The 105,727-nt window shown below is 42.1% G+C and overlaps 3 protein-coding genes and 1 pseudogene across 6 annotated transcripts; 3 read left to right on the top strand and 1 right to left on the bottom strand.

The window, feature by feature from the left end:
• Window positions 1-8,667: 8,667 nt before the first annotated feature.
• On the bottom strand, window positions 8,668-40,056 carry ZDHHC9 (zinc finger DHHC-type palmitoyltransferase 9). 3 transcript variants are annotated; one of them, XM_021685788.2, is made up of 11 exons: window positions 39,847-40,021; window positions 39,432-39,500; window positions 37,945-38,246; window positions 27,459-27,619; window positions 22,803-22,961; window positions 17,541-17,678; window positions 16,585-16,633; window positions 15,738-15,840; window positions 14,807-14,910; window positions 14,091-14,187; window positions 8,668-10,249 (listed from the first exon to the last, which is right to left on the bottom strand). In XM_021685788.2, exons 3-11 carry the CDS (start codon window positions 38,109-38,111, stop codon window positions 10,133-10,135), a joined length of 1,095 nt encoding a protein of 364 aa, XP_021541463.1. In that variant the 5' UTR covers window positions 38,112-38,246; window positions 39,432-39,500; window positions 39,847-40,021; the 3' UTR covers window positions 8,668-10,132. The 3 variants fall into 3 exon arrangements, with proteins under 3 accessions (XP_021541463.1, XP_021541471.1, XP_021541479.1); XM_021685796.1 differs by lacking the exon at window positions 39,432-39,500 and having other exon boundaries at window positions 39,847-40,056; XM_021685804.1 differs by lacking the exon at window positions 17,541-17,678.
• A 20,743-nt stretch (window positions 40,057-60,799) lies between these two features.
• Window positions 60,800-61,612, top strand: LOC110576581 (annotated as a pseudogene).
• Window positions 61,613-62,619: 1,007 nt separating this feature from the next.
• Window positions 62,620-63,394, top strand: LOC110576571 (coiled-coil domain-containing protein 169-like). Its single transcript, XM_021685767.1, has one exon. The coding sequence runs from the start codon at window positions 62,620-62,622 to the stop codon at window positions 63,262-63,264; it is 645 nt and encodes a 214-aa protein (XP_021541442.1). The 3' UTR covers window positions 63,265-63,394.
• A 22,439-nt stretch (window positions 63,395-85,833) lies between these two features.
• Window positions 85,834-105,448, top strand: UTP14A (UTP14A small subunit processome component). Of its 2 annotated transcripts, XM_021685747.1 has the most exons (15): window positions 85,845-85,925; window positions 86,917-86,992; window positions 88,198-88,268; window positions 89,237-89,301; window positions 91,339-91,481; window positions 91,778-91,933; window positions 97,010-97,129; window positions 97,228-97,322; window positions 97,918-98,041; window positions 98,126-98,203; window positions 98,694-99,081; window positions 101,007-101,413; window positions 102,200-102,393; window positions 102,523-102,622; window positions 105,011-105,448. In XM_021685747.1, exons 1-15 carry the CDS (start codon window positions 85,900-85,902, stop codon window positions 105,281-105,283), a joined length of 2,316 nt encoding a protein of 771 aa, XP_021541422.1. In that variant the 5' UTR covers window positions 85,845-85,899; the 3' UTR covers window positions 105,284-105,448. The 2 variants fall into 2 exon arrangements, with proteins under 2 accessions (XP_021541432.1, XP_021541422.1); XM_021685757.2 differs by lacking the exon at window positions 102,523-102,622 and having other exon boundaries at window positions 85,834-85,925.
• Window positions 105,449-105,727: the final 279 nt, after the last annotated feature.

Raw genomic sequence — 105,727 nt, 5'->3', positions numbered from 1 at the left:
CCAGTGAGGAAGGGCCGGCACTAGGGCCTGTCCAGTGTCCAAAAGGGAGAGATTTGGATTCGGCCGGGCCTTCCCTCTGAGGCCACCTCCTCCTGGGCCCCACCTTGTGCCCACTGAAGCTACACCATCTCCCAGGAGGTGGGACAGAGACGAAGACCCCTGGCTTCCTTTGTTTCTGCCGGCATTAACTGCATCAGGGAGGGCAGACTGGAGTGAGAGCTGCCCCCAGAGCGAAGACAAGGCCACTGTCCAGGCCTTGTTCTCAGCTGCACTCATCCCCCTGCCCTTAGTGGCTGTGGGCAGTAGGAAACGGCCAGCATTATCCTCACCAAAGAAACAAGGAGAAGCCCAGCCTCAAAGCTCCAATGGCACCGAGTAACTGTTGTCACTTAGTGGGCACTGACACTGGGGCCTGAAACCAAGCATTTTGCATTGACTCCCTCAGATAATCTGCACAGCACCCCACTGAGGTACATACCATCATCTTTCCATTTTACAGAGGAGGAAACCGTAGCTCAGACAGGTTGAGGAAGTTGAGTAGGGAGTCCAACAAGCTTTCAGAGGCCCCCGGCCCTCTGGAGGGCAATCCAACCCTCTGTAACGTGCCTTTGACACCTTTTGACCCAGCCATTCCCCTCCTAGGATTTGATCCGCAGAAAGAGCCACACAAGTGCACACAGATAGGGACAAAGATACAACAGCTTTGTCTGTAAGAGTAGGAAACTGGAAACAACACAAATGGGGAATTAGTTAGATACATTATAGTTTGTTCACACAATACTGTGTAGCCGTTAATCATGATGTAGAAAAATATATAAAGACACAGGGAAAATCTTCATGATTTTTTATTAATTAAAACTTTTTTAAAATTACACAAATAATGTACAAACATTCTTGTTGTAAAAGAAGTCTGTGCTATATCATGGGGGGGAACAAATACTAAAACATTATTTATAGGGTGATTCCATTTTTATTTAAAAAAAGGAAAGCATACAAAAGAATAAAGACTGGAAAGATCTGCACCAAATGGTTACCAGTGAGAAAAGTGGGGTGGGACTGGGGGAGTGAGGGAGAGAAACACTCACTTTCTATATTCTTCTTTTGTTTGAATTTCAAAAGTATCTATTATTCTACATCTGTTTAAAAAGGAACAACATTTTAATTTTTGAAAAAAATAAAACCAAATAAATAAATAGGCCCAAACCTCTGGCTTGCAATTTGGGGCAGCGGCAAAGTCATTACCCTGCTATCTTTTGGCACAGGCTTCTGGAAAGGTGGTGAGTGGGGGATGAATAATGCCCAAAGTACTTAAAAGTCACACAGAGCAAGAGGACCTTATCAGAGGAGATTCATAAACCTTTCAAAATCCCTGGGTACTATCTATCTATTAGGTCTAAGCTGGGGAAAGGAAAATATCAGAGAAAGCAAAATCAGACTGAGAAAGTAATTTGAACTCCCCTCCCAGCCTAAGGAGGAGGGTGGGAGCATCTCAGAACTATCCGGCCCCAGCTGGGTCTATAGGCTGGATACAGGCTAGAAGTAGGTAGTCATACAAAGACTCCAGTGACCACAGGACTTTGGGAGGGGTAAGTGAGGAGGGGCAACAAGTAAATGTACTCTACAGGCCAGGGCCTGAGGGATGAGAAAGGCAGTGCCAGGTGAGGCTACAGCCCATGGCCCGAAGCTCCTCCTCCAGACAGGGCTGCCAGGACCTCTTCTCCAGCCCATGGACATCTAGAAGATGCCAAGAGGTACCCTAAGTCCAGCAAACTGAGGGCTGCAGTCCAAGAGGCTGAGTCTTCCCAGCTGGAGACCCCCTGCCCCAACCCCCAACCTAGTATGTCAGAAGCCCAGGCAGCTGTAGCCTCTAGCTCCCCTTGGAAGGGTAGGAGTGGGCTAGTTCAAGAGGACAATGGGCCCCTCTGATCTTGGGCCCCTCCAGGGCCTGGGGACAGCAAGTGGCAGCTCCTCTAGGTCAGGCAAAGCCTAGCAATTAAGAGTCAGGGCCCACCTGAGTTCAAGTCTTGGCTTTGTCCCTTAGCTGGGTTATCCTGGACAAGCCACTTAACCTCCTTGAGCCTCACTTTCCAAATCAATAAGGTAAGGATAATAGTACTAGCCCCATGCAGTTGTTACAAATATTGAATGAACTAGTGTATGTAAAACTTAGCAGAGTGTCCAGGACAAAATCAATGCCTAATGAATAATAATGTGTCTGATCCCCTAAATCCACATCACCTTGCTCCCTCCATTTCACTCCCTTGAAGGCCCATCTCACCTTGAACCCCTAGTTCATGTAGTGACCAAGAGCAAAGGCTTTGGAATTAAACTAAAGTGCCTTCAAATCCTGGCTCCACCACTTACTGATTACATGACTTTGGGTAATTACATACATACACATTTCTTTTCTGTAAAATAAGAATAATAATCTATATTGCAATATATAAATGTATCAAGCCAACACACTGCACACCCTAAACGTACACAATGTTATATGTTAATAATATCTCAATAAAAAACTAATTAAAAAAATAAAAAATTAAATTTAAAAAAGAATAATGATCTAATAATATTCTTCCTCTTTGGGTTGTTAGAGATACAAATGAGATCATGCATATAAAGTTCCTGGCCCAAGGTAACAATAAATGGTGGCCTTCTGACTCTCTTATAACCTCCAGGGTACTGAGCTCAAGAATGGGCACAAAAGTCATGTCCAAATGTGCTTGTCTGCAGCCTAACTGCTACAGCCTAGAGACAAACTGATAACCAAGCTCCCAGAGAGGCTGGTGATGGAGAGAAAGACCACCTGAGGAGTGGGGGGAAGCCCTGGACCTGCCCCATTCACAACAGGATGATCAGCCCTGAAAGTTACACTTAATTCAGGCAATTCCCTTGGACATCCACGGGCTACCAGAAGGAAGAGGATATAGGCCAGATTCAAGAAGAAAGAATTAGAGCCCAGCCAGCTCCTCCCCAATTCAAGGTTAGGATCAACTTCCTCCTCCCTGGCTCATCAGGGAAGCAGCTGGGGGAATCAGCACATCCCACTGGAATGAACTTGTTCTCCCTATTTCTCACAAGCTTCCCTTAGACTTCCCCAGGTAGGTTCAGATCAGCTCCCCTAAAACCCCGCAATGAAGGCTGTCAACTCCACAAATTCTCTCTCCTACACGCCAAACCCTATAGCAGTGTAGTTCATCACTGGCCCCAGCCGTGGCTTCCAGCTCTCACTCATAAAGACCCCCATACCCAGGTCTTTCGCATAAGTGGAGGCCGTGGTGGGGCCAGCCAAGACCAAGGGCATTAAAACAAAAGCTAAAAGACGGTTTTAAAAGGAAAAAAGGGCACTGATCACTGTTGTCTCAGTAAGGTCCAACACCTTCCCCCCACCTAAGTCAGGAAATTCAGGATGAAGTATGAGGTTTCCCAGCTGGGGAAAAGAAGTGGTTCTCCCACCTCTCCTTCACAATAGAGGCTACCTTAGCTTCTCACACAACGTTGGCCACATTCTATATTATTCAGCCAACAACACAATCAAGTGGGAAGGAACTGCCTCCCTTCTAGACTCAGCCAAGACTCCTCCTCCAGGAAGGCCCTAAATAAATGGAATTCTGTAGCACTTGATATGTAGGCTTCACCTTTTCCTACAACTTCACAGTTACCAATATAGCATTTGTATACCATTGCCTCTGGGACCTGCCAGGGATAGCGTCAGAAGGAGCCCAGGGCAATGGCCCTCACAAAGGGACAGCCAACTTAACTGTGGGAACCAGGCAAGGCAACTTCCTGACTTTCTGTGCTAAAGAAACCCCACCATCAGTTCAACCTAAGTGCAGGGATCTGGAGAAATATTTAAGAGATTTAAGTTTAAAACAAAAACCCAACAACCACCCCCATATCAGACTGACTACATATAGTTAGCTCTCTATATGCCTAAAATGGAAAGATCATTGGCAAGATTAATCCAAAATGGTAAAAAAAAAAAAAAAATCCTAAAATCATTGCTGGTTCTTAACTCACAAGAGAATGGGATCAGCAATGCAATTTCTCCTAAAGTTAACCCTAGCACACAGTCAGTTTTCAATAAGTACTTACTGAATGTCAAATAAATGAATAGGCTCTCAAGTAGACATTTGGAGTTATTCAAACCTCTTTATCTGTCTGCACCTGGGTTATGCCAGAAAGCTGTCTGGACTGGGAGTCAGGACATCTGGGTTCTGGTCTCGGCTCTACCAGTAATTGTCTATGTGACCTCAGGTTAAGTCACAGTATTTAATTTGGTGAGAGAGCAAGAGCAAATGCAAGCATGTTCCTTTCAGCAACATCATTTAACAGAGCCCCGGTTGTATGACAATCACCCTGTCTCTAATTTGGCACAAAACTACAACCCTTTAGCCACACTGGAACAACCAGATAGCTGAAGATGGGCAGTGGCTGACAGAAAAGGCAATGAGAGGGGGTCCTGAAGAAAGTGAATGGGCACGGAATGTCAGGGAGGTAATTCTACACCATGTTCCCAACATTGTAAAACCACTTCTAAATCAAGGCCCCCTCATTTCCTGCCCTGTGGTAGAGTGTGAGCTCCAAGCTCTCATTTACTAATCGAGTAGAAAACCCCCTAGCACCAGAAGAAAAAGAAAGGGCTTGGCCAGCCAATTCACAGAATACAAATGGCAAGAAACATAAGGCAGACGGGAGGCACAAAAAATGTTTGACCTCATTATTAACAAAAGAAATAGAAATGAAGCGACAACGAGATACCAGTTTACAACTATCAAATTACCAAATGCTTAAATGAGATGTGTTGAAGGAGGCTCTCCGATACACTGCTGGCAGGACTAACAGTGATAGGCTTTTTGTAAAGCCATATTTATCAAAAGCCTTTAAAAGAGTACTCCATTTGACTCTTGTGATTCCACTTCTAGGAATCTATCCTAAGGAAATAATCACAGATATACCTATATATAAAGAAGTTCATCACAACAGGATTTATAATAATGAAAAATGAAACTCCTACATGGCTGACAATAGGGGGTTATGTATACGTTATGGAATCATTAAGTATTTTCAAATGATTTCTAATGATATGGAAAATGCTAAGTAAAAAAAAAAAAAGCAGGATTACAAACTCTATAGCTGAATTCCAGTTACATTTAAAAATATGCATGCACACGGGGGCACCTGGCTGGCTCAGTCAATGGAGCATGCGACTGGATCTCATGGTTGTAAGTTCGAGCCCCATGTTGGGGGTAGAAGACTAGAAGGAAATACACCAAAACATTAACAGTTATTGTATCTTGGTGATGAGTTTATGGGTAATTTTTAAAATTATCTTACTTTCCCAATTTTCAACAATGAGCATGTGTTGCTTTTAAAATTAAAAAGCACATTAAGGGTATGAGGGGAGGGGGATGTTTGTTAATTTTCTGAGTTTTCCGAATATTTAGAGGCAGAAAGGGACCTATCAGCCCCAATCCTCCCTTGGTAGCTACAATATTTTGTGATGCACCCTTTGCCATCCTGAAACGACTTTCATAGGTAAGATAACCTGCTATTTATATACATAATTTCCAGAATAGTAATGTAATATACTAATTATAATATAAAGGAGAAAAAAAGGAAGTTTGTTTATGAGAGAATATATATTTCAATACGCAAATGCCTGGGCAAGACTACACTAAAAGATATAATAAAGCACTCAGAGGCTTCCACTTACATATGTAGATCCACTGTGAATGCAATTGCTACAAAGAAAGACAAATACAGGTACATTGCACTGGCAACTTAAAAATCCATGAATGACACTGCGTTGGTGACTTGATTTTCGAAAGTCACAACTCTTGGTAAAGTTCTGAACCAAATAAAATACCATCTTCCCTCAATTTACACACTTGTTGCAGTCCTGGAAATTCAGTGTATATATTGAAATTGTACAAACAGGGGCACCTGGGTGGCTCAGTCAGTTAAGTGTCCAACTCTTGATTTCAGCTCAGGTCATGATCTTAGGATAGTGAGATCCAGTCCCCCACTCAGCGGGGAGTCTGCTTGAGATTCTCTCCCTCTCCCTCTGCCCCTCCCCCTGCTCGCTCTCTCTCTCTCTCAAATAAATAAATCTTTAAAAAAAATAAAATTGTAAAAACATATTTTGTGTTGATTTGTAAAATAATTAGGCCAAGCTACTTACACTAGGTTTTCCCACTTACATTGATGTCCTATAGGATATTTGAAAATTTAAGATACAGATTTCTAGTTCCCATTCCCACTTCATATTTATCCAAAACACAAAATTCATAATGACTCCCTCTTTTGTGAGTTGGGCTTGCATCCTTTAAAACTAATGACATTCACAGTTTTAGCCTTTGATACTATTTCTAAAACCCATTGCCTAAGAATAGCAAGTGATTCCTAGAATGTATTCTTTTTTAAAAAAGATTTATTTATTTGAAAGAGAGCACGCATGTAGGGGGCGGACAGAGGGAGAAAGAGAATCTCAAGCAGACCCCTTGCTGAGGGCACAGCCCAACCCGGGGCTCGATCCCACGACCCTGAGATCATGACCTGAGCCAAAACCAAGAGTCAGATGCTCAACCAACTGAGCCACCCAAGCACCCCTAGAATGTATTCTTTTGGAATTATTGAAAGCATTGCTCTTCTTTAGTAGCACCAAGCACAAGGACAAATTGTCAGTTTTTTGAAACCATTTACTGTGATCCCTTGGTGATTTTCCCTAGCCTGGCCCCATCCTCAGAAGTAAAATGAACAGAGCTGGAAGAAAAGGACTAACAGGGCTAGACCATGGGGAGAGAGGGGGTGCTAGGTTGCTAGGTTACCACTTGAGCCAATCTAAGCAGTCCCAGAGGAGTACCAGATACAGGACAGGTCCCTCTCCCTGCTCCACTAGGCTGAGGGCTCTCTCAAAGGAAGGGGGTCAAAAGGTGGGGGAGAGGCTGGTCACTCACACTAGGCACAAGTAAAGAAGTGAGGCAGAAGCACAAAGAAACAGACATCCCTGTATTTCTAAAACCATTCAAGTCTCCTTCATTAATTGGCTTCACCCCAAAAAGAAAGATTTCTTTATTAAGAAATACCAGAGAGTGAAAAACCTATCACACATACACATTTGTAGGTTTACACAAAAGTGCAGAGATTTACATATTAAACTGCATTTAAGTTAGAAAATAGATTTAAAAACAAAATACTTTTTTCCCCAACAAGGTAAAGAGATTTGGTCAGTAGGAAAGGGACCTTAAGGGTAAAGACAGGAAGGACAGGGCAGGAAGAATGGAATTTAGCTGCTATAGAATTAGAACCTACATCTACCACTGGGAAAAAAAATGCAAAGGGGGAGATGATGCTCTCCACTAGGGCAAAGAGGGCCCCGGAGCCAAACGGACATGAAGAAGTGGTCCCAAATAGCCAAATCCCACCACTCCACAGGGGTTTTGGATCCATGCCAGCCACCCTGGCCTGGGGAAGTGGGGTGCATAGGAAACTTAAGGGTTGGAGAGGAAGGGGAGAGGTGGAAAGAATGTTAGCCATTGAAAAGAGTGAACAATTTAAGGCCTATTCCCCCGGGAAGGACCAATTCTTCAGTCTCCTCTCTGATCTGTAACTCAGACTAGGGACAGTCCCAGCTGGTGCACAGTATGAATGGGACAGATCTTTAGGCCAAGGCCTTAAATACAGACGATTTATAAAGGAAAAGAAAGAGGACAGGGAGTATATGAAAAAAGCAGAAACTTTTAAAAAACTGATTTCACACTAGAGATAAGGGATTTCCAGGTTTACCCTTCATCTCAGAAAGAGAAAGCTTCTCTGACAGACCTCAGGGTCAGCAGAAGAGTGGTTGAGGTTAAGTTGAGTGAGGAGAGAAATCTGTCATAACCCAAGAGAAAAGATGGGCTGAGACAGGGTAGGCTGAGAACTGACTAAAAAGGGGTTCATCTGAGTGTCAGGTTAACTGGAAAAACCTAGTAACTTCCAAACTCTTGAGGCTTGGCCTCATTTTGTACTAACTAAAATCTAACTACAAGGATAAACCTGAGAGATCCAGAAAAAGAATGGGAAAGTAGAAGCAGATAGGAGAGGAATCTGAGTCAGTCAGAGCCAGTCTCCCCACTCCCCTTAAGGATTGCTACACTCAAACCCTGCTACAAGGAAAATAGGAAGACATATGGAAAAATCTGGAAGCAGCTAAATTTCATTAATTTTAATTAACTGGGAAGGGTGAGATAGGCATTGGTAAGGAGTCTTGACTTTAGACCATTTAAAAAGAAATATATACCATCGCTTGTAAAAGATCACTAACAAAATATTTCCAAGAGGGGGCCCTGATGAGCCTGCTTTAATAACTAAGACTCATTTGCAATTAACAGCATCCCTCTGCATAAAAACAATATCCTAATAAAGAACATTTTCTCTTAAGTAAATATAACCCCCTCCGACCCTCCCAATCTTGCTAACACTGTATATTGCCTTGAAAGTCCTTTTTTCATAGCCCAGAATCAGGTAAACGTCAGCCCAGAATGTGGTATAGATCAGTGGAGAGTTTGGGAGCTATCTCTCCAACTCAAGGGCCCCCTAGGAAATGGGAGTATGGGTAGTAACAAGCAACCCCTTCAACCCCCACCCCCACCCCCCCCACACAAAGACATTCACAACCTCATGGTGGTTCTTGAAATGGAAGGGGGAAGGAGGAGGCAGGCAGTTTGCATTAGACACAGTTTAATCACCTTCAAATAGATTAAAAGTTCTGGTTTACACTTCCCCCCCCTCCCCGTAAGTCATCCAGACAGGACCCTGGCTTAGAAAGAGAAAAACACAGGTGCTTTAGGAAATATAGCCACATATAATACATAAATCTTCTTCCCTGAAATAGAGCAGGTCCTGAGCAGAGCTGACTGGGGGCCACGGCCCACCCCCAGGGTGAAGTGGCTCTGGGACTCTGCCGGTGGAAGTGCTGGAAGAGCGGGGCTTGGACAAAGCCCCTGTGTGGTTACCAAGCCCGAGGTGGGCCAAGGCCTTGGAGTGGGTTTACCCGGGAGGGCAGCAGTGCTGGGCTTTCCCTCCTCACTCAGCCGAGGCCTAATGGAAGTACTGGTTATTCTTTTTTTTTTTTCTTTTTTGAGGGGACATAGGGGGAGAGGAGAGGAGAGGAGAGCCTCTCTGTGCCTTGGTTTCCCCACTTGTGCATTCAGGGCCTGTACAGGCCTCACACAGGGAGTCTGAGGGGGTAGTGTTTAAGTGAGCACTCAGGCTTCCTCTGAGGAAAAGGAACCACCAAAGTGCAGACTTTTATTACTGCCATTCCTGCTCCTAGTGGGAGCAGGAGTCAAAAGGAAAACAAAAGGGGCTAACGAGAAAGGAGAGATGAGACAAAGAGTGCGAGGGGCCATGCCGTTGGCATCTCATCAATTCTTACTAAGAATGGCACAGGTATTAAAAAGTTTCTGGACAGTCTACAAGAAATGTGAATTGTTATCTCTACGGTAACTACTTACATATATCTAACTGGAAAAGAGTGGGGCTTGGGTGTTAAGAGTGGGCAGGGGACAAAGGAGAAGCTACATGAATAAATACAAGTGGAAGTTACCTGCCCCGTTCCTGAAAGGATTTGCTGGCAATGTTGGCACTTTGTAGCCAGGAGAATCCTCCAAGCCCACTCTTCAATTCTGAAGGCCCCAAGAATCCAGTTAGGATTCCCCGGCCAGGGTTCTCTGTGACTGCCTCTGGACTCAGGACATGCAGCAGCTTGAGAGGATTTGAGCCAGTCTCAAGAACCGTTAACCCCAGAATTGGAATAATGACCCCAAGCAGGAGAGCTGGGATCTGGAGGAAAGAGAAGGGAGTCCAAGGAGACTCCGTGTCTGAGGCCATGGAAAGCCAGTGCCAGGGCCTAAGAGACCCATTTGTCCAGTTACCAGAGGTGACTGACATCTTCTGTGACTGCCTTGAGTCCAGAAATTAAAAAAAGCTTGTAGCAAGAAAATGCCAGTGTGCAGTTGGGTGAATAAAGACAAAGGAAAACAGTAAAAGGGACAGCTCACTTGCTCTCTGTCTCAGGTTTATCTTCTCCCCTTAAATCTCTCACAGCCCTAATTAAACACAAACAAAAGTCTCTTCCATAGATAGGCTACTTCTCAGCTTCAGTCACCTCCTGTGGTGGCTCTGGGGGCTCTGGGGGTGGCATCTCTTCAGGAGTGCTGGTGTCCTCCGGCATCTCGTTTGGGCTCAGATGTTCTGTTGGGGCCTGAGAAGGAAAACAAATCAAATTCAATGCAAAGCTCTCCCTTAAAATCCAAATGGAGATAATACACAGACACTGAACTCTTCTTCTGAACCCATCAACCACACTGATGCTACAGATATGCAGCCCCTGACACCACACTCGGAACCAAGACTGAACTACAGTCTTCTCAACAGAATGCAACTGAAGTGTGAGTTCTATTCTTCACTGTTGTGGACAGATGTTTCCCTTATTATTCACGATAAAAATAAAATGGACCATAAATAATTACACAGAACCCCCACCTTCACAACAGAATGCTATAACATACTTGTCTAACAAGGCCTGATCCAGTGGTTCTCAATCTTTTTTTTTTTCTCTTAACACACAGCTCACTAGAACAGTGATTCTAAACCAAACAGGGTGGGGTGGCAAAATCTTCAGATGGTATATGTGGTTGGAAAATGCCCCGAGTGATTCTAAAATACTATCCTTCCCTACATTCAACTTAGCATCACTAACCTAGATTGTTATGATTTAAGATCAGATTCATCAGAAAAATGATATTAAAATGATGATAATAATATATAAACAAGAGTTTGCTTTACTTCAAAAAAAGAAAATTCAAAATTTAGGAAAGGCAAAGTAGAGAACAATTATCTACTTTACAGAAATCATTCACTTTTTTAAAAGTAGGATTCTATTTGAAAAGAAAGTTCAAATCTACTAAAAATCTATTAGAATAAACAAGTTCAGCAAGGTTTCAAGATACAAGATCAGTATACAAAAATCAACTGAATTTCTATATACTCCCAATGTACAATCCAAAAATGTAATTAGGAAAATAATTCCATTTGCAATAATATCAAAGAGAATAAAATACTTACGAATAAATGTAACAAAAGAAGTAAAAAACTTATACTCCGGGGGCACCTGGTTGGCTCAGTTGGAGAAGCATGTGACTCTTGATCTTGAGTCATGAGTCTGAGCCCCACGATGGGTGTAGAGATTACTTAAATAAATAAAACTTAAAAAAAAAAAAAAACTTATACTAGGGGTGCCTGGGTTGTTCAGTTGGTTAAGCATCTGACTCTTAATTTCAGCTCAGGTCATGACCTCAGGGTCAAAAGATGAAGCCCCGCATTGGTTCTGTGCTCAGCATAGAGTCTGCTTGAGATTCTCTCTCCCTCTTCCTCTGCCCCTCCCCCTGCTCGCGTGTGCACCCTAAAAAACTTATACTCTGAAAAATACATTAAAGAAGACCTAAACAAATGAAGACAGCCCATGTTAATAGTTCAGAAGATTTAATCTTGTTAGAAAGACAATACTCCAAAAATTGATCTATAGATTCAATGCAATCCCCATCAAAATTCCAGTTGGCTTCTTTGCAAACAGACAAGCTGATCCCAAGATGCACAGGGACATTCAAGGGACCCAGAACAGCCAAAACAATTGAATAAACAAAGAATAAATTTGTACTACTCACACTTCCTAATTTCAAAACTTACTACAACACTACAATAACCAAGACGGTGTGATACTGGCACAAGAATAGAGATACTGATCAATGAAATAAGATTGAGGGTCCAGAAACAAACTCTTGCATTTACAGTCAATTGATTTTTTATTTATTTATTTATTCATTAACAGAGAGAGATAGCGAGAGCAGGAACACAAGCAGGGGGAGTGGGAGAGGGAGAAGCAGGCTTCCTGCCGAGCAGGGAGCCCGATGTGGGGCTCGATCCCAGGACCCTGGGATCATGACCTGAGCTTAAGGCAGACACTTAATGACTGAGCCACCTAGGTGCCCTACAGTCAACTGATTCTTGACAAGGGTGCCAAGACAATTCAATGGGGAAAAAATCGTCTTTTCAACAAAGGGTACTGAGACAACTGGATATCCACATGCAAAAGAAAGAATTTGAACCCCCTACCTCACACCATATATACAAATTAGTTCAAAATGGATCAAAGATCTAAACATAAGAGCTAAAACTATAAAATTCTTAGAAAAAACAGAGGCATAAGTCTTCGTGACCTTGGATTAGACAATGGTTTATTAGATCTGACAACAAAAGCCCAAGAAACAAAAGAAAAAAATAGATACATTGGACTACATCAAAATTTAAACTTTTGTGCTTTAAAGGACACCATCAAGAAAGTGAAAAGACAACCCACAGAATGGGAGAAAATATTTACAAATCATATATCTGATAAGGGACTAACACAGATAATATATAAAGAATTCTTGGTACTCAACAATAAAAAAAAAAAAAACCAAATTGCCCAATTTAAAAATAGATAAAGGATCTGAATAGACACTTCTCCAAAGAAGATATACAAATGGCCAATAAGCTCATGACAAAATGCTCAACATCATTAGGGAAATGCAAATTGTAACCGTAACCATAATGAGATACCACTACATTACCCACTAGGATGGCTAAAACCAAAATGTCAAATAATAATGACAAGTGTTGCCAAGAATGTGGAGAAACTGACACCCTCATACACTCCTGGTGGGGGATGTAGAAGGGTTGCAGGTACTTTGGAAAACAGTCCACCAGGTACTCAAAAGGTTAAACATAGAGTTATTATATGACCTAGTGATTTTACTCCTGGGTATACAGCCAAGACAAATGAATGCATATGTGTCTACACAAAAACTTGCACAGGCAAGTTCATTGCTGCATTATTCATAATAATCAAAAAGTGCAAAGAACCCAAATGGCTATCAGTGGAGGAATATATACATAAAATGTGGTACTATCCATATAAGGGAATATTATTCGGCCATATAAAGGAATGAAGTACTGCTACATGAGACAACATGGATGAACCTTGAAAATATTATGTCAAATAACAGAAGCCAGTCATAAATGACCACACATGATATGATTCCATTTATAAGGAATGTACAGAAGAGGAAAATCTATAGCAAAAGAAAGTAGATTAATAGTTGCCTAAGGATGGGGTTGGGGGAACTAGGAAGAAAGAGAGAGTGACTGCTGACGGGTACAGGGGTTTGGTGAGGGATCATGAAAATGTTTTTAAAATTGATTGTTGTGATGATTGCACAAATCTGTGAATATACTACAAACCAGTGAGCTGTACATTTTAAATAGGGATTTTATAATGTGTGAATTATAGCTCAATAAAGCTATTATTAAAAAAAAAAAAAGAAATGTCAAGGGGTGCCTGGGTGGCTCAGTTGGTTAAGCGTCTGCCTTCGGCTCAGGTCATGATCTCAGGGTCCTGGGATTGAGCCCCGCGTCGGGCTCCCTGCTCAGCGGGAAGTCTCCTTCTCCCTCTGCTCCTCTCCTTGTTCATGCTCTCTCTCTCAAATAAATAAATGAATAAAATCTTTAAAAATTGTCAAATAGTAACTTTTTAGGAATATGCTTTGTAAAGTATATCCTGAGCAAGACAGCTGGGAGATTTTCCACAACATCTGCATATGCTAGGGAGGAAGCCCCTTTCCACCAAGGTAACCCCTCCATTAATTCTAACCTACTGTCCTGACCCCTATCTTTGCTCTGATAGCATTTTATGCTTCCCTCCTCAAGGCACTTTTCATAACATTGAGCAATGGCCTGTTTTCTTGTCTCTCATCCCCACTAGACAACGAGCTCCTTGAGAGCAGGGACATTGTTTGCCTTGTTCACTGGCATATCCCTAGCACCTAGCACAGTGACTGTGCTTAATCTACCTCAAGGGCACAAAGATCTGAAGACAATGTCAGGGCAGAAGCAGAGACATAGAAGCTGGAACGACTGGACATGAAATTGCCTAATTATATCTCAAAGGTATAAATTTAGCCTACAGCTTCTATCACTGACTCAGCCATTACATCAGGAATACTTACTGGGCTCTGTGGCAAAAGGCTGCTACTGGTCTCTTGAGTACTGGGAGGTCGACTTCCACTTTCCTCCAGTGGCAAAATACCCCTTCGGTCCAGCACACTGAAAGAGAGAGGACTGTTAATAAAGCATTTTGTATTCACCCCTCCACCCACCCACCCCCAGAACCTCATTGTGTGTACTAGAAAACATAAACCTGACCTTTAGCAGCCTAGTGTTTCCTAACACATGTCTCCTGTCTTCCATTCAGTTTTTTCTTCCACAGACCAGGGAACACCACATTAAGCAGGGAACAAACAAATGAAATAAGAATGAAAGGTCATCCCTTCAAAACAACTAGCCTGTGGTCTGTGGTCTGTGTAGATATGGCACCGAGGGATAATCCCCAGGAAGACCCATTTGACCCCAAAAGGCCACATTCAGAAGAATGCATCAAGGGCTCCTGGGGGGCTCAAGCAGTTGAGCACCCAACTCTTGATTTTGGCTCAGGTCATGATCTCAGGGTCCTGAGATCGAGCCCCCATGTCAGGCTCCCCGCTCAGTGGGGAATCTGCTTCAGGATTCTCTCTCTCTACCTCTCCCTCTACCCCTCTCCTACCCCGCTCTTGCTTTCTCTCTCCAATTTAAAAAAAAAAAAAAAAAGAATGCATCAGGCCAGGTAATAGGATCAGGTTGAATTGCTTGTCCCAAGAATCCCAGTATCTTCTAGTCCTCTGAGTACCTGGGGGGCAAGGGGCCACACAGCACTTCACAGCAGTTCTTCACAATGTTGCCATGGCTATAGGGATTCTGGACACGATTCTTCCCTGTCCATGAGCCTTTGATCTGCAAGATAAAAGCCAAGGCTTATAGTAAAAATTATGTTGCAGAAATACTTGCAGCGTGGAAAGATGAAAAGCTCTGGAGATGGATAGTGGTGATGGTAGCACAACAACATGAATGTACTTCCTGCCACTGAATTCTACATTTAAACATAGCCGAGATGGTACATTTTATATTATGTATATTTTACCACAACAGGAAAAAAGAAATACCTGCATAGCCATGGAAAAATGTTCACAATCGAGTGAAAAATCAGAGGCTGAACAGTATGTATTATTTTTCAATTAAAAATACGAAATATATATTCATCTAAACAAACATGGGAACAAGTCTGGAAGACTACAAATCATACCATTAACAATGGTGAATTTAGATAAAAACTTAAAAAAAAAAAAAAAACCATGGTGACATCCAGGAGGTAAAGTTACAGGGACTTATTTGCTATGTTTTACTCATCTGTATTTTCTGATTTTCTACAATGAGCATGGATTAATTGGTAAGTTTTAAAAAGCAGGGATTTATTCAGTGCAACTGCCCCTCTCCATTCCAAATCCAGAGGCACTAACTAGCCTTTAAGGACCTATGAACAGCTGAAGACCTTGTACCCACTCAACCACTGAACCCCTTCTTTCCAATTCTCAATAGGCACTCAGCTCCAAACAAAGCAGTGTGCTTTCTCTTCCACGCATTGATTTAACAATCTCCCAAGCCAGGTTTCTGTCTGCCTCGACCTCCCAAGCCCTGGAGACTCAGTTCTCAAGCGGGTAATGAGAGAATAGGTTTTGGGGAGAGAAAGAATATGTGATGAGGAAAAGGGAAAGTTGACTCACGTCTTCATTGGTTGTCTGGTTGAGAGCCACGAGGAAAGTGTGAAATCCAGTCAGTCCCACGACGGACCAGAGTGTGAAGAAGCAAATGAGCACTTCTAGAACAGTGAGGTGATGCTAAGGAATGTTGAAGAAGCTACACCAGGGACTCAAGGCCTCAGCCCATACTCATGGCGCCAATCACACCATCTTTACCTCTCAGAACATATACCACAAGTGGCCAAGTATCCATATATAACAACAGATGAATTCTAAACTTGCTGCATATATGAAAGGCGAAGGACTCCTCTTTATTCACTACGAGTAGCTCTCTAACATTTCTGGCGTTTTTAAGTGTTTGTTTATTCATCATTAGTTCTTTGAAGAGAACGTTTAGAAGAGGGCCAAAGCTAAATAATGTTGGCCATCACTGCCAGTGGGAAATCCATCAAAAAATAAACCTTATAAATGAAAATTTGGTGGGAAAAACAGAACGTGACTTACAGAAATCCCATCTGAATCTCCTTTTCAGAAATGCAACTGTTGTACAAAATAAGCCTGAGCTGTAACAGAAAGGGAGGACTTTGGTCAAGCGACATAAGGGGTGTACTGAAACAAACACAGGCTGAGCCCGGGATCAGAAGGACTTGTGAGGGAGGCAGTGGAGAACGGGCTGAGGGAAAGACCTCCATTTAAGCCCTGGCCATCTTCCATTCCGGTTGCTACCAATAAGACTATATATTTTTTTAATTTCAGATCTTGGCACTCTCTAACATCTAAAAAACGAGACGGTGGGAGAAATGCAGAGAGAACGCCTACTCGGAAGTAGTTTAAGAGGGAGTCACAGGGACATACTGCCAGGGGAGGATATGTTCCAGGAGTTTCTTTCAACGTCTCCAGGAAGCCAATTTTCAAGGATTCTGTTAAATTGGGAGGACAAGTAGAAAGAAAAATCAATGACTTTAGTAAAAAATGCACACTTATCCTAGTACCCACTCATTTCCTTCCCTCCCTATCCCTTGTTACAAGCTGGCAAGAGATTAGCCCTCACTCAGACAAGGGACTCTCACCTACAAGTTGGCAGTATCCTCACTGAAGAGTTTACATTTTCACTGCGGGACGACCTGGCACTGGACTACAGAGTCTGGCAGAAGCCAAGCTTCCTGCTCCTCTCCCTTTCCCCGAGCCCCCAACTATGGCCATGGATGGGGAATATTCATTCATACATGAAAGAAATCAGAAATATCTAAGAAAAATCCTTTCTCCTCACCAATCCGTGTACCTCCTTTGTTCAAAATCCAGCTGAGAACTCATCTCTTGATCAAGAAGCCTCTTTAACTCCACATCCCATCTGTCTTTAGGGTGATTTGGTGTGTGTGTGTGCACGCATGCACATGCACACATGCATATGCACACATGTGGGTGTGTATTTTCTGTCTCCCAAAGTAGACCATGAGCTACTGAAAGGCATTTCTCTAGTATAACCCCCTTCTACCACCTGGCACAGAGCAGGTCTTATAAGACAGAAGAAGAAAGTATGCAGTCTTTGGGATCACCTCAGAAATGCCCACTACTCTGGGTACAGACCAATAATCAGAGCCTCAGTCTTCAGCAGAAGGCCAATGAAAAGGCCAACACGCTCAGGAATACGGATTGATGTGAGCTGAGGTTTGGAGCTCTGCTCGAGAGCAGAGTAGTATTCATTTCTAATTGGTCCTAGGGTGCCTTTGCAATAGTAAAGTCCCACCAAGAAACCCAGCCACTCCCCTCAGCTCTCCTTAAGTCTTCTCCCACCTTTCACCAACAGACACTGCCCTGCATACTCACTGAGAGCCACATAGACGATGTTGAAGGCGAAGACATAGATCGTGAGGAGGGAGAGAGAGAGGATAAAGAGGTAGAAGTAACGGTAGTTCCTCTTTCCAACACAATTCCCCACCCAGGGGCAGTGATGGTCGAAGCGCTCTGTGGGAGAAAGAGAGTCCAGTGCCAAAGCCTCCAAAACAAAGCACAACATGCCATCCACATAGTACCTAATTTAAAGACCCCCAGGATCACTGCCGATTTCAATTATAAAAAAAACACTGGTTTCTATTTTTCACTTTTTCAGAATGTTTTCAGTCATCTCATTTGATCCCCACAATCACCCTGGAAGTCAAGCAAAAGAAGATATTCTTGTCCTCACATTGCAGTTGAAGAAACTAAGGCACTGAGGGGTCAAGTGAACTGCCTCACTGTCAGTTGACAACAGAGACTTTGCTTTTCCAAAGAAAAATCTTAGGTGGACTTACTAAGTTCAGGAAGAATAAGTAGGTGAAAACTAGCCAAGGAAATTTTAAAAAATGAGTAGTATGGTTTTTATTAGCCTCTAGTTTTTTTTAAAAAATGATAAAACTACAGGGGCACCTGGGTGGCTCAGTCGGTTAAGTGTCTGACTCTTGATTTCCACTCAGGTCATGATCTCAGGGTTGTGAGATCCAGTCCTACATTGGGCTCTGAGCTGGGCATGGAGCCTGCTTAAGATTCTCTCTCTCCCTCTCCCTCTGCCCCTCTTCCCCCCCTTCTCTCTACCTCTCTAAAAAAATTTAAAAATCAATGTAAAAACAAAATATAACCATAAAATAATTATAAAGAATAGATGAGGGGTGCCTGGGTGGCACAGCCAGTTGAGGGCGAACTCTTGGTTTTGGCTCAGGTCGTGATCTCAGGGTCATGAGATCAAGCCTCGAGTCAGGTTCCGCACTCAGTGCGGAGTCTGCTTGAGATTCTCTCCCTCTGCCCCTCCTGCTCCTGCTCGCTCTCTCTAAAGTAAATAAATAAGTCTTTAAAAAAAAAGAATGGATGAACATTTATCCACTGTATAGACAAGTATTTTCTAAGTAACCATAAAAGTAATGAAAGAAAACACAGATATTAAAGAAAAATATATTTGACTCCATAAACCTTAAAAAATAGCTTAAATATGTTAAAAATACTATAAAAGAATATTAAACAGGAAAAAACCAACAGAAATATATGTAAATTTTAGACCTTAGTATATGAGAAATCCTTATAAATCAATAACAAATTACAAATACTCCTTCAAGAAAATAGTCAAAGGGCAAAACAGTTAACAAATACCACATAAACATATATTTAAATGTTTTCAGATTCATTAATAATTCAGTGCAACACTAGTACAATTTTTGCCCATCAAAATAAGAATATAAAAAAACAATATCCAGTGCTGGTGATAATAGCTTAAAATGGACACTAATATACTCTTTGTGGGAGTATAAATTGAGAGAGCCTTTCTGAAAAGCAGTTTGGCGGTGTGTATCAACAGCCATAATAAGGCTCACACCCCTTTGGCAAAATAAATCCATTTTCAGTAATTTCTCATAAGGAAATAGAGATGTGCACAGAAATTTAAGTTCAGTAATTTTTTAAAATTTTTTTAAAGATTTTATTTATTTATTTGACAGAGAGAGACACAGTGAGAGAGGGAACACAAGCAGGGGGACTGAGAGAGGGAGAAGCAGGCTTCCCACTGAGCAGGGAGCCTGATGCGGGGCTCGATCCCAGGACCCTGGGATCATGACCTGAGCCGAAGGCAGACGCTTAATGACTGAGCCACCCAGGTGCCCCTAAATTCAGTAATTTTTTATTAGAGTTTTTATTGTGGTAAAATATTATAACATGCAATTTGAATATTCATTTTAAGTGTAAAATTTAGTGGCATTAATTACATTTACAATGTTGTGCAACCATCACCATTACCTATTTCCAAAAATTTTCACCACCTCCAAAGAGAAGCTCTGTACCCATTAAAGAGTAACTCTCCACTTTCCCCTTCCCCCAGACCCTGGTAACCTCTAATCTTTCTGTCTCTATGCCTATTCTAGATATTTCATGTAAGTGGAATCATACAATATTTGACTTTTTCTGTCTGGCTTCTTTCATTTAGTATAATGTTTCCAAGATTCATCCACATTGTAGCATATATCAGCACTTCATTCCTCCTTATGGCTGAATAATATTCCATTGTACAGATATACCACATTTTGTTTATCCATTCATCTGTTGATGGATACTTGGGTTGTTTCCATCTTTTGGCTACTGTGAACAATAATGCCATGCACACTGACATACAAAAATGTTTGACTATCTATTTTCAATTCTTTTTGGTATTGTTATGGACAGAATTGTGTCCCCCCCCAAATTTATATGTTGAAGCTCTAACCCCCAATGTGACTATATTTGGAGACAGGGTTTCTAAGGAGGTAACTAAGGTTAAATGAGGTCATAAGGGTAGGGCCCTAATCCTGTCAGATGGTATCCTTATAGGAAGAAGATGATGATGAGACACCAGGAAAATGGAGAGTTACTCTTTAAGCAAACCTGCCACATAAAAACATTGGAAACTGTAGATTTACACAGATATATTTTTACTGTATTTTATTTTTATTTTTTTAAGATTTTATTTATTTATTTTAAAGAGAAAGAGAGTGGGGGGAAGGTCCGAGGGAGAGGAAGAGAGAGAATCTCAAGCAGACTCCATGCTGAGCACGGAGCCCTACACAGAGCTTGACCTCACGATCCTGAGATCATGACCTGAGCCAAAATCAAGAGTTGGATGCTTAACTGACTGAGCCACAGGCACCCCTACTGTATTTTAAATCACACTTTTTCTGATAATATAATTAATACATGCTCATCGTAGAAAACTTGAAAAAAAGAAAGAAGAAAAATGAAGGAAACAAAATCACTCATAATCCCACAACCTATAGATAATAAACTACAAGCATAAGCATCTTGGTGTGTTACCTTGCATATATCTTTACATGTATTTTTTCAAATGTGTAACTAAGATCACACTATATATATAGCCTATCTCCTATTTTATTTCATTTAGCTTTCTGATTTGAGCTTTTCCCATAAGTCTATTGCATGAATGTCCCACAATTTATTTGACCACTTATCTACAGGTGGACAATTAGGTTTATCCAATTTTTCATCATTATAACAATCCTGAGGTAAATATTTCCATACCTAACTCTTTTACCACATCCCTGATTATTTTCTTAGGATAGATTCCTAGAAAGGGAATCACTGAGGGTATACATATTATAAAGCTTTTATGAATCTCACCAGGTTGTCTTCCAAAAAGTTTGTTCCAATTTACACTCCTGTCACGGTAGGACTAAGCATTATCAGGTTTTATTTGCTAATGTTCTAAATTTAAAAAGATCCCGTTTTAATTTTTATTTCTTTGATGTTTAGTAGGGATGACCCTTTTTCATGTTAACTAGTTAATTACATTTCCTGTTTTACGAACTGTCCATATTTCTACTGGAATGTTAATGCTTCTTTTTAAAAATCAGGGGTGCCTGGGTGGCTCAGTCGTTAAGCATCTGCCTTCGGTTCAGGTCATGATCCTAGGGTCCTGGGATCGAGCCCCACATCGGGCTCCCTGCTCAGCAGGAAGCCTGCTTCTCCCTCTCCCACTCCCCCTGCTTGTGTTCCCTCTTCACTGTGTCTCTCTCTATCAAATAAATAAATAAAATCTTTTAAAAAAATCAAATTGCATGAGTTCTTTATATTTAAGAATATTAATAAGGAGAGGGAATTCTTTATGAAAACCTTCATATCAGACCTTCTTGAAATATCAAGTTTCCTAGCTAATTTAAAACAAGTTTTGGGGTGCCTGGGTGGCTCAGTCGTTAAGCGTCTGCCTTTGGCCCAGGTCATGATCCTGGGATTCTGGGATTGAGGCCCACATCAGGCTCCCTGCTCAGCGGGAAGCCTGTTTCTCCCTCTCCCACTCCCCCTGCTTGTGTTCCCTGTCTTGCTGTGTCTCTCTCTGTCAAATAAATAAATAAAATATTTTAAAAAATAAAAAAAATTAGTTTTAATTTATAAAAGTCCTATCTACATACAGATTTTTACCATATAAAGTAAGCTTTATCTTCCCAACATTTGCCTAAAGAATTGGCTAATAAGAAGAAAGCAATGTACTCAGTCAGGCATGTTCCACGGCATATACAAAGAGTGCTAGAAGTATGCTTGGGGAGCCTGGGTGGCTCAGTCAGTTAAGCGTCTGACTCTTGGTTTTGGCGCAGGTCATGATCTCAGGGTCTTGGGATCGAGTCCCGAACCCTGTGCTGGGCTCTGTGCTCAGTGCAGAGTCTGTTTATTCCTCTCCCCACCCCCAACTCTGCTCCTCCCCCCCATCCCCCTACCCTGCACGCATGTGCACTCGAGCTCTCTCTCTCAAATAAAAAAATTAAATCTTTAAAAAAGGAAGTATGCTTATTGGTAAAGTAAGGAGTTGCACATATATGCCTATCAACAGACATATTTACTGCCTGTTTCTGATCTTTCCCAGGGTTCAGCACACACTAGGCAGTGATTACAATTAAGCCACATATACCCAGATAGAAGCACAGACCCATGTATTATGCACACCTGCCACCCTTGCAGCATCAGCAGAGAAAGATGAAGTGACAGTTTTGGAATCAGACCTGCTCCAGTTTCATCTCACATTAATTACATGAACCTGCATAAAGGTGCTTCACCTATTTCCTCATCTGTAAAAAGGGGATAATACCTATCACATGGGATTCTTACGAGTCTCAAATGAGAGAAAGGGAAAGCACTTAGCACAGTGCCTGGGATATAGTAGGAACTCAATAAATGCTAGCAACTTTCTTCTTTGGTAACACTACTTCTTACATATCCCTTCCTTCCCGATGCTGCCCTCCAGTGGACTAGAGTTCTCCTCCCCCTACGTAAGGTGGGCTCCACTTGAAACAAATCCAGATTTGAAAAACAGGTAAAGTTTACTTTCCCATTTACCAAAAAGGTTTTTTTAAATAAATTTTAGACTAGAGGATATTTAAATTATGATTTGATCTACTACAGAAGTACAGTTGATTTATAGTTGTTCAGAAGCATGTTTCCTATCTAAAGTTTCCTAACTAAATCTAGCTTATTTCCTATAGAAACCTATCTTCCCACCCCTACTGATTTTTCCCTAGAAAAATAACCCTGACCCTCTCCCTCAGCTCAGCCTTTCCCCCCAGACAGAGCCCCTTTGGTTTTACTCACCCACACAGTTGTCACAGATACTGCAATGGGAGGCCCGGGGAGGCCGAAAGATCTTGCAGGTATAACAGTATTTCAGCTTCACAATCTGGTTGTTGATCTGGAAATTCTTGATACGAGGAGGCGGTCGCTGGCCCTGGGGCACTGCACCATTGGTAGCTTCTGTAGATCAGTAAAGACAGTTAATATCACTGCCAGCCATTATTTGAGCCCCAAAGTCTCACCACTTCTCCAAAAGCAGTGGGAGCAATCACCAGTTCCCTAGGCCCACTGTTTTCTCCAGACTAGCATTGCCTGAGGGCACTCTCAACATCAAAAAGTGTCGTGTCAAATTCTGCTGAATGCCATGCAATTCTTTTGTGCAAATGTGAAAAAAGGTTTCTTCACATTTTTTGGCAGATTACAAAGAAAAACATTCATAAAAGAAATAAAAATGGCTAAAAAATATATAAATATATGAAATGAAAACATTCAAATTCACTAAGAATCAAAGACATAAAAATCAACACAAAGATACTGTTACCTCCTACTATATTAACAAATACTAAAAAGAATAAAAATACCCAGTGTTGGCAAGGACGGGAAGAAGGTATTTTTATACATTATCAATAAGCAATAAAGCAGTGGCTCCCAAAACTTTAAAGGCATATATTTTTTGACCCTGCAATTCTATTTCTAAGAATTTAACAAAATTACAAAGAGATACACAAAAGATGTTAACACAAGGATATTTGTCACAGAGTCCCTTTTAATAGTGAAAACCTGAAAATAACCTCAGTGTCACAATAGGGGGTTGGTTAAGTAAATTATGATACATGCATAGGATGGAATATTATGCAACCATTTAAAATGATATAGACAAGTGAATGAAGACTCAGGACAACAGTCACAATATATTGCACAATGAAAGTGTACACTAGAAAGCAACTAGTGTACATTCTATCTTGCAAAAATAAAATATATGCATGAAAAAAAGACTGGTAATACTTAGAATCAGAAAAATAATCATTTCGGGGCGCCTGGGTGGCTCAGATGGTTAAGCGTCTGCCTTCAGCTCAGGTCATGATCCCAGTGTCCTGGGATCCAGCCCCACATCGGGCTCCTGGCTCAGCGGAGAGTCTGCTTCTCCCTCTCCCTCTGCCTCTCCCACTGCTCATGCTCTCTCTCTCTCTCTGTATCTGTGTCTCAAATGAATAAAGAAAATCTTTAAAAAAAATAATAATCATTTAAAAATAAGAGTAATGCATGCTTATTGTAAAAAGTTTGGAAAAAACAGAAGATATATATAAGAAAAAATAAAAATCACCGACAGTCTCTCAATTCAGGAATATCCATGCATTTTGGTGTATTTCCTTAACAGGTAAATAAACATTCGTGATTTTTAAAAACTTGAGATCATATTATAAATATAATTTTGTACCCTGTATTTTTCACTTAACACTATATGGTGAACATTTTTCCATGGTTGTTAATTTCTCTTCCAAAAATATTAATATTGGCAATATAATATTCCCTCATATGCACATACCATAATTTATTTAACCATTCCATACTGTAGGGCATTTAAGTGGCCTCTGGGTTTTTACTATTTAAATGGTGTTGCATGAAAAAACTTAAAATATTACAGATAAAGCTTAAATCCCCTCTGATCACCACCCCAATCCCAATTTCCACCTCCCCTCCTCAAGAATAAATACATTTGTTGGGGCACCTGGGTGGCTCAGTCGGTTGAGCGTCCTACTCTTGGTGTCAACTCAGGTCATGATCTCAGGGTAGTGAGATTGAACCCCAAGAGTTGGGCTCCAGGCTCACCTAGAGTCTGCTTGAGATTCTCTCTCTCCCTCAGCCCCTCCCCCCATTCTCTTGCTCTCTCTCTCAAATAAATAAAATCTTTTTAAAAAAAGAATATATACATGCATTAAAATTAATTTCTCAAACAGAAAGAAAAAAAGAAAAGCATGTTGAAGTCTGAGCAGTAATATATGAAGTTGCTGGCATTAAAATAGCTAGGCCCATATTAAAAAGAAAAAAGGAAAAAGAAAAAAATGACGTGCTGAAAATCCTTCTACAGTAATTTGTATAACTCTGATTATTTCCTTTAACTAAACTCTAAGCAAAGTGGAATTACTGGATCAAAGGGTATGAATCCTTAAAGCCCATATTGCTTATTGTCAAAATGCTTCCCAGACAGATTGTATCAATTTGCACGCCCATCCATCTGCAGCATATGAGAATGCCTGTCTTGTTGCACCCTAGATGTGCAGGATAATTCTAAAAACAGAATAATTTTTCAATTCACTTTGATTTTAAAAATATCTGCCATATGGAACTTTTTTCCTTTTTTTGCAGAGTGGGGTGGATGCTGTGAAATCAAACAATAACAGTGTGCCACAAGTCTTAAAAGGATGGGGATAGCTATTCATTAGAGAATGATATAAGTACCAGCATGCCACCTTAATATTCCTTTGCATGGGCTTTACATGAGGGCACCCGTGAGATAGAGTTCATGGTTCATCCTCCCCATGAGGCACTATGATGCAAGGGAATCACAGTGTCGTCTTCTGCCCGTCCCCCAGCCCCCACGCACACAGCATACCCAGCACAGGGATGAATGTAAGTTAACAAAAACTTGCTAACATAAACATACGAATGAACACAAGAATGCATTCTTCTAAGGAGAGAAACATGCTAAAAGGAGAGGTCTCAATGTGACAGCTCAAGCCTGGGCTCCAGGCCCAGTGATCTGGCAAAACAGAACTAACCTTGCTAACACCTGCTGCTAGATGTAAGAGACAAGTCAAGGCACTGCCTTGACCTTCAGTTTCTCCATATGTGAATGGAAAGAGGATGATAAAAGAATAATCGAGATGGAGAAAAGATGGCACACACAACTCTCCCTCCTATCTTGCTCCTATCTCAGCTTTACCAGGTCTCCCCTGAACTCCAGCTGCACCAGCACACCCAGCCTCTGCTTTCTCCCCACTATTCCCACTCTCACCCCATCCCTAAGTAGTTCAAGCTCAGACGTGCACAAACCTATGTCCCCCTAGCGCAACTAAAACAGGCTGGAACTCTTCAAAAAGAAATTCGCTGAGAAGGTAGAGGGAAATGCAACTAAAATAAACAAAAGAAATACAAAAGCTTGGAAGCTTTCAAACCACTCTAAAGGAGTATCAAATCAACACACTGTATACTTTAAACTTACACAATGTTGTGTCAATTATATCTTGATAAAACTGGAGGAAAAAACATCAAATGGAAATGGGAGAAAATATTTCATTGATGATAGCATGCATATAAACATTAGGAATAAACTCAATATGATAAACAGAGAAACTAGATTCTAAAACTATAAAAATTTTATTCAAGGGCATAAAATTCAATCTGAAAATAAAGACAGTATTTTCTTGGATAGGCAGATAATATACAAATGTAAATTCTCTCAAAAAATATAAATGTAATATACTACCTATTATAACTTTAATATGTTTGTGTGTTTTTAATTAAATAATATTAAAATAAACAAACAAACAAACACCTTAACAGTTTAAAGGCTAACTATAGATTGGTGGTCCATGGGCATAGCTTTTAGTCTTACAAGTTCTGGGCCCCTTTCTTCTAATCTATCTGGCTTGGATGCTGACTCAAGCTACTTGGGTACTGGACTTGCAAACAATTTCGGCAGGCACTGCTATGGGGTCTGAGGGGCTCCCAGTCCCCGCTAGCACTGGTATCATGGCCTTCTTTCCCAGTGTGAGCTCCTAGGATATTCCCTCCTCTAGCCCTGGGATCTTCTGCTTCAATTTGTGGAGCCACCCTGGCTCCTGGCTAGTGTACCACTTTATCTCTGTCCCAAAGAGACCTACCCTGAGCTGAAAACTGCACTGTAATGAGCCTGTAACTGCTTCCTTTACCCTCCTTTACCTTCCTAGAATTCTCAATGGTTCCTGGCACCATGGCTGTCTCCTCTCACCTTATGTATTGCTTTATAAAGCAGGAATTCTTGGTGGGGCTCATGAATGTGCTTCAAAAGATCTATGAATCCCTGAAATTACATCTGAAATTATACGTATATGCAAACATATAAGAATATTTTTGGGCAACCTGGGTGGCTCAGTTGGTTAAGCGACTGCCTCCAGCTCAGGTCATGATCCTGGAGTCCCTGGATCGAGTCCCGCATCGGGCTTCCTGCTCGGCAGGGAGTCTGTTTCTCCCTCTGACCCTCCCCTCTCTCATGTGCTCTCTCTCATTCTCTCTCTCTCAAATAAATAAAATCTTTAAAAAAAAAAAAAAGAATATTTTTATGAAAAGAAGGCTTATAGCTTTCATCAAAAAAAAAAAAAAAAAAAAGAACCAAATGAGTTCATGACCCCTCAAAAGTAAAAAAATCCCATCCTCTTGGGAACAGTGCAGCAAGACCTTGGTAACAAACCCCTCCTGAAACACAACCCAACGCAAGGAAGAATGAAGCATATGGCTTTCAAATCTTGCTAAACCTGCCTTACCAAAATCATAGAGTGGTCATGATCTCAGATTCAGGATCTTAGAGGGAAAAGGCTAGAAATGATTCTTAATCTCCAACTACTATTAGGATTCCATTCCCTTAGTGATTAAAGTCACCCACTGCACAGCATCTTGCCAGCTGGTTAGAACACTCACCTATCTCCATTTCTATGAAAGCTGCTTCATCTGGTAGGGCCCGAGGGATCACTCCAGGGTCACTGAAGCTGGTCCTCAACAGTGTAGCCATGGAGAAAAGGAAGAGCATGGCAGCAAACACAGGGATGGCAGGAGACAGCTGGACAGCCAGGTAGCGACATCTGAAGAAAGTAGGTGATTGAACATTTAGTTATACCTACCCTGTATTGATCACAAACTGTTACCGGCATGTGGATCCGGTCTCCACAATAATCTCAGCAGTACCTTGAGGGAAGGGACCATGTTGGTTTTCTTCTCTTGAACTACCCATAACTCCTAATATATGGTTCTGCACATAGTAGGAGCTCAACACTTATCTGATTGATGCCACCTATAACCTACAGAAGACAGTCTCAAGGGGCCTCTCCATCACCAAATCCAGTTCCTCCTGTCAGCCTGTTGAGAACCACATTCCCTCTGTGCCTTGGGAAAGGCTCACACCTACTAAGGTCAGGGAAGCAACTGAGCCTGGACTTGTAAGTACCACAGGCTGTTCTCACTCTGGGAATGTCTAGAGCTTTTCATAACCACTCATCTGGCATTAGGCCTGAGCTCAAGGAGGAGGAAGAAAAGATGAGGGCCATCCATGAAGCAGGGTCCCAGCGTCAGACGGTACGTCTGGCATGCTTCAAGGCCAATGAAAAAGCTTCACAGCTGCTGACTGACTTTGCAACATCCATCCTCTTCTCTCCTCAATTAGCTCTACTAGTAGGTACTTAGTGACCTTAGGCAAAGGAATAAGAAAATTGTATCTCCTCAGCACCTCTTCCCAACATCATGTTTGCCCCTCCTCTTTCCTCATAATTCACCTGGAAGGCCATCCCTCTTCCTCTCTGGATATCCCAACTCTACTCATCTTTCAGGTCCCAGAGACATCAATGCCATCGTTGTCATCATCACGACAATTTAATGAGCACTCAGCATATGCCAGGCATTGCACTAAGCCCTTTATATGCATTATCTCATTCAAGTCTCACACTAAATCTAGAAGGTAGAGTCTATTATACCCATTTGATAGCTGAAGACTCTGGGATTTAGAGAAGTCTTGCCTCTTCTGAGAGGCCTATCCTAAGCTGCACTAATCTCTCCCTTCTCTACCACTGTCGTCCTCACTGCCAGAGCCTTGTATTGTTTCCTAGCTGGTTTTCACTATGTTGACCTCATCTCCCCCAGCTGGACTTCAGAAGAGCAAGAACCTTGTCTTTTTGAAGTGGGAATGTTTGGGTTTGAATTCTGGCTCTACCAGCTCCTCCTTGGGTGACTTAATTAACTTCAGTCTCCTTAGCTGTGAAATGAGGATAATAATAGTACTACATAGGGTTATTGTGTGGATCAAATGCATGAATATAAATAAAGTGCTTAGAACTGCACCTGACACATAGTAAACGTTAAGTAAATGTCAGCTCTTAACATTACCATCGTAGTTCTATATCTCCCAGAGCTTAATACAAGTATGGGAACAAAGAAGCTATCAACAAATACTTGTGGCACTCAATTGAATTTCAAACCAAATAAATAGGAATGTGTGGTGAGAGTTATCACTGACCTATTTTTATTCTCTTCCTCCTGAGGAACATTTTTTCCTTCAATACAGAGATCTTCTCTTGGAGGCAGATTCTAAGTGGATGAGCAAGGACCAGAGGGAGAGCGGAGAAAGTAAGCTGAGGAAAAAGGCTTACCTCATTGGCATGGGGATTAAGCAAGCTGCTGTCCACTCAGAGTGAACATTTAACCCCAGGTTGTACATTCACTGTAGTTTTGGAACAATCCACATGAGATCCTCCCCTTGTCTCCCTGCCACACACATGACTGCAGGTGGGGGGGGGGGGCGGCAGGTGCGAACCAACTATAATATTAGGCTGAGCAGTTTGTCAGCAGAAGGTGAACATATGTAGTGAACTTGCAAAATGATTTTGTGGCTTTTTGTTTGCTTGCCTGCTTGTTTGTTTTTAACAAAATCCTTGGTCATAGCCTGATTTTGTATGATTTACTTCCTTCCCCTAAAAGCTAAGGGTAGGGGGTATAATTTGAAGAACTGAAGGATCTGACTACGGACAGGGTAATTAAGGCCCTTGCATATCACTAGCTTGTGGATTACCTTCTTTTCCATGTTCCACCTTCAGTAGTACAGATAATCAAGAAGTGAATTTGGAAACAAAAGTCACCTCCGCCTAATCAGGGACCCAAAGGACACAGGAGAAACATAAGACTGTTTCACAAGCAAGCCAAGTAAAATTACCACACTAACAGAAAATAGCCATCTTTCTAGTCACTGCCCATTTCTAAGATCATTCTTTGAAAACAAACAAATAATTTCTCTAGGACTCAAACTGCTCTGGGTGTACAGTCTCCAATGAATAGAAAAATCAGAGCTATCTGATTGGCCACTGAAGGGATTTTAAATCATTTTATTACAGGAAAAAGATATAGAGAAAATAAAACAATCTCTCTCCCTTGTACACACACACACACACAAGATCAATGTTGCCCCCATGCATGAAGGACCCGAGATTAACTAAGTCTCATTCCAACACCTGCTTGTTAACCAGACAAAGGACAACTTAGATTTGAATTATGCTACGCCATCAAGGATAAAGGTCTCTGTAATCTCTACACGGACTATCTTCTGCACCTGCTAAAACAATCCACTCTGTATGTCAACAAGTACACAATAGGCTCATTGTATTGTTCTCCAGAGATGAGGCTATTGGCAGCCAGTTGTCACTAGCGAGTGGGTGTGGCTGGGAAGGCAGATGTGGGACCAGCAGGCCTTTCCACTCCAAGTAAGAGGAAACAGAGAGCCAGTAGCTAAGACTGCTGTTAACTACAGCCTATCATGTCTGTCTTTAATAGTTATGATCAAAAATACCCCCTTAGGGGGCACCTGGGTGGCTCAGTTGGTTAAGTGTCTGCCTTCAGCTCAGGTCATGATTCCAGGATTCTGGGATCGAGCCCCACGTCCAGCTCCCTGCTCAGCGGCAAGGAGCCTGCTTCTTCCTTTCCCCACTGCTCCTGCTCTCTCTCTCAAATAATTTAATAAAATCTTTTTAAAAAATACCCCCTTAAGTTAATCCCGTAATTGCAGCAAGCTAGAGATCTGTCTCTGACAAGAATAGGGTATGTGAAAATTGGGTGGCAATTCCCAATATCAATCTGAAAAGTCAGGAGTATCCTAAATCACTAATTCATCCTACTGGAGGACTGGATCTGTCATCCATGAATATAAGCTAACTGTTTTTGAAATCCCCTAGTATTTTCCATTTATATTACTTCTTGGAATAATGATATTCATACACTTCTTGAAACAGAACTCTCTTTTGTCTTCAGAGTACTAAGAGGCTTTCCCCCTTCCAAAAGGTTTAGAAGTCGCTTTTCTCCCTTGTGAATTTTATAAACGCAACCATGTCCCCACTATCTTCCTTCACGCCACCTGAAGAAATATTACTTTAAGCCACCTTCTACCAACTTCTTGTTTGGCCTCAGGCTTCCATAGCTGGGCTACATGACTGGACTTCCACATGTCCCATGGGCCACATGGTGGTACTGTCTAGCAGTAACCAGCAGTGCCAGGCTGGGCTGGTGTGTCATGTCCCATCCCCCATTCCTAGCACGCTAGTTCATTGGCGGGACAATGATAATGACACAGACTTCAACTGACATGAAAAAACTCAAGAGATTCATGAGTGGATGTGGTAAGAAACCAGACAGATTCCATAGCAGAGCTCTGCCTCACAGACTGGGAGCATGGATTGGTGTTCTAAACAATACTCTACCTCTAAGTCTCCCTAATAGCTCAGTGCAATCAATCAGCCAACAAGTATTTATGTGTCTAACAAATGAAGAACAAGAGAAAATAGGATTTAATTTTGTTGGGAAAAACATAACTAACATATGAAACAGCTAAAGAATAAGATAAGACCAATAACCAAGTGTTAGGATGGTGATTCAGACTCTAAGGACTGTAAGTGGTCAGAGAAGAGCTCTCTTGGGAAGTTGGTGGCTGCTTAAAACCACTCCCATAGCAGCTGTTAAGGGTGCCTTTAAGGAAAAGCTGTGCTTGGAACAGCAGAAAGGGCCCAAGGTTAGAGTCCCATGATGGCCCTTGTCTCACATAATAGTAATAAGCCTTTGCTATAAGTCCTCACTGATATGGACGGTTGTCTGTTCTCTTACACACTACCTACTTCTAAAGCATAGTAAACATGTAGAATCACCTATAAGACTGGCTCGAGGGTCTTCTGATGACACTCAAGAGTCTGCTGATAGGGAAAAAGTTTCCTTGGACACTAAAAACATAATTTAAAATCAGCCTCTAGATTGACTGCTATGTGAAGGTCAGAGGAAGATGCATAAGGCTGTTTTGCTCCAGTAGCAATGGGGAAAATTAACCAAACAGGGACATCTTCAATTCTGAGGCAATGAGCCATCTTCTCACTGAGGAGGGCCAAAATCTCTAGCCAGGCAAACCTGCTAAGTAGTTGCTAAATCGCAGTGATAATAGCAAATTTCACATTTCGACTAGAACAAAAATAACAAATTTCAAATATAACAAATAACAAATTTCAAATATAATATACTCCTGCTCAAAAATTTAGAACAATTCCCTGCTGCTTATTATATTAATCCCCAAACCCCACAAGCCAGTATTCCAAGGCCCTCCATTAACTGGCTTTATCTAATCATCATCATAAGGTTCTTGCCTTCTCATTGCACCATTCCAGAAATATCCCCCTAATTACCCTGAATTCACTAGCTTCTTGCTATTGCAAAAGGCATAAGGTACCTCCTTTGTTCTTAAACACAATACCAGCTCGGGTGTCTCTGAGGAAGAAGATTTAGGATGTCTCTTCTTTCCCTCAATAAACATCTCAACTGATGTCAGCATGCTGGGGGAAATCCCTGTTCTTTGTGCTCACTTTTCCCAAAATAGAAGATCACTATACTCAATTGAGACTCATTCTCAAAAGATGGGAGGGGTGCCTAGTGGCGCAGTGAGTTAAGCGTCCAGCTCTTGGTTTCAACTCAGGTCACGATCTCAGGGTCCTGGGATGGAGCCCCGCATCCGGCTCTGCACTCAGCATGGAGTCCGCTTGAGATTCTCTCTCCCTCTGCCCCTCCCGCTCATTCTCCTCATTGTCTCTCTCTCTCTCTCTCTCAAATAAATAAATAAATATTTAAAAAAAAGATGGGAGATGCATTCAGTAGAGATTGACAGTGTGAAACTCATCACCACAAAAGGTAGTAGAGGCTGAAAATATACAAATAAATTCTGAATGATGGAACTGCAAAGAAAGGAAAGCATACTGTTCAGGAGATACAACCCAACCCTTCTCCAGGGAATGTGCTTTATCAGGAAGTTGAACTTAGCTACGTACCTTAACAGATTGGTATCAGAGAGGCAACTATGACTTTCTAAAACTGCCATTTGGTTGACCAAGTCTTAGACAGAATCTTGGGCTAGGTAAAGCACAAGACAGAACCTCCATAGAAAAATTTTCCAGATAATGTTCTCTTGGTTAGAGATCATGATAAAGCCACTTTTTCCTCCTCCCAATCTCATGTAAGTAACTTCAGGAACCGGGACCTTGGAATTATAGACACAAATATTCTGCCATGTCAGTTTGGTTTTGGTCTACATAGCTCTGTGTTCCCTCAACCTGGTAACTTTGTGTTGTCATATTGCTTTTTCTCTTCCATCTCTCTGCAGGGACATGATGCCCCTCTCATCAGGATCACCCACATGGTAATGAGGTAGGGAGAACACATTGCTTAATTTTTCTCCAAGCCATCCTCATTCGGGCAGCAGGGACTATGAGTAGCCACAGAGGTGATGATCCCCCCTAACCCACAAAACTTCCTTTCTAGGTTCACACTAAAGATAGGCTTCTCTGTTTTTGCAAGACTACCAGAATGCTATGCCAGAATGCTATTAGTTTTCTACAAAGACACCTTCATTTCCTAGGAGCATGAGCTGGGGAGGCCCAAATAACCTAGATGCCACTAGGTAACACAATCACTAGCTAGGAAGAACCCAGAATATGCTAGTCTAGCATTTGGCACTATGTACACTTTAGTAAATCTGAATGTCTTCAGGATTCCATGGTCAAAAGATAACAATGAGATGAAAGGTAGTGTCATATAGAGGCATTGGCTGGCTGACTGATCTCAATAACGGGACCTCTCTTCTGTGGGCCTGATTTCCTTACCTGCAAAAGGATAGCAATAGTCTCCAAGGCCCCTTCCAGTTCTACCATTCTATGATTCTGTGAGTCAAGACTGTTATATTTTAAGTGTATCCAGAATGTATTAATTCAGTCACATTTATTGACCACCTACTCTACATAGGGTCTGGTGGAAGGCACCATGGGGGGCTATACAGACATAGGAGATAGTCCCTGACATTGAAAGAGCTCAAAGTGTAATAATCATAGAATTTAGAAATCTAAGGAATGTCATATGATGATGTGTTAAATGAGCAGTATGTACAATTAGTCCTACAAATGCAGAAATTACTGGAAAGGTTTCATGAAGGAAGACTCAAGAAGGGACTTGAAAGAGAGGTAGAATTTGCATAGACTAGAAGTGGGTCAGTTATGAAGCAGCACTACAAAGCTTTTTTCAGTTCATCCAATTCAATGACTCCTCTATATATCAAAAGCACCTGCAAGGGTCAGTCCAACAGGGTTCGATAGTGCCTTGATACAATTTCCTCTACATACAGCACGATGAGGCATAAGTGCTGATCGTAGAAGCAAAGTGCTTCTACTTCAGGGGTCAAGAGTCACACAGTCATTCTTGTCACAAGAGAAGTCTGGGTACCTTGACCCCACCTGTAATCTGGTCATAAAGTTAAAAGAGACAGCTAGGAAGCCAATTCCAGAAGACAGTGCACTTGGTCCTTCCTCCAAGCTTTATCAGGAAGTTGAATTTAACTAAACACCACAATAGTCTTTGAGTAGCTGGACACCTCACAGTTGTCAGTGCCATTCCACTATAATGTCCTGACATTACCGGTCAAGCTGGTGGCTACTTGTTCAGACAAGCTGGACAGGGTTTGGGCAGAAAAGAAGGAGAATGGTTCATGTGGTCAAAGCTGAAACTGGCATATCCACTCACATTTCCTAAATACCTCACCCTAAAAATAAATTAGGAAATCCTTTTTTTAAGCACTGCACAATTTTCACTCTGCTTTTAAAGTCAATACATTTACCATAGTTACAGTTACATTTAAATATGAAATATATTTAAATACAGCTACCTACTGGTAATCCAACCGTTCCTTTTCAGTGTGTATATTTTAATCTTCCAGACAAACACAACAGTTACACAGAATTTCAGACTCTCAGACTTGCAGGAGGCTTAGTGATAATCTAGCCCAATTTCCCATCCCAGGCAGGAATCTACTTTGTGACAGCAGCCCTGAGAGATGGCCACCGAGTATCTCTGGAAACACTTCTAACAATACAGAGCTAGCTAGCTCCTAGATGGACAACCTTCTTTCATTTTATATATTCAACCTATACTGTCTGTCCACTGAAAATTACAGGTCCCTCCTTTGAGAAGTCTAAACGTGTAAAGGCAAAATCCCAAAATAAAAAGATATCCACTGGCACTACTAATACTGCATGTTTTTCATCAAGGGGTGCCCACATGCCTGACCAGATTTCCCCAGCCATGTGGCTGACCCAGGGCTGTGCCATGGGCAGCTATAAATCAACTTGCACTTGTTCCTAAGCACCTGCTGCAGGCAAGACCCTATTACAAAAATGCAGGTCCAGATGTGCAGCAAGATCTAGACTTCCCTAAGGCAAAAATGCAGCGGCCAGAGGATGTGGAATCGACACTCCTCGACAATTTGAGGATGAAAATAGTCCTCCGTCACTGGTGGTTCAGATGCCCTCACCTGCCTGAAGGCAGGGGACTAGATCAGCTGATTTCCTGAGGTCTCCCTAAATTCTAATGCTAACAAAGGGGCCCATATTCTGCCCCCCAAATCCTATCCCCCACTGTGTGGTTGGTAGTGAATTATATACTCCAAAGGAAAAGGTCGACCAGAAAGCGATTGCATGCCTCAGAGGTATGCTAGTGTCCTCTGTACAGCCTGTCATTAGCTAGGCATAAGGCAGCCACCACCTAGAGTGTCTGTGTGTCTGTACGTGACACACACACACACACACAAACACGTGCACATGTGCACAAACAGATTCCACCACTCTCAGTAAAACGATTCATCACCAGGGTCCTCTCCCCTTTGGTCAGCTTTATGCTTTCCCATTCCACTCCTTCGCTCACACATTAACTTCTTTCTCCCTTCTCCTCTCCCTTTCCCCTCCCCCCAGCCCTACCCACAAACATATTTACTCTATCTGGGTGGTTCAGTTGGTTAAACGTTGGACTCTTGATTTCAGCTCAGGTCATGATCTCAGGGTTGTGGGATGGAGCACTGCATTGGGCTCCGCGCTCAGCCCAGAGTCTGCTTGTCCCTCTCCCTCTGCTCCTGGCTTGCTTGCTCTCTCTCTCTCTCTCAAATAAATAAATAAATAAAATCTTAAAAAAAATATTTACTCTATCACACAGATAGCTGGAACTCAAGGCAGTTCACAGACAACCTTACCCTTCATATCTGAGGGCAAAGCACAAGAAATAACTTGGGGAAAAAAGTCATCTTGGTAGAAAACTCAACCTGCCTCCATCAAACAGTAACTTGGCTAATTATAAGCTTCATCCCACAGGCAGTTTTGTTCAGAGGCTTCTGGGGCCTAAGTGGGACAGATCCAAATCAGACTCTGTCTGGCTCCCAGATACAAAAAGGGCCAAATGCCAATAGCTCCAAATTTCAAGTTCCCCTGGACCAGAGGTTTCCCGGACCCAGAATTACCAGCTCACTCAGGGCCTGAAAACAAATCTCATCTCTGTTTCAAATGGCTCCAACCACAAAAATTTAACTCTAAGATGGAAGGGTGTGGTGGCAGAAAGAGCTAGTGATTCAGCAGCAGGAGGATGGAAAGAGAAGGAGAATGATAGAGAGCAGAGTTCAGCTCTGTACTTCCAAAACGCAGCAAGGCAGGAATAAAGAGAAAAAAACAAACAACTTGGAGAGAAGGGTGAGAGGGGAAACATTTTGTTTTAATGTTACACATACTCCTGCCTGACTGCACATGCTCACTTGTACCACACACATAACACGCTCCACCATAAACCTCAGACTGGAAAGCAGCTAAGAAGCCATCACCAACCGACTTTGCCAAATACTTCACAAAGTCAGCAGCAACAGCAGCAGCAAAAGTGCCTTTGACAAAGAGCCTCTCTGACCTTCCTTTCCTAGCCCTGTTATAAACTGCCCCCTCCTCCCCCTGCTGTTATTCAAGCCAGCTTCAACCATCAAAAAGTCTGGCAAAGCAGCCTGAAAAATCACTCCTGATGCACTGGGAAAGCCTGGAGCCCTTACAAAAGAAGGGCAAAAATGAGCTCCAAGAGACCAGAGCTCATTTTAATTACCCACAGAGGCTGGCCAAGGAGCCCCCTCCTCCCTCCCATGGCCACGCCCCAGCATGGGAGCTCCATTTTCAGGTCATTCTAGTATATGAACTATAGCAGGCTCATATCAGGTGTGGCTCCCAGTCTACACACACACCTCTTGGCTCCTCAGAGCCCTCCTCATAATAATCCTAAACCAATTAGCATTGCTTCCATCCCTAGAGTATACAGTATTCTCAGCACACCCAGTAGTCAATGCCATAGTACCCTAGAATCCAACTGGCCACCTCCCTAGAACAGTGACCTATACAGGATTCAAACAGTGGCTCCAGTACTAGCTATTACATGGCAGAAAAAAATAACTCCAAGGCTGGTATCAGGCACACACAGAATACAGAATTGTTTATGTTGAGTGATCCTGAGTGAAACTCACATTTAATAAGCACATATGTACCACACATGTGGCTAGTTTGTGGCACAGTTGAGGCTGGAACTGATCTGTAGGTCCCCAATTCTGATGGCTTTTCAATTTAATCTCTAGCAGACAGCTGAGCCCTAAGGAAATAGGACCCAGAATAACAGAATAGGTGAGTTTTGTGGTATCGAGTTATGACCATGAGGGCTGCCCCTAGGCCCAAAAGGGGTGGGGAAGAGGGAGTCTGCCACTAAGCAACTAAGGAGACCACTGAAAAAGAGAGGTGAATAACAAAGACAAATTCCTTTATTTCCCAAGTGTGCCAAGGGTAACGCCAAATCAGTGCTATAAAATTGGGGTCAAAGGTCTTGGCCTTTTTAGGAAGCAGGTACTCTGCTAAAAGCACAAAGAAATGAATTCAGTTGGCATGATCTAAGGACATTGCTCAAGAGGATAGTGCCATCCAAGGACCATCCACAAACTTCCCAGAAAGACAGTTCTTCCTCTAGACCCAAAGTAACCATAATCAGGTAACTCTACTCAATGGAAACTCACTCGAAGGCGAAGAAGAGTGTACATGTCCCCAGGATGAGGAAGAGGGTCAAATAGAAGATGCCCTTTTGCCGGGCCATCATGACTCGCCCATCACAGCAGAAGGTGTTCCTGCCTGGGAGTTTCTCCCATTTCCGTGTCACCTTCTTTCTCACCACCATCACAGACATGATTGGAATTCCTGGTCCAAAATGAGCTTTGTGATTACAAGAGGGAAGAAACAGAAGCTGAGCCCAGCTTTGAAATCACGATGCCTGCTATTGCTGCCGCGGGGTCAAACATCATCAAAAGTCCAATTTCTAGCCCTAAGAAAAAGCACAAAAGGAAAAAAAATGAGGCAGGAACAAGAAAATGCAGTTCAATCCTCCTTTCCCAGAGGTGGAAAGATGAGCACTGCCTGAAGGGGTAAGGGTAGGGAAGCGGGAAAAGTTTATTTCCAATCTGTGTTTGTCCCCTAAAAGGAGAAAAGGTTAAAGGTTCTCAAAAAAAAGGAAGGGAGCTAGCATATCTTCTTAAATAAATCCCTATGCTTCCAATATAATACTGTTCATTTGATCATCATAGAACCTTGGAACTAGAAGGGATTTTATGGGTGATAACCCCAATTACTTTGTTTTGGAAATGAGTAAAGTTAAGACCAAAGAGAGGAAATAACTTGTCCAGGGTCACACAGCTGCAAAGCTAAGCCAAGAAAACACATCTGCTGACTTCCAGTCCAGGGCACTTTCCACTATACCACACTGTTCTATAATCATCAGTAAGAGGACTCTAAAAACAATAGTAGAGTTTCTGTCCTTAAGGAGCCATTCCCTCCCCTCCTCCACTTCACCTTCTTTCTTCAATTAGCCACTCAAATATGAATCACACCCGGGAACAAGTCACCCTCTGGCAGGGCTAGGAGGTTCTGGACACTCTGTACACATACCCAGGTTGTATTTACTCAAAACAGATTTCCCCTAATCAAACCCTCTGTAACTTCCTGAGTTCGGGAAATGAACCAATCTTGCCAGTCTAGCCTAACATTTGTGGGAATCTTAATGAAACCACATCACAGATCTGTAGGTGAAAGGCTGACTTAAGCAGGAGAGGTTCTGGAATGGTTGTGGGTGGGGGTGGGTGGACATGGCAGCAGCTAAGAAAAGTCATAAAGGTGCTTGCTTTCTGGGACATTTCATAACTGCCATCTCTACTTGGCATCCTGAACCCCCAGGCCCAGCCTTTCTCAACCACTGCCACCCTTCTCCTCTCAGGTGTGGTGCTGTGGCTTCTGTTTACTGACACCACATGCCCCACGCTGGCAAGAATTAGATGGAAGCCTGCAGCCCGCCTGACTGATGAGAAACAACCAACCCGAAATCATTCCGGGCTGGAGAGGGCAAGGGTCCAAATAGAAACCAGGAGATGAGCAGGGAAATGAGAAAGCAAGAAGGCTTGGCCAAAGGGAGGGAGCACCAGAGGTGCAGAGAACACTTCCTTTGTGTAAAACTAACCTGGAAAATAATCTCCTCCAGATAAACCGGCCCAGCGGGAGAAGAGAGACCAGGAAGGGGAGCCGGGCCCTGGGAGAACAAAGATCAAAATCCGTCGAAAGCCAGCGACCGGCCCACCAGCCGGGGACCGGAGGCCCGAGTCCCGGGCGGGCGGCGGGCGCGGCCTCGGGAGGCCAGCCCTGCCTCCGCCACGCAGCCGACCACCGCCCCAGGAAGGTTGGGACGCGCGCCACCTCCACACGCTCGTACACACTCACACACGCCCCGCCACGTGTAGTCACCCGCGGTCAGGGGCTCGGCGGCAGCCCCGCTGAGAAGGGCGGGTGCCTATGTCCGCGAGGCCGGGCGCAGCGGAGGGGTTGGCAGCCCACCATGCGGCCGAGCCCAGGAGACCCCAACCCCCACCCCTCGTTACCTGAACCCGGGAGACCGAACTCGGCCGGGAACTGAGGGCAGGAAGTGCACCGTCCCAGGGGAACGCGTCAGCTGCCAGGGGTGGCAGCGACTTCTCCTCCCCAGCCCGGAGGCTGCCTCCTCCTGACAAGGGGCCCCAATGGTCGGGGCCCTAAACCAGCTGTGGCAACCGCCCACCGCTGGCCGAATGGAACGCTCCCCACGTCACCAGGTCGTTCCAGTAGTTGCTCGCCCGCCATTGGCTGGTCGGCCTCGGCGCCTCCGCCCCTGCCTCCCCTGCCCCGAACTACCATTGGCTATCCCAAACGCCACTCGACGCTGCCTCCGCCCCACTCCCCCACCCATCTCCCGGCTTCGTGCCCACCTGCCAAGCCACTGCCAGCCTCCCTTTGGGGTCCGAGCGCCACTGTGGGAAGTGTCGCTTTCTACTGATATAGTTATGCAGAGACGGAAGTGAAGGGTAGTGCTGATGGGACAAGGAGGGCTACCAGCCTCCTCTCACACACAGGGTGAGACGCTGAAGCAACACTGGCTCACAGATCCGGGTGCTCACCCCATACTAGGTCCGCCCTGGGCCTCTTCGGCCGTACGTGCATGAAATCAACCGCTACTCCGGATTTTACTCTTTTTCAGCATAAAAACAAGTCCTCTGCCTCCCAAGTCCCATTCATTAGTTAGGGACCTCACCTCTGTCCCAGTCACCCTGGCCTGCATCTCTAAGGCTTCTGCAACAAAACAAACAAACATAAAAAGAAACTTGAAAGGGATAGCTGTCCCCAGGAACGTAGAATCATTTTGCAGTACCGAAAACAAGTAATTGACTGTATGAAGTTAGAGAAACTCTACTGACAGGACTTAAATTCTTCCAGGTAAGTAATGAAGTAGGATTGCCAAGAAGGTTGTAAATTACTGTTCGCTTTGGAGAGCTTATGATAATTGGAGGGGGGCGGGGATCCAAGGCAGAATCCCCACCCACCAACCACATTGATTCTTTCCTTCTGCCTCCCCCCTCTGCAGCTACTGCCACAATGAGCCACTGCTACTGATCCAGAGTGAGCCGCATCCTTTAGAAGAAGTTCGAGACTGGAGTGGGAAAAACAGTTGAGAATCAAGGCATGAATATTATACAGCGGACTTTAAAAGACATTAGGTCTGTTTCCACTAGTATCGCTCTTGGCTTCCAAATATAAGGGGAAATATGAGAAAGTGCTGAGGGTGGTCTCTCCTTACCCGTCACACTGTTGGGGACAGTGCCTAGGTTGCTAGCTATTTTCCTGAGCTTGAATCAAGTTTCTCTAGGGTGAGAGTATTTGCAATTAATACAGAGGAGACTGCCAAAGCTCTTCCCAAGGCAGCTCTTGTGTGTGTTAGTTGAAGGACCACGTACATGGTCAGGAACTATTTCTCCTTTACAGTATTTGGGTCCCACGTGATATTAAAAAAAAAAAGCTATTTAATGATAATTACATTTGACTCTTTCATGGCACCACCCTTCAATCAAAAATTTAAAAGGATTAAAAAATCACTAGGTAATTCTCTTATGAGAGAGATGTGTTATAATTAATTTGTAGGGTAAAGTATGTCTTTATAAAGCTTCTATTGTTCCTTAGCACTCATGCTGATTATAATCATTGCTTTATTCCCTATAAACTGTATGATCAGTATCATTGTCTCCAATTCTCCCCCTTTGAATCCTGGAGGGTGCTGGTATTGCGCACGCTTGGTATGGAAGGGAGAGGAACTTCCCTCAGCCCCATCAGACCCCTGGATTCTCAAGCCTGTGTACACTAGATGCCCTTATGAATAGCATATTTACCCTAGCTGCCATCCCCCTGACTGTGGAGCAGTCACAAATAAATCTCTGCAGCTTCCAAACATACTTTGTGCATATCTCAGGCGCAGGTGAAGCCCAGGGAGTCCTGGAATCAATGTGTCACAGCAACACATTCCTGGGCTCTGCCCCACCCTGCTCTGGGTCACATCCCTCTGGGATTAAGTGGTTGCGTAGGTCAGGCCTGTTTTATTACTATCTGTTATTACTAGTGTTTACCACTAAAAGAAACATAAGTAAGGTTTATACGGACAAACATTCCATAGCAGTTCCTTCTCTATAGTTACATCATTTCATATAATCCTGGAAGTCTTAATGCACACACACAACTAAATTATGACTATAAAATGAGATTGTTTCTTTTTTCTCTTCTCTTTCCTTCTCCTCTCAACAAACCTCCCAGACTTTACGTATCCATATGAGCTTTGGTTCCCTTGAAGAGGAGTTAACAGTCACAAGATGAACACTAGAAAAACCATTGCAATCGGCTTCCATTGTGCAGTATACATTTTGGTGTGCCTGTTTAAAGATATCTGTCTCCATATTTATGGCTCCCCTGTGAGTGTGTGTTTGTGGATGTGTCAGTATAAAGTGCGGGCCTGAGGGCTTCCAGTGGGCTGCAGTTTGCCTGCTAGTGTTGCTCCAGGTATTTCTTCTGCAAACACCCAAAGACCCATTTAGTACTGCATGCAAGAACAGACCCCCAAAATCAGCCCCCATCCTGCATTCCAGCTCATGATGACCCTTTTCTTTTGCTCTTTTTTCTCAAGTTTCAACCCTCCCATGTCCCCTTGCCCTCCCCCCACACACGTGTCCCTTCCCACACCACCTACCTGACCTGCACTCCTCTCCCAACTCTCTGGCCATAAATAAATACTTACTTGTATAATGAATTGATGAGCAAAGGAAAGAACCATGGGACACCCTGCCCACACATAACCAACTAGTTCTCAGGCAGCAACTACTTCGCTGAGGTCGGGGCTGCTATGACTGACATAGAAGAGGCAGAATGGTGTGTATAGCAGAAGGCACAAAAGCTTTATGGCCAAATAGACCTGGATTCAAATCCTGGCCCTCAGTAGCTTATATAAACTTCTGTAAAATAGAGCTAATACCTACTTCATAGAGTTATAAGGGAGATTAGAGATAATGTGCAGGAAATGTCTGGCATATAAGAGAAACACAATCAATGCTATATGTTATGATGAACGTCTATATGTAACAAACCTGGCCCGCCTCCCTCCTTTATCTATGCTGCTGACTAGGGGTAGAAAGGTAAGAAGGAAACCCATTCTTCACTTTGTTGAACCTGTGTCATCCATGTGCCCCCATGTTTTCAGAGCCTCTAAATTTGTCCCTGAAGTTAATCCTTATCTGCCTGACCTCTTGGTGTCCCAATCCCAGGCACCCCACTCCCTGATGAGGAAAAGCTTGGGCAGTAATCTTGCTCTAGCCAAATGGCTGTTCTCTAGCACCATCGTCTCAAGTAAATCCCCAACACTGCTGCCACGTTATCCATTTCGACAGGAGAGAGATCAGTGGACTCTCTTTCATTATATACCTCCCGTATTCACAGCACTGTGCTGGGATTGTTGGCTCCTGTCAGAGACTGAAAGACACCTTTAAGATGCCACTGTGCAAAAGCTAAACATACAGAAAGCCCAATAAAAAATGCCTAGGGTGGCAGGGAAGGTGATATTACAATGCAACTGAACTCAAACCTAGCCTCTGTTCCCACCTCTGATACCTGTCTGCTCCTGCTGGTTCTCAATTTTGTTTCATCTCTAGACTGTGGATTTCTGACTCCAGCCTGAATGGTTTTAGGTGCTGGGCTTGAACCCTCAACACTAGCCCTAAGGCTACTCTCTCACCAATAAAGACAACTTATTAAGAATCTCCTGAGCCAGGGATTAATTTAGGTGCTTTATGTAAATGAGGTTCCTAGATTATGGTCTAAACTTGATATCCAAGTGGAGAGCATCTGATACTGACCCGGCACAGCCCTAGTCTCTGACTCTGCCCAGCCTTCTCATTCCAGGAGCTGACCTCAAGGGATTGTGTAGCCCAAAATATAAACTGGTTTATCAGTCAATCATTAAGTATGTACTAAGCACCCAGTTTGCCCAGCCTGTACTAAGCACTATAAGAAATACCAAAGAAGTATATGACATCATCCCAGGCTCTAAGGAACTTGAAATATTCAAAGACAGAAAAGACCAGCTCATGTGAAGTCATTAAGTATAAATAAAAAACAGTACAGAGTCCAGTTCTCAACTATGCACAGCAGAGTCTCCAACCTTTTAAGGAGAGTTTGCCTCAAAAGTTTGTACCTTCTCAAATACTGTTAATAGGAAAGTAAATTGGCAAATTTTTTTCAGCAGGACTATTCAGTAGTATCTCTTAATGTTTATACATTTCATAGCCATTGACCTAACAGACCTACTTCTATCAAGAAATAGTAACACAAAAGTTCAAAGATATATGTTCCAAGATGTTTACTATAGCATTGCTTATAATTGCAAAAGTTAGCAAACAAAAAATTCTTTATTCCGTGGGAGTACTATGCAACTATTAAAAATAAGGAGCTATAGCATATATACAGAAAGAGCAGACCACTGCCTTTCTATATGTGTATATATTTCAATAAAAATTTCACATTAAAATTTAAGTTTTGGGGCACCTGTGTGCTCAGTCAGTTGAGGCTCTAACCCTTGATTTCAGCCCAGGTCATGATCTCAGGGCTGTGGGATCAAGCCCCATGTAGGAGTCCATGCTGAGCGTGGAATCTGCTTGAGATTCTCTCTCTCTCTGCCCCTCCCCCATCTCAAAAAAATTAAGTATCTATGTGCTGATATGCAAGTATGCCCAATATGTTAAGTTTAAAAACCCAGTATCTAAATGTTTATAAAATCCAACTATCCAATCTATCAAGCAAAAAACCTTATTTTGTGTATGTGTATATGTATATGATTTTGTATATGCATATTTTATTTATTTATTTATTTATTTTTATTTTTAAAGATTTTATTTATTTATTTGACAGAGAGAGACACAGCGAGAGAGGGAACACAAGCAGGGGGAGTGGGAGAGGGAGAAGCAGGCTCCCCGCAGAGCAGGGAGCCCGATGTGGGACTCGATCCCAGGACCCTGGGATCATGACCTGAGCTGAAGGCAGTCGCTTAACCAACTGAGCCACCCAGGCGCCCCTGTATATGCATATTTTAGAAGTCTGGAAGGATATTTACCAAACAGTGTCACCTCTGGGGAGTGAGGGTGGTGAACAAACTTTTAAGTTTTATTTTATACACAATTCTTTAATGTCTGAATTAATTACAAGAAACATTATTAATTTTAGAACTTAAAAAATTAAAATTTAAAAAAGTATTGTAAGGCTCTATATTTGTTCAATATGGCAGAATGACCACATGCATTAATTTGCTCTCCCTCCTAAGACACCATTAGAATTATAGTAGAGGGATTTAAAAGGTATAAGCCCACAACAAAGAAAAGGGACATCAGATGACAGACAATATATGTCATCTGGAAGATAAAAAATGGAGGGACGGGTGTTGACAGAATACACAGAACTAAAGCCGATTTTTGGAGCCGACCAGTCCAGAAAAATGCCATACAAAACATAGGAGGACTCCAGGAAAAAGGGAAATCAGCAAAAGAGATGATGTGGTTAACAGCTAGGAAAACTGGGGCACCTGGCTGGCTCAGTCAGTAGAGGGTGCAACGCTTGATCTCAGGGTCATGAGTTCGAGCCCCACGTTGGGTGTAGAGATTACTTAAAAAAATAAAAATTAAAAAAAAGAGCTAGGAAAATTAAGGATACATTAAAGGCACAGAATGCAAGAAATAAACCAAAAAGGTACAATAAAGAAATCCCAGGGCGGGGCGCCTGGGTGGCTCAGTTGGTGAAGCATCTGCCTTCAGCTCAGGTTGTGATCCCAGGGTCCTGGGATCAAGCCCCACATCCGGCTCCCTGCTCAGCTGGGAGCCTGTTTCTCTCTCTGCCCCTCCCCCACCCAGCTCATGCTCTGTCTCTCTCTTTCTCTCTCTCTGTCTGAAATAAATAAATAAAATCTTAAAAAAAAAAAAAGAAATCCCAGGAAAAACAAAAGCTATACAAGAAATCTATGGATCAAACTTGAAGAAATGGTTTGAATTAACATAGGAAGTAGGCCTAAGGAAGAATAGAATTTATTTTGAGCAATAAACAAAATGAAAAAGAAACTGGAAAATAGCAGAGATATGATAAAGAAGGCGTATGTTTAGTCTACCCATAGCATAAATACATATATACATACATACACACACTCATACATAAATGAATGAATGGCAATCAGAAATTCAAGGAAAATACAAAACTGTTTAAAAATGCTATTTTTCCAATAATTAAGGCAATCAGGACATGGAATGATATAGAGCAACCAATGGAGGTTGTAACATTGGGACTACAAAGAAGAAAATGTAATCAAGGCCTATCCCTTGGCTTTATACAGATATATATTTATATAGTCATAATAATGTAAATACTATCCTTATTGGTTTTCAACTTTTGAAATCCAAACTAGAGACAAATCGCCGAAAACTTAATTATGATTACAAAGTATAAAGTAAATGTTAACAAACTTAATGTAAAAGCATAGCATACAGAAATTAGAAAGTAGACAAAATTAGAGGAGGCGGAAAATTGTGTAGAGGCACTAATATTCCAATTTTAGAAAGTGCAGAATCAAGAGATACTATCTGTAGATGATGGAACCAAAAAAAAAGAGATTTATGTGTCTTATAGAAAGGCACAAAGATAACCAAGAAGACATACAAACAAAAAGATACATCACATTAGAATGGTTGTCTCTGGAGAGGTGTACTAAGTAGAGGAACTACAGAGAGTGATAAGAGTGATGTATTTGGAGGAAGAGAGTGGTGGTGCTGCTGTGTGAGTGAGTTAAATCCCACCTATTAGAGCAGCAAGTCACTAGATGATGCTTAGAGCTGGTAAACCAACCACCGGCAGTATACACATATCATTTAGAGAAAAGGGATAATTGCAATACTCCCCTTACTGGTCTCCCTACATCCACCCTTGCTCCCTTTTGGTCTATTATTAACACAGCAGCTAGAGAGATTCTGGTGGGTTGTTTTTTGGTTTTGTTTTTTTTTTTAAGATTTATTTATTTATTTTAGAGAGAGAGCATTGGGGGGCGGGGGCAGAGGGAGAGAGAGAGTCTCAAGCAGACTCTGTGCTGTGTGTGGAGCTCAATGTGGGGCTGGATCCCATGACCCTGAGATCAAACCTGAGCGGAAACCAAGAGTCAGATGTTTAACTGACTGAGCCATCCAGGCGCCCCTAGAGAGATTCTTTTAAACGTTAACTCAGATCCTGCATAATAGAAAAATATATATATATTGGTCTCTGCCCGCCCCCCCCCCCCCCCCCCCCTCCATGGCACAGAACTAAAACCCTTGTAAATTCCTAAGTGGTAAGAGCACTATGAGCATCTTTTGTTCTAATATTTGGTCTTTGACCCTGGTTCCTGACACAGGGCTCCTGAAACCCTTATAATTTCCTGGGTGATAGAAGCATCCTTTGTTCTAATGAGGTGACTCTAGGTGGGGTCTTGGATGGTTCCTGGATGGGGGCTGGTCACCAGAAAGAAAGATCAAGCCATGATTAGAAGCCTGGAATTTTCAGCCCCACCTCCATCAAGAGAAGGGAGAAGAGCTGGAAATGGAGTTAATGATTGATCTTGCCTACGCAATGAAGCCTCCATAAAAATCCCAAAAGTATGGGATTAGGAGAGCTTCCTGGTTGGTGAACACATCCATATGCCGGGAGGGTGACATACCCAAACTCCAGGGACAGGAGCTCCTACTCTTGGGACCCTCCCAGCCCTTGTCCTATGTAGATACATCATCTCCTTCTGGCTGTCCATTGGTATCCTTTAGCATATCTTTAATAACCTGGTAAACTTAAGTAAGTGTTTCCCTGAGTTCTGTGAGCTGCTGTAGCAAACTAACCAAACCCCAGGAGGGGACCATGGGAACCTCAGATTTATAAGTAGTCAGAAGCACAGGTGACAACCTGGACTTGCCAATGGTATCTGCAGGGGGCTGGGGGGAACAGTCTGGTGGGGCTGGGCCCTTAACCTGTGGGATCTGACACTATCTCCAGGTAAACAGTGTCAGAATGGAATTAAATTAGAGGACACCCAGCTGCTACCACAGAGAATCCCTTGTTGTAGGGGAAAAAAACTCACACATCTGGTGTCAGAAGTGTTGAAATGTGACAGTAGTGTGAGAATAAAGGAGACACACAGGAGGGAAGAACGAGACTTTTCTAACACACCATCTCACTCAGAACCAAAGCCAAAGTCATTACAAGGGCTTACTAGACCTTACACAATCATCTGCCTCACCATCTCCCAACCCCTGCATCTCCTGCTACTCCCCCTTGTTCATTCTGCACCAGCCCCAGTGGCCTCCTTGCTGTTACTTCAACAAACTGGACATGTTCTACACAGGATTTTTGCACTGGCTATACTCTCCACCTAGAATGATCTTTCCCCAGATATTTGCATGTCTTGCTCTATCACCTCCTTCAGGTCCTTACTCAAATGTCCCCTTCTCAGAGAGGTTTTCCTTGGCTACACTATTTGAAACTGCAGCACCCCCCCCCCAAATCTCCCTATCTCCTTTCTCTGCTTTATTTTTCTCCCATAGCACTTAGCGTCTTTTAACATACTATATATTTTAACTATGTATTTATAGTGTATTGTTGCTCTCCCCCACTAGAATGTAAACTTAAGAAGAGCAGGGACTTTTGTGTTTTGTTCACCACTTTATCCCCAGTGCTGAGAACAGTGACTGGCACATAGTAGGTACTTATTAAGGGCTAAATTGCAGGGGCACCTGGTGGCTCAGTCAGTTAAGCGTGTCCTTCAGCTCAGGTCATGATCCCAGCATCCTGGGATCGAGCCCCGTGTCGGGGTTCCTTGTTCAGTGGGGAGCCTCCTTCTCCCTCTCCCTCTGCCCTTCCCCCCACTCATACACTCTCTCTTGCAAATAAATAAATAAAAATTTCTTTAAAAAAGGGCTAAATTACATCCCCCCCCCACAATTCATATATTGAAGTCCCAATACCCAGTATCTCAGAATGTAACTGTATTTGGAGATGTTATTTTTTTTTAAAGATTTTATTTATTTATTAGAGAGAGAGTGCACACAAGCAGGGGAGAGAGAGAAGCAGGCTCCCCGCGGAGCAGAGAGACAGATGTGGGGCTCTATCCCAAGACCCCAGGATCACTACAATGAGATGAAGGCAGACGCTTAACCCACTGAGCCACCCAGGCACCCCTGGAGATAAGTTCTACAAAGAGGTGATTGAGGGCGCCTAGGTGGCTCAGTTAAGCGTCTGCTTTCAGCTGGGGTCATGATCCCAGAGTCCTGGAATCGAGTCCCATATCCGGCTCCCTGCTCAGCGGGGAGTCTGCTTCTCCCTCTCCCCTCACTCCACTCTCGTGTTCTCTCTCTCTCTCTCTCAAATAAATAAATAAATAAAATCTTTTTTTTTTTTTTAAAAAGAGGTGATTGAGTTGAAATGAGGCCATTGGGATGGGGCTCTAATCCAGGATTTCTAATCCAGAAATGAGGCCATTGGGATGGGGCTGGTATAACAAGAGGAAGAGACACCAGGGGTAGGAATACACAGAGGGACAATCACATAAAGAGGCAGCAAGAGGGTGGCCATCTGCAAGTCAAGGAGAAAAGCCTGGAACAGATCCTTCCCAGATGGCCCTCAGAGGAAACCAAGCCTGCCAGAATCTTCCTCTTGGACCTCCAGCCTCCAGAACTGTGAAAGAATAAATTTCTGCTGTTTAAGCCTCCCAAGCTGTGCTATTTTGTTATGGCAGCCCTAGCAAACAGGGTGTTCAATGAATATGTGCTTTGAATGAATGGATAAACAGGTAGATGGATATGGCAGGAACATAAGAAAAACTCAAACCAGAAACAGTATAAAAGTGGTAGACCTCAGGGATGGGAATATGGGTGAGGAGGAGTGGGGCAGGAGACAGTTGCTTTTTATTATAAGTCCTTCGGCACTATTTAATTTTTATCTACACAAATGTATTATTTTGGCAAATGTTAATTTTTAAAAAGGGGTGTTACAGAACAAAAGAATATAGGTTTGTGAGACTTTATATTACTGGTTCTCCATCCGGGGCAATTTTGCCCTAAATATCTAGACATTTTTTCGTTCTCCAATTTGGAGAGAGTGCTACAGGCATCGGGGGGGTGGTTAAGGCTGGGGATACCGCTACATATCTTACATTGTGCAGTACAGCACCCCACAAAATGTCAGTAGTGGCAAGATTGAGAAATCCTTTTACATAATTGTGTGGATGATAGTGCCATAACAAATTATTAAGGAAAGTTATGGCTGTTTAGTTAATAGAATTAACCTCCGAGAAGAACTTAATATAGGAAAACTACCATACTATGCTACAACCGATTCTTTGGTGCCTTTGTTAGAGAAAAATTCTGGACTGAACGATAGTTCTGATGGCAGTGCTAGGAACATGGAAGACACAGTATATATGGAAGGACTGACTGACTTCTGTCCATAGATTTTTTAAAAAGATTTTATTTATTTATTTGACAGAGAGAGACACAGCGAAAGAGGGAACACAGCAGGGGGAGTGGGAGAGGGAGAAGCAGGCTTCCCACTGAGCAGGGAGCCCGACGCGGGGCTCGATCCCAGGACCCTGGAATCATGACCTGAGCCGAAGGCAGACGCTTAACGACTGAACCACCCAGGCGCCCTGTCCATAGATGTTTATACAAACCTTCAATATACACAAATGCAAATGGCCATTCATCCCACATCACCTCACTCTCACCTCACTGCCTCTTCCTGCCAGTCTAATTCACCCACTCTGCTCTCTGCAAATCAACGCTCAATACTCCCTTCTTTCTTTTATCCCAAACCCCAATTCCAAGATTTCTCCCAGACCACAGCTCATGCTGGAATGCCTTTTCTGCACCTTTCAGCCAAGATTTCTTTCTCCTTTTACCTCTCTCATGAAATCTCCATTCCCTGGGAAAGAGGGAGTAATTTCTCACTGGTTCCATCTTGCTTAAAACACCTTTCAGCCAAGATTTCTTTCTCCTTTTACCTCTCTCATGAAATCTCCATTCCCTGGAAAAGAGGGAGTAATTTCTCACTGGTTCCATCTTGCTTAAAAACAGAACTCCTTCCTTGCTCAACAACCTATCAAAAGCACCTACTTTTTCACACATACCACTAAGTAAATATCTAATGTATGGATCTGTTAGGTGTTTTGATTGCTGTGTATTCATGATAAATGTATCTGTGCCAGTATTATGTCCAGTTAGAGGTGGTATAGACAAATGTCTAGTGATCGGCTTTGAGAATGTGGTTTCCCAGGAGGGGTGTGAGAAGAATCAAGGGCAGTCACTCTTCCATGCTATTGCTCAGAACATTAGTTCTGACCTCAATGAGCAACATTTTCATGCTGCCAGGTACTGAAAGCCTGCTAGGGAAGGGGGAAGATCCTGTTCCAGAATCAACGCACTTTGGAATATCTATAGAAGGAAACACAAGAGACTGGTAATAGTGGTTTCCACCTCAGAGGTAGAAACTGGAGAACTTAGACATAAAGGTGGGAGAGAGACCTAATTTTCAGTGTATACCCTTTTATAACTTTGGAATTTTGCTCCATGTGCATACATTAGCTATACAAGAATATTAATTAATTTTTGTGTCAGTATACTGTACAAAACTACAGTATTTGTATCTCAAGCCAAACTTCTACCCAGCTACAAATGGATATAAAAATATCATGTTTTTTTAATATTCTAAACTGAGGTATTAAATATATATCCTGGCAATCTATTAGACTCTGAATCCCACACTGAGAAAAAGACTAAAAAGAAATTGTCTGCAATGGTATGTTCCTTATTGACATGATTGTCTTTAAATCACGTGGAAATAGGCAGAAGAAAATTGACCTAACTATAGTGTTCATATACCTCCCTAAAGCAACACTTTTAAAAATAATTGGAGGGCTGAAAAAATGCAATGACAAAATTTTATTTACATTTTAATATAATATATAATTGATCGACCAGGAGCTTTAAGCACTCTGTTCTAGATGGCAAGAGAAGACCATTTTATCCGGGAATAAATAGTTCTCTCTGCCTTGTTTTAGTTTGGATGTAATAATGATGAATACCAAATCCCTTGGGATGAAAAAATGCTTTATCGAGAACTCCATTTCCTCAAATTTTTCTCTTTCCCCAGTGACTGTAATATCAAATGTCACAAGTTTAAAACAAAGCAAAAGCATGGAAATGTCCCTTGCTCAGACTGAGCCTCTTATATGAAGATATACTCCTTTTTTTATCTGACCTGTAAGGCCCTTCTGAATTTGAGGATGTCTACCAGACCTCTGGCCATCCAAGGTAAAAGATCATCATTCTGGTATATCTTCCCCTGGCCACTCCAGGAAATTGACTTTAGTTCCCACTGATGAACTTCACCCTACTGACATCTCCCATCACATTTTGCTTCTAATCTCTGAATTAATTTGCACAGCAGGTGAGCTGGAGACTAATTTTCAAAAGGTGCCATGAATATGTTTTTCAAATGTACTCCTTAACCACTCTTCTAAATGAAGAAGGAATCGGGCGGGCGAAGCTGAATCAGCTAAACCAGGCAATCTACCTACCTGGAGATTCTTGGTATACCTCTCTGTGTGTTTCTGTTCTGGGTTGAATAGACATCCCATTGGTTATTATATTTATCTGTGGAAATTTAATCTCTGTTATTCTAAAATAAAAAAGTCATCTCTTCACCCTTACAAAGTCTGTTTCTGATAACAGCTTTATTGGTTGTGCATGCACACTGATATATTTGTCTGCTAAGGCTGCCATAACGAAATACATAGACTGAGTAGCTTAAACACAGAAATTGATTTTCTCACAGTTCTGGAGGCTAGAAGTCCCAGATCAAGGTGCCAGCCAGTTCAGTTCCTGGTGAGGGCTCTCTTCTACCCTTATGACCTCACTTAACCTTTATTATCTCCTCATAGGCTCTATCTCCAATACAGTCACATTAGGGGTTAAAGCTTCAACATATGAATGGAGTGGGGGGAATTCAGCCCATAACAACTGAATTCAGTTGTAACGGACTGTTTTATATTTTAGTAAATTAGCAGGTTATCAAAGATATAAGATATATATCAAAGATATTGGGGGAGGAGGAAGAAGGGTGTTAGGAAGGAATGGAAAAAATCAGCTGGTGGGATAGGAAAGGAGGAACAGGAGAACTCCATATGGACAATCTCTAACCAGGAGAGTGTTAAGTTTTTAGTAAAGTCTTGCACGAAAGCAAACGAATTCCACAGAATTTTTTGAATCCCCACTCTTCCTAATATCCACTAAGGCAAAGCTCTGCCAGGCAGGCTGGAATATGAACATTGGCCTAACCTGTCCCATCCTGATTTCAAGCTCACGGGAGAATGGCAACTATGTCCCTTTAACTCATTCTCTACAGTATTGCTGGGCAAAGAAGCATTTAAATGCTTTTGGTGGTGATGATTATGGAGAAAAATGGAATATAAATGGCTACTGACAAGTTTCATTGTAACAACTTTTATAACCCCATTATTAAAGAGATGAATATCTTCATATTCCTAAATAAGAGGTAATCACATGTCTAAAGGCTCTTCGCCCCTCACTTATTTTGTTAAAATGCTATTCTCATTTATTCTCAATCTTCTCCTCCGGGTGTGCATTAGTTACTATGGAAACATTGGGATACCACCGTTTGAGCATATCAACATTCCCAAATTCTATTAGAATATGAAGCCAATTTATACTGTGGTATTGGGGGAGAGAGTTCTTACCTCAGAGTTATAAATGAAATGTATGGCACTGCCACACAACACAAGCCCCACTTAGCACCACAAAATGGGTAAGGCTCATCTTACCTGCCCACTCTAATCCTGACTGGAGTTATCAATGAAATTGTCTTAGTCTGTCCAGGCTGCTATAACAAAATACCATAACAGGGGGAGGGGGACGGGGGGAGCCTTATAAACAACAAACATTTGTTTTTCACAGTTCAAGTTCAAACTCACAGCCCCAGCATATTTGATGTCTGGTGAGAAACTGCTTCCTAGACAGTCAATGTCTTCTCACTGTGTCCTCACATGGTGGGAGGGGCAAGGGAGCTCTCTGGGGTCTCTTTTATAAAAGCACTAATCTTATTCATGAGGGCTCTATCTTCATGACCTAAGAACCTCCCAAAGGCCCCACCTGCTAATATCATCATCTTGGGCGTTAAGTTTCAACATATGAATCTGTGGGGGACAAAAGCATTCAATCTATAGCAGAGGTCTACTAAGTAAAGATATCTATCCATAACAACATCAGCACGGGCTCTTTTCTCTTTTTGCTGTAATTATCATTTATTCATAAACAGTTTATTTGTGTCATTTCCACTTTAACCCAAGAGTTTTTAGGCTAGTCATTTTAAATTTCAAAGTGACCAGATATTTTCACCCCCTGTGGTTTTCTTGTTAATTTCCCATTTTTAATTTTATTGTGGTAAGAACTTTTGCCCATGTGTGGGTACCTACTATACATCTTGACCACAATGTCCTGCATACAACTAAAACTGAATGTATTATCTCTCTTGAACTAGATGCTCCTCCGTATTCTTTACCTCGGTTGTAATACCACATCTACCCAATCACTCAAGCTAGAAAATCTGCAAATCAGCTTTCCCTCCTCCCTCCCCTTATTCATTAAATTGGATCAATCACCAAGCCTTACAAATTTTACCTCCTAAAAACTCTTCAAATTTCTCCCCTCCTCTATATTTCTTGACATCATCTACTAAATAATGCTATGAGAGATAAGGATTAAGCTCACTCCCACCACTCCCACCTCCCATCCATCCCTTCCAATATAGTTTCAACATTATTTTTATTTCCTCAAATGGTTGTCTTTTTTGCCTTTTTAAAAAGATTTTATGTATTTATTTTTTTATTAAAGATTTTATTTATTTGACACAGAGAGAGAGACACAGCAGAGAAGGAACACAAGCAGGGGGAGTGGGAGAGGGAGAAGCAGGCTTCCCGCTGAGCAGGGAGCCTGATGCTGGGCTCGATCCCAGGACCCTGGGATCATGACTGAACCGAAGGCAGACGCTTAACGACTGAGCCACCCAGATGCCCCTATTTATGTATTTATTTGAGAGAGAGAGGGAGAGAGGGAGCAACGGGAGGGGCAGAGGGAGAGGGAGAGAGAATCTTAAGCGTACTGTGCTGAGCATGGAGTCTGATGCAGGGCTCCATCCCACAACCCTGAGATCATATCCTGAGCCGAAATCAAGAGTCGGCTGCTCAACCGACAGAGCCACCCAGGCACCACTCTTTTTCACTTTAAAAAATATGCATAAACTTACATTTCCTGTTTGATCAACCATAGGTAGTTTCTCCTAACTGCCCACTTTGTAAAATGAAGACATTAGAGTTCTATATTTCTCTCTCCCTCCTCTCACCCCTACCTCCCAACTTATGTCTGTTTCTCCACATCTCTGTTTTCACATTTATCCATGCCATCATCTTATCAAACCTCCTACTTGGTCTCCCTATTTCCATTCTCAGCCCGTCTTAACTCTTCACACAACAGCCAGAGTGATTGTTTAAATCAATTTCTGCTTTTGTCAATGACAGACTAACTTGTTTCAGACTAACCATCCCATTGAGAGCAACTCTAAAAGCTGAACACATAAAAACATTTTTAGTCACATTGAAGCGCCATCAAGGCAGCATGAAATTGAGACAGACCAAGATTCTGGAGGAGAGAGGGAGAGGGGGAGAGGAGAGATGTGAGCCAGACATCTGGCTGCATTTTTGCTTTTAAGCCATTTGGCCATTTGAAAGCTGTAGAATGAGAAGCTAAGAACCTTAGGGAAAAAAACAATGCAGAAAATAGTGCCTGAGAGTATGAGAAGCTGAGAAAAGCTTTCAGAAGTCTAATGAAACTGAGAAAGGGAAAATGGAGTTGAGTGCCCATGAAGGAGAAGCCCTGGTAAATACCACAGAATTTCAGCTGAATCCCCCCAAAGGGCCACAACCCAGGAGTAAGAGAGAATGGGAAAAAGATCAGCCCTCATAAAGATGGAAGCTCAGTCCCAATCTCTAATCAGATTAAGGTGATCTATCCCTACCCTGAGTGCTTGCCAGAGTAAAAAATAACTACCCCCTGGAGGAAGATAGCATCAGCCAGCACCTCAAATTATCTCTTCAACTTTTTATATGGTGTCCAACATTCAATCAATAATCATAAAGCATGCAAAAAGATAAACACTGACTGAAAATCAAGAAAAAATAGGGACAGGACACCTGGGTGGCTCAATCAGCTAAGGGTCCGACTCTTGATCTCAGCTCAGGTCTTGATCTCAGGGTCGTGAGTTCAAGCCCCACACTGGGCTCCATGCTGGGCAGGGAGCCTACTGAAAAAAAAAAAAGAAAGAAAGAAAAGGGGGCGCCTGGGTGGCTCAGTTGGTTAAGCGACTGCCTTCGGCTCAGGTCATGATCCTGGTGTCCCGGGATCGAGTCCCACATCGGGCTCCCTGCTCGGCAGGGAGTCTGCTTCTCCCTCTGACCCTCCCCCCTCTCATGCTCTCTCATTCTCTCGCTCTTAAATAAATAAATAAAATCTTTAAAAAAAAAGAAAGAAAGAAAAGAAAATCAGGAGAAAAATAGACAATTGATACAGAGCCACAGAAGAACCAGATATTAGAGTTCTCAGTCATAGAATATAAAATAATTGTAATTAATATATTCATGAAATTAAACGACAAAATGGAGAATTACAGCTATAGAAGACTAATTGCCTATAGAAGAATTATATTAAGAAAAACTGGGAGCCAGGTTTCCCCCTTTTAATCTACTGAGAGGGCCTGGGAGCAGCAGCACCCTTGTCTTCGTCAGCTCTGATTACTATAACAAAATGCCATAGACCGGGGGGCTTAAATAACAGAAATGTATCTCTCACAGTTCTGAAGGCTGGGAATCTGTGATCAGAGCACCAGCACGGTCAGGTTCTGGTGAGAAGCCTCTTCCTGGTTTGCAGATAACCACCTTCTCATGGTACCCTCTTAATGCTGAAGAAAGCTCTGGTCTCTCCCTTTTCTTGTAAGGGCACTTATCTTCCATCCTCATTACCTTGTCTAAACCCAATTATCTCCTAAGGGCCTCATCTCCAAATACCATCACATTGGCAATTAGGGCTTCAACATATGAATTTTGTGGGAATACAAACATTCAGTCCATAACAACCCTAACCACAATGAGCACACCCAGGGCCCAGATCTTGGTTTCTAAATACCATTCTACATTAAAAGGAACCAGGGATTCTTGGAGAAAAGGTTAATCCTAGGACTGGGGGACAGAACGTATAAGAGGAGCTTTAACCTTCTTTTTGTCCCCTAAAAGTAAAGAAGTGATCAAAGAATAATGGGGGAAATATCAAAAGGACACAGAAGCCAACCTAAAAGGGCTCCCATTGGCTAAATTTGAACATCATAGTAAATAATGATAGTAATAGCTTAAAACACATTGAATAAAAATAGGAAGTCATGAGTCCATACTGATATGAATGAATGAATGAATGAATGAGTGAAGTTTGAAGAGGAACTGGGGATAGATATACATATACAGATATATAAATATACAGTTTCAAAGTACCTGTACACAAAATACTTACTATTTGCAAAGGAAAAAAGAATCACCCTACAGTGGAGAAGCCTAGAAGACACCAACTTAGTGCATTGAAAGAATAAAGCATCACTTCTGTTGTATTCCTGCCAAAAACTTATAAACCAAATATAATCATGAGGAAACATGAGATGAACACAAGTTGTGGGACATTTTACAAAACAACTGGGCTGTAATCTTTAAGTGTCAAGGTAATGGAAGTCAAGTAAAGACAGAGTAACTATTGTAGATTGCAGGACTAAATAGACATGACAACCAAATGCAATGCTTCATTCTGAATTAGATTCTTTGGCTATAAAGGACATTATTGGCAAGTTGGCAAAGCTTGAATGGGTATCTGAGTATTGGATAATAGTGATATATCAATGTTAATTTTCTGATTTGATAGTTACAGTGCAGTTTTTTTAAGTGAATGACCTTTGTTTTTTAGGAAATACACATGGAACTATTTTGAAATGATAGAGCATCGTGTCAGTTATTTACTCATAAAAAGTTCAGGCAATTGGGACGCCTGGGTGGCTCAGTTGGTTAAGCGTCTGCCTTCGGCTCAGGTCATGATCCCAGGGTCCTGGGACTGAGTCCTGCATCGGGCTGCTTGCTCAGCGGGGAGCCTACTTTCCCCTTTGCTTGCTCTCCCCCTGCTTGTGTTCTCTCTCTGTCTCTCTCTCTGACAAATAAATAAATAAATAAAATCTTTTAAAAAAAAGGTTCAGGCAAAAATTTCTTTGTACTGTACTTAAAACTTTTCTATAGGTTTGAGATTGTTTCAAAATATTTTTAATGTCTCTTGATGTTTAAAAAAACATGATGAATTAAAATTCATGACATTAACAGCACAGAACAACAGCTCAATTTATAAGGAAATAAACTGAGTTAAAGAATTGAAAGGTCCTTACATTAAGCAAAGGTAAAAGTAGTAATTGCAGGTAGGTTCTAGTCAAAACTACATGTTGTAATTTTTAGGTTAACAACTAAAAGAATAATAAAAGAATGTATTACTAGTAAACTAAAAGATGGAATATAGAATAATAAAAAACACATCATACTTAACGGCTCACTTCTAAAGAATGGAGTATGGGAAGGGGAAAACATAACTTTACAGTGAAGTAACCTGGCAGACACCATCTTAATCATGGTTAATATGACCAGTGATAAGTCATGTTGTTAGCATGCACCCTCTGATATGATGTGATGAGAAACGCACTTCATCTCTGTGGTACACTCTCTCAAAACCCAATAACCTAATCTAATCATGAGAAAAACCCAAATTGAAGGACATCCTACAAAATGCCTGACAAATTCTGCTCAAAACTGTAGGTCATGAAATTCAAAGACTAAGAAACTGTCACAAATCAGGGGAGACTAAAGGCACATAACAATTAAATGCAATGTGGTATTATAAATAGGATCCTGAAGCAGAGTATTTGGACTATTAAAATCCAAATAAAATCTGAAGGTTAGTTAATAATGATGTAGAAATGTTTGTTTCCTAATTACAACAAATGAGAACATTTGGGAAAATTGAAATTAGGGGAAATTGAACCTGGGTGAGGGGTTTACAGGAACTTTCTGTATTATCTTTGCAACTTTTCTGTAAATCTAAAAGTATTCCAAAATAAAAAGTTTATCTAAAACAAACTTGGGGCTCAGTCGGTTAAGCGGCTGCCTTCAGCTCAGGTCATGATCCCTGGGTCCTGGGATGGAGCCCCACGTCCGGCTCCCTGCTCAGTGGAGAGCCTGCTCCTCCCTCTCTTTCTCTGCCTGCCTCTCTGCCTACTTGTGCTTTCTCTCTCTGTGTCAAATAAATAAATAAAATCTTAAAAAAATAATAAAACAAACTTCATAAATCCAAAAGTAGACAAGAAAGGAAAAAAAAAGAACAGGTATAATAAATAGGCAACAAACAGAAAGATGCCAGACATAAATCTAAATATGTTAATAATTACGTTAAATATTATTAGATTAATGTTCCGATTAAAGAAATGGTCCAGGGGCACCTGGCTGGCTCAGTCAGTAGAGCATGCAACTCTTGATCTCTGGGTTGTGAGTTCAAGCCCCACATTTGGCATAGAGCTTCCTTAAAAAAAGAAAGAAACAGAGACACAGTCCAACTGTATGAAAAAAATCAACCATATGCTGCTTGCAAGAGATACATTTTATTTTTTTTAAGATTTTATTTATTTATTTGACAAGACACAGCAAGAGAGGGAACACAAGCAGGGGGAGTGGGGGAGGGAGAAGCAGGCCTCTCGCGGAGCAGGGAGCCCAATATGGTGCTTGATCCCAGGGCCCTGGGATCACGACCCGAGCCGAAGGCAGATGCTTAACAACTGAGCCACCCAGGTGCCCCAAGAGATACATTTTATTTTATTTTTTATTTATTTATTTTTTTAAAGATTTTATTTATTCATTTGACAGAGAGATAGAAGAGCACAAGCAGAGGGAGTGGCAGAGGGAGTGGCAGAGGGAGAGGGAGAAGCAGGCTCTGCACTGAGCAGGGAACCCGATGCGGGACTCGATCCCAGGACCCTGAGATCATGACCTGAGCCGAAGGCAGACGCTTAACCATCTGAGCCACCCAGGCGCCCCCAAGAGATACATTTTAAATGTAAGTGTACAAAATGGTTAAAAATTGGGGCGCCTGGGTGGCTCAGTCGATTAGGTGTCTGCCTTCAGCTCAGATCATGATCTCAGGGTCCTGGGTTTGAGTCCTATGTCAGGCTCCCTGCTCAGCATGGACCCTGCTTCTCCCTCTTCCTCTGCCCCTCCCCCTGCTCATGTGTGTGCTCTCTCTGTCATAAATACATAAAAATCTTTTAAAAATATGTCAGGACTGCTCTATGAATATTAGACAGAATAGACTTTATATTCTGGAGGATCTGGAAGGCTGTATGCATACAAAGGGCTGCATATATGCTCGGGGGAGATCAGAGATGGCTGACCTTAGGCCTTATACAAGAAGAAGGTAAAAATCAGAGAAGACTTGTAAGCTGCCTGAACTTAGAATAAGTGTACTAACACATGCACAGATTCCCTAGGAAAAGGGTGGAAACCTTGCTGGCTCAAAGTGTTTAAGCAAAATCTTTGACAAATAATTGGCTGATCACTAAGCTATGATGACCCAAGGGTGAAATCTAGGTGGCTAGGCTTAAAAATAAGAACAAGAATGTTAAAAAACAAACTGAGCAAAGATTCCAGTTGTCACCACAGGGGAGATGGACACTACATAATTAGTCTAAGCATATCACTAAGCAAAAACAAAGGAACATAGTGCGATATAAAAAATAAAAATAACTCTCCTCCAGCCATCCAAGATGCTGAAAGGAAAGAAGGTGAAGGGGAAGAAGATGGCCCTGGCCCCTGCTGTTGTGAAGAAGAAGGAGGCCAAGAAGGCGGTCAATCCCCTGTTTGAGAAAAGGCCCAAGAATTTTAGCATCGGACAGGACATCCAGCCCAAAAGGGACCTCACCCACTTTGTCAAATGGCCCTACTACAACTGGCTGCAGTGGCAAAGGGCTATTCTCTATAAACATCTGAAAGTGCCTCCTGAGAGTAACCAGTTCACCCGGGCCTTGAACCTTTAAACAGCCACTCAACGGCTTAAGCTGGCCCACAAATACAGACCAGAGACAAAGCAGAAGAAGCAGAGATTGTTGGCCCCCGCTGAGAAGACAGCTGCTGGCAAAGGGGATGTCCCCACTAAGAGGCTGTCTGTCCTTCGAGCTGGGGTTAATAATGTCACCACCTTGTTGGAAAACAAGAAGGCTCAGCTGGTAGTGACTGCACATGATGTGGATCCCACTGAGCTGGTTGTCTTCTTGCCTGCCCTGTGTCGTAAGATGGGGGTTCCCAGCTGCATTATCAAGGGGAAGGCCAGGCTGGGGCGTCTGGTCCACAGGAAGACCTGCACTACTGTTGCCTTCACACAGGTTAACTCGGAAGACGAAGGAGTTCTGGTTAAGCTGGTAGAAGCCATCAGGACCAATTACAATGACAGATATGATGAGATCTACTGTCACTGGGGAGGCAATATCTTGGGTCCAAAGTTGATGACTCTTATTGCCAAGTTAGAAAAGGCAAAGGCTAAAGAACTGGCCACCAAACTGGGCTGAGTGGACACTGTCAAATTTTCTGTACATAGAAGTTACAAAGTTCTCTATAAATAGATAAATAAATAAATAAATAAATACAAAGAAACAAGGTGTAGCCCATACACAGGGGAAAAATCAGCTTATATAAATTATCTGCAGGAGGGCCTCCATGATAGATTTAGTACATAAAGACTTCAAATAAGCTATTATAAATATGTTCAAAGAACTGAAAGAAAATGTTTAAAGAATTAAAGGAATGAGTGATGACAATGGCTCATCACATAGGGAACATTAATAAAGAGATATGAATTTTAAAAAAGAAAAGAATAAAATTTCTAGAGTTAAAAGGTGCAACAACTGAAATGAAAAATTCACTCAAGGGGCTCAACAGCAGATTTGAGCTGATAGAAGAAAGAATCAGCAAACTGAAAGGTAGATCAATAGAGACTATCCAGTCTAAAGAAAAACATGTAAAAAGGATGAAGAAAACTGAAGAACCTCAAAGGCCCGAGAGACACCATCAAACATACCACATATGCATAATGGCAGTTCCGGAAGAGAAGAGGAGGAAAAGGGGGCATAAGTATATGAAGAAATAATGAGTGAAAACTTCACAAATTTGATAAAAAACATTAATCACAACATCTAAGTTAACTCCATCCAATCTACATCCAAGTTCAATGAATTCTGAGTAGAACAAATTCACAGATATTTATAGCTAGAGAGGTCATAATCAAACTTTTGAAAGCCAAAGAGAAAACTTGAAAATAGCAAGAGGAAAATCACATGTGAACCACAATGAGATTAACAGCTGACTTCTCATCAGAAACAATGGAGAAAAGAAGGTGGTATTATGACATATTCAAAGTGCTGGGGGAGAAAACTCAACCAAGAATTCTAGGAGTCAGGTCACCATGGCAACAGCTCATGACAACACTTTCTCCTCCCCAGCTTCTGGGTGTCCCTTAAGGCCTTCTGCTGTAAGCTGTGCTGAGGAGAAGGGTGTGGGAGGTCTCTGACCTGACACCATGGGGGACGATAGAGGGGACGACTTTGAAGGTATGAGCATTGACCGCCTTAAACTGGAGTTATTGGAAGAAATACATATGAAAGACTTAGTACAGATCTCAATACTTGAAATAAGACACAAGATAGCAGAACTGGAAGCCAAACTCAATACTGACAATGAAGGTGGTGAATGGAAAACCCGTTATGAAGCACAACTTGAACTGAATGATCAACTACAAAAGCAAATTGTTACTCTCAAAGAGAAAATGGAAAAAATCCGTGGAAATCCTTCAGATAGACTAGCTTCTATTCGTGTCTATGAGCGAATGCCAGTGGAATCCTTAAATACATTACTTAAACAGCTAGAAAAAGAAAAAAGGAGTCTTGAAAATCAAGTGAAAAACTGTGCACTTAGACTGGAACAAGAATCAAAGGCTTACCACAAAACCAATGATGAACACCGCGCATACCTAGCTGAAATGTCTCAAATATCTGGCTCACACCAAGTTTCTAAAAGGCAACAGATGGATCAACTTCATAGAATTAAAGAGAATCATGTGAAAGCAGGAAGACAAAATCCAGCTTATCAGAAGATAGTAAATGCCAAGAAAGGACAAGCAAAAAAGATTACAAAACCAAACCATCTTCCAAAACTCAATCCATGATGCCAGAACTGGATGGATTTCTATTTCTTCCCTTTCTTCATATGTAATTTTCAACTTGTGAAGTTAGAGTTCAGTGCATTTTTCAGGGAATGAAATAGATTTTTAAAAAGAGCTATTAAAACTTCTTTAGCTCCTCTTCCAGATGTTTGTTCCTTTATTTTCGTGAAAGTAATTTTTTTAGTAATTTAGTTTAGTTTTAAAAATTACTCTAGGAAGTCATTCTACTGACCCTAATATATCTAATAGCAGTTTGTGATTCTTAAAAAGTCCTAGAGAAACTAAAGGTTATCATCATTATACTTACTTTTTAATAATCTCTCCATGATATGCTTTGATAAGTAATATTGCTATTGTATTTGGTTTCTAGTCAGCTGTAATCTAAAAATGTGAGCTCTGGGTACCTGGGTGGCTCAGTCAGTTAGGCATCTGACTCTTGATCTCAGCTCAGGTCTTGATCTCAGGGTCATGAGTTAAAGCCTGGCATGGAGCCTACTTAAAAATAAATAAATAAATAAAATTTTTTTAAAAATCTGAGTTTACCAAAACTTTTTGCTATTTTAGCCTGTGTCATGCTCTTTTTTTAGCCCAAAGCTTAAACAAGGCTGCAAATCAACTGCATTTTAAACTTTGGCTTGAAGTATCATGGTATTGAGGAAATAGCCTTCAATCGGGAATCAGCTTGGTTATAGTCCCCACTCTGCCTTGAACTTAACGAGATTTGGGGAAAGTCCCTTTACCTCATCTTTATTTCCTGCACCTGTAAAATGACGGAGGCAAACTATGCAACTTGTAAGGCTTCTTACCATTCTAGAAAACCAATACATATTCAGCTACAGGGTCCTGCCACTTAGCACATAGTGAATTAAGTCATGTTTGTGATGTTTATTAATTCATAGTAATGACCTTATTTTTTGGACCAAACTTAGCAAGTGTCCACAATACTCAAGTCTAGAAGTGGAGACAGAATGAGGATAGGAGAGAGTTCTTTTAGAAAATTTATTAAATTCACGGGGCGCCTGGGTGGCTCAGTTGGTTGGGCGACTGCCTTCGGCTCAGGTCATGATCCTGGAGTCCCTGGATCGAGTCCCCGGATCGAGTCCCGCATTGGGCTCCCTGCTTGGCGGAGAATCTGCTTCTCCTTCTGACCCTCCCCCACTCTCATGGGCTCTCTCTCTCTCTCATTCTCTCTCTCTCAAGTAAATAAATAAAATCTTTAAAAAAAATTTATTAAATTGGGGGCGCCTGGGTGGCTCAGTCATTAAGCATCTGCCTTCGGCTCAGGTCATGATCTCTGGGTCCTGGGATCAAGCCCTGCATTGGGCTCCCTGCTCGGCGGGAAGCCTGCTTCTCCCTCTCCCACTCCCCCTGCTGTGGTCCCTCTCTCACTGTGTCTCTCTCTGTCAAATAAATAAATAAAATCTTTTTTTAAAAAAAGAAAATTTATTAAATTCTCCTATTCACGCTTAGACTGTTTTTGTAATTGTCATATAGGTCTGCAATACACATATAATTTATTTTCTCAACTTCATAAGTGAATTTAAATTCCCAGAAATCACCCAATGGTCAGTAGTTTTTAGCTAATGGTGTTCTCACCTTGTATCTGGCACTAAAACCTAAATTCCATTCAGTATCACCAGTAATGAATACCAAATGCATTTCTATAACTATCTATATTATTTATTCACTTTCTTTAAGGAGAATGCATAAATTCCATATAGCCAAATAATTCTTTTATATGACTGTAAAATATAATGCAGTGAAATATAAAGTCACCTCCTATAAATTACTCTACCTTGGAGCTGTTTGGAAATATTTTCTTCTATTCTTAATTAAGCTAACTACAGATACCAGATACCATGGCCCATATTATCAAACAAGTACTAGATTTTTATGTTTTACACCATCTTTCTTAGCATTAGCAACAAATTGCTAATCTTAATATTAGTAATAAATAGAATCACAGATCATCACTGAAGAATAAAAAAGTTTTTTTTCTATCATATAGAGGTAGGCCATTGTAGGGATTAAATTAAGAACATTTAAAATTATCTCCATCATTGTGATGGTCTATTAATTGAACATCTTACCACGGGGATTTATCATGTTTAAGTGTTAGGAGCTTCTTTGGAATACTTCCCAGATAACAGAAAATGTCCGTCTTAAACACGGTGATGGAATGTTGATGGGGTAGTGTAAAGGACTGAAATGGGAGACTTTCAAAGATCTGTGTTCTGATATCAGTTTTGCCACGTCTAAGCTTCTGACTATAAGTAAATCACTTTACGTTGCCTCACTTTCATTATGTATAGAGTTGGGAATATTTACCCTAACTACCTCCTTGGGATTGCTGTGCAGATCAAAGGTACTTACTAAACATTTATTTATTTACTTCTTTATACCTTATTTCCCTCTGAAAGGGTGCCACTAAATTTAGAGGTATAAAAGCAACATCCATAACATGGAAGATGAAAATAAAAGTTAAACAGTTTTGCAAGAATTTGTGACTAAGAAACACTCTAGCTTTAAGCTTTCTAACAGCCAGCACAAAGAAGGAATGAGCTACATAGCTCTCATTAGTTTTGTAGATGGAATACACAAGTAGTGAAAAAGTTTTCCCTCGTTCCCTAGTTCCAAGCTCTGAAGATAATTTGTCATGAGAGGTTTTATAAGAAGGTGCAATTATTTATTGCAATAATCAGAGCAAAAATGAGAGTTTGGGATCCTTCTTTGTTTAATACTGAAATATGTATTAATATCAGTATTTTTAAGTTTAGAATTCATAAAGCAAAAAATCAGTAAAACAATATTTAGTATATTTCAAATTTTTAAATGTCTAAATGTATTACAAAATATCAAGAAATACCATAAAACATAAACACAGATGTTGCTATAATCAAAAAGACAGATAATAACAAGTATTGGCTAGGATATGGAGAAATAGGAACCCTCATACACTGCTGGTGGGGATGTACAATGGTGCAGCCACTTTGGAAAACAGTTTGGCGGTTCCTCAAAAGGTTAAACATAGAGTTATCATATGACTCAGCAATTCTAGTCCTACGTATATACCCAAGAGAAATTAAAGCCTATGTCCAGGGGCGCCTAGGTGGCTCAGTCAGTTGGGCGTCCGCCTTCGGATCAGGTCATGATCTCAGGGTCCTGGGATCGAGCCCCACGTTGGGCTCTCTGCTCAGCACGGAGTCTGCTTCTCCTTCTCACTCTCCCTCTGTGCTTCCCCCCACCTCAAATAAATAAATAAAATCTTTAAAAAAATAAATCCTATGTCCACATAAAAACCTGTACATGAATGATTATAGCAACATTATTCATAATAGCCAAAAAGTGGAAGCAACCCAAATGTCCATCAACTGATAAATGGATAAACAAAGCATAGTATAGCCAAACAATGGAATATTATTCAGCAATAAAAAGAAATGAAGTACTGATATATGCTACAATGTGGATGAATCTTGAAAATAGTAAGTGAAAGAAGGCAGTCACAAAATACCACATATGGCATAATTCCATTTATATAAAATATCCAGAACAGGCAAATCCATACAGACAGAAAGTAGATTAGTAGTTGCCTGGGGCTGGTGGGGCCAGAGGGAGGGTAGGTGATGGGGAGTGACTGCAAAGGGTACAGGGTTTCTTTTGGGGTGATGAAAATGTTCTAAAATTGATGGTGGTGATGGTTGCACAACTCTGTGAATATACTAAAAAACCACTGAACACTTTAAGTGAGTTAATCATATGTTATATGATTTATATCTCAATAATGCTGTTATTAAAAAATAATCTTATATTTACTGAAATAACCCTTAAAAAATGAAGACCTCACAGAAAAAGACATTCCCGGGGGGAAAAAAAAGCCCAAGAGAACTAATTGCTATCAGACCTGCCTTATAAGAAATTTTGGAAGTTCATCAGGCTAAAAAAAAATAATAAAAAAATTTTTAAAAATTAAAAAAAAAGTTCATCAGGCTGAAGAGAAATTGTAACTTGAACCCACACAAAGAAATAGAGCACCAGTAAAGGTAATTACATAGGAAAACATAAAATACAATGTAAACATATTTTTCTTTCCTTCTCACAACTGATTTAAAAGATATCTGCATATAACAATAATTATTAAAATATTGGTAGATTTAGAATATATAAAGATAGCACAAAGAAAGGGAGAGGAAAGGAAGCAATATTAAAGCATTTCTGTACACTACCAGAAGTAAGTTAGGATTAATGTGAAGTATATTTTTTTTGGTTAAGATGTATATTGTAATCCCCACACCTACCACTAAGAAAATAATTCAACAAAGAGAATAAATAAAGAGAATTAAGATGGCACACTAGAAAACATCTATATAGTGCAAAAGTAGGCAGTAAGGAAGAAATAGAGGAGAAAAAAATACACGAGGCATAGAAAATAGCAAAATGGGGGCACCTGGGTGGCTCAGTCTTTAAGCATCTGCCTTCGGCTCAGGTCATGATCCCAGGGTCCTGGGATCAAGCCCCGCATCGGGCTCCCTGCTCCACGGGAAGCCTGCTTCTCCCTCTCCCACTCCCCCTGCTGTGTTCCCTCTTTCACTGTGTCTCTCTCTGTCAAATAAATAAATAAAATCTTTAAAAAATAAAAATAAAAAAATAGCAAAATGGTAGTTATAAATAATTACATTTATATGATAACCAATACTTACATTAAATGTAAATGAAATAAGCATTAAAATAAGAATAGATGATCAGACTAGATTTTTTTTTAATTTTTATTTATTTATTTGAGAGAGAGAGCACGAGAGAGGGAGAGGCAGACTCCCCACTGAGCAGGGAGCCCAACGTGGGACTCGATCCCGGGGCTCCAGGATCATGACCTGAGCCGAAGGCAGTCGCTTAACCAACTGAGCCACCCAGGAGCCCGATGATCAGACTAGATTTAAAAATGGGATCTGGGGCACCTAGGTGGCTCAGTGTCAGTTAAGCATTCAACTCTTGATTTCAGCTCAGGTCTTGATCTTAGGGTCACGAGTTTAAGCCTCACATTGGGCTCCATGCTGGCGGGGAGGCTACTTTAAAAAAGGGATCTTGGGCGCCTGGGTGGCTCAGATGGTTAAGCGTCTGCCTTCGGCTCAGGTCATGATCCCAGGGTCCTGGGATTGAGTCCCGCATCGGGCTCTCTGCTTCTTGGGAGCCTGCTTCTCCCTCTGCCTCTCTCTCTCTCTCTCTCTCTGTCTCTCATGAATAAATAAATAAAATCTTTAAAAAAATAAAAATTAAAAAATTAAAAAAGAGGATCTAATTGTATGTTGCCTAGGACAGATACTTTAGATTCAAGGCACAGATATGTTGAAAGGATGGAAAATGATACGCTGTGTGCAAACCGTAAGTAACCATAAGAGAGCTGGAGCAGCTATCCAAAGGCATTAGTTTTCTATTGCTGTGTAACAAAGGACCACAAATTTAGCAGCTTGAAACAATAACCATTCATTAGTTTACAGTTCTGCAGGTCATAAGACCAGGCAGGTTCTCTGCCTAGGGACTCAAAAAGCAAAAATCAAGGTGTTGGGCAGGCTGGCTTCTTATCTGGAAGCCCTACGGAATAATCTGTTTCTAAACAAACAAACAAAGCATCTGCTCCCAAGTTCAAAGAATCTGCTTCCCAGTTCAGGTTGTTGGCAGAAATTCCGTTCCTGGCAGCCATAAAACTGAGGCCCCCATTTCCTTGACACATGGTCCCTACTATCTTTAAGCAAGCAATAGAGCTTTAAATCCTTCGTGTGCATTGAATCTTTGTCAACCTAATTTAGCACCAGCCAGGAAAAAAATTTGCATTTAAAGGGTTCACCTGATTAGGTCAGGCCCACCTAGACAATCTTTGTATAAGATTAACTGACTTGGGGCTTTTAAAAAAAAAATTTTTTTTTAACGTTTTAAGTAAGCTTTATGCCCAATATGGGGCTTTAGCTCACTATCCCAAGATCAAGAGTCACATGCTCTACCGACTGAGCCAGCCAGGCCCCTCTGACTTAGGGCTTTAATTACATCTGAAAAATTGATCACTTCATAGCAGTATCCAGATTAGTATCTGAATGAATAAGAAGGGAACAGGAATCTTGTGGAGCCATCTTTAGAATACTGTCTACCACAACTAACATCAGATAAAATAGACTTTAACACAGTGTTACTAGAGAAAAAAATGACATTTTATAGTGATAAAGAGTCAATTCATCAGGAAGACATAACAATCATAATACACACCTAACAAAGAAGCCCCAATATAAATGATTCAAAAACTGAAAGAACTGAAGGGAGAATAGTCTCTAGTATCTTACTCTCAATAGAACAAGCAGCAATGTCCACAATAACCAAAATATGGAAAGAGCCCAGATGTCCATCGACAGATAAATGGATAAGGAAGATGTGATACATACACACACACACACACACACACACACACAATGGAATATTACTCAGCCATCAGAAATGAAATGTTACCATTTGCAATGATGTGGATGGAACTAGAGGGTATTTTGCTAAGCAGAAATAAGTCAGTCAGAGAAAGACAATTATCATATGATTCCACTCATATGTGGAATTTAAGAAATGAAACAGGATCATAGGGGAAGGGAGGGAAAAATAAAATAAGATGAAATCAGAGAGGGAGACAAACCATAAGAGACTCTTAACTATAGGAAACAAACTGAGGGTTGCTGATCAGACTAGATTTAAAAATGGGATGGGGGGGTGCCTGGGTGGCTCAGTCAGTTAAGCATCCAACTCTTGATTTCAGCTCAGGTCATGATCTCAGGGTGGTGGGATTGAGCCCTGTGCCGGGCTTCTCACTCAGCGGGGAGTCTGCTGGAGTTTCTCTCTCCCTCTTCCTCTGCCCCTTCCCCCCTCTCTGTCTGTCTAAAATAAATAAAGAAATCATATTAAGAAAACTTTGGGGTGCTGATAATAGAGGTTTTCAGTAGTAGGGCTCAAGTTGTTCCAAACAAGCATAGACATTTTATTATGGGAGTAAGAAGGAGGAACACAAGTTATTGAATCCTTGTAGGCCAGCCCATAACTAGGTTTCTTATTTATATGGCCTTAGCTAAGAAAGTGGATTTGAAACTTCAGAGGTCTCTAACGATATGTTGGTGGAGTTGTAAAGTGTGTTAGAAATATGCTCATATTAAGGTGGCGGGCCTGGCAGTTGGGTTGTTGGAGGGTATGATGTAAAGTCTATGTAAAGATTAGTGGTATTTGTGTGTAATTAAAGGGAAGGAGTGGTTGTGGTGGTCATGGTCAGAGATGCAAGGTGGGAGATTGTGGTGGATAGTGGGAGGAGAGTAGTAGAAGGCACTTGGGAGTGAATGGTCCTCTCCCCAGGAGGTCCAGGGGTTGACTGATAAGAGGCAGGTGTCTCCTGGGGAAAGCAATAATCTCCATTACTTTTTAGAATGACACAGATAGTAGTAACTGCTACCAGATTTCCCTTCAGGCATGGGAGTATAGGAGTGTACATTTTAGCAAAGAGCAAGGAGTATAGCAGGATCATAAGCTCTGCAGACAGTGAGTTCAGGAACATAATAGGATCCCTAATATCAAAGGAAGAAAAGCAAAAATGTCCTGAGTCCATTTTGGGCCTTAGGAGAGGCAGTTCATGCGCACTGTTTGTTTGGAGGTCTTGGCGCCTAGGGTGAAGTTGTCTCCAGCACAGGGAGTGAAGTCATCTCTAGTGGTGAGGTCTTGGATTGAGGCAATGTTGTCTGAAGTGATGTCATCTCCAGCAGTAAGTTCCTGGACCAGGACAATGTCATCTAGGGACTTGGGATATACTTTTTAGGGGGATACCCACTCAGGTTGATGTGGGTCTTAACATTTGCCATGTTTGGTTGAAACAATGGCTTACTTGGAGAGTTGGGCCTCCAGATTATAAACCAATGAAAGTATCCAGACCTGTGGTAAAAGACTACAATCACCAGCATGGCATGCAGCTACACTTAACAGGCTTTTTATTTGGGGTGGAAGTTTAGGTTCAAATGGGTCATATATCAGATGAGCAGCTGCCCTGCCTATGGAACAATCTATGGTTAATGGGTCCTAGGAGAATATGCACCCTGGATCTGGCTTCCAGCCCCTATGGGATGGAGCAAGATCAAAATTTATAAAGATTGGTTAAGGCCTGGGGTAAGATAGAGACTCATGGAGACTGAAATTTGAAAAGGAATTGTTTGAGAAGACCATTATGTCTCTTAGTTAAACAGGCTATTTGGGACCTACTAGAGTCATAGAAGTTCTATTAAGCGTCTTTTCTAAGAGCGAGGAATTGTATATTTTAGGAAATGAAATGTTACCTTGGTTATTATTATTGTTTCTAACTCCAAAGGTAATGAGTGTCTTAGCAAGGCCTTATATTTAGAGGACATGGGTCCTTTTATATTTTGGGTGTCTATGAGGCAAGAGACTCCCCAGAGTTCTTTAACCTGAAAGAGACCATTTTTAAGGCAATGCCCATCAGTTTACAATAAATGTAAAGATAGTACCATTCCTTGGCTGGGGCATCAGGCATCCAGTGTTAAGATGACTACCTGAAGTTTGGCTAAGTGTGTTGTTTTTTGGGTCCCACCTTTTATAAGGGATATCCTGGCTAAAGGATGGGAAGCAGCAACATTTCACTTAGCTCCATCACATATGACAGTCAGCAGTGCCATTGGGCTGGTCTGTGCTCTCTGTTGTTGTTCACTCAGTTAATCCCAGGGAGTTTCCGAGGTATCCAAGTGTCTCGGGGAGGGGTGACTTCTTCTAGCACCTCGGCATCTGGCAAGGGACTGAGGACAGGGGAAGCCTCCTGCAAGTAGAATATGTCAAAGGGCCCAGGTGTGGTTGCATCCTGTTTTAAGAAGGCCTCTATAGCTGTGCCAAGTTTGTGGGATGCTGTTTCCATGACTCAAAGTATACTGGGCAGCAGAGTATGTAGGATCACACGCTCAGGTCTACGAAAGCCTCTATTTTTAGGGAGGCCTGGTAGGTAGCCAGTCATTTTGTTTGTTTGTTTTAATGGTGTATAGTATAAGATTAGAGGGGACAGTTTCTTGCACCTGAAGCCTTTGGTCAACTTATGGCCATCAGAAGTGGCCCAGACTCCAGCAGGTACAAGAAGACATTGCCGAAGTGTCTTTGGTGAAGGAGCTTGGCAGGGGGAGGCGGAGTGACTAACAAGAGTGCCTGTCGATTTTAATTTGGGAATAAAATTTGTAAATGAGGAATATGTTGTCATCAGAACCCAAGATGGACTAAAAGATGTTGGACTAGTATGTCCTTAATGAGTGTGTTTAATGAATCTCCTTGGAGGAGGGTTATCAATGTAATGTCATACCTGTGCTCCTATAGGAAGGTGGATGTAGTTAAGATCTTGTCTGTAGGGTGCCTGGGTGCCTCAGTTGGTTAAGCAACTGCCTTCGGCTCAGGTCATGATCCTGGAGTCCCATGATCGAGTCCTGCATCAGGCTCCCTGCTCAGCAGGGAGTCTGCTTCTCCCTCTGACCCTCCTCCCTCTCATGCTATCATTCTCTCTCTCTCAAATAAATAAATAAAAATCTTTGGGCGCCTGGGTGGCTCAGTTGGTTAAGCGACTGCCTTCGGCTCAGGTCATGATCCTGGAGTCCCTGGATCGAGTCCTGCATCGGGCTCCCTGCTAGGCAGGGAGTCTGCTTCTCCCTCTGACCTTCCCCTGTCTCATGCTCTCTCTCTATTTCATTCTCTCTCTCAAATAAATAAATAAAATCTTAAAAAAAAAAAATAAATAAATAAATAAATAAATAAAAATCTTTTTTAAAAAAAGATCTTTTCCGTAAAGACGGTGTGTGATGGCACGTCTGTTGAGGTGCCCCATGGGTAGCCTGGAGGTGTATTGTGTCCCTTCAGAGGTAAAAGCAAACTGCAGCTGAGAGGCTGTTGAAATCAATACTGAGCAGAAAATGGTAGCCAAATCTGTAAGAGCAAAATATTTGCCAGTTGTTCACTGAACAGAATCAGTAATTTTAGTAATATTGGATGTCTGGTGTGGGGGCCTTAATGGATGGGACCACAGCATAAAGACAGTAGTGATCTACCATGAGGAATACCCGCCCACACACAACTTTTTTATTTTCTTTAGATTTAAGAACAGGCAAAATTGGGCTGTCAAAGAAGAGGCAGTGAAGATAATCACCCCTTTATTAATTAGGTTTTATATAGTGAGTTTTAATCCTTGATCCCCCTGTTTTAACTTATATTGGGACAGGTTAACTATTTTAACTGGGGGTCTATGGGGTTCCATTTCATTAAGCCAATTTGTAAGTCTCAAAGACGTACTTTAATTTTAATTTACTATTTATTGTATCAGACCGTCCAAATGGAATATTTTAAGTCAATGCATATTATAATTTTGGAAACTTAGGCAAGGCTATAAGCATCTCGGAATCTGGCAAACCAATTTTTTTCTTCACTTTATATTTAGTTACCTTCTTAAGATTATAGGGGACACAATGCTTAAGTTCAGTGGGATTCCCAAATACAACTATAATTTGAGCCCCATCTTGATTAAGTCCATAAAGGTCTTATCAATTGATGTATTTCAGCAAAAGTTAAAGTTAATTTAGAACAAAGGTTGTAGAGGCACAACAGCCAATCAGCAGTCCTTTTATCATTTAGTTATATAAATTCTTTAGTACATAAATTTTGGACTTCAAACTGGATCAAATTTGGGGCTTTGTTTTAATTTAGTTATATATATATTATATATATGGATACATATACAATTCATCTATTACATATTTATATTAAAATCTTATATAGGTGTACATAATTTCTTTTTTTAATTTAATTTTATTATGTTATGCTAGTCACCATAAAATACATCATTAGTTTTTGTTGTAGTGATCCACGATTCATTGTTTTCGTATAACACCCAGTGCTCCATGCAGTACGTGCCCTCCTTAATACCCATCACTGGGCTAACCCATCCCCCTACCCCCTCCCCTCTAAAACCCTCAGTTTGTTTCTCGGAGTCCATAGTCTCTCATGGTTCATCTCCCCCTCCGATTTCCCCCCCTTCATTTTTCCCTTCCTTCTCCTAATATCCTCCATGCTCTTCCTCATGTTCCACAAATAAGTGAAACCATATGAAAATTTACATCAACATGGATGGGACTGGAGGAGATTATGCTAAGTGAAATAAGTCAAGCAGAGAAAGTCAATTATCATATGGTTTCACTTATTTGTGGAACATAAGGTATACATAATTTCTTAATTACATTTTATTTCTCCCCCTGTATCTAGAAGTTTGTTTTAAAATCATTAAGTAACCTAGGGCTGGGGCACCTGGGTGGCTCAGTTGGTTAAACGTCTGACTCTCAAATTCGGCTCGGGTCATGATCTCAGGGTTGTGAGATGAAGTCCCACATCGGCTCCACGCTGGGCGTGAAGTCTGCTTGAGATTCTCTCTCTCTCTCTCCCTCTCCCTCTGTCCCTCCCCTACCTTTCTCTCAAATAAAGAAATATATCTTTAAAAAATAAAATAAAATCAATAAGGGTGCCTGGGTGGCTCAGTCTGTTAAGCATCCGCCTTGTGCTCAGGTCATGATCCTGGGGTCCTGGGATCAAGTCCTGCGTCGGGCTCCCTGCTCAGGGGGGAGTCTGCTTCTCCCTCTCCCTCTGCCCCTCCTCCCCACTTGTGCCCTCTCTCTCTCTCTCTCTCTCAAATAAATAAAAATCTTAAAAAAATAAAATCAATAAGTAATCTAGGGATAGTATTATGTTTGTTAGACCAGAATTTGCTCAGTACATAAGGTTTAAAATTCCCCCTTCTTTCCCCTTGGGCTTGTATCTGCCTAAAACTGCAGTCTTTTTTTCTCCTCTGTTTTAGGCTTGTAGCCACCTGAAGCCACAGTCTTTAGTTTTTGTCTCCAGCTGATAAGAGGGAAAGGAGGGAGAGAGAAGGGACCTCATGCCTCTAAGCAACCTCTCTCATTGGGACCATCCCTGTCCCCATTTAAGCTTTTTTTTTCTTTTTTCTTTCAAAATGACCTGTATTTCTACCTGGCCATGGAATGATTAAGGCAAAGGAGTATTGCCTCTTGTTTCTAGAGGAACTGTAAGTAACATTAAAATGTTCTTTCAATGGCATCGATCTTTCCAAAATAACCTGTCCCAATATAAATATTTCTGTTTTTTTCTTTTGGAACCTAAGTGTGTCAAACCAGGGAAATCCGATTTGGACCAGTGGACCAAGCTGTCCAAGGTAAGTTGATAACTAGTGAATTGGCAACCACTATCCAAGACTTTAGCACCTGAGACTAAATGAGGAGCGCCATGGAAGTGATGCCTCTGAGGTCCTCCTTGATTTAGCTGGAAGATCATGGCAGTATTCAGCAGATGTATCATGAACCAGCGGCATCCAGAGTGCCAGCATGCCAACAGCCAGCCACACCTTCCCTGGTAGCACTCACTGTTTGGTAAAGCCAGTAAGCCAAGAGCAGTCTAGAAGCAAGCCCCCTCCATTGAACCCTGAGTCACCTAGCTCACTGTGCCAATTGTTCTATGCCCAGGTCTTAATTTATAAAGGTGACTGTGTGATAAGAGGGATAGGTTTAGGCCACTGACTTAATTGGGATTTCTGTTGGAAAGGCAAGACAGGCAGTGTAAACAGTTTAAGATTGGCTAGTTTGAATAATTTTGGCAGTCTCTAAACTATAGGAATATTCTCTAGTTGCCTGGTACCTGGCCATGGAATGATTAAGGCAAAGGAGTATTGCCTCTTGTTTCTAGAGGAACTGTAAGTAACATTAAAATGTTCTTTCAATGGCATCGATCTTTCCATGTTGCCACTCAGTAACCTTTATAAATTAAGACCCAGGCACAGAACAACTTCACACCCATTAGGATGGCTATTATTAAAAAAAGAAAGAAAGAAAGAAAGAAAGAAAGAAAGAAAGAAAGAAAGAAAGAAAGAAAGAAAGAAAGAGTAAACAAAGTATTAGCAAGGATGTGGAGAAATTGGAATGCTTGTGCATTGCTGCTGAGAATGTAAACTGGTGCAGCCACCGTAGAAAATGATACGGCAATTCCTCAAAAAATTAAAAATTAAAGACAGAATTACTGTATAATCCAGCAATCCCACTTCTGTATATATGCCAAAAAGAATTGAAAGCAGGGACTCCAACAGATATTTGTACACCGATGTTCACAGCAGCATTATTTACAATAGTGAAAAGGTGGTACAGTGGTCTGAATGTGTCCCCCAAAATCCATATGTTGTAATCCAAATTCCCAAATGTGATGGGCCCCACCCACATTGGTAGGTGGGGTCTTTGGGAGATGATTAATTTATGATGGTGGAGCTCTCATGAATGGGATCAGTGTTTTTATAAAAGAGATCCCACAGTGCTCCCTAGCCCTTTCCGCCCTGTAAGAAAACAGAGAAAAGGCACTGGCTATGAACCAGGAAGAGGGCTTTTATCTGACCATACTGGCATCTTGATCTTGGATTTCTAGCCTCTAGAAATGTGAGAAATAAATTTTTGCTGTTTATAGGCTACCTAGTCTGTGGTATTTTGTTACAGTAGCCCAAATGGACGAAGACAGGTGGCAGCAACCCACGTGTCCAATGACAGATGAATGGATAAACAAAATATGGTGTATATATATATACAATGGAACATTATTCAGTCTTATAAAGAAGGAAATTCTGACACATGCTACAATAGGGATAAACCTTGAAGACATTATGCTAAGTGGAAACAAGCCAGTCACAAAAGGACAAATATATGATTCCCCTTATATGAGGTACCTAGAGTAGTCAAAGTTATAGAGACAGCAACTACAATAGTGGTTGTCAGGGGCTGGGAGGAAGAAAAGCAGGGAGTTATTGCTTAATGGGTACAAGAGTTTCAGTTTGGGAAGATGATACAGTTCTGGAGGTAGATGGTGGTAATGACTGTGCAACAATGCAAATGTACATTATGCCGTTAAAAGTATACTTAAAAATGGCTAAAATGGTAAATTTTAAGTTATGTATATTTTACCACAATTAAAAACAAATTCTCAGTAAAGTCAGAATAGAAGGTAAATTTCTCAAACTGAAAATGGACATGAGAAAAGTCTATAGCTCACATCATAACATCATCATAGTATCAATGGTGAAAGAGTGAACACTCTCCCACTTTGATTGGAAACAAGTCAAAGATGCCCACTCTTGCCACTTGAATTAAGCACTGCACTGGAGATTACTATGCCAGTGCAATCAGGAAAGGAAAAGAAATAAAAAGCATCCAGATTAGGAAGGAAGAAGTAAAACTGGCTTTTTTGAGAGATGACAATCGCCAATATAAACTCAGATGAAATCCCCAAGAAAAGTGCTACTAGACTAATAAGTGAGTTTAGCAGGAATGTGAGATAAAAGATAAATATAAAAATAAATTGTATTTCTATATACTAGCAATGAAAAAACTGAAAATGAAATGAAGATAATTCTATTCACAATAGCATCAAAGAAAATAAAACACTTAAAAATAAATTTAACAGGGCGCCTGGGTGGCTCAGTTGGTTAAGCAACTGCCTTCGGCTCAGGTCATGATCCTGGAGTCCCTGGATCGAGTCCCGCATCGGGCTCCCTGCTCGGCAGGGAGTCTGCTTCTCCCTCTGACCCTCCTCCCTCTCATGCTCTCTGTCTCTCATTCTCTCTGTCTCAAATAAATAAAAAAATAATAATAAAAATAAAAATAAAAAAATAAATTTAACAAAAAAGCGCAAAACATACACAAAAAACTGTAAGAACATTGCTGAGGGAAATTAAAGATCTATATAAATGGAGAGAAATTCCATGTCATGAATTGACTCAGTATTGTTAAGATGACAATTCTCAACAAATTGATCTATAGGGCGCCTGGGTGGCTCAGTCGTTAAGCGTCTGCCTTCGGCTCAGGTCATGATCCCAGGGTCCTGGGATCGAGCCCCACATCGGGCTCCCTGCTGAGTGGGGAGCCTGCTTCTCCCTCTCCCACTCCCCCTGCTTGTGTTCCTGCTTTCGCTATCTCTCTCTCTGTCAAGTAAATAATCTTTAAAAAAAAATTGATCTATAAATTAAATGAAATCCCTATAAAAATTCCATCAGGCTTTTTTTTTCTTTTGCAGAAATTAACAAGCTGAAAAAAAAAAAGAAATTATCCAGCTGATCCTAAAATGTATATGGAAATGCAAAGGATCCAGAATAACAAACATGACTTTGAAAGAGAGTCAATGGGAGAATTTTGCCTCCATATTTCAAAAGTTACTATAAAGTCAATTATCAAGACTGTGATACTAATATGAAGATAGAAATATAGATCAATGGAACAGAATGGAGAGTCCAAAATGAACCCTTATATTATGGTCAATGATTTCTGACAAGGTACCAAGGCAATTCAATGTAGGAATGACAGTCCTTTCAACAAATGCTGCTAGGACAACTGGATATCCATAGGCAAAAAGATACGTTTAGACCTTTATCTCACACCACACACAATAAATGAACTCGAGGGGCACCTGGGTGGCTCAGTCGGTTGATCATCCGACTCTTGATTTCAGCTCAGGTCATGATCTCAGGGTTGTGGGATTGAGCCCCACGTCGGGCTCTGTGCTCAGCACAGAGTCTGCTTGTCCCTCTCCCTCTGCTCCTCCCCCCACTCTCTCTCTCTAATAAATAAATAAAATCTTTTAAAAAATGAACTCGAAATGGATCAGAGCTAAAGTAAAAGCTAAAACTATAAAACTTCTAGAAGTAAACACAGAAAAAAGTCTTTGTGACTTTGAGGGGTTCATTTCCTTGTGGCCATATGACTGAGGGCCATACCAATTTGACCTATCAACCAACTAAATCAAATTGACTTTTTTTAAGATTTTATTTATTTATTTGACAGAGAGAGAGAGACAGGAGAGAGAGGAAACACAAGCAGGGGGAGTGGGAGAGGGAGAAGCAGGTTTCCCGCTGAGCAGGGAGCCCGATGGCGGGCTCGATCCCAGGACCCTGGGACCATGACCCGAGCTGAAGGCAGACCCTTAATGACTGAGCCACCCAGGCGCCCCTCAGATTGACATTTATACAACACTCCAACCAACAATAGCAGAACACACATATATTTCAAATGCACATAGAACATTTACCTGTACATACCATATTTTGAGCCATAAAACAAATCTCAATGTATTGTAAAGGATTTACATTATAAAAAGTATGTTCTCTAATCACAATTAAACTAGAAAGCAGTAACAGAAAGAATATTTAGAAACCAAATAGCACATTGCTAAATAACCCAGGAAATGAAAGAAGAAATCAAATGGAAAATTATAAAAATTTTTTAACTGAGAGAAAATTTTTAAACAGTATATGAAAATTTGTGAGATGCTAAGGAGGCAGCACTTGAAGGGGATTTATAGCAATAAATGTCTATATGAGGAAAGAAGAAAGATTTCCAATCAATGAACTCCTATCTCCAGCCCCTCTCCCCTCCCTAGAGGTAAGGTCAGGGGCCTGAGAGTTTCAACCCATTAATCATGGTTGGTTCCCTGGCAACTAGCCCCCACAATTAGGGTACTTAGGGGCTTTCCAGAAGTCACCTCATTAATAAAAAACTCAGGTGTGATGAAAAGGGCTCCTTAAGGATGATGAAAAACACTCCTATCACTCAGAAAATTCCAAGGGTGTTGGGAGCTTTTTGCCAGGATCCAGAGACAAAGACCAAATATATTTCCTATTATATCACAGGGGGAGATGGCCAAAGAGGGTACATGGTTTGTTCTTGGGGTGATGAAACTTCTAAAATTTACTGTGGTGGTGGTAGCACAACTGTGTGAATATACTGAGAACCACTGAATTCTACACTTAAAAAACAAAAAAAGAAGAAACTACTGACATATACAATAATCTGAATGGATCTCCAGTGAGAAAATCCAATCCCAAGAAGTTGTATCCTGGATGATTCTATTTATGTAACATTCTTTTTTTAAAAAAAAAAGATTTTATTTATTTGACAGAGAGAGACACAGCGAGAGAGGGAACACATGCAGGGGGGAGTGGGAGAGGGAGAAGCAGGCCTCCCGCCGAGCAGGGAGCCCGATGTGGGGCTCGATCCCGGGACCCTGAAATCATGACTTGAGCTGAAGGCAGACGCTTAACCAACCGACTGAGCCACCCAGGCACCCTATATAATGTTCTTGAAATGACAGAATATAGAAATGGAGAGATTAGTGGTTGCCAGGGGTTAAGGAAGCAGTGGTGGGAGGGAAGTGGGTGCACTGTAAAAGGGCAACATGACTGATCCTTGCTCTGATGGAATTTTTCTGTGTCTTGACTATATCTCAATATCAATATCCTGGTTGTAATATTGTATTAGAATTTTGCAAGATGTTACCATTAGGGTAAACTAGGTAAAAGATACACAGCATCTCTATATTTTTTTCTTACACCTTGTATGTGAATCTACAATTATCTCAAAATAAAATGTTTAATTAAAATGGCACCATGGATGTAAAAGCACTTAGTCTGTTCAGGCCGCTATAACAAAATACCCCAGATTGGATGGCTTATAAACAACAGAAATATATTTCTCACAGTTCTAGAGGCTGGTAGTCCAAGATGAAGATGCCAGCCTGGCTGGGTGAGAGCCCTCTTCCTGATTCATAGCCTTCCTTCTGTGTCCTCACACTGCAGAAAGGGCAAAGGAACTCTCTGAGGGCTCTTATAAAGTTGCTAATCTCATTCATGAAAGCTCTACCCTCAAGACCTATTTACCTCCAAACTGACCCACCTCTTAATATCATCACCTCAGGGATTAGAATTTCAACATATGAATTCACACCATAGCAAGCACCCTGCAAACTCTAAAAATTATATACAGGCAGACTTTGTTTTTATTGTGCTTCACTTTATTGCACTTGGCAGATATCATGTTTTTTACAAATTGAAACTTTGAGGCATCCCTGTGTTGAGCAAGTCTATCAGCGCCATTTTTCCAATAGCATTTGCTCACTTGGTATCTCTGTGTCACATTTTGGAAATTCATGGCAATATTTCAAACTTTTTCATTATTATTATTTGTTATGGTGATCAGTGATTGATGGTTTCTTTTTTTTTTTTTTAATTTTATTTATTTATTTGACAGAGAGAGACACAGCGAGAGAGGGAACACAAGCAGGGGGAGTGGGAGAGGGAGAAGCAGGCTCCCCGCAGAGCAGGGAGCCCCATGCGGGACTCGATCCCAGGACCCTGGGATCATGACCTGAGCTGAAGGCAGTCGCTTAACCAACTGAGCCACCCAGGCGCCCAGTGATTGATGGTTTCTTGAGATGAAAACTATTCCTGGTGAAGATGCTGTGAAGATTGTTGATGTGACAAGTGATTTAGAATATTATATCAACTTTGTTGATAAAGCAAGGGCAGGGTTTGAGAGGACTGACTCCAATTTTGAAAGTTCTGCTGTGGGTAAAATGCTATCAAACAGCATCACATGCTACAGAGAGATCATTTGTGAAAGAAAGAGTCAATCGATGCAGCAAACCTCATTGTCTTATTTTGAGAAATGGGCACAGCCTCCCCAACCTTCAGCAACCACCACCCTGATCAGTCAGCAGTCATCAACATCAAGGCAATACCCTCCACCAGCAAAAAGATTATGACTCACTGAGGCTCAGATGATGGTTAGCATGTATTAGCACCAAGCATTTTTTAATTAAGGTATTTACATTTTTAGACATAATGCTATTTGTACACGTTAACAGACTACAGTATAGTGGAAATATAACTTTTATATGCACTGAGGAACCAAAACATTCATTTGACTCACTTTATTGCAATATTCACCTTATTGCAGCGGGTCAGGATCCAAACCCGCAATATCTCTGCATGTACAAATAGTTATTACTATGCATCTTTTATGAGAATGAATAGCGTGGAACTATTATGGCTTTATTCAATCATTAATTCAAAAAAACCCCACTTATTGAGTCCCTTATTATTGTTCAAGGACTATGTTAGATGCTGCAGGGCATACAACATCATGAATTTATGGTAAAATCACAATTGTTGCCATGTTGCAAGTTTTGGCAAGTTTTGTGAAATATAAGTCAGTTAATATGTAAACATACTTGTAGGGAGAAAACATTATTTTATTTACTGATAATCACTAATAGCCATCGTTGAGATCAAAGGCTCTTAACTAATTATCTTTCACAACTCCTATAGCCAACTACATACTTGATATCTCCACTTAGGTACCTTGCATTCAAACCTCAAAAGTATTAAACTGAACTTGTGGTCTCACTCTCCGAATCTGTTCCATCATTAGTCTTCTACATCTTAATAGTCTACTGTACTTGTTCACGCCAGTAATGTAAGCATAATCTTTCTCTTTCCCTTACCTCCCCACATTCCTCTGGTGGGTCCATCAGTGACTCCATCTCCTATTGCAAACCACCACCATCTCCTGCTGTACTACACAATAGCAGCTTCCCGACTGGTCTCCCTGCTTCCACTTGTGTCCCCTCCCACCCCAGCCAATGCATTCTCTGCACAATAGCCAAAGTGTTTTTAGTAAAATTTACATTATGTCACTCTCCTACATAACCCCTGCATAACAAATAAATTGTGGCCCATTTCATGTAGAGTAAAATCCAAATTCTACCATGGCCCTACAAGACCTAAATCCTGCCCATCTCTCCATCCCTCTCTGTTATATTTACCTTCTTGTTCACTACCATTCAGCCACAGTGGCCTTTCTGTTGCTAAAATATAGTAAGTTCTTCACAGCCCAGAGGGCCTGAGTATACATTGTTTCGTTGCCCAGAACACGCTTCCCTGTTCTCCACAGTGCTGGTTCTCTCTCTTCCTTTAGGTCTCAGCTGAAACGCTGCATTGCTGTTTCATAATTCTACATAAGAGGGAAATGGGGCAGCAATTTGGTTAGAGCTGGAGAAGGGGAGTACCTAGGGAACTTGCCTCAAAGCTGCATTTGCATAGCAAACACACTGTCTTTACTTAGATTAAGTATAGATCAATAAAAAATGTCAATGTTTTCTTAAAATGCTTTTATTCATACTTTCTGTAAGATTAAGAGAACATCATCTGTCCATAAAAATATAATTTGGGCCCCACATCGGGCTCCTGGCTCAGCCGGGAGTCTGCCTCTCCCTCTCCCTCTGCCTCTCCCACTGCTCATGCTCTCTCTCTCTCTGTATCTCTGTGTCTCAAATGAATAAATAAAATCTTTAAAATATATATATATAATTTGGAGTGCCTTGGGGGAAGCGGCAAGGAATTCCAAAGAGGTTGGAGAGGTAGACAAAGACTAGAGATTTTTTTACTTTTATCTTGAAGGTGATGAGGGTCTATTTGCATCTTTTCAGTAGGGTTGTGACATGATCAGACTTACAGGATTGAGTGAGGAAAGACTAAAGACTGAAAGGTCAGTACAAAGTAATTATTATAGCTAACATTTATTGAGCATTTAATGTGACAGGTATTATTCTAAGGGCTTTCCATTTATTCGAGTGTTTTATGTATATTAATTCATTTAGTCCTCGCAACTACCCAATGTACTATCATACCCATTTTAAAGGTGAGGAAACAAAGGCATGGAGAAGTGATTTACTCGAGAATTACAAAGCTAGTAAGTGGCAGAGATAAGACTCAAACCCAGAGAGTCCAGTTCACAACTCATGCTCTTCAATATGTTATAATGCTCCCCTTCACTGTAAGTTTTCAGCAGTACCACATGCTTGAAATTGCAAGAATCTGGTGGATGATGATGGGAAGGTGGGGAGATATTGGAGAGATTTGGGAAGTCAAACCAACAATATGAAGATCAGGGGTTCCTGGGTGGCTCAAGTCGGTTAAGCAGCCGACTCTTGGACTCTGGATTTCAGCTCAGGTCATGATCTTAGGGTCGTGAGATCGAGCCCCAGGTCCGGCTCCGCAATTAGCGGGGAGTCAGCTTGAGATTCTCTCTCCCTCTCCCACTACCCCTCCCCCTGCTTGTGTGCTCTGAAATAAATAAACAAATCTTTAAAAAAAAAAACACAATATGAGAAGCAACTGTGAAGTATAAGGTAGAGAGGAATCAAGGATGACTCGCAGACTTTTGACTTGACCAACTAGTAGTTGATGGTGCCAGTCATAGAGATGGAAAGTAAAGAACTCTGGTGGAAAAGATAGAAGTTATTAGACACTTCATGTTTGATGTGCCTGTGGAACAAAAAGGACTGCCAGGAAGCCATCAGAGATACTAGTCTGGAACTCAAGAAAAAGATCTGAGCTAGACATATAGATTTTGAAGTTCTCATACAAGTGTTAAAAGCTTAAGAAGAGCATGTGGAGGGGCATCTGGTTGGTTCAGTTGGTGGAGACTGCGATGCTTGATCTTGGGGTGATGAGTTCAAGCCCCACATTGCATGTAGAGATTACTAAAAAAAAAATTAAAAACTTAAAAAAAAGAAGAGCATGCGGAATAGACAAACAGGCTGAGAACAGAGCCTGGGGAACATCATCATTTAGGGAGTAAGTACAGAAAAAGTATCCAGCAGTGAAGAAGTTGGCCATGAAGCTAAGATGCCAGGAGAGAGGGGTGTCAGGCAAGCCCAGGATGGAGTTCAATAACGACAAAATTATCTGTAATCCCTCTAGAAAGTCAGTCGTATGAAGCCATGGAACATGTCTGTTTTGTGCACCAGCGTTCCCCCGACACATAGTAAATGGTCAAAAACATTTCCTGAATATGAGTAAGAAAACAAACCAACAGTATCAAATACCACACAAAGTTCTGGGAGGACAAAGACTGAGTGAGAAGTGTCTGTTTTATTTAGCAACCTTGGGTGTCACTGAGGATCTTGTTCAGAGCAGTTTCAGTGGAATAGTGGGGCAAAAGCAAAATGGAAGTGGCTTAAAAGAGATGGCAAGAACGTTTTCGTATGTTATTTTTCTGCTTTTTAATTAAAAAAAAAAAGTCTTAACAGTTGATGGGAGGTGAGGATGTTGCAGCCACCAACACAGCCCATTCTTGGAAGAACCTCTGTTACCTACGGTAGGAGGAACCTGGAGCTGCAATTACAAGGGGACACAAGACGAAAGGGGATTTTTCCTTCGGAGGGGAGGAAACTTGCTTCGTTCACCGCCGAATCTCGGGGGCCTAGCACAACGCTGGCCACTTCACTGGCGTTCGAGAAAGCCTCGAGCTGGCCGGTGCCGGACTCGCAGGACTCTGTGGAACACGGACGGGCGCGGGAGCCTTTCCTTTCAGATCAGGCAGCGACAACCAAGGCTCGGCCGGTCCCCGACAGCGCAGCGCCCTCGCCCTAAGCTCACCCACCTTGGGCCACGAGGAAACCACGAGCCGGGAGCGCGAACCAGAAATGACGGGGAGGTTGGGGGAGCAAAGCTCCGCCCGCTGACAGGCTTTAAACTCCAGTGTCCGGGACTCCTGCAGGCCCCTCCCGAAGCGTCTCCAGTTTCTTGCAAGCCTTGGGGCGGGGCGGAAGTGACGCGACACGCAGCGCGTGATTGGCGGAAGCAGAAATTGCTTTGCGGCCGGCACGGAAATTGATTTCCTTTCGGCTTCCGCTTGTGGCCCATGTGAGAGACAGGCTGCCGAGATGAACGTGGTCCGGGCTGCGGAAAGGTGAGGGATAAAGATCGGAGCGGGGGGCCTGGGTGTCGTTGGGGCCGGGTCCCCCGGTTTTGAGGAATGGAAGCCGCCTTTTAACAGACGACAGTTGTTCCTCTTCCAAGACCTCACCATTCATTACAATTTCCGCGATAACATCCTTGAAAAGTCCTTCTGATTTAATTTAATTCACTCCCTCCGCTCCCCAGCTTTTTAGCCTCATTCCTATTGGTCCTGATGCGGCTTCTCCCTCTCCAGCTAATTTGTTGCACTTTCCTCATCATGTGACTCCCTTTGCTGCTGCCGAGGCGCGTTCCGACTCTCGGTGTCGGGAGTTCCTGCGTTATAAATTCCCCTTATCTTGGATGCCTTGTAAATGTAATGGTTGTAATGGTTGCCTTGTAAAGATTGGTACATACTGTTAGGTAATAGAATCTATAACTTGGTTCAGGGTACCAGTCTCCTTAGTTAAGTACCTACTTTGCCGAGAAGGCCCCAGGAAAAACTGTTAACTCAGCTGCTTTCGTCCAATTCCCCCTTTCCCCATTCCTGGGAACAAGTGATCGACATGTCACTTTTGAGTAAGCTGCACCTATAAAGGTGTCTTCCATTTGGAGGATGCTTAGAAATATTAATGGTGAAACTGCCTTGCCTCAAGGGCCAGCAACAGTGCCTTCTGTCACCTTACCTAGAGTCTTAACATTTTTACAGCTTCCCGGAGGTCAGTGGAAAATTCAGTACCAATAACTGAAGAGGGTTAGCTCTTTTTCATTCCATGCAATTCTGTAGGGGTGTTAGCACCCACTGCTCACCCCATGGGGATGATGCCTGACTTCATTTTAAATTTAATGTCTTGACAAATCTCTTAAGTGTCCACATTGCTTGGTTTGTACCTCTTCCAGGGGATAGGACCATTCTGTGCTTAAATACCGAAGTTATGTTTTAGAGATTGTTGTAATAGAAGTTATTTCAATTGATAATATTTCTCTTTTATCTCCTTTAACAGCCTTCTGGCTTTAAGCCAACAGGAAGAACTAGAAGATTTGTCCAAAGACGACCCCTTGAGCCCCAGTGAAGATGAGGTGGGTGACAGCTGCTAAACTGCCTTCTCTGGTTCCCCTTCTGCCTCACAGTTACTCGACAGAAAAATGGTGGCAACATTGTTTATATTTTTTTCAGGTCTTGCAAATAAATTACAAATAGTCATTTAGTGTTTCATGTATAAGATATTGTATTAAGTGCTATGGGAATTTGAAGACTGTATAAGATACACTGTTTTCAAGTTGCCTAAGTATAGTTGAGTATATAAGACTAAAACACATGATCTTCATTATATGATTTCCCTATTACCCAAGTTTGGATTTTTGTAGAGGTATTTAATTACAAATCTTCCTCAATTTAAGATGGCATTACATCTGATAAACCCATCATAAATTGAAAATATTGTAAATGAAAATGCATTTAATGCCCCTAACTACTGAACATCATAACAGCCTAGCCCACCTTAAACTTGCTCTGAACATTTACATTAGCCTGCAGTTGGGCAAAATCATCTAACACAATGTCTATTTTAGAATAAGGTGGTGAATATCTCATGTAATATATTGACTACTATACTGAAAATACAAACCAGAATGGTTGTGTGGGTGTAGAATGGTTCTAAGTGTATCAGTTATTTACCCTGATGATTGTGTGGTTGACAGGAGCTGCAGCTCACTGCCACTGCCCAGCATCACAAGAATCATATCCCATGTTGCCAGCCTGGGAAAAGATCAAAATTCACATTTGAAATACAGTTTCTACTAAACACCTGTCACTTTCTCACCATCATAAAGTCAAAAAATTGTAAGTCAAACAAACCATCATAAGTAATGGACTGTCTGTGTCTGACTGAAATATACATATACGTAATTAAGCTGGCTCGCCAACAAATGCTATAGGAATTCCAACTCTTTATTCTCTTGACAAAACTACTGAAAGTTTGTGTTTTTTTAATGTGAATGTTTCTGTGTCAGATCATGCTATATATTCTATACAGAGACATTCTCATAGCACTTTTCTTCTCAAGACTGATTAAGAGAGAGGCATGACATTAGCTACAGATCACTAGGCACTATGGTCTTTATGAGGAAGTTTGGCTCTTGAAGCCGTTCTTTGTTTGAGCTTGAATGCCTGCACACTAGACCTCATCTGATTCCCCAATCCTCCACTGACCAAAAGAACAAGAGATTTCCATGCTGTCTTTTCCTTTCCCTTATTCTGATGGTTTTTCCTTTTCTGTGTCTAGGGGGACATTGATGGAGAGAGAAAGCATCAAAAGCTTCTGGAAGCAATCAGTTCCCTTGATGGAAAGAATAGGTAACACTCCCGTCCATTTGAACAGGTTATAATTATAGCTGATTCCATGAGACAGATCTGCAACTAACATTGAGTGCTGGGGCTCCTGGCTTGCTCAGTCATTTGAGCATCTGACTCCTAGTTTCAGCTCAGGTCATGATCTCAGGGTGCTGGGATCAAGCCTGAGTTGGGCTCTGCACTCAGCGCAGAGTCTGCTTGTCCCTCTCCCTCTGCTCCTCCCCTGCTTGCTGTGCTCCTGCCGCATGCTCTCTCTATCTCTCAAGTAAATAAATAAAAATCTTTAAATAAATAAATAAAATCTAAAAAAAAAACATTTATTGAGTGCCTAAGACAATGAAAACACAAGTGTCAGCATCATTATTAAGAGCACATACTTTAGAGACACACTGTGTAGGCAAATTTTTATCCTCTCTGCACCTAAATTTCTTCAACTAGAAAATAAGATTAATAACATTACCTACCTCAGAGGGTCATCATGACATTTAAATGAGTTAATAAGCATAAAGATCTTAAACCAGTGCCCAGCGTATAATAAGCATTATGTAATTGTTTAGCAGTTATTGTGTTAGGCCTTTGTGCATTTGAATTCTTAATCCATAATTATAGTCTTTTGAAGCATTGACTAGGAACTACTTATCCCCGTTAGAAAAGTTAATTGACTTGCTCCAAAGTCATTCTGCTCATAAGTGGCAGATCCAGGATTCAGATCTAGGTATGTTTGAATCCAAGTCCAGTACCTTTTCCGCTATGCCTACCTCATATTGCCTTGTGTTTTTGAGTGGCTGAGTCTACATTAAGAGATGGTTAGACAACCAAGTCCAGGTTAGGAACAGATTTCCTGGTTTCTTTGTGACAAAACCTGATTCTAGAAGAGAAATACCTGAAACCAAAGCCTTGTTTGAAAAGAGAAGTGCTTTCCCCAGCAAAACGTGGGGAAATGTACTATATTCTGCTTTGCCTAATTTCAGGAGGAAATTGGCTGAAAGATCTGAAGCTAGTCTGAAGGTGTCAGAGTTCAATGTCACTTCTGAAGGTAAGTTAACAAAGGAAGCAATCTGTTCGTGGAGCTTATGGAGTTAAAAGCATAATGGTCACTTCACCCCCACCCCCCTGGAACTGTTCTTGATATGGTTAATGGATCATACCATAAATACTTACCTGTGAGTGGGTGAAGAAAGACAGTCAGATGCCCTTGAGTTTCTTCCATTTCTAGAAGAAAGCCTTAAAGGCCATAGTCAAGGTCTCCCACCAATGAGCTACTTCTAGGGTACAGGGACATGAATGAAGGCAGCTACCTCTCACTAGCTTAATCACATTCACGATTTTATTTTTATTTCAGTTCTTACAGTGCTTTGAGTTTGGACAGGCAGATAATCTGCTGGAGCTCAAGAAGTCAAGTTACTGGGGCGCCTGGGTGGCTCAGTTGGTTAAGCGACTGCCTTCGGCTCAGGTCATGATCCTGGAGTCCCGGGATCGAATCCCACATCAGGCTCCCTGCTCAGCAGGGAGTCTGCTTCTCCCTCTGACCCTCCCCCCTCTCATGCTCTCTGTCTCTCATTCTCTCTCTCGCAAATAAATAAAATCTTAAAAAAAAAAAGAAGAAGAAGAAGTCAAGTTACTTACTTAAGGGCCTTCTCCTAGTACAATGTTTCTCGACCTCTTTTCTGTATTGTTCCCTGAGAAGCCTTTTTAGACTTTTTTTTTTTCATTGCCTCTCCCCCTCCCCACTCCCACCCCCACAGCCAGGAAATCAGATAACAAGGAATAAGATTTTTGTTGGATAGAGTTGAGCTTTGGAGGAACACCAGAAGTTGGGAATATCTTAAGATTTTTTTTTTTCGGGGTGCCTGGGTGGCTCAGTCGTTAAGCGTCTGCCTTTGGCTCAGGTCATGATCCCAGGGTCCTGGAATCAAGCTCCGCATCGGGCTCCCTGCTCCGCGGGGAGCCTGCTTCTCTCTCTCCCACTCCCCCTGCTTGTGTTCCCTCTCTAACTGTGTCTCTCTTTGTCAAATAAATAAATAAAAATCTTTAAAAAAAATTAAAAAAAAAAAAAAGATTTTTTTTTCACCACTCCCCCACCTCCAGAACCAATTTTCATCCCTTGAGTGGGTGAGTGATAATCGCCCCTAATGTGAATACATGATCTAATAAATTGCAGAGTTGGGATTTTAACCTGATATGAAGTCTAGATGCGTATCTTTTTCACCATATTCACAATTTAGGCAGCTCCAATGAGTTACAGGCTTCTAGTAACCACTAATGTAACTCCTCAGAACAAATAACAGTGTATTCTTCAAGCTTATTCATTCAACAAATACTTATATTTCTACTATGTATCAGTTTCAGGACAGTTTAATAGATACTGGGGCTACAATGAAGAATAAGATGGGAGAAACGCTTCATGGAGTCTAACATTCTAAGGGAAGATCAAGGGGGGAGATAATAAGGATTAAAACCTGGTGGTGCAGTAAAGTGACTGAGTGGCTGCTTTAGTTTGGCTGGGCTGTGTCCTTTAGAATGATGTGATTCCAAGTATAAAGGGGAGCCACTGGAGGATTTTCAGCAGGATCCTGACATGCTGTGATTTACAGTTTCAAAATACCACTTTGGCTGCTGTGTGAAGAATGAAGTGCAGTGAGGCAAAAGTAGAAGCAGAAAGACCAAGAGAAAAGCAAATGACTTTTTTTTTTTTAAAGATTTTATTTATTTATTCATGAGAGAGAGGCAGAGGCAGACCCGCAGAGCAGGGAGCCCGATGCGGGACTCGATCCCAGGACCCTGGCATCATGACCTGAGCTGAAGGCAGACGCTTAACCGACTGAGCCACCCAGGCGTCCCGCAAATGACTTTTTAAAATAAATAATTTTCTCCTCTCTTCCACCCTTCAACACATTTGGGAATGTAGGAAAGCGATGGTGTCACTATGGCGGTTAAAGTAAGAGAATTATTCCTGCTTCCTCCCTACACATTGGCCTGTCTACCAGCATTTTCTACTGAGGTGTCTCCGTATGTTATATTGAGATTTTTGCCTCACTTCTCAGTCTGACCAGAAAGTTTGGCCTTTCTGCAGGATCAGGAGAAAAGCTAGTCCTTTCAGATCTACTTGGGCCTGTTAAAACTTCGTCCTCACTGGCTGCTGTGAAAAAGCAACTGAATAGAGTCAAATCAAAGAAGACTGTGGAGTTACCCCTTAACAAAGAAGAGGTTGAGCGGGTGAGTTGTAGAGAAAGTGGTCTATTAAGGGGAAGAAAGCGGACTGACAAGGAAAAATAGGGTAAGAAGGGAAGGTGGGGGGAAGCCTGGAACATGGGAGAGGGGGAAATTGTGATTGCCATGGAAAAGATTAAAACGCACCTCAGAGGGACTGCGTCCTGAGAAGTAAGCAAGAGCTACTCTCTAGCATACTGACTCTTGGGCTGGGAAACATTGGCCCCTGATTCCCTGCTGGTCCTTTGAGTTCAGTGCTTAATTTCGTGGCTCTTTCCTTTCATGTACTTTGCCTGTTTCAGATTCACAGAGAAGTGGCATTCAATAAAACCTCACAAGCCCTCTCCAAATGGGATCCCATCGTCCTGAAGAACCGGCAAGCAGAGCAGCTGGTTTTTCCCCTGAAGAAAGAGCAGTCAGTCTTTGCTCCCATCGAACATGTGCTCAGTGGCTGGAAGGTGAGTGCCACACCAGGAAACTGCACCTTGGCAGGTGAGATTGATGGGATTGGACCTGGTAAGCCAAGACCCCGGCTGCAGTCTTTAGCAGTCAAGGAAGGGAGAGGGGGCAGCAAGACTCATGGTCAGTCATGCAATAGCCAGAATTGCTCTATAGTCACCCTTCACCCAATTGTAAGCACACAGCACATGGTTATGTCCATGTTTTTGTGTGAAAGCATCTTTGCCAGTAGAGAGGGAACAGAGTCCTGTTTTCTTTTTCATACCCCAGTTTTTAAAGCTGCATTCTGATCTGGGGAAAATCAGGAACTCAGCAGCATTACTGAGCCGTAGTAGGATGACATCTGAGCAGTAGAACCAGTTTGCTTTTAAAGGACTACCACATTAACAAATAATGTATCATGAGTCATGACTAGAAGTTTAGCAAGTAGCTCATTATGACTCTGAGCTGCAGAAAATAAAAAAGTTATCTTAGAGCTGGGTTGTCCAGACACTAATCCCTGGCAAATTTTGCATTCATCTGAACTAAAAAAGATAATTGTGAGTATGGCGGATATAAAGTTAACCAGCTCTTCTTTACTATGAGGCTATGCTTTCCATTTTAATAGCGTTAAAATAGCTTTTCTTTTATGAAATGATGGGACTGGGGGTGGAACGGTAGTTATGCCCTTGTTGGTAATCCTGTGTTCGTCCCCAAAGTCTCAATTTTTAGTCTGTGAACAATTTCTGAACAATTAGACTTCCTTTTCCAATATGCCATTGCTTATGGAGTTTGTAATGGGATATTCTGTCTTAAGTAGGAGTGGTGAAAAACAGCAGTGCCCAAACTATGGATAGATGCCCTCTTTATGCTGCTTCTCTGCTTCCTAAGAATCCAGAAATAATAGTGTTCTATTTGTCAGGAAGTTGAGCTAATTAACGCTAATCAAAGTAAACATGGCTTGCTGCCATAGCTAGACACTGAGCAAGCCATTGCTTATTATGGGGATAAGCTCTGTTTCAGATATTGTTGTTGAAGTCACTACCATTCTCTTTCTAGGATGCTTCCTTTTCCACAAGAAAAAGAGATCAGGTTTAAAGTGTGGCTGCAGGATGGAAGGGAGACTTTAGGAAAAAAAATTAAGAGGTAATACAATTTGTAGGATTCAAAAATAAAAAGTATAGAAGATATATTGTGAAAAGTCTGACCCCACCTCTGTCCCCCATCTGCTCATTTTTACCCCCATACTCACTCGGAAATAACCACTTTTGTAAGTTTTTTTGTTGTTGTTAACCTGAGAGTTTCATTGCTATATTTGTGTTTACCTCGTTTTTTTAATCAAAAGAGTAGTAGCACGCTACTACACATTCTTCTGCACCTTGCTTTTTCCAAATGACAGTGTCATCTTGGAGATAGCTGGAAAATGCCTAGTTGGTTATTAAACATGAGATGGTGGAGGAGTAGGTTACATTAAGAATGGTACAACCTTTGCTCTCCAGAACCACTGTGCAAGACAGAGTGGAGCCCCCCCACCACCAAATGCTATACATGAATCTACCATTTATTCTAAGATTCATTTTTTTAAAGATTTCATTTATTTATTTTTGCGAGAGAGAGGGAGTGAGAGAGCACGTGTGCATGCACATGAGCAGGGGTATGGGCAGAGGGAGAAGCAGACTCCCCACTGAGCAGGGAGCCTGATGTGGGACTCGATCCGAGGACCCTGGGACGCTTAACCAGCTGAGCTACCCAGGCGCCCTCTAAGATCCATTTTTGAGAAATTAGGCCAGTATGGCACAGAGCAGTAAGGAAATGCTTAGGTCAGGGCATGCTTTCTGGTTAGCAACTGAGTTCTCTTCTTATAACCTAGAATGCAAAGTACCAAGGACTCCAGAGATTAAGAATCCAAAAAGTCTGCACTATAGTTTTGGCCCAGCTTCCGAAAATTCCATTTCACTCCAAGAAGATTTAAATGGGATAATGCATGAGAAAGCATTTGTAAACTGCAAAGTGCTAGAAATGATGTAAGGTACCTTCCCAGCCCCTAGCAGCCTACACTAGCATTACCCAAAGTGTTCTCCTCAAAACCCTAGTTTCTCAATACACCCTCAAAAAGGTGGGGTTCCGTTGCTAGAAAATGTGGCATGCCCTTGCTGGAAATTGGCAGTTCATAATATACACTAGCATTTAAAAGGCTATGAGAAGACAGTAAAGAAACCTCTTTGACTTACTCTAACCCAGAGTGTACAAACGAAAAGCAAATAAATTTAATTTTAAACTTTAAAAAAAATAAAGTAAATTTTGTTAGTTGATGAGGAATTTGCTTTGGGAAGAGCTGTCTCCACTGCTGCCTCTGTACTCTTACCTTCTTTCCCTACTACCCTACTGAATCTTCTCTCAGAGGGTATTAGTGAGAGGCCTCTGAATTGCCAAATCCCAGGCCCTCTGAGGCTTCAGCCTATTGGACGCTTCTGACACATCACATTGGTAAAAAAAAAAAAAAAACAAAAAACAAAAAACTCTCCTCCCTTGGCTTCTGTGATGACATAGTCTGATTTTTTTTTTTAATCTATCTGACTTTTCCTTAGTTCTTTTTATTATTGCTCTGTAAATTCCATGGCTTTTGGCTATCACCCATATATACTACAGATCACTCTAGATGCCTTCTTCTGAGCTCCAGTCCCATATTCCATATGATCAGCAGGCCTCGCCTGGATCTCCCATATGCAACTTAAACTTCACACACAACAAAGTAAGCTTGGCATTTTCCTTCATTCTGTAACTCAGTCAACAGCATAACTCCCTACCCTGGTCCCTTAGGTTGGAAACCTCAGCCATCTGATTCTTCTTCCCCCTTCTCCCGCTCCTCCCCCCTTAACTGCTACCCCTCCCCAGCCCACATGGTGGGCTACTCCTGTAAATTTTCTCCGTAATAGCTCTCAGATCCCTGGTTCCTCTTCTCATTTTCACCTGTCATTTGGCACTTTACATATAAACCCTTACATGAGCGCCAGGATTTTCTTTCCAAAACACAAAACTGAGTGTCTCCTGCTTAAAATCCTTCAAAAGGCTCTTTACTTATAGAACAAGACAGAAGTGCCTCGTGTTTTAGCTACGCTGGACAAAACATTTTCCCTTACATATCTCTCCATATATGTGTTTCTATTTACACTCATCTCCATCCCCCCCGCCCTTACAGAATTGTACTTAATGCCTCAAAGCCTAATTCAAAAAGTCCTTCCCCAAGCATAACCCACCTCCTAATCAAAATTATTGTTCACTTCCTTTGTGATCACTCCGATGGATTAATATGTGACCCATTATGTTGCCAGTGGTACCTGTGTCTCTTCCCTCTGAAAGGCTCTGAGCTCTATGAGGACAGGAACAATCTTAATCAATTGTGTATTCCTAGCACCCTGCACAAGTACCTGGAATGTAGCTGCAATCAATAAATGTTTGTAAATTGAATTGGAGGTAGATTACAACATTGTAATATAAATCATTTTGTAGCCTGTGATTGATCACTACTGCAAATACTAAAAATGGAAGAACATGCACCTTTACCATTCAGTAGAATAGGTTTATGGTTAAATCAATAGCGCCGTGTAACTTGTGGTGATCTGTGTTTATGCATTTGTCCAGATATTTGTTAATACCCACCATGATGTATATGGCTGTTGAAGAAAACCTCATATAATACATGTGTGAGGTTTGAAACTGGCTCTGTTGCCTAGGGCTATCTTTGTGCCTTGCCAAAGTGGACCATGGCATGATCAGCCTGATTATTTTAACCATCTACACAGTATCAGTCAAGGAGTAAACAGCGTCTTTGTTGACATGTGAAGTAACTGGTTCAGTCCATTCATTTCATATATATAGACTACGTAGCATGCAAAGTTAAATGGAAACTAAGGGATAGGAACCAAAATTAGAAAATGACTAGAGTTGGGATGCCTGGGTGGCTCAGTCGTTAAGCATCTGCCTTCAGCTCAGGTCACGATCCCAGGGTCCTGGGATCAAGTCCCACATCGGGCTCCTTATTCAGCAGGGAGCCTGCTTTTCCCTCTGCCTGCCGCTCCCTCTGCTTGCGCTCTCTCACACTCTCTCTGACAGATAAATAAAATAAAATAAATCTTTAAAAAAAAGGATTGAGAAAAAACCTTTAAAAAAATGACTAGAGTTAAATTTGAACTGTCAGGAAGCTAAGACCTCCCCCTTTCTTCTAGAAATATTCTTTAAAGGAAGCTTATAAGAGGGCGCCTGGGTGGCTCAGATGGTTAAGCGTCTGCCTTCGGCTCAGGTCATGATCCCAGGGTCCTGGGATCGAGTCCCGCATCGGGTTCCCTACTCCTTGGGAGCCTGCTTCTCCCTCTGCTTCTCTCTCTCTCTCTGTCTCTCATGAATAAATAAATAAAATCTTAAAAAAAAAAAAAAAGGCTTGTAAGAATCTTAAATTCCTTTTTTTAAAAAATATTTATTTGAGAGCGAGAGATAGCGAGAGTGAGCATGAGCAGGGTTAGGGCAGAGGGAGAAGCAGACTCCCCGCAGAGCAGGGAGCCTGATGTGGGGCTCCATCCCAGAACCCTGAGATCATGACCTGAGCCGAAGGCAGAAGCTTAACCTACTGAGCCAGCCAGGCGCCCGAGTCTTCAATTCCTAACTTACAATAATACACATACGTACTTCAAATATACGTAATACAGGGACCATTTTGTTTTGCCACTATCAGAACTGACAGTTTGGTACTGCTGTCCCTCCGTCCTGCCAGCATTTACCTTAAGGGCATCCTGCTTTGATATTTAAGAGAATGGTATTCTGTTTTACATATTTTGGTAATCTGAACAGAGTGATCCCCTCAGTAATATTAGAGAGTAGTTTTAGAATCCCCTTGCTGAAGTTGTCTTAAATCGGAAGAAAATGAGGTTTTATCTACACTGCTGAACAGCGAGACTGAAACCCTTTCTCTTACTGTAACAGCCAATCCTTTCCAGTTTGTAATTCCCATTATAGTATTATAAAGTAGATGGTCATAGGATTGTAAACAGGGACGCCAGGAGCATGGCTTAAGACTTAGAATGTTCTCTTCCCTCCTTAAGGCAAGAACTCCCCTGGAGCAGGAAGTTTTTAACCTCCTCCATAAGAACAAGCAGCCAGTGACGGACCCTTTACTGACTCCAGTGGAAAAGGCCTCTCTCAAAGCAATGAGCCTGGAAGACGTAAGTGTAACAGGCCCTTTGATACATCCAGATGTGTTCTGTTCCTCCCAGTATTTGCCCTCAAGCCCAGGAGTCACTGTGAATGTCATTCATTGTAGGCTAAGGTGCGCCGAGCAGAGCTTCAGAGGGCCCGGGCCCTGCAGTCCTACTATGAAGCCAGGGCTCGAAGAGAAAAGAAAATCAAGAGCAAAAAGTAAGGAGGCCCCTATTGAAGTGGCCATGGGTGCCCTGGAAGAAAGTGATGTGACTAATCATGAGTCCATAGGAAAGAGCCTCTGACGTAGCAGCTGGGGTCATGTGGAAGAGGTCCCAAATAGGAGTGACTAGCATTTTTTTTTCTCAGTCCAACCTCATAGTTTTGCCTGCTTCGGTAGTGCCCTCTCCTCTGGCTTTGGCTTTCAATCTTGGTTTTGCTAAAAAGAGGACTGTTCAATTACTTTCTCTCCCTTCCAGGACATCACGGAGTGGTTCTGCAGAATGAGCTCTGAATTCTACAGCTGTTGAGGCCAGTAGGGCTTCCTTCCTGCCTTTTTGCCTCTTTGGAACTTCTACTCTTGCCTTGCGCTCTAGAAGCAGAGGGGACTCTTTGCCCTGCAGAGGTGTGCCCCTGGGGGCTGCAGGGACGGAGAGGCTTGCCAGACCTCTCAGGTCCCAAACTGGTTCCCTGTAGTCAGCCAGCTCTGTGATGTCCTTTCTAGCCCCTGCATAGGGAAACCCCTTGGGGAGCGGGGACACTTTTGTGTGTGGCATCAGTGTTTCAGCTAAATCTCTGCCCTCTCACTCTATAGGTATCACAAGGTTCTGAAGAAAGGAAAGGCCAGGAAAGCCCTCAAAGAGTTTGAGAAGCTGCGGAAGGTTAATCCTACCGCAGCATTGGAAGAACTGGAAAAAATTGAAAAGGCCAGAATGATGGTGAGGCTGCCTCTTGCCCCCCACCCCTTGAACCGGCTTTCCCCCAGAAAGTGGTAAGAATCTCACTCTGCCCTTTCTTTCCAGGAGCGAATGAGCCTTAAGCACCAGAACAGTGGGAAATGGGCCAAGTCAAAGGCAATTATGGCCAAATATGACCTGGAGGTAAGAGATCATCGGGGTGAGAGAAGAGATGGAATTGGAGGACAGAAAGGAAAATCAGTCCATAAGGATGCTAGCAGAAGCAGAGTTGGGGAAGAGCCCTGAGGAAGAATGGAAAACCAGGATTCTAAAAAGGCATCAGAAAATCTCTAAGGCAGAGAGGAAAAGAACCAGGAACAAGGTGGAAAAGGAGAGATGAAAGGGAAACAGCATTGAAGGCAAGTCCAGTTAAAGGGGAGAGGAGCTTTTTTTTTTTTTTTTTTTTTTTTTTTTACACCTTGTTTCACGTGTTGATTTCCTTGAGGACAAAGAATTTGTCTCCCATATTATTCCATAGCCGTTAACACAGTGGTATATGTGCAGTTTAAACAGTAGGTACTGGTAAGAAATACTTAAGTCAAATTGAGAGGAGGCAGCTTTACGAAATGAACCAGGCAAGGTGTCGTTGCAGTCACTAATGACAAGGCACTCGTGCTGTGACTCCTTCCTCCAGGCTCGCCAGGCTATGCAGGAACAATTGGCCAGGAACAAAGAACTGACGCAGAAGCTCCAGGTGGCCTCCGACAGTGAGGAAGAGGAGGAAGGTGTGGAGGAAGAGGGTGAACTTGTCCCTGATGCAGTGAATGAGATCCAGATGGATGCCAATGGACCGAACCCGTGGATGCTCAGGAATCACTCCAGAGGCACAAAAGAGATCAAAGTCCAGGACCCTGAGCAACTTCCGGAGCCTGTGGCCCACGAGGCTTCTGAGAATGAGGAAGAAGAAAGACCAGGGGCAGAGGAAGAAATTTTGTTGAATGAATTCGAGGAAAGGCGATCACTTCGGAAAAAGTCTGGGCTCAACCAGGACGCCGAGCTGGTGAGCAGACAAGAGCCAAAAGGTGAGTTGTGGTGGACTGGACTGAAGAGCTGCCCAGTGCTAGTGCTGTGGACGGACCGAGAGAGGCAAACTGTCCACGCACACGGCTGCTGAGTGATTCGGCTCTAGGGACTTTCCAGAGAATGCCGTGGGTCCCTGAAGAGAAGACAGATTCATAATAACCGTTTTTCTTCAAAGGCATTTAATACACAGTCATCTGCATGGCTGTACAAGGTGTATTCGGATATGTTTTCTGCTCTTGAGGGCCTATGGTCATCAGAGACAGAACCTCTCCATCCTTGAAGTAAGGGCAGGAGCTAACATGACTGGTGCCCACAAACCAGACCCAACTGCATGTGGTAGCACGGCAAGTCCGAAAGGCCGTTCGTACCCACAGACACAGGCGGATTTTGAGGCATTATGAAATTTCTTCGAATTACTGCTGCCGTTTCCGGTTTTGTTTGTAAAGTAGGAGTGGCATTTTTAGCACTTCACGATGTCGGTTGATATGTGCGAATGTGGGATAAGACTTTCTTGACAGGAATGAAGGACTCCACAGGCTACGTGGCAAATTAGAATTGTCACCCCATGCTCACACTCGATTCGTGTATTATATTTTCTGTTATTTTCAAGAGATTTCATATTAACAACCTTAGCACCCTTGAGACAGGTCAGAAAGCTCCCATTCTGGAGAGAAAGTCTGCTCAGGAAACTACATTTAGAAATCACTTGGCTATCTAGGCAGATTCTTGGGTCTGATTTTATTTCCTATAAAAATAATGCATTCAGATGATGGCAAGAATCTGTTTTTCCATGAAAAACAATATTTTGAAAGAGCTGTCGTTTAGAATGTATCATAGGACCTTTACTTAGGGTTCTCAGCTGGAGAGTTCTGGGATTAATAGTTACAAGCAGTCACTTCCAAGAGGCCTTTGGAAAGCACCACCGCAGGCCAAGATCATGGGGGCAGTCTTTATACGACCCCAGGACACCAGCCGTATGGTCCTGAGCTTCCTCAAAAGCTGATCCTCTTGCTAAAGGTATAGAGCAGTTGGTTGTGTGGTATGAAAGGTGGATTTGGATTTCCTTGGATAAAAAATTAATAGAATGTTCCCAAGTCTTCAGGCAAATAGCATCCTAAAATAGTGGGAAGTTGTGGACCCCAAATAAAATGAGCCAAGGACCTTGATCCTTATGGAAAAAATATACATGTGTCCAAAGGGCAGATTTAAGTAGCTTCTCAGAGGCTTCAGGCCAAAGCTAGGGAATAGGATGGATAAACTTGGGAATGGAGGCAACTCGAGTCAAACAAAGAAGAGTTTAGACGTATGTCCCTGCCATATTTCCCTCAGGGCTCTCAGAGCCTAGTGGTATTTATTTGCTCAGATGTTGCCGGTGACTGGAAAATGCCAAGCAACCTGACTTGGCCAGAGCAGATTATGAAAGGCTGCTTTCAGATAAAACAGTGCTGGATTTGGTTGGGACAAAGAGGAAATGACAGCGTAAATTACAAATGGTAAATCACATTTTTATAAATTACAAATAATAAATTACAGTGACATTGCATTCAGAGGCTACCTGTTAAAACGGCTTTTTTTTTTTTTTAAATTTGGGACTTGGGGCCAACTCTCCAAGCGGGGTTTACTGCAGGGGGAAATTAAGCCACAGTTCCAGTTAGGCAGTGAGTCACTGACATAGCTGGGACTAGGACCCAGGACATCTGCTTCCCAACATGCTGCTTTTAACTACTAACCTCTATTGCATGCTACTTGATAGGCAATGATAGTGAACTCTCCAAAAGATCTAGCGAAGGGAATCCTCTCTTCCCTGTGGTGCCGAGCCCCATGAATGGGAGCACCTAAATGCTCGTCGAGTGTGCTCAGTAAATGCTCCTTGGCAAGGCAACTTCCAGCCTCCTTTTCTGACCGCTTTCCTTTCTTTCCCCAGGTTCTAGCAGCCAGGAGGTGCTGTCTGAACTGAGGGCACTGTCTCAGAAACTCAACAAGGAAAGCCAGCAGTCTGGAAAGCAGAACGTGAGTTCCGTGAGGACAGTTCTGGCAGTCCAGAGAGAGGAACCTACTGAGGCAGAAGAGGAGCCCCTGTTGTTGCAGAGGCCAGAGAGAGCACACACCCTGGAGGAGCTAGAAGAGCTGGGCAAAGAAGGATGTTTTCAAAATAAAGAGGTCCCCAGGCCTGTGGGGGAAGGGCAGCAGTCGGAGAGGAACCCAGATAATCAGCCTGATGCTCCCAAGGAAAAGAAAAGGAAGGAGCAAATGATTGATCTACAGAACCTCCTGACCACAAAATCTCCTTCTGTGAAGTCTTTGGCAGTTCCCATGACAGTAGAGGAGTTGGTGAGCCGAGCCAGGGGCGTGGGCCATTGTGGGGGATCCGAGCTGGTACAGAAAGTGTCCTTCTTGCACGGAGAGTAGAATCAGGGAAGTTTTGTTGTGCTGGGGGCACATATCAGTAGTTGAAAGGCCCAGAACAGTAAGGGGCCAGGCTGGTCCCGGTGACCGTTCAGTAGACACCACTATGTGAGTGCTGCCCAGACTCCCACATCTTAAATCCTGAGCCACCAAACCTTCCCTGGGGTGATTCTAAAACTGCTCTCAGAGGAAAGGAGGCACTCAAAGCTCTGAGCAGATGCCAGGCAGGACAACTCAAAGGTGAGTCATTGAGCTATTGCCAAGGTTGGACTCTATTCACTGGGATCTGAAATGGTCCAAGACTGCCTAAGTAATTGAAACTGCTCAAGTGAGGAGCCCTATAGGGCCTGTCTTTTCAGGGATGTAAGCCGGAGGACACGCATGCTCTGGCCAGGCCGCTTGGAGCTCCTCCTCCTAACACATGCCATTCCTTTCTCCACGCTGCAGCTTCCTTACTGAAAGTTTAAAGTTGTGTCATATGATAAGGAGTTAGGGATATTTACCCTAGAGAGAAGAAAATTAGAGCAGGATTGCCTACCAATCCCTTAAGATTGCAAGACCATCATTGTTCAGCGCTTTCCCCCTAGGGGGCGCTAAAATGTCACAACCCAAAATTCAAGCGTTCTTGCCCGAAACCACCACGGCTCTCCCACCACGGCTCTCCCACGGCTCTTAAGGCAAGCTGTAGCTCTCACTCTTGTTTTTTCCCAGGAAGATGAAGAGGAGAGAGATCAAAAGCAGATGATAAAGGAAGCTTTTGCCGGGGATGATGTCATCAGAGACTTCTTGAAAGAGAAGAGGGAAGCTGTGGAGGCGAGTAAGCCAAAGGACGTGGACCTGACTCTGCCTGGCTGGGGCGAGTGGGGTGGTATGGGCCTAAAGCCCAGTGCCAAGAAGAGACGCCGGTAAGAACAGGGAAGAAAGCCTGTCAGAAGTGCACCAGGTTCTCCCACTTCACCCTCATGCCTCCTCCCTGCCCTTTTGACTGAGTCCTTAATGCTCTTAGTCAGGCGTCCTGCCGTTCTGCTTTCCAGGTTTCTCATTAAAACCCCTGAGGGTCCTCCAAGAAAAGACAAGAATTTGCCAAATGTGATTATCAATGAGAAGCGAAATGTCCATGCAGCAGCTCATCAGGTGAGGAAGAGAGAAACCCTTTGCTGCCTAGCTCTCTTGCTTGAAAGGAATATTCTAGTGCTCTGTGGTCAAGAGGGATGTGTGATCTTGACCACAGAATCAAAGCTGTTCTCTTTATCACTGACTGGCTCTGAGATGAATAATTCCAGATCAATTCTGGTGTTTTAATTTCTGACTAGGAAGAGGTTGAGGCTTAAAGGAAAATCTTGGCAACAATGGTGAAGCCCCTGAATTTGCGTTTTCAGCTAGCACCCCAGATAATTCCAATGCAGACAGGTCTCACCAAGCTAAGAATTACCATTCCTCAGGCTTGTATTTGTAGTCAAGGTAATGTTGAGAGGCCATAGGTTTGAGCTGCATCTTAAGAAAAATGAAGACAAACTGGTACTCGTTCAGGACAGCCAGTGGAATTAAAATTGTGTCCAATGACAAGCCAGGGATATTTACCCAAGAGAGAAGCAAACTGGAGCATGATCATGGTCTTCAGGTATATTGAAGGTTGTCATGTGGAGTGCAGTCACATAAAGTAGCAGTTAAGGGAAAAACAGGGAGGGAGTTCAGTTAAAGGAGAAACTCTGGGGCTGGCTCAGTCGATAGAACAGGTGGCTCTTGATCTCAGGGTCATGAATTCAAGCCCCACATTGGGCGTGGAGCCCACTTTAAAAAAAAAAAAGGAAGAAAGAAAAACTTTCCCCTGCTCCACAGGGAGAATGGGTTGCCCTGGGGATATAAGTGTGTGTAGAGGGGACTCAGGAATGAGACTGGACTCGATGACTTTTATGTTCCCTTCAATTCTGAAAGTCTGTGACCCTGAGACCTGTCCCCAGCCAGTATAATATTGAAATGAGTTGTAGTTTTTCTTCTGAAAAAGAGGGGGAACTATTTAATAGCTACAAAAGAGAAGTAAGAAATGATCATTTCAGTAATACTCTACTGCTCTTATTTTGTGAACCAATCCCTGCGGAAATTGAATTGTAATCCCAGTTGCAGATCTATAACCACAAAAGAGGCAATGATCAGGCAGTTATAGGATAAAAGAGAGAGAAAAAAGGGTTAAAAGTGTGCTTCACCAGGACAGGAAGAGCAGTGTGGACCTCAGTAAAATCAGGAGTCTTGCCTTTAAAAAAAAAAAAAATACAGGGGCGCCTGGGTGGCTCAGTCGTTAAGCGTCTGCCTTCGGCTCAGGTCATGATCCCAGGGTCCTGGGATTGAGCCCCACATCGGGCTCCCCGCTCGGCGGGAGACCTGCTTCTCCCTCTCCCACTCCCCCTACTTGTGTTCCCTCTCTCGCTGTCTCTCTCTGTCAAATAAATAAATAAAAAGTCTTAAAAAAAATAGTCACAGTAAACTGACAGTTTTCCAAGAATCTCCCTGATTTTCCTCATCTTTTTAATAAGCTATAGACTGCAGGTCCCAGCATGCAGTAGAATAAAGTGTGCTTCAAGCTGAAGGAAGAAAGACAAGCCTCCCAAGGCTGAATATTTTGCCCAGGTGTTTTTTTCTCTTTATGTGACATGCACAGATCTAGGCAGCAACCCCACTAAGACAACACATTCCCTTAACCTAAAGAAAATCTGTGTCCTTCACTACCACCAGGACCACCCAGCAGTATCAGCTTCTCAAGTGTTCCACTGAACATCTCCAAAGACTACTGATTATAACTTCCTGATTTTTCTGCTTACATTTTTCCCCCCCTCTTCTTTGGCCTTCAGGGGAAGTGTTTAAAGATTGTTATTTAAATGTCTGAAGGTAGCGCTGTTTGGAGTGGAGAAGAGTACTAGACAAGGAAAGGAACCCTAGGTTCCGTTCTCCCTCACTGCTCATAATTTACTTGGGTAAATCCTTTCCCCTCTCTACGCCAGATTCTGAAGCCAAGGGAGATGACCTTTGCCATTATCTAGGGCCTTCCAGCTCTGACATTCTGTGATGCCAAAAAGGATGAAGCTAACTAAGCATCACAGCCTGGTGTAGTTCAGGATTCATGGTCAACCTCTGGGTTCTTTAAAACGTCAATCCTGTGTCTCAAGGAGAAGAAAGCAAGGGATTAAGAGCTCGAAGAGGGTAGGAGGGTCACAGCATTCACAGGGACCCACAAATGCCCAGACGTGTCTTGTGGTCACAGTATCGTATATTTCAATTCCGACTGTTGGGTAAGCCAGCAGGGTGTCTAATCCCAATTAGTCCCTTCCACTCCCAGATGTCCTCAAGCAGATTGGAACTTTTAAGGTTAGACAGGGGCATTTGGGATTCCTTGATGTCTCAGTAGCTTCACTCACTGCAGCCACATAGAACTGTGGCCTGGCACTAAACTACCGACCAGTTGCCATTCGAGTTTACCAACTACACCCCAGGCCGGCTCGTAACAAGTCACTCTACTTTCCTTTCCAGGTGCGGGTGCTTCCATATCCATTCACACACCATCGGCAATTTGAAAGGACCATCCAGACCCCTATAGGATCTACGTGGAACACGCAGAGGGCCTTCCAAAAGCTGACTACACCGAAGGTTGTCACCAAGCCAGGTCACATCATTAAGCCTATAAAAGCAGAGGATGTGGGCTACCGGTCTTCCTCCAGGTCGGACCTCTCTGTCGTACAGAGGAATCCAAAACAACTCTCCATACGTCACAAAAAACACCTGAAGAAAAACTCTGTAGATTGAGTTGCTGCAGGAGTGACATCTTGGTGCCCAGAACTAGGAGCCCCAACTGCTCCTCCATTGGCCGGGTTTGACTCTGAGCTGCAAGATCCATTCCCAGACTGGCTTAGCACACTGTGAGTGTAGTTAAGCCACATTTTAGAAATAAATGCATTTTTATCTATTTAACTGGAATGTATTTTATGTTGTCACAAGTCAGGACACCTTTGGGTGCTCCCCATGGCATTTCTCTAGTCACACTTGTCAGAGAAACCTCACTTTCTCGCCAAGGATTATGTAGTTAGTCCTAAATTAAAGTAGAAATTACCAGAGCCTATGATCTTTTTTTTTTTTTTTTTTTTTAGATTTTATTTATTTATTTGACAGAGAGATAGACAGAAGAGCACAAGCAGAGGAAGTGGCAGAGGGAGAGGGAGAAGCAGGCTCTGCACTGAGCAGGGAACCCGA

Source organism: Neomonachus schauinslandi, chromosome X, assembly GCF_002201575.2.
Source record: "Neomonachus schauinslandi chromosome X, ASM220157v2, whole genome shotgun sequence".
NCBI lineage: Eukaryota > Metazoa > Chordata > Mammalia > Carnivora > Phocidae > Neomonachus > Neomonachus schauinslandi.
The sequence above is the reverse complement of the archived record's forward strand: the minus strand, read 5'-3'. Positions and strand labels throughout refer to the sequence as shown.

What these genes read in the sequence shown, in the direction of transcription:
- ZDHHC9 (XM_021685796.1), bottom strand. Translation starts at nt 38,111, where the DNA reads ATGTCTGTGATGGTGGTGAGAAAGAAGGTGACACGGAAATGGGAGAAA. An exon ending in ACACTCTTCTTCGCCTTCGA is followed by an intron (nt 27,620 to 37,944) that starts GTGAGTTTCCAT and finishes TACTTTCTTCAG; the next exon opens with ATGTCGCTACCTGGCTGTCC. An exon ending in GCCTTTTGCCACAGAGCCCA is followed by an intron (nt 10,250 to 14,090) that starts GTAAGTATTCCT and finishes TTTCCTTCTCAG; the next exon opens with GCCCCAACAGAACATCTGAG.
- LOC110576571 (XM_021685767.1), top strand. Translation starts at nt 62,620, where the DNA reads ATGGGGGACGATAGAGGGGACGACTTTGAAGGTATGAGCATTGACCGC.
- UTP14A (XM_021685747.1), top strand. Translation starts at nt 85,900, where the DNA reads ATGAACGTGGTCCGGGCTGCGGAAAG. An exon ending in GTGGTCCGGGCTGCGGAAAG is followed by an intron (nt 85,926 to 86,916) that starts GTGAGGGATAAA and finishes CTCCTTTAACAG; the next exon opens with CCTTCTGGCTTTAAGCCAAC. An exon ending in GTTCAATGTCACTTCTGAAG is followed by an intron (nt 89,302 to 91,338) that starts GTAAGTTAACAA and finishes GCCTTTCTGCAG; the next exon opens with GATCAGGAGAAAAGCTAGTC.